Here is a 144,179-nt window from a genome sequence, read left to right as displayed (position 1 = left end):
ATTGAAGTTTTCTCAAGAACCTGTTTACTCAATACAGGCTACTTTTCTAGATTGAGAAGAAAGAAAACCATCAAGTGCATCATGAAAATTATTATCTTTATTTGAATGGCTGAGAATTGACATCATGAAAAAGGATGTGATGGGGGATGTCATACAGTACAAGAAATGGTCCGTGGATTGCAGTTATAACACTGTAATAATTTTCACTAAACCAAAATATTTTGAAAAAAATATGAAGCACTTTGAGAAGAGTATGAAACTGTTAGTTGTACCAGACTTTAACTATCTAGTGCTGCTTAATGAAATCTCATATGATCTGAACCTCTTTTGCAATCAATGGGCTATTTAAATTGATTATATTCACCTGCCTTGTATATCGCTCTTTCTGAGACGTTGCTGCAATTAATTTGTTTTAATTAGGGAGAGTAATGAGCTGCCATTTATTTTGCTTTTCAAATTATTCTCAAATAATTCTGTATTGACAGAGTTTTAGGGGTTCTTAAAGCTGATTCCTACTATGACACAATTAAGGGAAAGATCATTTCTTTCCAGATCACAACTGAATGGCTTACTTTGGTACCTTTAGTAAAGGGCATATGACAGCTCAGGATACTGAAAGAGTTCACAAATTTTTTTCATTGTATTATTTTAATCCACACATATTACTTGTAAAATTTGATGACTAAATCATTTTTAGTTGTGAGGCAGATGGGGATATGTGCTCCTTTATTTTTGGAAGTTGATTTTCTTGTGTCCTATTGTCTCTTGGCAATGTTCACAATCTAGCTAAATAATAATGTTTAAAGTAATGCATTTTTGCTTCTAAATAAGATCCAGTATTATCTCTTAACCCATCTAGAAAATAAACACGAATGGCTCATGATGAATCAAAATATTGTGTTTAATAATCAGCAGCATTTGCACCAAGATGCTACCCAACATGCAGAGCAAAGTCGGCCTCTTAGTATAACAAGCTTTCCTAAAGACAATTCATTCTTTTTTTTTTTCTTTTTTTAGAGAGAGAGCATGCTCAAGGAATGGGGGGTGGGGGAGGGTAGAGGGAGATAGAAGAGAATCTCAATCAGGCTCCACACCCAGTGCAGAGCCCACCATAGGGCTCGATTTCACAACCCTGAGATCATGACCTGAGCGGAAATCAAGAGCCAGATGCTTGACTTACTGAGCCACACAGGTCCATCCAGGTGCCCCCCCACCCAATTCATTCTTATAATAATAACAAAGCACTTTCCTGGTATTCTGCATGGTGAGGTAGGAAGAACATGAAATTCAGATTCAAATATCCTGGAGTTGACCCCTGCCAAACTTCTGGAGCCACACAATTAATATGCAATAAAGGGACTCTTGTAGTAAAAGTCAATGTGCCCACAAGAGCATCTGCCTCTTTAAAAGTCCCTTCCTGACCCATAACACCAGTGAATGCATGTCAGCACAGAGACAGTGGAACATCAGGATTAAAAGCACAGACTCTAGGATGTGATGGCCCTTAATTACATCGTGCCCTCTGCACTCACCGGCTGTCAGAACTCAGGCAGGTTAACTCATCTCTCTGCCTCAGTCTTTTTATCAGCTGTGAAATGAGAATAATAAAATAGTATCTCCCTAATGGAGCTGCTATGAGGATTTAATGAGTTAATTAATGTAAGGCTCTGAGGACAGTGTGTGGGATGGACTAAGAATGAAATGAATACTCACTATGATTAAATGATGTTCATGGCCAAAGGCTTCTACTTGTCACCAAACTGTCCTCGGTTCATTTCAGTTCTGCTTTCTGGTTCCTCTGACTGCTGCCACCCACAGCCTCCCACATCCTGTGTTTCCTTCTTTATGGACTGGGGATTTATGACTGTGGGCTAACCTGTATTAAAATTTATGGCTTATGTTAAATGCTTATATTTTCCTAACTGCAAAAGAATAATATACGTTCTCCAAAGTTAGAAAATACATAAAAGTGTAAAGAGAAAAATAGAAATTAAAAAATTAAGATTTATGTTTTATGCATTTCCTCCAAGTATATTTTCCTAGGTATGTACATGTTCAACTAAATTTGCATTTAGTTACATGTGGATTTTTTTTTCAATAAATACAAGTGGATTTTTTTTCTTTTAAAGATTTTATTTATTTATTTTGACAGAGAGAGACAGACAGAGTGAGCACAAGCAGGGGGAGTGGGAGAGGGAGATGCAGGCTCCCCACTGAGCAAGAAGCCTGACGCAGGACTTGATCCCAGGACCCTGGGATCATGACCTGAGCCGAAGGCAGACACTTAACCTACTGAGCCACCCAGGCGCATCCTTTGTTTTACTTTTAAAACATTTCTTCAAGAAATATAAAATGGAAAAGGAAAGTGATAAGATCATCTGGGGTTTGGTTCACCTATTTTGGGCTTAAGTTTAAAAACAAAACACACTTTCAGCTTTCTCTTAAAAATTCACTTATGAAGGTGTTACTGAGAATATTTGTATGAAAGTGACCCCCAGGAAGATGACATATAAAATGGCTTAAACGTAGTTTTTCTACATAAAAGCCATAGTCCATCCAGTTTTAGGATTTGTGGCTACCATCTGCTTGGTTCATAGTCTGTAACTCCGAATCCAGGCATTAGACACGAGTGGATTGCTGCACTGCAAGGGACAGCTGATCTTTGATCGTGGCTCCTGGAGGCAGAGAAGAGCAGGGCAAAGGCAGACAGACAGAAATGAGAGTGTGTGGGTGTTGCCTTTCATCTTGTAGTGGTTTAAATGATATACTCTTTTAACCTTTAGGTGACATAGCAAGACTAAAACATGTCCAGTTTGAATAAGATGCATTCCTTAAGAATTAGTTATATATTATCCTAAGGAATGATTGTTCTTAACACCCCTGAGTAGATTCTCATAATAACAACAAAAGTGTTATAGAGAAAAACTCAGGGAAAACAATATTTTACAGTTGCCCGTTGAATAACTTGGGGGCCAGGGGTGCGGGCCCCCTGAGCAGTCAAAACTCCGCATATAACTTCGACTTCCCCCAAACTTAACTACTAATAGCCTACTGTTGACATACCTATAAACAGTTGATTAATATATATTTGTACTTATATTTGTTATATACTGTATTCTTACAATAAAGCAAGCCAGAGAAAAGAAATGTTATTAAGAAAATCATGAGGAAGAGGGGCACCTGGGTGGCTCAGTTGGTTAAACGTCTGCCTTAGGCTCAGGTCATGATCCTGGGGTCCTGGGATCCAGCCCCGCATCGGTCTCCCTGCTCCGCGGGAAGCCTGCTTCTCCCTCTCCCACTCCCCCTGCTTGTGTTCCCTCTCTCACTGTGTCTCTCTCTGTCAAATAAATAAAATCTTTAAAAAAAAAAAAGAAAATCATGAGGAAGAGAGGGGAGCCTGGGTGGTGCAGTTGGTTAAGCGACCAACTCTTGGTTTTGATTCAGGTCGTGATCTCAGGGTCATGAGATCAAGTCCCGTGTTGGGCTCTGCACTCACCCTGAAGTCTGCTTCAGACTCTCTCTCCCTCTCTCTCTCTGCCCTTCCAACCCGTCCCCCGCCCACTGCTCTCATTCAAATAAATAAATTAATTAAAAAAAAGAGAAAATCATAAGGAAGAGAAAATACAGTACTGTGGTATATTTATTGAAAAAAATCAGGTACCTGGGTGGCTCAGTCAGTTAAGCATCTGTCTTTGGCTCAGGTCATGATCCCAGGGTCCTGGGATCGAGTCCCGCATCGGGTTTCCTGCTCCTTGAGGAGCCTGCTTCTCCTTCTCCCTCTGCCTGTCGCTCCCCCTGCTTGTGCTCTCTCTCTCTCTGTCAAATAAATAAATAAAATATTAAAAAAAAGTAAAACAAAGATCTTTTGGCTAATTAAAAAATTTATACATGAGAATAAATATTCCTAAGGTTTACTTAGGACTACCAGATGTCAAAAAACGTACACTCTAAAAGTTATCAATTGCTTTCTTTCTTGAATATTAGGTATACTATTTTAAAAAGTTATATAAAAATAGTCCATGTTTCATAAAGGAGTTTATCAATATCCTTCACCATGTAAAAAGGAAAGCAGATACCGGGACTGAAATACTCACAAAAAAGAAAAGAAATGAAGCTATTTTACTGGCATTATGCTTACTAGCAAAAAAACAGTGCCTAGTGGGTTTTAAGTAGCAGTTTAGCTAAACTTCTTAATTTGTCAACATGTAGTGGTTTTGACAATCTACTTCAACCAAGCTCAGCTCTATGTCATGCATTCCAGGCAGGGCATGTGGTGTGGCCTTTGTTGCCTGGGGACAGGAACCTCAAAAGTACAGGGGAAGAGACAGTCCCTGCCACGGCTCATTGGACAAAGGAGAACGCAATGAGCTCCTGTGAATACACACTGATACGTGTGCCACATCTCTTCCTGAGCCTGAGCCAACACAAAGTGGGATTGGATTGCCTTGACTTTCCAAGTTCCCCACCCATCCTGACTAGGATGCTCCCAGAAACAAACAACACCAAATTTCTTGCTCAGGGAACAGTGCAGTGAGGGTGAATGGTGGGCTCTGCTTTATGAAATGATTCCAGGACCACAGACCCCTCTATCTAGTCACTCCACCATCTTTCCTTTATTAGATCCTCTCCACCTGGACAGCTGACAAGGGATAAGACAAAGAAAGAGACACCCGGCCTGACCATCTCAACCTGGATGGTGACACTTCTAACTTCCTGTATTCTACTAGCAAGAACTAGTCTTACGGGCCCACCTACATGCAGGGTCTGCCACATACATCAGAAAATCGGTTTCTATTTTCCTTCAATTCTGTGACCTTTTTTCATTTCTTTTTCATTTCCTGAGTGGCTATTTTCCTAAAAAATGAGTAGAAAACCTGTTATTGAAAAATCTCACACATCCCTCTAAGATGTAGCCTAATGTAGTGGAAACATACTAACATTTGATGTAAATATCATTGACATCTCAGTAACTTGTTCCTATTATCTGTGAGAAAATGCAAAATTTGGGCTGAACGATTATAATGTGGCATTTAAACCTCCTCTACCAACCTCCCATCTTAGAAATCATATTTAAAGTAAAACTCTCAACATGTTATGCTATTCTTAGCTCAGATAGAAAATGATGCTGGTTATAGCAGTGTAACTATGGTGTTGCCATGGTGATCTACCTATTAATGATTAAACTTGCTTCCTTATGCTCATTAGAATGTATATCTTGAAAACAAAAAAGAGGTTTCAGTTTATTAGCAGATTATAAGGCCCAAAGTTCTCAAACAAAAGTTTGGACATTAGAAACCAGTTCAGGCTCTGACAGTCAACAGATCCTTCTCTTGTGTCTATGGAATGAGCAGTTTTTTTCCCCCCTCATTAGCTACAGCAATCAATTTTCAAAGGGATAAACATTTTACGCTTCATAGAGTCGTTATAACTTCCTAGGAAGAGAGAAACTTAGTGAGAGATAGTATGAATTATGCAAAAATATAAATTTGTTTAAAAACCAGAAAGCATCAGCAAATTGAATCTGTTTCTTCATTTCCATTTTTTATCAGACCCATCCTCTTGAGTCTACATACAAACTATCACCATATATTACCAAATCAATCAAAATGTCTGAATCATAGGAATAAGGTTAATAATAGTTTTTCACAGAAATGACTCTGAGACTTATATGCAAGATATCTTTGTTTACTGTGTTTTCAAAAGCAGTCAAATATTTGTAGGTATTTCTAGCTTCCAGAACAGCAGATAATTTATCTCCTCACTACAGGTTTTTAGGAAGAGTTAAAACTTGGGAACTCTGTATAAGATATCTACATCTTCAGATCAGTTTGTTCTGCATGAGAAAAGAACAAAGGAATGATGTGGTCCTGTGCTGCTCTATTTGTTTATTCAATGAACATTTCCTGAGGGCTTAGTAAGTGTCAAGCCCTGTCCTGCTGCTGGGGTACAGAAATGAACAAAACAGACATAGTTTCTACCTGGAGGAATGATAAAGGCCTAGACAAAGGCTTGTGGATTAATCACTCTCTTTGGACAAGATGAACCTTTAGCCTGGCCTTCAAATTCTTCAGCCTTTATTTTAAGCCTTCCTTGCAAGAGTCTACCCTATTCCTCCCAAACTGGTTGGCTATATACATCACTAGGAACCAAATTCCTATGGCCAGGATCCTGTTTTCTATCTCCAATTAGATTACAAGGCCTAACTCAAACCCTATTTCTTCCATAAAGCCTTCTCTAACTGGATGGTCTCTCAGTCCTCTGAACACCCATAAACTTTTTTTTAAGTAAGCTCTACGCTTAAGGTGGGGCTTGAACTCATGACGCCGAGATCAAGAGTTGCAAGCGCTACTGACGGCCAGCCAGGCACTCCCCATAAACTTTTTTTTTAATGTAGGAAACTTTATTGAGTTTACATTATGAATCAAGTACTTTAAAAAACTATAATTTATTTGCATTTTGCATCAATCTTACAAGGAAAATATCTACATTTTATAGATGAGAATGCTTGATTTTCAGTGGCAATACATTGCCCCCAAGTTATAGCTGTAATTCAACTCAGGATGTTATGATTCAAAAATATATGTTCTTTTAAACCCACCACATTGACCTAATAATTTTTTTTATTTCATATCAAATTATAAGTTCTGTTAAGCCTGGAATCACCTACATATATGTCTGTATTTCTCTTAACCTCTAAAATTAATGCTATACCTAGAGTAGCAGAGTACCTCTGATTAAAAATTTTTTCATGATAATTGTGATAACAATACAAGTTAAAATATAATAAATACCTTCCTTCTCACATGGTATATACAATAACGATTAGAAGAGGTCAGGAAGAAGAAAATCACAGTTGGCTGGAGTAGCAAGAAAAGTTAAGAACTAAAGGATGAGCAGAATTTAAGTTGCTGGTGTCCATAAGTAAAAGAATTCCAAATATGGGAAAAGAGCGAAGGTGTTGAGATGAGAATGTCCATGGGATAGCCATAGGAAGAGTCTGGCTACAGCAGGGAATTGATCTAGTAGTGTAAAACAGCCTAGAATGGTTAGTGGGGGGACAGACAAAATAATGCTCCCACAAAGACATCTATGTCCAATCCCCAAAACCTGTGAATGTTATCTTTTATGGTGAAAAAGACATTGGGGGCACCTGGCTGGCTCAGTCAGTAGAACATGTGATTTTGATCTCGGGGTTGTGAGTTCAAGCCCTATGTTGGGTGTAGAGATAACTTGAAAGATAAAATCTTTTTAAAAAGAGAGAGAGAGATTGTAAAAATGATTAAGGATTTTGAGAGGAGGAGATTATCCTGGATTATCCAGGTGGGCACAATATAATCACAAGGATCCCTATAAAAGAACATCAGGAGATCAGAGTGAGTGGAAAGAGATGTTATGACAGAAGCAAGAGGCTGGAGTGATGTGAGGAAGGTGCCCTGAGCCAATGAGTGCAGGTGGGCTCTAGAAGCTGAAAAGACAAGGAAACAGATTCTCCCTCAAAGGAATGCAGCCCTGCCAACACCTTGATTTGAGACTTCTGATCTCCAGAACTGTAAGAGATTAAATGTGTGCTGCCTTAAGCCACTCCATCTATGGTAATTTATTATCTAAAGAATAGGGTATCAGTGCATGAGGAAACTTTAGTATTTAGCCATACTACATAATTAGGAATATTCCCTGCAAGCATTGAATGTTTCTAGGCTAGGATGGAAATAAATTAAGGTGATGAAGATGAATCACATTGTTACATTTATTCGTAGTTAGCTGAACTACTGTAGTAGCAATGAGAAAGGAATCAAGGGGGGTTGCTTGGAGATTGTCTCTGAGCAACTCAGAAAAAAGAAAGAAGATGCAAAGGGGCTACATAAATTATGAGTATGAGAGATATCATTGAAAAATTATAGTTATAATAGAGAATTTAAGTGGAATAATAGATACTAAGGAAAACAATGAGTTAAGCCTTACATACCTTGAGTTCAGCATGCTGACATCATAGCCATTAGACCCCTGAAAGGTGCACTACTAGAGAAAGCAAGTGGCTTGGAAACAAGGCCAACTAATCGGGAACATCTTGAAAGTAGGAAGATAGTCCTTTTCTCATTACCCACAGGCCCAAACACAGCACATTGCACCTAGCAGAGGCAGAGGACATGGTTGGTGATAGGGAAAATATCTGATCTTGCCAATGAAATATATTATAAATCCTCTTTGGGATAAGTATCTAGTTGTAAAGATTTCTCTCTTCTGTAAGTGATCTCCTCTCCTCATCTTTCCAATTTTGCATCTGGATTCCAGAAACCTTATATATCCATGTGGCTTTCATGGGGAGGATGCTCAGTCCTTATGCCATCTTCTGGGTCTTGCTGTGTCTACAGAACTGTGCCTTGGGCCTTCCTCAGTGTCCTGCACTGGTCTCTACTGAACTGAGACTGTGCCACGTGGCCATTTGAGCATTATTCTGGCACTGTTGCAGGTACCATGGCCTCCAGCTGCAAGGGGGTGCAGCTACCTTATCCCCATCAAAGATCTCTTGTCTTCCTCCCAGCACTTCTATGTCCCCTACCTCTTAGAGACCTTGGAATTCTCAGTCGCTTTCTCTGAATCATTCTGATGTGTCCTGGATCCAGTGAAGTTGGACTGCCTAGGCCACCTGCTTTCATCTTTGTTACTCAACTATTCCCACATCATGGTAGGCATGGTAACATTCAATATGAACTTCTCTGAGAGTCATGTAGGCTCCCTCAGGCTATACTTTGGAGCCCTGAATCCTCCAACTGTATCCGAGTATTAAAATAGCTTTTAAACCTATTGTCTCTCTAGGAATTTTAAAGTGTCATATTTGAAATTCAAAGTTGAGCGATGGCTTCTTGGTTGTAGACAGTATCTTTTGTTTCCTTCCTTACAGCAATAAGCCTTGGTCTCATGACTTAGCCTTAATGGGACTGGACTGCAGGGAATGCAAAAGAAATATTTGAGAAGGAAAAATCTAGTGGAAACCATTTCAAAAGCATTATTTGCCTGTAAAGCCAGAAGAGAGCTAAAGTCAAGGGCATGAATGAGATCAGAAGGAGCGAATAAAAAAAGAGAATAAAGGATGCAGGACCGAGTTGGGGAATAGCTACAAAGCATGACCAGGAGAGAACAGGAAATAAAGCAGGCTGAAAAAACAGTGACCTAAACAGGAGGAAAACCAAGTTCTCAGAGTCCCCAAGGCCAAGAAAAAGAGAACATGTCCTAAGGAGGAGATGAGCGGAGAGCAAAACATTAAAGAGATCAAGGAGAATGGATATCCAAATGGGGTCCCTGGGTCTGACAAGTGCAAGATAACTGCTAACATTTATTTGACAGGTGTGGGTTAGGGGTAGGTTTGGACTGGGATCCAGGGATCACCCAGTTAATGACGTCATGGTAGAATGTTCCTTTCCTAGTCTATTCCTGTGCCAAAAATCTGAACAAACCAGAATGGATCTTTTAAAAGTGTGTGTGTGTGTGTGTGTGTGTGTGTGTGTGTGTGTGTGTGTGTGTGTAGAGAGAGGGAAAGAGAAACTAGACTTTTTTGTTATTATCCCTATGTAAACATTATTCATTATTAATTTCATATTTATCCTTAAATAACCAAACTGGTATATGGCCACTCTCCTAAAGTATATTCTTTTTATGTGTGTAAAATTCATTTTCAGTCATTATTTTCTGTGCATGTTACATAATTATCCATTTAAAACACATCAAAGTTGGGGCGGCTGGGTGGCTCAGTTGTTAAGCGTCTGCCTTCGGCTCAGGTCATGATCTCAGGGTCCTGGGATTGAGCCCCGCATCGGGCTCCCTGCTCTGCGGGAAGCCTGCTTCTCCCTCTCCCACTCCACCTGCTTGTGTTCCCTCTCTTGCTGTCTCTGTCAAATAAAATCTTTAAAAAAAATAAAAATAAATAAATAAATAAAACACATCAAAGTTATTATGATTTCAAAAGATGGTCATCTTGTCCCTACCATAGAATTCCAAGGCTGGAAGAAATTCTTACTGTTCCAATGAGCCTGTTAAGTATAAGAAACAACATTTTGTTGTCTCAAGAATTGCTAAGCTTGAAGTAAGGGGCAGGTATCAATTTGGGAATTCAAATGAAGGCCTATGCTATAAAAAACATTGTATGGAATCCAAAGGCAACTAATGAGAAAGTAGATTATATACGATATGTATCTAAAGCTTATTTCAGCAAATACTCAAGGAATTGGATTTTACATTTAAGTTACTTTACCGATCACTGTAAAATTCACTAATGAATCTATTTTTTCAGCTAAATATTTTACCATAAAAGATATATTCAACAAGGCAGGATGATTATACTCTTCTTTGTATGGTAGGTATAAAAAGTGTCTCCGTGGGGCTATATAAATATAAATGTCAGGCGCCTGGGTGGTTCAGTTGGTTAAGCAACTGCCTTCGGCTCAGGTCATGATCCCAGGGTCCGGGATTGAGCCCTGCACTGGGGGCTCCCTGCTCAGCAGGGAGTCTGCTTCTCCCTCTGAGCCTCCCCCCTCTCATGCTCTCTCTCTCATTCTCTTCTCTCTCTCAAATAAATAAATAAAATCTTTAAAAAAATAAATATAAATGTCTCAGACTAAAAAACTAAAAGGCAGAGTGATCAACCTGGCAAACACTTAACTAAAAAGACTCGAGAGTTCTAGATGAAGCGACTACAGGCAAGATATTTAAGCTTTCTGAACCCCAGCTTCTCAGTCTATAAAATGCATATGAATCCTATAAAGATTTAGGATAATGATGGGCATAACACATATGCTAGAGCCAGGCAGAGTGTATTAATCATAGGTGGTAATACAATGCTCTTTTTACTGTTGGTTTTACAAAAATATAAAATATGAAATATAGTGAAGTCATGGAATGAAGATCGGCAAAAGATTCTTAGATTCCTTCAGAGTAATTTTCTCTCAGCACAAAGCCATCATTTCAGCATGTCATCCCCCTGGCATGTGCTCAGAGTATACAGAATATCAATGAAGTCCCTGCGTCAGATTTTACAAAAATGAAAATTGAAGCCGTGTCATCTATTCTTTTTCTCATTTGTTTATTACTAAATAAAAGCTCATCCTCCCAATCAGCAGGAGAGAGAACTGCCAACCTTATTTTTCTTTACCTTAATTTAACAAAGCCCATCTGAGCCTTCAGAGCAACAAACAAAAATAGGCATAGCATAGGAAATGTATTTGAGGGTGTGATGAGCTCATCCAAAGCTCGCCCCCTTCTTGAGAGGCCGAAGCACAGGGGAAGACCTTGCTACCAAATCAGGCAGACAAAAAAGTACACAGGATGTGCAGCGGATCCCATCTAAGTCCGTGACCTGATTATGCTTCAAAAGAAGAACTAAAGTTTCCGAGGTTGAAGAAGACTGAAAAGAAAGAAGAAAAACCTCGGGCAATTGTGACCGCGGATGAGGGCAGGCAATGCTCTGAGTAACTGTCTTCCACACCAAGTGACGCACGTTTCCTGGCAGAAACCAGCAAGGGAAGGCATGGAGTTTTGATCTTACATTGTTATTTTTAAAAAGAAAGTAAAGTAGAAATTTATTTTTATGGACCTCTCATTGATTCTCTCTGAACTTAAGGAGATTAACATTAGTGGATGATAATAAATAAAAACGGTTTCCTTTCATCAAGCATCTAGTGGTCCTAGAGGAAGAACAAAACAAGATATTTTGTTAGAAAAATGACAAGGAACTAACTTCTTCCTTCCCCTAAAATAATTGGTATGTGGGGAAAACACAATGAAGCACATATTAATAATGTAAAAGTTAGGTTTTAAAAAGACTCCAACTTCCAACAGACAGGCGATTACTAATGACTTCCTTCTATATTATCAGAGAAAAATCTGGGAAAGAATGCAGATGCATATTTTCTTCCAACAAATAATATTAATGAGTCCATCTTGCATATCAGTTAGAGCTTTCCCATGTTCTGGTGGGGGGAAGCTCTTTAATTAATATTTTTACAAGATTGTTTTCCTTTTCTTTGATCCCTTGTCTTTGATTCAGTTATTCTCTTCCCAGATAAGATCATGCTGTCCCTCCAGAGCCCTACAAACCTCCAGATAGTTATGGTGATGCTTCCATGTGGAGCTATGATTTTGCCCTTGAAATGAAGGTGGTCCAACACTTGGTTTTGTTTCTTTGCCTGCTTGCTTTCTGTTTGTTTTCATAACATGTTTGAGTAATTCTTCATATTAAAGCCATCTGAGTTTCCCCTTTCTTCTGAACTCTCCCCCCGCTTTCCTACCACACATTTTATTGTCTTAGTGCACATAGCTGAAGTGTAACAAATACTATTTATATTAGTTGTGAGAACAGTATCCCAAGATACTTTCCAACAAGAAGATCCTATGAAAATGTAAACTTTCTTCCCCAAATACTACTGTGCTACAAATAGTGTCCAATGTTCTCTTGATAATTTATTCTGTGATATAAAATGAGACCCGTGGAAGCTTTTATAGCCTGAGCCTGTCACTAACATTATACACAGAGAATAAAAGCTGGAAGCTTGGGCACCATCCTACCCTGGGTTCTCAACCCTGGCTGACTTTCCCAATGACTGGAATGAGCTTTAAACACACACACACACACACACACACACACACACACACACATATATGAATATTACTCAGCCATCAAAAAGAATGAAATCTTGCCATTTGCAACAACGTGGATGGAACTAGAGTATATGCTAAGCAAAATAGGTAAGTCAGAGAAAGACAAATATATGATTTCACTCATATGCGGAATTTAAGAAACAAAACAGATGAACATAGGGGAAGGGAAAGAAAAATAAAATAAGATGAAAATTGAGAGGGAGGCAAACCGTAGGAGATGGTGAACTCTAGAGAACAGGGGTGCTGGAGGGGAGGATGGGGTAACTGGGGATAGGCATGAGGAGGGCACTTGATGGAATGAGCACTGAGTGTTATGTGCAACTGATGAACCACTAAATTCTAGCCCTGAAACTAATACTACACTACATGTTAACTAACTTGAATTTAAATAAAAGACAAAATAAATAAAAGAAAAAAATAAATAAAATACTGTTGCCACAGTTCCATCTTGACTTAATATTTCTCAAAGCCCTTCAATCATTTTAATGTGCAGCCAGGATTGAGAGCCACTGATCGAATCTTCCACTCACTTGCAGCCAAGGAAACTGTAGCCCAGATAGATTCAATCACTAGCCCACCTGCATGAAGTGAAAAAGCAGCAAAGAAAGGGTTAAAGACCCCCGGTTTTAGTGCATAGTTCTTCCAACTCCAAGAACTATAGGACTGCAAAAGGTTTCCTCAAGAACAGTCAATGATCTGAATTTTTTTCAGCTTAGCCCAGGTCAGGATCAGCTACATAATTTGCAGGGCCCAGTGCAAAATGAATTCATGGGGCCCACTGTTTCATAAATTACTAAGAATTTCAAAAAGTTGGCAGCGAGGGTTTAAACCAAGCACAGGGCCCAATGTTACTGCACAGGACACACACCCATGAAGTCAATCCTGCTCCAGGTTTGGAAGATACTCTCTTCGGTAACAATGTGTTAGTAATAAACAAACAAACAAACAAACAAATAAATAAAGATTCCACTGCTGAGAAACAGTGCCGAACAAGCCTTCGGTGTAGTTTTTTTGTTTGTGTGCTTATTTTTTTGTTTATTTACTTTTTTAATCTTTTTTTTCTTTCTTTTTTTTGTTTTTTTAAGATTTTATACATTTATTTGACAGAGAGAGAGAGAGAGCACAAGCAGGGGGAGCAGCAGAGGCAGAGGGAGAAGCAGTCTCCCCGCTGAGCAAGGAGCCCGATGTGGGGCTCGACCCCAGGACCCTGGGATCATGACCTGAGCTGAAGGCAGACGCTTAACGACTGAGCCACCCAGGCGCCCCTATTGACTTTTTTAAATGCAGGAGCTCTCAGGAGACTTCAAGAACCCCTGTTCTTTGTAACTGCATTAGCCTCCCTCTTCCCCTGTCAAAAGCAGAATCTTTGAGATGTAGGGCTTTTATTTTGGGAAGTGATCCCAGAGAGCCAGAGAGAGGGAGGAGAACAGTAAAACAGGGAAGGAAAGAATCAGTGCAAGGGGTGGGGGGGTTGTTACTGGACCAGTCACTGTGGTGGGCTAGGAGCCCTTTGAAGAGAGAGAGCAGAACTCACCTCAGCGCTGCACACCCAGCAGAGAGGTGAAAGGAGGGAGCCTTTATCCTCTGCATCCTATCTGTAAGGAGTTAACTCCTGGCCCTTCCAGATTGCATGTTGAGAGTGTCAGGAGAGAGAGGAGAGTCATGCTCTGTCAGGGTGATGCCTGTGTGAAGCTGGCTGTAGCGACAGGGGCTGGAGAGCCACAGAGGCCCAATCTAGCGACCCTCCAAGCTGAGACTCAGCCGGCAGCCAGCCCAAACCAATTTTAGCTAAAACTCTTTACTTCCCAGAATACCTATTACCATCTCTCTGGACACGTGTGCTATCCATGGAGCCCAGTTCGGGACAAAGGAGAGGATCTATTATTAGAGTTAGATATTCCTTTTCAAAGAAATCACACACTGGGAAAGCCAGGCTGGGGATGGGAAAGACCAAAGGAAAGATTAGAACCTGGAGAATGAAAGCCTGCATCCAGCTGAAGGGCAGTAATTGTTTGAATGTCCTCCCACAGGTATAAGCGCAAAGATTTGGCCTCACTGTTCAGTGCCAGCCCTCCTGAAATTCTTGAATGTATATCCACAGAGTTTTAATAAGGGGCTATGATTTTTATGCCATAAAAATCAGGCTGGTTTTTTTCAAATGCATGCTAGATGAAACAGGACATAGCACTTTGTGCCTGCAGATTGGTCATAGTAAGAGGTTTTAAGTGAACTTGGCTCCAGCTAAAAATTACACAGAGAGAAACCATTTCCTTGTTTAAGACAATTCTGAGCACGTGCACTCTCGGTCACTGAGACTGCCGGCAGTGAGTTGCACAGACATATTGTGAATAAATGTCTTCTTACTATATTTATTTAGCTGTGACAGCAGACTCAGAGCAATCTTCGCATTTTAAAGGGAAAACTCCCTAAATATGTTTAGTGTAGGTGTTCCTATAGACGTGATCCAATTCACATAGAAAAACAGCAAAACAAACAAAATCTTTACATAACTAAATTATCATTTCTACTTTTACTTAGGAACCCTATGTGTTAATTTTCCATCAATAGCTTGCTACTTTTAAAAAATGACTTTCAGACATCTCTCCATCACCTCTCTCATTTTTCTGTCAGTTGGGCAATATTTATTGTTGATGATGTCCAGAGCCCTGAACTTGATAAGGTATGTCAGCAAGATGTTTATATATTTTATTTTTTTAAAGTATTTTTATTTATTTTTGAGATAGAGAGAGAGGGAGCATGAGCAGGGGGCGGGGGAGAGGCAGAAAGAGAAGCAGGCTCCCCAATGAGTAGGGAATCCAATGAGCGACTCAATCCCAGGAGCCTGGAATCAAAGATATTTATATATTTTAAAAAGCACAAAGCATGCTGTCTCTCAGAGAGGCTATAACTGAACTATCAAAATGACAAAATTTCCTGTACTATAGAATATGTTTTTCATAAGGTTTCATTCAAAAACCAGATTTATCTCAAATTCAAATCCTTAGAAAGAATGTTATCATAATTTTCAAAATGTAATTGTCTTACTCTTAAATGTTTACTTGTCATTGGAAAACACGACTTTAAATATTGAGTTTTCCATCTGTTTTAAAAAACGACCACCCACAAAAGCTGTATGTTGCCAGTTTTCCCTACACTCCTTTTTATTGCCACACTTTTGTTTCTGCTCATAAACATGGGAACTTCACACAAGCGCAGTTCAATGGCATGAACTTACAAAGCAAGATAACTTTAAAATCAGTGTAAAAGTATGCCCCCAAAAAACTGCACAAAGTATTCTTTTTCCAATGCTATATTGTATTTAAATTTACTCTTAGATATAAGATTTCAATAAAACCTCTTTATATCAATAGGGGCATTGTTTAAAGGCCTCACATAAGCAGAAGTTTCTCTTAATACAGAGGCTAAAGGTCATGAAAAAAAACCCTTAAACTTACATTCTTGGAATTTACGTCCTTCATACCTCATTTTATTTCTGTATTTCATATTTCCTCTTTGCTACATCCCTATTTGTTGTTCAGTAAGATAAAACAAACATGCTCGAATTCTACCTCTGAGTCTGAATTATTCTTAACCCAGGAAATCATAAAGTTTCTGTCCCTCAGTTATCTGATCTCTAAAATTAGGATATTGTACTAAATAACCCTACCTTCTTTAAATGTTATAATTAAATGTTGTCACTGTAGCTTTACTATAGGCCTTCTTATGGAAGAGAGGACTTGAAAACCTTCCCATACATCCCAGGTTAGGACAGCAGATTGAACACTTACATTTTATTTCACTCACTCTTTTCCCAAACTGCATTAAAACTACCATAACTAAATGTTTAAAGAAAAGGAAGCCAGAGATAGGAGGTGAAGAGCGCTAAGTATGAGCAAATCAAGGAACTCTGAATCCACCGAAGGTTGGCTGCAGAGCCAGCTCCAATTCTGGTGGGCTTCTGAAGACTTCCAGCAACCTGACATTTCACTGTCCAGGCAGAGAAGCTGACCTTTCCCAAAGATAATACTTCGGAAGGTTTTCCAACAAATGACCCGCTCAAGGTCAAAGTTGAGTTTCAAATATGAAAACTCCGTCCATGCCTTCAGGACCACTAATCACCCTTTTATTCCCTCACCCTAAATCCTGAGTAGATAGTTAAGGATTACCAAATGTCCGAACAAAGTCTCTAACATGGACAGACGAGCTCAACAAACAACCTGACAGAACACCAGGAAGAAACAAATCTAGGCAACTATCACTGATACCCTCAGAGAGAGAAGAGAAGACATTGCACCCATGAAACATGACCAGGAAGATATTAAAGAAGAAAGAAAAAAGATGACCTTGGCATTTTAAAATATGATAACAGAAGTTTAAAAAAAAACACTATGGAAAGGTTAGAAGATAATTTGAGTAAATATCCCAGGGAGTAGGGCAAAAAACCAAAAGAATGGAAAATAAAAGGATAAGAAAACTGAAGCATGAATCTTTCCGTGAACAAAGAACAAAAGAAAATGAAAGGCAGGAAATAATTTAAGTTCATATAACTAAAGAACATAACTTGCCACATGGGAAGGACCCACGCTATGAGGAAATAGAGCCATCCTAAGGAATACCAATGTACATTTTCAGAATTCTGAATGAAAACAAAGAGGAGATTCTATAAGCTTCCAGGTAAGAAGAGAGAAAAAAAAGATCACATAAAAAAATGAAGAATCCAGTGGCTTGAAATTCACAACAGCAACACCAGGAGCAACAGATCAACACCTTCAGAATTTTGAAGGCAAATAATTTCCAAACTAGGATGCTATATGAAATCAAGCTATCAATCAAGTATGAAGGTAGAATAAAAACATTTTCAGTACATGCTTGGTATCAAAATATCTGTCACCCATGACCCATTTTTAAGGAATCCCTTAAGGATGTACTTTACTACAATGAGAAAGAAAAGCCAAGAGAGAAGATGTGGATACAGAAAACGAGATATTATACAGGAGAACAGTGAAGGAGGAGAGTAAAGGAAGACCCTAGGATTTTCACCAGTTGCCATAGTGTGACTCAAGAGAAAAACAACAGCTGAAATCACCAAGAGACCCACTGCTACATCTTGTTAATCTGAGACAGAATGTACAGACGAGCCTGGCCCAGATTTTTGTCCAGACTAATATGAGCGTGTGCTGATGAAGCTCTTTAGCCCCTCCACTTCTCACCAGGTCCTTCCCCAGGGATTAGCTAAAAGCACTCCTACAGAAGTCCTCTTCTTTGACCTACTCTGGAGTGCTAGAGAAAGGCCATAGTGAGTTTAGAAGCACAAAGTACAGAGCAAAAACAAAACAAAACAAAAAACGGAGAGATGGCGGAAAGCAAATAAGGGTTGATAAAAATGTAATAAAGATATTTTAGGAAAGTGGGATAATCAGCAGGTTCTAGAAACCAAGTTTAATGTAATAAGGAAACCTGGTCCAAAAAAGAAATGCTCATCCCCTCGTTGACAGGTAAAATAACAAAATTCTGATGACCTGCCTGGGATTTCCAACACGATTTCCAACAACAGCAACAACAATTATTATTATTATCATTATTATTATTATTATTATTTAATCACATCCCTCCTTTTATACAATTGCAAAATATTTTACTCATTCAGCTTCACAATCTGAGTCATTGATGAAACAGTTTGCTTTTATTTAGAAATACAAAAGCCAGGTGTCTCTTCTTAAATGATAGTCATAGGCATTAATCAGTGGATTATGATTTAAATGAGGCTAGTAGACATTTCAAATTTTCCTTGACTTCTTTCTTCACTGTATAAACAAAGTTGTATTCAGGAACAAAAACACCTGTAAAGAAAGAGGGTGAGTAAAGCTAAGTAACTTTCTAAGAACGTGTGCTCTTGGTTGCCTGGTTACATTTCATGCTGCCCAAATTACAACCATGCATGGTATCAGCAAGCCAAGAAATGAGCTCTTAAGGTAGATTCTGTGAATAAAGTGATAAAGAGCCATTCCTGTAAATATATGAAAACAAAGACAACACGCCCCTCTTAGAACATGTTCAAATACTATGTTGATTCATGTCAGAAGGCCCTGATGGAGTCCACCTTTAGCTCCAATATTAATGAAAACAATAGGGACGGGCTGTAAAATAGATTTGCAAAACTACTGCCTGCAACAATCAAATTAGTTTAAAATGACAGAGACTCTATTACTCAATACCCTGGGGGTAAAAAAAAAAAAAAAAAAAAAAGAAAAGAAATCACCCTTCTAACTCTCATCTATCAGACCAGACTTCATTTTTATTTTTGCCTTCCATTCCTCCCCAGCCCTTCCCCATTTGTCCAAAAAGTGCAGCAATGCCTTTCTCCGAGTAAGAAATATGGATGAAATATTCAGAGATAATGGGAGTTCTATTGGCCATCACCTTATTACATTCTGAGCCTCACAGGAGGAACACAGTTCACTTTAAGATCAGACTCTCACATTTCCTTAGTGGTTACTTGCTGTTGCAGTGACTATTACTCAGTTGGAAGCTTCAAGTGGTCAAAATAATAATAAAGGTGTCTGAGAGCCCACTTATACACAAGATGTCCTAATGTCCTAGTTCACACAAGTCCTCAAATGAGAACAGTCAGTTAAGGCTCCATGGCAAGAGGATGTGATAGATAACCTTTCTGACATCCAAAAGAGGAGAGTCCAGTGATCATAACAATAACCTTTTCTTTCAATAACCATCCAAAGCTAAACATGATCAGGAATTCTAGAGGAATTCCTCTCACAGGAAAGAGGTTACCAGGCTCCACAGCGTGCTCTCATTCTGCCCTGTGAATGAATGACTTCGTGTCTTTCTGCTGATCTTTGAAAGCCACTGATGCCATGTTAAAAACACTTGACTCTCAAATAAGAGAAGAGAAAAGTTGACTGTGGGCCTCTCTATATATCAAGCTCTGGTTTCCTCAGGTATTCCTTCTCTTGGAATGTTTCCAGGTTTCAGCCTCGGCTTTTCGAGATCTTAGAAAGCTTAGAAAAAACAAAGACATATGAACTATGCTTAGTCAATGTTGGCTTTCCAAAAACAAGTGGAAGAGCTTCTGGACAATGGCCACTGCTGCTTCTGACCACTGTAGCCCCCTTTGGAAGATTATTGACTAGACGTCAATATTAACCTGGCATTATCATCACACAACTCCTCTCACCTCCTCCTGCAACAAACTCACATTCTCAATAATATATCTTTGGTTGGGGGAAAGGTTGAGTTCAATTATGTAGTTAATTATGCAAATTAATTCCTGTGATATTTTTAATGATCACTCTCTCATAAAACATTTGAATTACATTTTCAAAGAAATCACTGTGCTGGGGTACTATAAGTCTTAATTAGATGTAAACAAGCCAAGATCCATTTCTTACCCTGCAACTGATACAATAATTTTCAAGCAGTGAAGAGCCATTTAAATTCTCACTACTGCCACTGTCCTACTTCTCAAGATTCCATTTGAATTCACACATCTACAACATCTTTGGATAAATAAAACCATTGACTTAAAAAAAGGATGGCATCAATAATATAAAATAAGAATTTTCTATACACCATCTATCTTGGGTTGATCATTAGCAGTGGCCTAAACTACAGAATAAGACAAATCATTTATCAGAAAGCAGGTGAACCAGATGTCTAAGAAGTGTAGAAATTACCAGTGAGGATGGTTAGAAGGTAGAATATATTTGGCCATTACAAAATAAAAACAAAATATTTACTCAGGATCCACCATATGTGGGTAATGGGGCCTTATTTGACAGTGTTGGGGAAATATAATTAAAAACCAAATCTCCGGGGGTGACTGGTTGGGTCAGGGGGTTAAGTGTCCAATTCTTGATTTCAACTCTGGTCATGATCTCAGGGTCCTGAGATCGAGCCTTGTGTCAGCTCTGTGCTGGTGTGGAGCCTGCTTAAAATTCTCTCTCTCCCTCGCCCTCTACCCCTCCCCCAACCAAAAAAAAAAAAAAAACTCCTGACCCAGAAATCCTCTCCACAAAAGTAGCATAAAAAGAAAACACTGTATTCAGAAGAAACAAACTTTTCCTATATTTATGACAGGAGGTATTTTATGACTTGAAGCAAGGTGCCCACTGAAGTTGGGCTCCTGCCCTCCCACACAAACTGGAGAGGAGCTTGGTATTTATGTTTTAAAGCGATGGCTCTTAGAGCCTTGAGAAAGACATTCCTGAGTCATAAAGCTGACAAAAAAGCCTATCTAGTCTTCAAAGGATATATATAAATACATTTCAAAGAGAGGAAAAAGTACATAGAATTACAATTTTCTAAAGTAAATGCTCTAAGAAAAATTAGAAGGGAGAAGTTTCTTCCCTCATTTACAGTAGAATTACGATTATTTTCAATTTTTATTTCTCCTTAAAGGAGTAATTCTCAACACAAAGACCAGTTTCTTCCAATCTCTTCTTAATGTCACATAGATCTGAATTTTGTTCTCCAAATCGCATGTCTTCATCACTTCCCATTCAAGCCTTTGCAATGCCCATCTGCCTTGGGGCTTTTATGCCACGTGGCAAAACTCAGCAGTTGGCAGCTAATAAGAAGGAGGGTAACATATGCATTTACTCTGAGACTGAGCAAAGGATTGGTTGTTGGAGTATCTCACGTGTAGCTAGAATCAGAGTCTGTAGAGTGTTCCAAGTCTTGGGGAAATACAATTAAAAACAAAATCTTTTCCCAATCCAGAAAACCTCTCCACAAATATAGAAGAAAAAGAAAATAATTTTATTACTGAATAAACTTTAACCTTCATGTAATCCTCATCATAGGCAATCTGCTAAAGAGATTGCAAAGACAGAGAAAAATTGGACTCTTCTTCTATAGCTAAGTGGATACCACCCATGACATCCACGTTTTCAAGATAAAATTGCTAATTTTCTTATATCTTTATGACTGGAAGTAGGGTTTGCAATGTGGAGTCAGGTGACCGCTGAAGTTACGCTCATAATCTCCCAAGAGAATGTGAGATAGGGTGTTATCTTCCTTGATGATTACATTTCTGAAGGATGGTTTTCACTGGGTCCTTGAGGGAACTTTCTTAAATTGTGAGACTAGCAAAAGGCTTATTCAGCATGTTACCTTTCACAAGAAGGTGAAGGAACTCAGGGAGAGAGGGCTGCATAGTACATCTAGGGAGGCTGGGCATGGAATTTCACAAAGAAACCCATGGCCAAGTTTGGCAAAGAAGAATTTTGAAGTATTTTGTGAGCTTGGAAAATGTGTATATCCCAGGTGACCAGGGAAGACTAGAGACCACTGTGCTCTTTCCTAATGTTTGATATAAAGTCAGATTCTTATTATCATTGCATGACCAGAGATAAACGGAGGAAATTTTCATTTGTGACTCAGATTGAATGACTTGTCAGCCAGAAATGGGAAGAAAGTAACTCAAAGCAGAGTTATCTTATTTCTAAAAATAAGGAAATGTGATATTCTTACACTAAATGTGGTAGTTACTTCAGACCAGCCGCATGTCCTCACTCCCTAGTTCCATGTAAGTAAGACCACAAAGATGCCGACAATCATGGAGCCTATCAAGTATTAGAAAAATCACACAAGCTGATGATTATAATCAAGAAGGGTGAGTTATGAAATGAGAAGCATAGATGATATAGATGGTGTCAGAGACCCATATTTGGGGTGTTAAGGAAGGTTTCCAGACATTAATAAGTCCAAACTGAGACTCAAACGAAGAACAGGAATTACTAATTGTAAGTACAATATGATAATGGATTTAAAATAGCGACCTCCAGATTAAAATAAAATTTAATTCTCCAAAAATATTTTTACTAAAGTAAGGAAGTGTGGCCTAGATCTTAGAAATATTTCCACCAAAATAGTTAAACTTCAAAGAGGAAAACTTTCATTATTTGGAAAATGCTTTTATTCATCTCATTTCTTTAATGATGTCAAAGTGTTCCTTTGTTTTCTGAACTGCAGATTTCACTGCTTGAGTCTTCAGGAGGAGTTCAAGGAATTACTTAGCATAAAGAGAAGACTCAAATTACTGATTATGATTTTGCCAAATTCTTTCACGCTTTACCCAACCAACTTTGCTTGTAATACATGGGTACTCCATCAGGTGCTGGGGATAACAACATAAAAAATAGCCAGTCCTTCCCTACAAGTATCTTTCTATACCTGAGTAGCAGGTATAGAAAGAAATAATTACCAGCTACCTGCCATGAATGATGCTTCCTGAAGTCACACGATAATGCAATTACATGAAGGCTCTAACATCCTTACATCACCAGCAGATTGGGAACACAAATTTTAACAGATGACCACCTTGAGGCTGCTGCCAGCTTAGGACACTCATTATCTTTTTTTTTTTTTGAGATTTTATTTATTTATTTGAGAGAGCGAGAGCACGAGCAGTGGGGAAGGGAAAAGGGAGAGGGAGAAGCAGGCTCCCAGCTGAGCAGTTAGCCCAACAAGTGGCTTGATCCCAGAACCCTGGGATCATGACCTGAGCTGAAGGCAGACGCTTAACCCACTGAGCCACCCAGGTGCCCCAGGATACTCATTAACTTTAAAGGCTGTACCATTACTGACTGATCCACTACTACTATTTCTGATCACACCTGTTTAATGGTAGTTTGCAACATGTTCTTACAGCATATCTTCTGCTGTCCACCTCACCCAAAGAAAAAAAGGATGACCTAAGAACAGTCTCAAAAAAAAAAAAAAGAAAAATCCACATGTATGGATACATTCTTCTTTTGAGAAATCCTTTTTAAAATCAAGGCAGGGGGACGTGGGTGGTGCAGTTGGTTAAGCGTCCAACTCTTGCTTTCAGCTCGAGTGGTTATCTCAGGATGGTGAGGTTGAGCCCCGGGCTCCACGCTCAGCAGGGGTGGGGAGGTGTCTGCTTGAGATTCTCTGTCTCTCCCTCTCACCCTCTGCCCCTCCTGCTTGTGCTCTCTTGAGCACGCTCTCTCTCAACTAAATAAATCTTTAAAAAATTGAGTCAATAAAAGCAAGGCAATACTTTACCTCTGTTTTTAATTTAAAGATGAGAGAAAAAAATGAGTAGATCACTGAATTTTGAAATCATACAAACTTCTTTAGTAGCTATTTTCATAACAGCTCAGCCGGGAAAAATGAATGGTTTATTTCAGCATTTCATTGAATAAAATAGATATTTTCAGCAGAAGAAACTCAGAAAGAAATGGAAGGAGAATGCTGTATTTTTCCATTTAGAAGAATGGTAAATTCAACTTAAATGTACTTAATTCATTGATGGAATTTAGTATTCTTAGATTCCAGGCCACTGTAAACATATAGTAAGTAGCAGGTAATAGTAAATAGGAGGTTCTTCAATTGAGTTTTTAAAAGTTAAACATTAGTATGTACTGACACTACACATTACATGGAAATTAATCCTTAAATTAGAAATTTAGGTATAATTGCAACTAATCACTTTAATTGTGTAATTGCCTAGTCTAAATGGGCTGCTTGCTATAAGCTGTTTCGTGGGTAACTTTTTAATTAGATCTGTCTTAAGAAACAAAATAATCCACCAACACCATGTTATTCACCAGTAGAACTATTAAGCAATTAAATCAAAAGGAATGTAAATCCATGAAAATATTCCAAAATAATAGTTCATAGATTGTAATGATTCTCCCAAATCCCTAGGCTGACTTTTAAGATCATCTCATTCAAAACAAAATAGCTTTATCTCCTTTCAAAGAAAATAATGCTCAATTTTTTTAATGTTCATGCAATACAGAAGTTCTATTTCTAAAAAATAAAAATGAAGTCAGCCTTCATGTCTCCACCTAGAAATAACCACTGATGTTTTCTCTTATATCTTCCAGACTTTTTACTATCCATAAAAATTTTCTTACAAAAACTGAATATTTTTAAGCAATATCCCTCATTCAATTTCATTTACTTATGTTAATACTAAAATGCTTTAGAGTCTATTCATAAATTCTATCTTCCTTAATGTATATATTTTTCACTGTATATATATTTTTCCTTATTTATCTAACCAATCCATTTTTTTTTTTTGGTAGTTTTAATTTTATTATGTTATGTTAGTCACCATACAATACATCATTAGTTTTTGATGTAGTGATCCATGATCCATTGTTTTCATATAACACCCAGTGTTCCATGCAGTACGTGCCCTCCTTAATACCCATCACCGGGCTAACCAATCCCCCCTCCCCCCTCCCCTCTAAAACCCTGTTTCTTTCTCAGGTCCATAGCCTCTCATGGTTCATCTCTCCCTCCAATTCCCCCTGCCCATTTTTCCCTTCCTTCTCCTAATGTCCTCCATGTTATTCCTTATGTTCCACAAATAAGTGAAACCATATGATAATTGACTTTCTCTGCTTGACTTATTTCACTTAGCATAATCTCCTCCAGTCCCATCCATGTTGATGTAAAAGTTGGGTATTCATCCTTTCTGATGGCTGAGTAATATTCCATTGTATATATGGACCACATCTTCTTTATCCATTCATCTGTTGAAAGGCATCTCGGCTCTTTCCACAGTTTGGCTGTTGCGGACATTGCTGCTATGAACATTGGGGTGCATATGGCCCTTCTTTTCACTACATCTGTGTCTTTAGGGTAAATACCCAGGAGTGCAATTGCTGGGTCATAGGGTAGCTCTATTTTTAAATTTTTGAGGCACCTCCACACTGTTTTCCAAAGTGGCTGTACCAACTTGCATTCCCACCAACAGTGTAAGAGGGTTCCCCTTTCTCCACAACCTCTCCAACATTTGTTGTTTCTCTCCCTGTCCATTTTTGCCATTCTAACTGGTGTAAGGTGGTATCTCAGTGTGGTTTTGTTTTGGATTTCCCTGATGGCTAATGATGATGAACATTTTTTCATGTGTCTGTTAGCCATTTGTATGTCTTCTTCAGAGAAGTGTCTGTTCATCTCTTCTGCCCACTTTTTGACTTGATTATTTGTTTTTTGGGTGTTCAGTTTGAGAAGTTCTTTATAGATCTTGGATACCAGCCCTTTATCTGTAGTGTCATTTGCAAATATCTTCTCCCATTCTGTGGGTTGCCTCTTTATTTTGTTGACTGTTTCCTTTGCTGTGCAGAAGCTTTTTATCTTGACGAAGTCCCAAAAGTTCATTTTTGCTTTTGTTTCACTAGCTTTTGGAGATGTATCTTGAAAGAAGTTACTGTGGCCAATGTCAAAGAGGTTACTGCCTATGTTCTCCTCTAGGATTTTGATGGATTCCTGTCTCACATTGAGGTCTTTCATCCACTTTGAGTTTATCTTTGTGAATGGTGTTAGAGAATGGTCAAGTTTCATTCTTCTGCATGTGGCTGTCCAATTTTCACAGCACCATTTATTGAAGAGACTGTTTTTTTTCCATTGCATGTTTCTTCCTGCTTTGTCAAAGATTATTTGACCATACAGTTGAGGGTCCATACCTGGGTTCTCTACTCTGTTCCATTGGTCTGTATGTCTGTTTTTGTGCCAGTACCATGCTGTCTTGGTGATCACAGCTTTGTAATATAGCTTGAAATCAGGCAACGTGATGCCCCCAGCTTTGTTTTTCTTTTTCAACATTTCCTTGGCGATTCGGGGTCTTTTCTGATTCCATACCAATTTTAGGATTGTTTGTTCCAGCACTTTGAAAAATGTCATTGTAATTTTGATCGGGATGGCATTGACGGTATAGATCGCTCTGGGTAGCATAGACATTTTAACAATGTTTATTCTTCCGATCCATGAGCATGGAATATTTTTCCATCTTTTTGTGTCTTCTTCAATGTCTTTCATGACTGTTTTGTAGTTCCTAGAGTATAGATCCTTTACCTCTTTGGTTAGGTTTATTCCGAGGTACCTTATGGTTTTTGGTGCTATTGTAAATGGAATCGTTTCTCTAATTTCTCTTTCTACAGTTGCGTTGTTAGTGTATAAGAAAGCAACTGATTTCTGTGCATTGATTTTGTATCCTGCCACATTACTGAATTGCTGGATGAGTTCTAGTAATTTGGGGGTGGAGTCTTTTGGGTTTTCCACATAAAGTATCATGTCGTCTGCGAAAAGAGAGAGTTTGACTTCTTTGCCAATTTGAATACATTTTATTTCTTTTTGTTGTCTGATTGCTGTTGCTAGGACTCCTAGTACTATGTTGAACAACAGTGGTGAGACTGGGCACCGTTGACGTGTTCCTGATCTTAAGGGAAAGGCTCTCAGCTTTTCCCCATTGAGGATGATATTCGCTGTGGGTTTTTCATAGATGGATTTTATGAACTTGAGGAATATTCCCTCTATCCCTATACTCTGGAGAGTTTTAATCAGGAAAGGATGTTGTATTTTGTCAAATGCTTTTTCTGCATCAATTGAGAGGACCATATGGTTCTTCTCCCTCCTCTTATTAATGTGTTCTATCACATTGATTGATTTGCAAATGTTGAATCACCCTTGCATCCCGGGGATAAATCCCACTTGGTCGTGGTGGATGATCCTTTTAATGTATTGTTGGATCCTATTAGCTAGGATTTTGTTGAGGATTCTAGAATCCATATTCATCAGGGATATCGGTCTGAAATTCTCCTTTTTGATGGGGTCTTTGCCTGGTTTGGGGATTAAGGTAATGCTGGCCTCATAGAATGAGTTTGGAAGTTTTCCTTCTGTTTCTATTTTTTGAAACAGCTTCAGTAGAATAGGTATTATTTCTTCTTTGAATGTTTGGTAGAATTCCCCAGGGAATCCATCAGGCCCTGGACTCTTGTTTTTTGGGAGGTTTTTGATCACTGCTTCAATCTCGTTACTGGTTATTGGCCTATTCAGGTTGTCCATTTCTTCCTGTTTCAGTCTTGGCAGCTTATAGGTTTCCAGGAAGGCCTCCATTTCATCCAGATTGCTCAGTTTATTGGCATATAGTTGTTGATAATAATTTCTAATCATTGTTTCTATTTCCTTGGTGTTAGTCGTGATCTCTCCCCTTTCATTCATAATTTTATTAATTTGGGTCCTTTCTCTCTTCTTTTGGATAAGTCTGGCCAGTGGTTTATCAATCTTATTAATTCTTTCAAAGAACCAACTTCTAGTTTCATTGGTCTGATCTACTGTGTTTCTGGTTTCTAATTCATTGATTTCTGCTCTAATTTTAATTATTTCTCTTCTAATGCATGGCTTAGGTGTCGTTTGTTGCTCTTTCTCTAGTTCTTTAAGGTGTAGAGTTAGTTGGTGAATTCGGGATTTTTCTATTTTTTTGAGTGAGGCTTGAATGGCTATGTATTTCCCCCTTAGGACCGCCTTTGCAGTATCCCATAGGTTTTGGACTGATGTGTTTTCGTTCTCATTGATTTCCATGAATTGTTTAAGTTCTTCTTTGATTTCTTGGTTGACCCAAACGTTATTGAACAGAGTGGTCTTTAGCTTCCAAGTGTTTGAATTTCTACCAAATTTTTTCTTGTGATTGAGTTCCAGTTTTAGAGCATTGTGGTCTGAGAATATGCAGGGAATAATCTCAATCTTTTGGTATCGGTTGAGACCTGATTTGTGACCCAGTATATGGTCTATTCTGGAGAAAGTTCCATGTGCGCTCTAGAAGAATGAGTATTCTGTTGTTTTAGGGTGGAATGTTCTGTAAATATCTATGAGGTCCATCTGGTCCAATGTATCATTCAAAGCTCTTGTTTCCTTGTTGATTTTCTGCTTAGATGATCTGTCCATTGCTGAGAGTGGAGTATTGAGGTCTCCTACAATTAACATATTGTTATCAATATGACTCTTTATTTTGGTTAACATTTGGCTTATGTAGATGGCTGCTCCCATGTTGGGGGCATAGATATTTACAATTGTTAGATCTTCTTGTTGGATAGACTCTTTAAGAATGATATAGTGTCCTTCTGTGTCTCTTATTACAGACTTTAGTTTAAAATCTAATTTGTCTGATATAAGAATTGCTACCCCAGCTTTCTTTTGAGGTCCACTGGCATGGAAGATAGATCTCCATCCCTTCACTTTCAGTCTCGATGTCTCTTTAGGTTCAAAATGAGTCTCTTGTAGACAGCATATGGATGGGTCCTGTCTTTTTATCCAATCTGCAACCCTGTGCCGTTTTATGGGAGCGTTTAGGCCATTCACGTTGAGAGTGATTATTGAAAGATATGAATTAATTGTCATCATGTTGCCTGTGAAGACGTTGTTTTTATAGATTGTCCCTGTAAATTTCTGTTGTAGATCACTCTTGGGGTCTTTCTCCTTTTATAGAACACCCCTTAATATTTCTTGCAGGGCCGGCTTAGTGGTCACATATTCTTTCAACTTCTGCTGGTTGTGGAAGCTCTGCATCTCTCCATCCATTCTAAATGAAAGCCTTGCTGGATAAAGTATTCTTGGCTGCATGTTCTTCTCATTTAGTACGCTGAATGTCTTGCCAGGCCTTTCTGGCTTGCCAGGTCTCTGTGGATAGGTCTGACGTTATTCTGATGTTCCTCCCTCTGTACGTAAGGAATCTCTTCCCCCTAACTGCCCTTAAGATGGTTTCCTTGGTTCTAAGATTTGCAAGTTTTACTATTACATGCCAGGGTGTTGGCCTGTTTTCCTTGCTCTTAGGAGGGGTCCTCTCTGCCTGTAGGGCTTGAATGTTTGTTTCACTCCCCAGATTAGGGAAGTTCTCAGCTACGATTTGCTCAAATACATCTTCTAGTCCTCTCTCTCTCTCCACTCCCTCCAGGATTCCAATTATTCTGACATTGGAACACTTCATGGTGTCACTTATTTCTCTGATTCTATTTTCATGGATTCTGAGTTGTTTTTCCCTGGCCTCCTCTTTTCCCTTTTTATCTATTATACTGTCTTCCAGATCGTTTATTCTCTCTTATGTCTCAGTTACCCTAGCTGTTAGATTATCTAGATTGGATTGGATCTCATTGATAGCATTTTTAAGTTCTGCCAATTCACCTTTTATTTCTGCCCTTAGAGACTCTATGTTGCCATTAATTGATTTCTCCATTCTAGCCATTGTCTTCACAATTGCTAGCCTGAATTCCATCTCCCACATCTTGGTTATATCTGCATCCATTTGTAAATCTACAGCATAAGTCATAATCTCTGAGTCCTATCTGTTTTGGGGGCTCCTCCTCCTAGTCATTCTGTTGATGGGTGTTTGAGGGAATTTATAGAGTCCAAATTATTGACCAGAACCCAAGCAAGATGCACCTGTTTTCTTGGAACCTTAGGGTTGCTGCCCTCTTGTTTTCCCAGCCTGTCTTCTGCGGGAGGGGCCTGCCGCGCTGTTACTCAGGCAACCCTGTTTAGGCGGAGTTGCCCTGCGCCCTTGTGGCGGGGGATGGGCTCAGTGGGAATCAGTTTTGGGGGCTTTTGTTCTCTGCAGCTTTCCCTGGCGGCTTTCCCCGTCTCTTCCGCGAGTCAGAGCAGAAGAGACCGTTTCCAACCCTCTGCCTCAAAGCAGAGAGATCGCAGTCTGTTATTCGGTGAGCTCTCCAGGCCACACCATCTCCGTTTCTGTCCGTGCTGTTATAAACTGCAGCGGCCTGGGTTGTGCGCCCCTCCGCAGCGCCCCCAGTCCTGCCTCCAGGTCGGGGCAGGTCTCTGCCCTTTGTGCTTCTAAAACCGCCAGCCACTCCCAGTTCGCACCCGCGACTCTGCCTCTTGGGGTTCCTTCCCACGGACTGCAGTTCGTGTGCGCGCGACTCCGCCACTGGCCCCTCAGTTGTTCCACCCTGGGGGTTGCAGTTCACCGGCGAGACCCCGGCGCACCGGGTTTCTGTCTCGGAGGCTCCAGTTCGTGTGTGCGCGACCGTCGCTCCGGGTTTCTGTCCGGGTGGCTACAGTTTGCGTGTGCGCGACCCCGCTGGTCTGATTTTCCACCCCGGGGGCTGCCCTAAAGTTCTTTCCTGACGCTACAGGTCTGTGAGTCTGTGCCCGTCCGCAGCGCGCGAGGCTGTCACTCACCGGCGGTGCAGGATCCCCACGGCCAGGCACCCTCCCGCTGCCGTTTATCCTCCGATATCTGCCCGCAGAATCACGGCTCTCCAGTTCGTACCTCAAAACCAACCACCTGCAATATTCTGTTTGTAGAGATCCAGATCTTCTTACATCTCAGGCTGGTTTCGTGGGTGCTCAGAGTGGTCTGGTAGATATCCAGCTCAATTCCGGGGACCAGTTGAAATAGGGTCCCCTACTCCTCCGCCATCTTTCCCCTCTCTCTAACCAATCCATTTTTAAAGCACAATTATTTTCCACATTTCTTTTTTTTGCTATTACAAGAAATATTATTAGAACTGAACATTCTTATTATACTTTTGATTCACTTTACTTGATAAATTCCTACATCGGACTTGTTGGGTCAAAGGGGATATATTTAAAATATATAATTTAAAAGCTTTTATTAAATATTTCCAGATTTTTCTCCAAAAGTTTATGTCAACTTATAGTCTCACTAATAGTGTATGAAATGGCCTGTTTCCTGACACTTTCACCAACACTAGTTCTTATCAATATTTTTAATTTTCATCACACTGGTTTGGTTTTTTAAAGTTTAAGGAGGAATTGCAAAGGGGAGACTTTGGGGATAATAGATATGTTCCTTTTTTTAATTATAATGTTGTTTCAGTTGTATACATATGTCAAAACTCATCAATTACATACTCCAAATACGTGCAGTTTATTGTATGTCATTTATACCTCCAACAAGGCTGAAAAAAAAAAAAAAGAACCCAAAATAAAGGCAAGGAAAAAAACTGTTTGGTTTTAATGTTTCTTGGATTACTGGAGAAGTTAAATAATTTTAGGTGCTATGGGCCATTAGGCAATTGTGTTTTTTATTACTGACTTGTTCTCTTTATAAATTAATAATATATGTAAACATATATTACATAATTACACATGTATTACATATACAATCAAATATATAGTACATAATATATGTAAATATATTTTCCAAGTTTGCGTATTTTGATTCTGCTGTATTTGGTCACCGGAAGTTTCAAATATTTATGTACCTAAATCTACTAATCTTTTAGATTGTCAGGGCAGGGTCCTATAGCAATGTTTCTGAAGCAATAACAATATTCATGCCAAGTCTTTTTTGAAGGAGGTCTATTCACTGTCCCCTGCCTGCTTTTGAAGCTAAGTCAGAACCAAAGTGGGTTTCAGAGGACACAGAAGCCACTCATCTTCTTTCAACCTTTCTTTTTCTAGACAGCAAAAAGTTCTTACAGCTCCCACAGAGTCACACACTTGTCTTTACAAAGAGCACATATACTCTGTTGAATCATAAAACGAAACGAATGTGACAATTTTGGACTTAAAAAAAAACGGCCATTTTATTGGGCTCAATTTAACAGGCAGACCCAGGTACAGATCAGAGATTTGTGAGTGTGGATCACTCAGCAATGTCAGCCTGCAAAGAGGTGGATTTCTTGGAGGCAAAGTCCCACATGGAGAGAGTAAAGCTCTCATACTGAGAAAAGACTGGGATCTGTATGTGTAAAAGTCATCTGGTATTGGCAGGGATAGAGACCGGAAGAACAGCTGCGGACATGATGGACATGCCATTCATTTCTCGGGCCAGGGCAAGCCTAATGCAGTTCACACAGAACTGTGGTGTACACGCTTTCAAATCACTGATGACCCAGCCCTGGCTTCCCCGTCACCCTGCTTCTCAGCTATATTCCAGAGGAAAGGGAGGGCAGGAAGTAACTTTCCTGCTGCCACCAAAGTAAGGAAGCTTAACTAAAACCAAGGGAATTCAAAATAGGAGGAAAGGCCAGGTTTGGGGGAGACATGGTGAATAGCAGAGGGCATGTTGGTCTTCAATGGGACCTGAGGCCGCTGGCTCAGGTGACAGCACCAACTACAAGTCTAGTGTAAAAATATATTCAGAAATAGAAATGGGATACATATGTAGAAACAAGAGGCAAAACTGTTCAGGAAAGCAAGAGTTAGAGATGTTAAGAACTCCAGAGCAGGAAATGGAGACAGCACAGAAGGAATGAGGGTCTTAGGTTCCTACTGGGCTTAAAGAAACACCATAAAGGGCTGTGGGGAAGGTCCAGCCGTGATCTTTAATGGGAGAGTTGCTACTATCATGGGGAGCGGAGGGATTGCTTTTTAGAAAGTATAAAAGTTGTATTCCAGAATACATAGCACTCCATGTAGCACTCACTTCAGAATGCAGAGATCAAAGAAAGATTCTGAAGAAAATTTAATAAGCTTTGAAAACTCCGAAATCATATTGTGGAGAGGAAGGGAGACTGAAATTTTCTAAATTTTGTTAAAACATGCAAGTGTTTTAGATGATATTCTCCCAAAAATGAAGCATTTTACATGGGTGGTGAATTTTTTCAAGGTGAAATGAGATAGTGTCAAAATTAACCTCCTTATGGGTGATTTCCACCTGCTGACTTTGAAATTCACAAGAGACAGATTTTAGATCATTGGAATGGATTTGCATGCAACCTAGCAAAGCTGAAACAAGACGCTTTCTCTTTCCCTCTCTATTTTTTTCCTTTCAATGTCTTCCCCTGCCCCCCAACAATCTCCATGTGTTACTTTTCTCCCATTTTTTAATCAAAGACATGTTTACGTGGCTTTATCTAATACATATCAAATAGTCAATGCAATCATGCCAATTTGCCATATTTAGCTTGAAACTGCTTAAAAGCATAAAGTTGAACAAAAGTCAAAATGGCTGCACTAATGCTTCAGGAAATCTCTATTTTAAACTAATTAACCTTTTTCCTCTCTTCTGCAAACCTCCCCTCCTCCCTTCTTAGCCTTTTGTTTCAGGAACCCCATTCCACCTTGAAGACATGATGAACGAGGCTGGCAGCACATACATAATTCCTGCCAAAACTGGATAAAACCCCCTCAGACGCTTCCTCGGGGCAGGCTTGCAGTTTTGAAGGCCTTGGGCTGCTGTAGCCTTTGCCCAGCAAAGCAATAAAGCTATTGTTCCTCTTCATTCGCAAACCCTGTCTTTGTGTTACATATTTTGGCTCTGGAGCACAGAGGTTGGTTTTTGACAACAAGCTCATAGTTAAAAAAGACAGTGGTGCTTTTGGCTGGGCATTGTCTCTTCACAATATCAAAGTATGACAGATGTTGACTTTATAGAGCTTTGTGAATAGTCAAGGAACCTCAGGCATAACCTAAGATTGGAAACCCTACTTGTGAGGAATATATCCTTAAAATTAGATTTAATACTGATCCCTCTCTACTTTTACAAATACTTATTAATAGAATTCACTGAATTCGGGGCACCTGGGTGGCTCAGTCTGTTAAACATCTGCCTTGGGCTCAGGTCACGATCCCAGGGTCCTGGGATGGAGCCTCACTTGGAGCTCCTTGCTCAGCGGGGAGTCAGCTTCTCCCTCTCCCTTTGCCCCCCCCCCCGACTTGTGCTCCTGCTCTCTCTCTATCTCTCTCTATCTCACGCACGTGTGCCATCTCTCTCAAATAAATAAGATCTTAAAGGAAAAAACCAAATCTATAAAAAAAAAAAAAAGAATTCACTGAAATTATCATATACGGAATCCCTTTGAAGAAACACTATTGCACTACATAAAATCTCCCAGGGAAGTAAAACCTGAAATTAACAAAGAAAAAAATATGCACGTGCTTACACCTTAAGAAACTAGGAGCATCTGATGTGTGAGATGCTCCAGCCATTCCTTTCTCTGCAGGCCTCTCTTCCCACTAAACACCAATTGAATCCCTGATACTGCACTAGGCACTTTGAGTATGTCGTATCATTTCATCTTCACCACAACCTTGTAAGGTAGGCGTGATCATCTTCATTTTAAAGGGCAAGGACATTGAGATTCATAGAAATCAAAATACTTTGCCATAGCTAATACATGGTCTTGTCTGAATGCAAATTAAACACCTCGAGAGGCATTTATTCATTCAACAAATATTAATTGAGGGCCTGGGCACTGGGGATACAGCAGCAAACAAAGCAAATTTCTTGCCCACATGGGGCATATATTCTGGTGGAATTCTATCTTAATTATGATATTATATTACTATATCCCAGCCAAACATTCCTATCCCTGCCCTTTGGCAATGGCTGCTAATCTGTATTTTCACAGGAGGCACCAAGAACTGGATATGATTTAGCAGCATGAGCACAAGAACTTGATGGACCGATTTAAGGTTTGTTTTGATTCTGGATACTTCTCGTGTTTGTGATTACCTTACCTTAGTTGGGATCAAAGGGTAAAACAGATATCAGTCTATATAATAAGACTTTCCCTTGAGAGAAGCTTCTTTTTTCTTCCCTTTAAAAAATATAAGTCCAAGCTATGCTAATACTCAGGGTACAGAATATATTTTTGGCTCAAAATGTATCATGAATCAGAGATTATTTTTAAACTATTCAAAATGGCCTTGCAAAGAAATGTTCTGAGTTTTACTATTGCTAAACTGATCTCCGTAAGTTAGACTGGCGTAGTGGAGCCAAACTTCACTGAACCTTCCTTCCTGCAATTGGATGTGGAGGAAGACATAAAGCAATAAAGAGTAATCACATGCTTCTCATATGGTCTCATATATTGCTCGCTTCCCATACAAATGCGCAGGGGGGACAGTTGCTCAGTAGAGGGCTCTGAGAGAAAAAAGAATTTTGAAACTCAATTTACAATTGTCCCAAAAGTAAATTAACTGAAAATGGGGGTCCAAGAAAGCCAGTGGTATTCTGCAGCAGCCATCCATATCCTGCCCACCCCCAGCACTGTCTAACCAGAGAAAGAAGGTCCAGATCAGAAGAGATCCCGCCAAGAGGAGCTAGCAGATGGGGTCTTTTTTTTTCCCTTCCGGGATCCATTATTCAAAGCACCATATTTGTTGAAACATATACCTGGATAAATGGAGTTAACTGTCTGTAAATTAAACTAGCCCAAAAGCCATTCTGTGATACCTCTCATAAATGTGAATACCCTTCCCATTTAACTCACAAAAGTTTTGTAAAAATGTAATGAGATAATTTAGTTTGAAATGACCAACACAGAATATGTTACAGAATATATATTCTCACTAAATGTTTCAAGAAAATAGCAGTTACAGTTATTTAATCTGTTAAATGGAAATGTCTGAGCATAACATAGCATGGCACAGTTATGATTTCTAGGCTGACATAACATGGACAATGCTTGACTAACACGAATGCCACCAGTGAAGGATAAATGGGGGAAAAGCAATACAAAGATCCCTAACCCACACTCTGGATATCTAACCTGTCAGTTATAAAGATTAGCTAAACTTGGGAAAAAACAAGATGACTGAGTGAGAGGAATTACATTTGGCACAGGTGAAAAATATCACCCCTTAAGTAACCACAACCTCCTTTCCCATAAATGAATATTAACCACTACAGTTCTTTAACTCTGGTGCAACTATTTTTCAAAAAATAAATAAATGAACAAGAATAAAATTACAGTGATTATATTCATAATACAATCACAGCAATAATTATGTTCAGCTTACTATTGGGAATATGGAAAGTAATTTTGAGAGAAAATATTTTTAAATATCTCAAATTCACTTCTGAAAATGAATCAAATATTTTAGGAGATAATTAACTGAGCAAGAAAGATCAAAAGAGCTCTAACACAATAGTGTTAAGAACTACTTTTAACCACCCATAGATGTGTCTTTATTGTTTCATTAAATCCCGTCCATGACCTACATAGCTACCTTTGCTCTTCACCTGGTTTTGCCACCTCGATAAGATACACTCCTCTCATTTTTTACACCATACTTTTTTTACTTTAACCAAGGAAGTCAACTGTCAATGATTTCGATATCATAAAATCTGCTTTATTTGAGGGCACTTTAGGAGTTCATTAAACAACAAAGCAAAGACACCCCGAATTATAGTAAGCAGTCAATGAGCTAACCTTGAAATAGTTTTTATATGAAGTTTAAAAATGTAATAAGGCAGTATACTGTGTTTGGATAGGCTATGAGACCACAGTTCTTCTCAAGAGTCTTAAGAACCCCTCTTTTCATGTTTAACATATTGTATGCTTACACAGCTGCTCTGTAATTATAAAGGAGCATATACGCCTAATTCCCAGGTTTCTTAAGGAAGCTTATTCACCTAGAACATCAACCTCTATTGGAGATCAAGGATAGTCATTCAATAATTTCAGTATAAACAGATTACCAAAACTGCATGGCTCTATTATAAACATCCTGCTGTACAATGACTTTTACTTGGAAATTTTAAATATATGGAATTTAAAAAGCTCCAAGATCATAATATTCATTCTTATTCAAATGGCTTCTGGGAAATTTTCAACGTACCCACCCTTCTGAGGACAATTTCAGTAAGTATTTCACACGGTCAATAGTTTTTTGGGCTGTGGAGTTCTCAGTTCCAGCCAAATCCCTGGCCTCGTCATTTCTGAAAATGTCCCTTGCTTACGCAAGCTTTCCAAAATCCTTCCCTAAAAAATTTGGGTTTAAGGTATGATCACACAGAGAAGTTGGAGAAACTGTCCATATGAAGTAATTTGTAAAGAAATATTTAGTCTTTAAGAGAGCAAATAGAAGAATGCTAGCCACCTCCATTTTTTAAGTATCATCAAATTCCAGACTTCATACCATTTGACGAATTTCCTAGGTTTTTTCCTATCTCGTTGCTTTTATATGTTCATGCAATAGGAAAACCATGAGACCTCAATCACTCTTCAATTAGGACTCACAGATCATACCAATCTAAATCTCATTAACTTGGACCAAGAGTTCCCAAAATACAATTTCAATTTACTGGGAAAGATTAAAAGGCACATTTGGCATTTGTACTGCAATGAGGAGTCAGTAGTGGAGGAAGGGCTATCAGTCTCGGAGCTTTACTCTCTTTTTTAATAAGCTTATGTGCTAATTTTAAAAGGCTTACAGAGTGAGTTTTCCAGACAAGAAAATAGAGAACTGGTCAATTCCTAGAAATGTCTCAGTGGAAAACATGAGTTCTTGCTGCTGCCAGACCCCAGACCTTAACTAACCCACAAATGTGTACTTCAGCAGATACAGAGATGCCCCCCTATAGGAAATAAAAGTAGTACATTGAAAAGGATTTGGCTGAAAGAGACTCAAAATTCTCTTTGATTTCCTTCTCTCTCAGAAACTCTACAACACGTTCTATCAGCACTTTACATGCAAACCTTTTCCAGCTGGCCCTCCAACCCTGCAGGTTCGTGGTGGCTGATCCCTGTGCACAAATCCCGAAACAAGCCCCAAGCCCCAAAGATTTCATCAACACTCAGTAATGTGTGGCTCTCAGCATGGCCACATTCCCCTTTGGTCAAGCCCCCTTCCACCTGAATTTTTCTGCAAATTTCCTCCCAGAATATTACCATATTTGACAGTAGTGGATTCCTAGTGGTTGAGAGTGAAGACCAGGTCGACCAGCTGAGATAGTAGCTAAGCAATGAGTAACTGTATTTTGTTTGCAGCAGTACTGGCCCCCAGCCCCTGGCTCCCCTGAACCTCAATAAACAGACCTCACAGAGTGCAAAGGAAGATATAAATGTCGAGTCTGCTGGAGGCTCACCTGAAGACTAGGACATTCCTAGTAGGTGAAAATGACTCACTAGCTGTCATCACCATTAGCTGCATCCCATTGTGCCTCAACAAGTGGTTCCCAGAGCCTCCTGTCCACCAAGCCTTTCCAGTATCAACCACTGGTTCCTTCCCTACAATTACCGACCCCAATTCTGGACTATCTTGAGGAAGTTGTAACTACAAAATATTAAATTTTACTTAGGAAAAATCTAGCCTCATATTAGAATATGGCTTAATTGAAGCTAAAAATTTTGCAGAGAGTTAGTCTAAAAAGGAGACCCAAGGAAAGAGAAAGGTCATCAGAAGGAAAAACGTAGGGCTCAAGCTGAGAAGACGGAAGGGAAGAAGTTGGCATCAGCAGGCTCTAATCCTGAGGAGAAATTGCATAAATGTAAGTACGAGTTGATTGCTGAGCCCAAGGCTAAGAGCAACTTTGTCTACCTGCCCCAGAGTACCTTTGTGTTGGATGAGCTGGAATGCAAATCATCCAACGAGAATACCCTTGCTATAATGCTACATACTTATAAGAGAATTCTAGTTGAATTGACTAGTCCTTGTGGTATGCTGAATATAGCACCCCTAGTACTCACTCAGACCTTCATGAGTTGCAGCCTAATCACTGGGAAGCTGGACAGTGGATGGACACACAGGAGAAGGCCCTTGCCAGAGTCTTCCTCTTTGCAATCAATCACAGCTACTCACTTTATTTTTGGACTCTGAGCCTGAAGCTTGTCTTTCCATTGAGTCCAGATTGGAAGGTGGACTGTGAGCAATTGACATGGTACAAACTGGGTCATGGAGATGAGATCTTATCACTGGTTTGAAATTGCCTTTAGAATGTAGGCAAAGACTTCACGTAAGGGAAGATTATCAAGTGATTTTGCCATCACCTAGAACTGTTGTTCATAAAGGAAATGAAACATTGAAATCTCCAGAACATAACCACTTTTTTCTATTGCCACAGCTGCCACCCTAGTACAAGGCACCATCTTTTCCATCTCCACTAATAAAGTATCTTCCTAACTAGTCTTCCTACTTCCACATTTGTCCACTGTAGTTACTTCACATGGAAGTTGACGTGAGTCTTTTAAAACAAAAGCCAGACCATGTTATTCCTCTGCTGAAAACATTCCAAAGGCACTCCATCACACTCAGATAAAATCCAACTTTTCAAAATAATCAGATTTTATATTTAAGCAAAATCCTGGCAGAGTGGGTTGAGGCCCTCCTCACTCCTTACTGTGTTCTCCCAATGCTCCTTATAAACAAAACCTTCTTATAAACAAAACAAAACAAAACAAAAACAACCAACAAACCCTGTTCATGTGAGGGTCATTTTCTCTCCCCACTTCTTCCCTGTGGCTGTCCCATAGGCCTCCTCATTACTCACCTTCCTCTGACAAAGACCTTGGCATCTGGCTCATAGTCTTCCCACCCCAAGACTTGCCTTCATCCTGAGGGACTCCAATCTCCATTTTAAGCCCTAGTCTCTGAAGTTTCAGTCCCTGCATGTCCAGTTATCTTCTCAGAGCTTTCTAACTCTAATTCCACTACTACCACAATCAGTTATCCAAACACCACAAACTTCTCTCCTTCCATCTGGCTGGCTGAAGTAAGCCTACCTCAACGGCACTGAGATCTCTTTCATTAACCAATCTTCTGGCTTCTGCTCTATCTGGTCTTTAGTTTCTTCCTTATTTATCTTTGATTCTATTGTCCATAATTTCAATCATAGTCTTAAAATTTTCTTATTGTCTTGTGCTTTTGTTGCTGCTGTCAGAAAAAATCTACATCCTAGATGACTATGAGTATTATATTCCTTATACTGACTAAAGAAAGTCATAGAATAAGGTAGAATGATTTCACTTTAAACTTGTGTTTACCAACCCAAACAGGCTCCCAACACTATCTGGTATTTCAACTATGATGCACTATTCAACTCACTCCTTCTCCACAGTGGCTTCAATTTTACTCCAATGTCTTCACAACTCCAATCCCCTCTGTCCCACCTCAATACCAGCAGATGATTCCTACTTACTGAGAAAATAACATTCTCATGAAGTGTTAAAATACAAATTTTAATGGAATGTTAAAAATGGAACATTCCCAATTCTAAAAATGTAAATTAAATGTATTAATCACAAATCAGTAGAGAGAAAATAAATAATAAAGTACCTAGCTCGATCTGACAGAAGGAAGAAAAAATACAAAGAAAATGTGCAGCAAACAGAAAGTACTATTTATTATGGCATAAATAAATAAGGTGGCATAAATAAATCCAAATATATCAGTAACTGTACAAATAAAATTGGACTAAAATTCCATTTAAATGGCAGACCTTTCAGAGTAGATTTTTTAAAAATTAAAATATAGGTATGTGCTCTTTATAGGAGATATATCTAAACCATAATGACACAGTAAGGTTGAAAGTAAAGTTGGTGAAAAATATATACTAGGTAAATAATAATCAAAAAAGGTAGTAGTTTATTTCACTATAATTGAAAACCAACTTTAAAGTAAAAATCATCACTAGGAATAAAGAGAGTCAGTACATTATAAAAGAATAATTCATTAGGATGATTTAACAGTTCTAAACATATTTAAATTATAAAAAGAAACTAAAGGATATATTTGAAAATCTGTCATTGTAGTGGAGAAATTTTCACACATTTCTCTTAATAATAAGTTAAAACTATATAGCATTCAATAGCATTATATATCAAATACTATTCTAAGCTCTGTAAATGTGTATTAACTCCCTTGCTCCAACTGAGCATCTTCACTTAAATGTCTAGGAGACTCTCAATCTTAACACACTCAAAATGGAACTCCTAACTTTCACCCCCCAAATTTGCCTCAACCACAGTCTTCCACGCTTAATATTGATGCTCCATTGCTCCAGTCACCCTGGCCAAAAGCCTTGGAGTGATTCTTACTCCTCTTTCGCTCATACCTCATATCCAATAGGTCAAGAAGTCCTGTTGACTATGTCTTCAAGATATATCCAACCACCTCTCACCCTCTTCTCTGCTACCCTCTGGTCCAAACCACTATCATCTTCTACCTATAGCCACTTACCATGGTTCAACTCACGATTTTTCAACTTTGCATCGGTGCAAAAGTAGTATGCACTCAGTAAAAAACCATACTTCAAATTTTAATCTTTTCCTAGGCTAGCAATATTGTTGGGGCTAATGTAGAGCATAAAATCAGCTCATAATACCTGGCTTGCTAAAATGTAACACGGAGGCCGCTGGGGGTGAGGGAGGGTTTCGGAGAAGGGCTAGGCCTTTGGAATGCCAAGGCCTGCAAGACCACTCTGCCATTGGAATGCCGTGGGGAGTCTGGAAGCCTTCTTCCAAACAGCCATCCTGTGATCTATGAGATGTGTGCATTGTCCCTTAGGCTATGTTTAGTAGAACATGCAGATTAGCATATCTTATCTTTCCCGTAAATCCTCTCAGTTTCAGTAAGACGCCTTGTCACACATCACGTGCTTGAGAAACAGTGATAAGGATATCCTGAAGGACCAATAAAAGCAGAAGCCAAGAAGAGCAAAGGGTCTTCATCTCTGAGCGTTGACCCCCTTGCCTTCTCCTCTCTTTCACGGCAAAGTTTGGAGTAATCTTTCATCCGTCGGTACAGGGATTGCTGGCCATTCCCAGCACAATATGTGTTATGATACTCTCCTGTGATGCTGCGCTCTGACAATGAGCCCCAGGTCCCAGTCAGCCATGCAATCCCAAGGGTAAACAACCAGTATACTTACAACCATTCTGTACCCATACCACCATTCTGTTTTTCACTTTCGGTACAGTATTTAATAAATTACATGAGACATTCAACACTATATAAATATGCTTTGTGTTAGATGATTTTGCCCAGGTATAGGCTAATGTAAGCATTCTGAGCACGTTTAAGGGAGGCTAGACTAAGTAAGCTATGACATCTGGTAGATTAGGTGTATTAAATTCATTTTCAGCTTATGATATTTTCAACTTACAATGGGTTTATCAGGATAGAATCCCATGGCAAGTCGAGGGAGATCTGTATTCCTTCAGCAGCCTTTATTCCATAGTTTCCCTCATACCATTCTGTTCTCAACATAGCAGCCAGGGTGATTCTTTTAAAATATATGTCAGATCATGTCACCCATCTGCTCACAAACCTCTGCCTTCTCACTTTACATAGAGCAAATGTCAAAGATGCTTACAATGGTTTCCAAGGTTCTACATACTTGATTCCATTTTACCACCTAGGCTACTTACATGCTCTCCCTTGCGGACACCACTCCACAAAACTGTTGAATCCTGAACCATGCCAAGCATACCCTGGTCCTGGGACTTTTGCACTTTCCTCTTTCTGGAATACTTTTGCCCCAGATATCAGCATGGCAAGCTTCCTCGCCTCTTCCAGGTCTGTACTCAGATGCCATCAACCTCATGAGGCTAAGCCTGACTGCCCTATATAAAAGAGGAATCTGCCTCCCACTCTCACTTCCACCCACCTTCTTCTACTCTATTATTTCCATGGCACTTATCTTCTAAGATACTGTATAATTTACTTATTTATTATATTTATTTTCTGTCTTTCCCCAAGAAAATATAAGTTGGAGTGGGGGTATATTTTGTTCACTTATATATTGCATATGCCAAGAACAGAATTAGCACACAATTTTAAGGAATTAAATATTTGTTGAATGAATAAATGAGTACTCAAAAACTAACCAGAGTTTGATGGCATTATGTATCATCCCAATTACAAATGAGGAAACTGAGGCACAAATAGGTTAAGGAATTTGCCCAAGTTCTCACAGCTAGACAATGACAGAAAAGAGATCTGCTTCCGTTTTCCCCACGTGTTTTTTAAACTTCTATGCTGTACTAACTCTCAATTATTACTCTTCAGCAAATGAGAAATCAAGCCACAAAACCACCACAACATGAATACTTGAATCACAAAGAAAACAAATTTGATATATATACTTCATTCCCAACAGAATGCATATCTTTTTAAGCATATTTAACATAGTTACCCAAAAAACATGTTAACAGCAAAAGATAACACCAGAGCAAGATTCAACATAATACAGACATTATTTTACTTCAAATGCAATAAAACTAGAAATTGATAAATTAAAGACACTTCTTTAAAGATATTATACAGGTGGAACCTAAAAATCATACTTCTAAATAATTCACACATTAAAAAAGGAATTTGGATCAGAATGAAACATAAAAAGCACTAGATAGGTAAATTTCTGGGAGTCACTACATTTGTTTCTTTTAATGCTTTCTATTTAAATGTATGTTAGAAAACAATAAAGACTGCAAATATGTGAACTAACAATTTATTCTCAAGAAGCTGGGAACAGAATTACAATAAACACACACAAAAGTATAAAACAGGAAATAAAGATTTAGGCAGAAAGCAATGAAAAGAAAACAAAAGTAGATGTGATTCACAAGTTAGTACTAATTCTTAGAAAAGACTATAAAATAGATAAGTTGCTGGTAAGACTGACAAAGAAAATGAAAGGGATGATAAAAATAAACAGTATCAGGAATAATTCATAAGGTATAATAACAGAGTAGAGAGTTTTTAAACATGGAAATACAGTGAGGGGCACCTGGCTGGCTCAGTCGGTGAAGTATACGAGTGTTGATCTTGGGGTTGTGAGTTTGAGCCCCACATTGGGTGTGGAAATTACTTAAAAATAAAATCTTTTAAAAAAGAAAGAAAAGAAAATACAGTGAATAACTCCATGTCAATAAATATCAAAACTTGAGCAGAAATAATAAATTATGGGAAATTAGGAATTACCAAAACTAACAAAAGAAGAAATATAAAACTTTAATAGATTTATGACCATTAAAAAATTGGCGTCAGTGGTTTAAAATCTACCTACAAAATCAAAGGGGAAAAAAACCTTTCTAGATCAGAAAACCTTACCTATATGTTCTTCAAAATTATCAGCAATCATATTATCTCTAATACCAACAGTTTCAAATAACAGAAAATGAGGAAAATTTCCCTAACTCATTTTATGAGGCTGTTATGATATTGATGTCAAAGCTGGGCAAGAACAGTACAAAAAAGAAAAACTAGCAGCCAATCTCACTTACGAAAAAGAACAAAAATATCCTAAATAAATATTAGCACACTAAATCAAGGATTACGTAAATGTAATATATGAATAATCTAAGTAAGGATTGTTTAGGAGTCATGGAGGTTTAAATACCAGAAGATGGATTGAGAGGATTCTGAGAAGATGGTGGAGGAGAAGCACCAAGAATCTCTCCCCCTCCTAGACAACAATTGCACTGGCAGAATCTGTCTGATGCAACTATCTGGAACTCTGGAGTCTTTTGAAGGCTTGCAACTTCTAGAGGAAGGCTTGGATGGTAAATTGCCATTGAACTTGGTCAATTTCAGGTCTTCTACAGTAGCAGCCACCCATCTCCCACATCTCAGACACATGGCAGGCAGCTGTGCCTGACTTCCTAGAGCAGCTTGCAGCAGCTTATGAAAACCAGGGTGGGCAAACAGGGCCCTGCCCTCCAACTATCAGGAATCTTTGTTCTGATAGCTGATGGCTGCTTCTGATCACAGAACTGAAGAGAGGTGGGTGGCCATTGTTGGAAAAGCTCCCTCCCATTGTTACAAGCCCCTCTTCTAGCTGAAGTTACTTTCAGGGGATTTAAAGAGCCAGTACCCTCCCTTCACCCTTAATTCTTCTCTTTTTTCCCCTTCTGAAGCCAGACATTAAAGATTAGGACATTCAAAAACAACTGCATTTATGGGGAAAATAAGAAAGTGACTATGCATGTTAAGGTTAAGGAAAAGGTTAAGACCTGAGAAGACCTTAGGTTTATATCTCAGGATCATCCTCAACACAGAGATAGCTTACAACAATGAAAATAAATAAATAATAATAAACAAACAAATAATAAAAAAACAGCAGACACTAGGAAATGGGGAGAATCTGACATCCATAATTACCACATTATTAGAATCAAATGTCCAGTTTTCAACAAAAAATAACAAGACATACAAAGAAACAGAGGAATATGGCCCATCCAAAGGGAAAGGATAAATAGAAATTGTCCCTGAAAAAAGATCTGATGGCAGATCTACTAAACAAAAATATTAAAACAACTATCTTAAAGATGTGCATTGAACTAAAGGGAGATGTGAAGGAAGTCAACAAAATGATATAGGAATACATCAGAAATATCAATAAAGAGATAGAAAACATAAACAAAAAACAAAAAGAAACTCGAGTTGAAAAATACAATAACTGAAATGAAAAATTCACTAGAGGGATTCAGAGATAGATTTGAGCCGCCAGAAGAATCTGTGAACCTGAAGATAGGACTATGGAAATTATTGAGTCTGAAGAACAGAAAGAGAAAAGATTGATGAAATGGCAACAGAGTGTTAGGGACCTGTGGGATACCATCAAGCAGACCAACACACTCATTGTGTTAATCCCAGAAGGAGAAGACAGAGAAAGGGGCAGAGTGAATATTTGAAGAAATAAAGGCTGAAAACTTCCCAAATTTGATAAAAGACATGAATATAAACATCCCAGAAGCTCTATGAACTCCAAGTAAGATGAACTCAAAGAGATCCACACTGAGATGCACTATAATGAAACTTTCTAAAGATAAAGAATCTTGAAAGCAGCATGAGATACAACAAATCTTTAATAAGATTATCTGCAGATTTCCCATTTTCTGACCAGAAACTTTGGAGGTCAGAGAGAGAGGAACAATGCATTCAAAGTGCTAAAAGAAAAAGGAAAAAAAAAAACTGTCAACCAAGAATCTTACATCTGGCAAAACTGCCCTTCAACAGTGAGGGAGAAATTAAACAAAAGCTGATGGAATTCATTATCACCAGACCTGCCCTGAAAGAAATGCCCAAGGGTGTTCTGCAGAATGAAATGAAAGAACACTAGACAGTAACTTGAAGCCATATGGAAAAATAAAGAGCTCAATAAAGTTAATACATGGGAAATTAAAAAGCTAGTATTATTTTAAGTACGGTTTGTAACTCAAGCTTTGGTTTTCTACATGATTTAGGAGACTAACAGATTTAAAAAAAAACAATTATTAGTTTAAATACTAGTACTACTGTAACTTTAGTTTGTAACATCAAATTTTGTTTCCTACATAATTTAAGAGACTAATGCATTTAAAAAATTATTAGTTTATGTTCTGGGGCACACAAGATACAAAAATGTAATTTTTGGAAAATCAACAACTGAAAGGGATGGAGACAGAGCTAATTTTTTATGTTATCAAAGTTAAGCTGCTATAAATTCAAATCTGAGTGTTATAACTTTAGGATACTAGATGTAATCTCCATGGTAACCAGCAAGAAAAATAGCTATAAAATATACACAAAAGGAAATGAGGAAGGAACTTAAACATTTCACTACAAAAAAAAAAAAAAATCAACTAAATGCAAAAGAAGGGAGCAATGCAGAAAATGAGGGGGAAAATAACTACAAAGCATATAAAAAACAAATAGCAAAATAACAGAAATAAGTCCCTTATTATCAGTAATTACTTTAAATTACAGTTGACCCTTCAACAAGAGTTTGAACTGCAAAAGTCAATTTACACATGGATTTTTTTTTCAGTAAATACAGTACTGTAAATGTATTTTCCCTTTCTTATAATTTTCTTAACAACATTTCTTTTTTCTAGGTTACTTTATTGTAAGTATATAGTACATAATGCATATAACATATAAAATATGTGTTAATAAACTGTTTATGTTATCAGTAAGACTTTCAGTCAACAGCAGGCTATTAATAGTTAAGTTTCTGGGGAGTCAAAAGTTACATGTGGATTTTTTACTATGCAGGGGGTTAGTACCCCTAACCCCACATTGTTTAAAGGTCAACTGTACTCTCTCCAATCAAATTTGAATTAAATTCTCCTATCAAAAGACAGATACTGGCAACATGGATAAAAAGACAGATATTGGCAACATATGACCCAACTATATGTTATATTCAAGAGACTCACTTTGTATCCAAAGACACAGATACAACGAAGGAGAAAGATATTCCACACAATGGAAAGAGCAAGGGTGGTTATACTAATATCAGACAAAGCAGATTTTAAATCAAAAAAGGTTACAAGAGATAAGAAGGACATTGTTTGCTTATTAATATAAACAGCTATAAATCTATAGCTATAGCCCTGCTATGGTGGAAATTTATAACTTACATTAAAAAACAAGAAAGATCTCACATCAACAACCTAACTGTACAATGTAAGGAACTCAAAAACGAAGAACAAACTAAACCCAAAGATGGAAGGGAGGAAGGAAATAATAAAGATTAGAGCAGAGATCAATGAAATATAGAATAGAAAAACAATATGGAAATCAATGAAGCCAAAAGTTAGTTCTTTGAAAAGATCAACAAAATTGACAAACCTTCAGCAAGATGGACTAAGAAAAAAAGAGAAGACAAAATTACTAATACTATTACCAAGTCCTACAGAAATAAAAAGGATTGTGAGAGTACTATGAAAAACTGTATGCCAATAAATTGGATCACGTACATGAAATGGACAAATTCCTAGAAACACAAATCATGAAGAAAGAAAATCTGAATAGACCTATAACTAGTTAGGAGAATGAATCTCTAATAAAAAAACCTGATGGCTTCACTGGTGAATTCTAGCAAACATATAAGGAACTAATACCAATCCTTCTCAAACTTTTCCAAAAGAATGAAAAGGAGGGAATACTTTCTAACTCATTCTATGAAGCCAGCATTGCCCTAATAGCAAAGCCCCAAAGACACAACAAGTAAAAGGAGAACAATACTTCTATGAACACTGATTGAAAAATCCTTGACAAAATACTAGCAAACTGAATCAGCAGCATACTAAAAGGATCATACACCATGATCAAGTGAGATTTATTCCTGGAATGCAAGAACGGTTCAACATACCAAAAAATCAGTCAACGTAATACATCACACTAACAGAATGAAGGAAGAAAAAACAAACAAACAAACAACAACAAAAAAACACATTATCAGCTCAACTGATGCAGAAAAAGCACCCAAGAAAATTCAACATCTTTTCATGATAAAAACATTCAACAAACTAGGACTAGAAGGAAGAATACCTCAACAACAAACATAATCATTTGCTCTACCACGACCCCTTTTCCCATATGCCATGGGTACTTTAATGGAGAGATAAGGCACCTGCACATAAAATTTTATGAAGCCTGCAGAAAGCAGGGTGATCAGCATGCTTCCTTCAGTAACTTTGTGTCCAGCTTGCCTACCTAATTATTTGGCCTATTTCTAATCTACCCCAGACCCAAAGGCTTACAGATTCCCTCATCCAAACATAACTGCATACAAAATTTCATGTGAGGTAAAAAGCCCACACTGTGAAAACACTTCTTTGACTTCCTCATACTATACCAGATCTGCAGAACATGCACATGTATGGTACAATTCCTTAATAAGGCATTATCATTAAAATTATTTTTGTGGCCCATTCCCTACCCTTAGGTAAATCAATAACCAAATCATCCACATAAGTGGTCACACCTTTCTTTTGGCCTTCTTAAGAATATAGCTATCTTTCTCCTCCCCCCAAAAAACAAATTGAAGAATAAAAATGCAGTATACTTTCTATTTCCGAGGTGAGATAGACCAAAGGTAGCACTTAGCTCTACCTGTATTGATCTTGAAAAGATGGCAACAAAGCCCTTTTTTTGGCCTTGGCCAAACTATTATTTAAAAGCCATTGGGAATACATGCACATTTTTACAATTGTATTTTTTTTAAAAAACACACAAAAGCACAACTATGTTTAGTTCACCCCTTTTTTTTCACTTTTAAACTTAAGTTTATGAAAATTAAATCATGTGTATAGAAAAAATTTTTGTTCTGCATATATAATAAGGTATTCATCTCCATTACAAGATACTTTGAATATGTCAGCAGAAGTTTTCACTTAAAAGTAAAGATCACTGTGGCATTCATTCTTTCAAAAAATACTTTCTATTAAGAAAGCTTATTCTTTCTGTTATGCTTCAGTAATTAAGGAAAGCACTCCTAATGAGCACTATTTTGACAATAACCAAATGACATCTGAGCACAAATGTGTTGACTAAGTTACTCATCTTTTGAAACAAACAAATAATATTAAACAAATTTGTGAACAAGTGTTCAGGATAATTAGTATTGATTTCTACGTATTCAAGGGTCTTTGAAATTGTGAGAGTCACATCACTCTTAGGTTAGAAAATCCTCTTTAAAGAGAAAAAGCCTTAAAATGCTTATTGTCAAGGGATGTTGCACAGGATTTACAAAGCACTTCAAAAATACTGAACGTAAGTATTAAATTTCAGACTCCCACCCTAATTACAAAACAATATCTTTCAGAAACCATAGTCTCTCTTAAAAGACAAAGAGGAATTTTCATGAGTAGGCTTTAACATCTTAAAAAAAATATTTCCTTCAATACTTCTCTATTGTTGACTTAAGGTACCCTTCTCCCTGTTCTCTCCCATTACAACCATTAATCTTTACTGAGTGCTACTATTCCTGAAAAACATATTCCAAAAACTTGCTAAGCCTGTGACCACAAGGAAAACTACCTACACGTAGTTCAGAAAGGTTACACTCATCCAGTCCCCCCAAAGGAAATCAGCAACTCCCGATATCAAATTGCTTGTTTGTTATTGTTTATGGTCAATTTGTTTTTTATCCTGTTTTGATAAAAATGCTAAAAACTCTCCTGTAGAATTTAGGGAGCTGGGAAAGTAAGTGCCAAACTTCATTTCCAACCCAACTCTCCAGCTTTGACACTGCGGCATATAAAAACTGAGCCTTCCCATCCCCATACATTCACTCCCCATGCATTCATGTAGTATCCCTCTACCCTCTGCTCTCTACCTAGGAAAAAAACAGGAATTACTAAAAGAGCACAGGGTATTCTTTAAGCAGTTAATATCAATTGTAGTGTTACCCAAGACAAGGAAAATCCAAGTTTAAGAATACCAAAGGTTATTCCTTTTCAAGAATGTCAAATTTTTGTTAATGATAGGAGCCACATAAATCTCTCAAGCAACCCAAAGTTTCTCCCAAGAAAGACATCAGACCTGAGATGCTGGTAATAATATTTGATTCCAAATACTTTAGAATCCTAGCAACCCCTGAGAAAATGATTCTAACTCCACCCTCACACACACATACACTGTTTCCACTCTTACCTCCCCCAGATTTTAACTTGATCCTCCTCTCTGTAAAGCTACAGGACCCTAGGGGAGAAAAAATTCATTGGTTTTTCAGAATATGTTTGGATTTGTACAAAGAAATTAGAAAGAATTAGAAATTAGAACTACCTGGGATTTTATCTTATCTGTGGAGAAACATAGATCCTGGGAAGATGGAGAACTAAAGACACAGGGAATAAGGATAAGGATCAAGAGAGAGAATATGATGAGTTAAGGAGGAGGGAGCAGTCCTGTGGTCCCTCTGGGGAGGCTGAGGTAGTGAGATTCATCCCTTCTAACGGGGCAGGGAACAAAGTGGTTACCTTAGGAGCACAGTGCCCTCTGCATACTCACCCTTTCACCTACTTGGAACTGACCTATGCTTTGCAGTAAGAAGCTATTTACACTTTCAGTGGTGTCATATATGCACTGAGTTCCATTGTTGTTCACATAGGGCTTCAACGTGATGGCCTCCTTGACTGTGGACCGTTGGGCAGCAAGGAGTATTTCCCAGTAAGAGTATAAACAATTGAGGATAATAGTGTTTGTCATTTTTTTTCTTGCTATATAATAGGGCCTGTAGAGTCACTCAATAAACATTTGCATGAAGGTTGAATCACTTAACCTACAGACTCCCCAGTAAGAGAATCACAGCTCTTCAGTGGCAGATTCCAGATTAGAAATTCCTAATGTCCGGGGCACGTGACTAGCTCAGTTGGAAAAGCATGCAACTCTTGATCTTGGGGTTGTGAGTTCCAGCCCCACATAGGGTGTAGAGATTACTAAAATAAATAAATAAATAAACTTAAAAAAAAAAAAAAGAAACTCTTAATGTCTAGGCCTGTTATGCTTTTCACACAATATCAGACACTAACAAGGAGTTAGGAGTTTAGTGTGTAATTAAGTAAATATTCAACCCCTTAAAATTTCAAACGCTAGGGAACAGGCAAGCAACCTGGGAACACATTCTGGGAGAGGGATGAAAATAATTATTTTCATTTTTAAAAAGAAGAGTTTAATTTTTTTAAGTTTAATTCATATAAATCCTAATTTAATTGCTCTAAACTCAGGCTGATTGTAAGTAAGATCTAGGGAAAGGAAGATTTGTGGCACTTTGTGCTTTTCCAGAATATTTAGTTTAAGCCAAATTTTCTTGGGCCCTGGGGAAGAAGACCTGAACTTACACAGTAGAGGGCTTACTACTGTACAGGTAATATTCATATATAATGTTTTGTGAATAAATAATATTTTTATAAATTTCAAAAATAAAAACAATATTTTATTTTTAAAAGATTTATTTATTTATGCGGGGCAGGGGAAGAGGGAGAGGGAGAGAAAATCTCAAGCAGACTCTGTGCTGAGCATGGAGCCCAAAGTGGGGCTCGATCTCATGACCCTCGATCTTATGATCACAACATGAGCCAAAACCGAGAGTCAAACACTTAACCAACTGCACCACCCAGGCACTCCAAAATAATATTTTTTTAAAAGTAATAAAATCCAAAACCTATTCATGATTTAAAAAAAAAACAAACTCACACTGAGCTGGGAATAGAAGGGAACTTCCTCAACGTGATAAAGAATATTACTACACTGCATAACTGAAACTAACATAGCATTGTATGTTAACTAACTGGAATTAAAATACAGACTTAAAATAAATAAATGAATACTCTTTGAATAAAAAAAGAAAAAGAAGGAGAGGCAAACCAAGAAATAGGCTCTTAATACAGAGAACACACTAATGTATACCAGAGGGGAGATGGGTGGGGGAATGGGTTAAATAGGTGATGGGGATTAAGGAGCACACGTGATGAGCACCTGGTGCTGTATGAAGTGTTGAATCACTATATCGTACACCTGAAACTAACATTACACTACATGTTAACTAACTGGAATTTAAATAAAAACTTTAAAAAAAAAAAAAATATCTACAAAATACCTAGAGCCAACATCACATTTAATGGTGAGAAACTAGAAATTTTCTCAATAAGATCAGGAACAAGACTAGGATGTTCCCTCTCATCACTGTTTTTCAATATCACACTGGAAGTCCTAGTCAAGGCAGTAAGACAAGAAAAAGGAAATTAAAGATATACAGATTAGCACACAAAACACAAAACTGTCTTTATTCACAGGTGACATGATCATCTTTGTAGAAATCCAAAAGAATTAACAAAAAAACTTCTGGAACTAATAACCAAGGTTGCAAGTTAAAATACAAAAATGAGTCACTTTGCTGTATAGTAGCAATGGACAAGTAGAATTTTAAATTCAAAACACAACACCATTTATGTTAGCACTCCAAAAAATGAAATACTAATCAAACATAATATGTATTATACTATATAAGGGAAACTATAAAACTCTGATGAAAGAAATCAAAGAACTAAATTAATAGAGAGCTATTCCATGTTCATGGACAGGAAAACTCAATATTGTCAAGATGTCAGTTCTTTGCAACTTGAGTGTAATCCTAGTGAAAATCCCAGCAAGGTATTTTGAGGATTTCAACAAATTAATTATAAAGTTTATGTGAAAAGGCAAAAGACCAAGAATAGCCAACATAATACTGAAGGAGAAGAATAAAACTAGAGGATTGACACTACTTGACTTCAAGACTTGCTATAAAGCTACAATAATCAAGACAGTGTAGTACTAGTGGAAGAACAAATAGATCAAATGTGATACAACAGAAAACCCAGGAATAAACCCACATAAATGCAGTCAACTGATTTTTCACAAAGAAACAAGACAGTATAATGAAGAAAAGATAGTCTTTTCAACAAATGGTGCTGGAACTGAACATCCACTTGAAATCAATGAATCTAGACACAGAGCTTACACCCTAAAAAAAAATTCAAAATGGATCACAGACCTAAATGTAAAAGATAAAACTATAAAACTTCTAGAAGAGAAGAGAAGAAAATCTAGATCACCTTGCATATGGCGATAACTTTTTAGATACAATACCAAAGGCACAATCTATGAAATAAGGTGAAGGTGAAGCTGGATTTCATTAAAATTAAAAATGTTCTACTGTAAAAAACACTAACAAGAGAGTGAAAAAACAAGCCACAGACTACGAGGAAATATTTGCACAAGACATACCTAATCAAGAACCACTAGCCTAAATACACAAAGAACTCCTAAAATTCAACAATAAGAAAATAAGCAACCCAATTAAAAAATGGGCCAAAGACTTTAACAAAACAGACCTCACCAAAGAAGTTATATAGATTGTAAGTAGTCAAGGAAAAGATGCTCCACGTCATATATCATCAGGGAAACACAAATTAAAACAATGAGATACCACTGCATACCCTTTAGAATGGCCAAAATCCATAATTCTGACATTAAGTATTATCAAAGATATGAAGCAGTAGAAACTCTAATTCGATGCTGGTGGAAATATGAAATGGTACAGCCACTCGGAAAAATAGTTTGGTGGTTTCTTACAAAACTAAACATACTCTTGCCACATGATTCAGCAATCTCACTTCTTGGTATTTACCCTAAGAAACCCAAAACCTATGTCCGCACAAAAATCTGCACATGGATGTTTATGGCAGCTTTATTCATAGTTGCCAAAGCATAGAAGCAACCAAGATGTCCTTCAGTAGTTGAATGGATAAACTATAGTAGACCCAGACAATGGAATATTATTCAGCACTAAAAAGAAATGAGCAATCAAGCTGTAGAAAGACATGGAGGAAACTTAAATGCATATTACTAAGTGAAAGAAGCCAATCATACATACCATGTCATTCTGACTATATGAGATTCTGGAAAAGGTGAAATTATTGAGATAGTAAAAAGATCAGTGGTTGCCAGGGGTTGGGGGAGGAAGGAAGGAATAGATAGAACACAGAAGCTTTTTAAGGCAGTGACAGTACTCTGTTAAAATAGTGGACACATGTCATTATAAACTTGTCCAAACCAAGAATGTACAATATGAAGAGTGAACCATTACGTAAACTATGGACTTTGGGTACTAATGATGTGTCAATGTAGTTCATCAATTGCAACAAATATACCACTCTGGTGGGGATGCTGATAATGGGGGAGGCTATGTGTGTATGCAGCCAGGAATTTATGGCATATGTCTGTACCTTCCATTCCATTTTGCTGTCTGAAACTACTCCAAAAAATAAAATATGTAAAAATTAAATTGAAAAAAAAAGATTTTTACATATACTTTGATAAATCTTAGTCGCATCCCCACTACTGTCCACTGTGTCCCCTCACCCCTTATAAGTAGACATTTTTATTAGTTCCTTGATCACCATTCTAAAATGTCTTCATTCAAATATAAACAAATACAGATATATATTCTTCTTCCATCTTCGTTAGATAAAAGGTAGCTTAGTATATAGGCACAATTCTGCTCCTTGCTTCTTCAGTTAACAGTAATATTTCCTGAAGATCTTCTCACACCACCATGTTATGGATACCTCACAACTGCATAGAACTCCACTGTAGGGCGAACCATGTCCCCATTGGTGGGCACTTGTGAAGTTTCTGGTCTTTTGCTATTGAAGACCATACCATATTAAGTAAGTTGTACATATGCCATTTTATAATTGTGCATAGGTAACTGCAGAATAGAGTCGAAGAAGTGAGATTTCTGGGACAAAGGGTAAAATGCACCCATAATTTTAGTAGTTAGTGTTACATAATATTCCACAGGTGTTGTGGCATTTTGCTCCAATTTGCCACCAGCAGCAGTTCAGGACTTACTGAGAGTGTGTTGTCAAACTTTTAGATTTCTGCCAATCTGGTAAGTGAAAAATGATATCTCAGTATATTTGATCTTTGTTTCTCCTCCTATGAGTAGAGTTGAGCATCTTTTCAAATGTTTATGGACACTTCTCTTCTTTTTCTGTAATCTATATTCTCCTGCCTTTTAATCGTTTTTTTATGGGGTTGCTGGTCTTCACAATTTTAGGAGTTCTTTATATATTAAAGTAGACACCTATGTCTGTGAAATGAGTGGCAAATATTTTTTCCTAGTCTGTCAACTGTCTTTTGGTTTTGCCTTACAGAGTCTTTTTTCTATTCAGAAATTTTGATCAGATTGTCCTTTTTAAACTTCACACAACCCTAAATGGTAGGGTTATCCCCGTTTTAGAGAAGAGAACACTGAGTTATAGTAATATTGAATAAATTATCCAAGAACACACAAATCCAACCACAGATCTGACTCTGAAGATGGTGTAATATCCATCGTTTTAGAGAAGAGAACACTGAGTTATAGTAATATTGAATAAATTATCCAAGAACACACAAATCCAACCACAGATCTGACTCTGAAGATGGTGTAATATCCATATTATACCACAATATTCTTGCCATGAAAATAAAAAATAAGAAAAGCAATCACATCTAACATTTTCTATTAACTATGTGTTATCCTCACAACTCTATGAAGTTGGTATCATTATTATCATACTCATTTACAAATGAGAATTTGAGACTTCAAAAGGTTAAATAAATTTCCCTGGGAAATACTGTTTCATCAAGCATCAAGTCCCCTCAGTCTCTGTCCAGAACTAGGGTGCTCCATATCCAAGCACTACATTCCTTGTCCTCAAGGAACTTACAGAGTCCAGGAGTAGAGACAGAAAAGCAACTGGCTTCAATAATAGAGGTAAGAGCTGCATACAGGTACCATTGGTATCACTCCATTTATTTGGAATCTTAAGCTGTGTCTCATTTGTTTTGGAGATAATGATAAACTATCAGGCCAGCGTCCAAGCAGCTGGCAGTATCACCAGATGCTGTCACTACACCCAGCAATAGCCACAGTCATGTCCCCTCACTATGCATTTAATGAAACACAAATGCCACAGTCCAGCTACTTGTCTGGGAACATTACCTCACATTCACCACGTTCAGAAGCTCCGTGGAGAGAAGCACTCCTTATGGAGGACTTCCTGAATGGTCCGCACTCTTAATCAATTCCCCGGATTTTGCTCAGTGAGATCTAGCTCCAGAATAAACCAGACTGGCAGAGAGCAAAGTACCGGTCCTGCTTACAGTTCTCCCTACTGGGCAACTGCTCTTACTGAAATGTAATCTTAAGTGACACTCTCCACCTATAGTGAGAGGGCTTTAGAAATTCTAGAAAGCTGTGTTTTCTGTTAAGGTGATATTAAGGATGCCTTTCAACATGATCTCCAGTGTCTCACCTGTGAAAGAAAACTGAAAATGGTTTATGGTCTCAGAGCCAGGAATAGTTTTACTCCCACCGAGACTGACTTTTGTTTATTTTGTGACCCTGACACTCCTATGAAAGATCCCATTTCCCTCTTTGAATTGGCCCCAAGGAAGCTCAGATTTGAATGTGTGGCACACCCATGCGATTTGATTGCCCACTTTTACTCCCAATTCTTTCTTACAACCTAACTCTCCTTTCCCTTGTACTTCCTTAAATGAATTTATCTCATTGAGTTATGTGTTTCTTGTATTGTCACCTAAATTCATTTTTTAATAAGACAAGGTGTAAATATATATTTGAACTAAGTACTTTATCTTCTTTTTTTATTCTTTAAACTCTACTGAGTCTAAATTACGACTCCACTTACCTAAGTAAAGAAAGATTACTTCATCTGCACCAGAATCTCACTGACTTCTTCTCATTTGTGATAATTGGTATCTCTGGTAAAAGAAGAGTCAAGGGACATCAGAATTCTCTTCAGCTTTGGCAATTGTCTGGCATGCTAACTGCTACCTGCTTGAACCAAGCTTACCTTATTGAGTTTTCCAATTGCTGCTTTGAAGCTAACAGACATGGAGCCTTTAAATTAAAATAGAAATTAGTGCCCAAAATGTAATCTTCCAAGAAATATATTGGCCCCTGTATACTACAATAAAATCACCCAGGGGCGCCTGGGTGGCTCAGTTGTTAAGCGTCTGCCTTAGGCTCAGGTCATGATCCCAAGGTCGTGGAATCAAGCCCCGAGTCGGGCTCCCTGCTCCGTGGGAAGCCTGCTTCTCCCTCTCCCTCTCCCCCTGCTTGTGTTCCCTCTCTCACTGTGTCTCTGTCAAATAAATAAATAAAATCTTTAAAAAAATAAAATAAAATAAAATCACCCAAAGAGCAAACTAAAAGTACCTAGAACATCATAAAATAGTACTTGCTACAGAACAGAAAACATAGGATTATATCAGAAAGAATCCAAATGTGCTGTAGAGTGCGTACCTAGTACCTCATTTCCGTTAGCCTTCTGTGAATTACAAATACAGGACTATTCGTACAATTGAGAGAATTTCCCTGTGTTCTCAAGCTTCTCTCTCTACCATTCTACCCACGGAAGGCTACCAGCATATTCCACTCAGGAAAAGTATATTTCACAAAAATAAAACCTTAGCTTATTGTGATGAAAAATCAAAACTAAGAAAACCCAAATATGTTTGTATCTATCCTAAGAATAATAGTAGAAGATTTTGTCTTACTTTATTCATCTATTTGTTCACTTTTGTTTCTTTTTCATTTTCAATGATTTCATGAACTCAGGGTTTACTCTCCCTAAGCCTTGAATCATTTTATACTTAGACAAGCTGAGTCTGGTTAAATCAGGAAAAATCATGCTTTAGACTTTTGCCATATTTCTAACCTCAAAAAATTACCAGTGTTCCTGAAGTCTAAAATGACTATACCCAGAGGAGCTAATTTTCATCTGTGCTTTGAACTTACATAAAAATCACAGCTGCCTTTATCTATCTGGCTTATAGGTTAATTTACCACAGGGTGTTCTGTTTGGTTCTCTCTGGTGTTATTTAGCTGATAAAAACTTGGAAATATTGTGACTATCTGTGTCTTGCCCTTATTATACTGTCCAATTTGGTTCATATCATCTCACCTCACCCTCCCTCTCTCTCTCTTTCTCTGTCTCTCTGAAATTAGGCTTTGCTGTTGCCAAGAATAAATTGTTCCTTAGGGAAACCAGTAAAAGTCTTGATTGCGTGTCACCTTGAGCACAAGTGTGCCAGGTAATTTTCATTTTAACCTCAGTTTAAAATCACTGTTTCCAACTCTTGCATATCTTTGAAGGGAGGTGAGGAGAACTGATCATTATAAAGTCATTTATAATTCACACTTTCAACTATAGCATATCTACTAGCATGGAATTAAACTATCCTCAATCAGCAAGAATTAATATTTAATAGAGCCACTGAAAACATATATCCCCCACTGATGATAAATAAACACAAACCCAAGAGATAAATCTTCATTTCAAAGGGAGAATACAAGTCTTTACTTGCTGGATTAGGGTTAAAATTTTAGATCTTTCTGGATTTCATCTAATTTCTGGATCCCTCATGAAACCATTACTTTATTAATTGCAGCTGTAACGCCTCCCTAGGGCTGCTCCCCTAGGTGCAGTTCCTCGCAAAGGGCACAGGGAAAACATTTCCAGCTAGTATAATAAGCAGAAGAAAGGACAACCTGCTTTTTTTTAAGAAAAGAAAAATAAATCTTCAATTTCAAGATGGTAAACTATGGTAGATGCCATAACACTAGCAAAGTTTACATACACCTCACATTGTCTAAGCCACTCCATCAACTACTGTTTTCTTCTAATGTTCCAAATTTGGAGACATAATGAAGGTGGAATAGTCAATAAGGAAACAATTAAAGGCTCAGGCATATAACTGCAGAAAAGAATTTGAATAAAACTCTGTGAGAAACATTTAAGCAGGGCAAAGATGCACCAAGATATCGCCATTGTGTGTAGTTATTAACAAGAATGAGTTATATCTATGTTGACTGACCCATAAAAACAGCTATGATCTATCGATTTTTAATAAAGGTACTGTACAATAATGCATACAGTATGACCTCATTTTTGTAAAATGAATAAACAAGCAAACAAAACTAAACACAATAGAAGGCTTTCAGTTTCTATAAGCATAGAGGAAAATACATAAGTATATATAATCAATGGTTAACACTGGTTACCTCAGGAAGGTGTAGTAAGAAGAAAGTAGAGATTAAAGTTTTCTTTCCTAGTTCTATATTGCTTTGACTATCAAAAATGAATGTTTATTATCTTAAAATTAAACAAAACAAAAAATGTAAGAAAAAAAGACAAACTATATACAAAGGAAGATACATGTATCATATATATGAAAGAACTTTCTGTTCAATTCAACAAGCATTTGTTGAGTGCTAGGGAACAGGAATATTGCTTAGATATGGTGCACTGGGCTACCAGTAATAGAAAACCCAACTCAAATTGCCTTAAATAACATTTATTGACCTACATAACCAGAAGCCCAGCAGTGATATGGTTTCAGGAGTGACATGATCCATGACTCCAGCTCTATTTCACTAAGATTCTCTTGGTTTTCCCTTTCTCTGCATATTGACTTCACCCTCAATCTGATAGGAAGGATAGGTATCTCATGTCCAGAAGAAAAGAGAATTGCTTCCCTAGGAGATGAAGCAAATGCTCCTGTCAAATCTCTCCTTGTGCCTCATTAGCCCAAATTGCACCACATTCCCAATCTTGAAAAATTAATTGACAAAGAAGATGGATATTAGATCAATTGGGAATAGTCTTGGGGCAGGGCATGAAGACAGTCTACTGAGGAACATGGGCTGAGTTGGGGAGAGGACAGGAGTCAATATCGAAACAGGGTTCCATTAGCAAAGAGAACAAAGAAGTGATGACTAGGGTCAAACATGAACAATGGCGACACAGTCCTTACCTAGTAGAGTTAACACATTGCAAAAGGCAAGCAATAAAGAAGGAATTATAACTGTGAGGAACATTATGGAGTATATAGTGCTATGCTTTGGGAACAGATAGCAAAGGATTTATCATTGATAACAAGAAGATAACTCAGGCATTATTCTAATATGATTGCTCAATAAAAAAATTATTTTTTAATATTAATGGTCAGAATGTATAAAACATGAGACTTCAATATAGATACTTGTCATCTGTAACACTGCTAAAGGTTTCCACCTTGCAAACACGGAAATTTTGATAAATTCTATTTCACATTATTCCCATCCCAAAAGAAACATATATGTAAGTTGGGTTTTTACTGCATTAGTGAATATGTTCCTAACAGGAAGATAACATCTGTTTTACTAGGCTTCAATGAAAATTTAATTATCCATTTCTAATTTTACATATATGAAGACTGGAAGAATTTTGCATAAATTAGTTTCTGGCTCCAAACATTTCAAACATCATTTCTTCTCCACTATACTTCTGGTGCCAAGCACTGAAAGATGCATTCATACAGCACCTTCATGTCACAGTGTAGCATGCATCAGCACAGTGGGGAGTAGGAGTATTCCTGGAAACCATTCCTATACTAGATTTGCTAGTAATAACTTCACTGTATATGCATCCCACTAAACTGGAATTAAAGTGTGTCCCCAATTCAATTTGGATCCCAAAACACCTACAAAATTCCCCAAACACAAAGGAAATATGACAGAAGGTAAATCAAAGTCAAAAGAGAGAATGGTCTTGGAGTGAATGAGAAACTATATACATAAATATTACCATTCCTAGATCTTACATTTGTACATTGCACATACGACCATGGGAACACACTGCTAAATTCCTGCCCAAAGCCTTGAAAGGGGCTCAGACAAGTGAGAAGCACTGAAGTTTATTTAAGCTTCATTAGCTTTATGGTAAACCCAGCTCTGCCTGGGAGAGAAAAGCAGGTTGAGAGAAAGCTATGCAAATATAGGAGGGAGAGAGCACAATGATAGTTGAGGGCTTCCTATAAAGGAGAAGCCTGGAGTGCAGGACACAGGATCAGGAAAGGGGCACAAGTCATTTCTTTCTTTTTTTTTTTTTATTGTTATGTTAATCACCATACGTTACATCATTAGTTTTTGATGTAGTGTTCCATGATTCATTGTTTGTGCATAACACCCAGTGCTCCATGCAGAACATGCCCTCTTTAATACCCATCACCAGGCTAACCCATCCTCCCACCCCTCTCCCTTCTAGAACCCTCAGTTTGTTTTTCAGAGTCCATCGTCTCTCATGGTTCATCTCCCCCTCCGATTTCTCCCCCTTCATTCTTCCCCTCCTGCTATCTTCTTCTTTTTTTTTTTCTTAACATATATTGCATTATTTGTTTCAGAGGTACAGATCTGTGATTCAACAGTCTTGCACAATTCACAGCACTCACCACAGCACATACCCTCCCCAATGTCTATCACCCAGCCCTCCCACCCCCCACCACTCCAGCAACCCTCAGTTTGTTTCCTGAGATTAAGAATTCCTCATATCAGTGAGGTCATATGATACATGTCTTTCTCTGATTGACTTATTTCGCTCAGCATAACACCCTCCAGTTCCATCCACGTCGTTGGAAATGGCAAGATCTCATTCCTTTTGATGGCTGCATAATATTCCATTGTATATATATACACCACATCTTCTTTAACCATTCATCTGTCGATGGACATCTTGGCTTTTTCCACAGTTTGGCTATTGTGGACAATGCTGCTATAAACATCGGGGTGCACATACCCCTTCGGATCCCTACATTTGTATCTTTGGGGTAAATACCCAGTAGTGCAATTGCTGGATCATATGGTAGCTCTATTTTCAACTTTTTGAGGAACCTCCACACTGTTTTCCAGAGTGGTTGCACCAGCAGGGGCACAAGTCATTTCAATATAGACAAGTTTGCATATGTAGAAACAAGAGGTTGAGAGACATCTCCTCTTTTTTCCACAACTTTCCATAGGAAGTAAAAGGCAAGGTTGTCTGCTGATGGTGAATGGGTAGTTGTATCTAAGGAATAATGGTGAGGCTTATGAATAATCATTTTGGAACCTATAAAAGAGATGACCAGGGCAATGGGAAAAGTTTGCTAAGTACTGCTTAGGTCAAAATAAAATTGAAGAACATAATCTTGACATGTCACCAATCTTTAGAGTTGTGTGATAGTCTCCAGTACCATTCAGCAGCTCAGCTGAGAAACCAAATATAATAGAAATTTGTTGTTTTTTGACCACCCAATATTCATAGACCATCATTTTATTCACTGTACCCCAATTTCTCTCTAGAGAACCATGTACTTCTTCCCCCACTTTTAGTCCACATACTCTGGGCCCCAGTGAGCAGCTTGTTCCCTAGACACAAACCAGATTGTTTGGTTTTCTGTCACTTACGATGGGAAAAAGTCCTCACTGAATTCTGAAAGAAAGAAAGAAAGAAAGAAAGAAAGAAAGAAAGAAAGAAAGAAAGAAAGAAAGAAGAGAGAAAGAGAGAGAGAGAAAGAAAGGGGGAGGGAGGAAGGAAGGAAGGAAGCAAGGAAGGAAACCGGAAGTGGCATAGTGTAAGTAATGGATAAACAAGATGGAATAGGCAAAAACTGGGGAGAAAGTAACTAAGGAGTATCTCGTCTTCTATTTGTACCTGGGGACTGAGACCATGTGCCTCTTGCAGCTTCCCCAATAAAAGACTTGACAGGAAAAGAGGAGTTTGGAGAATGTTATTTATTGTGGCTTTCTAGAAGGGCCTACAAAGAAAAGATTCACTTAGGCTGAAACTGGCCCATTTGAAAGCAGAAAGGAATGAAAAGTAGGGATATGCTAATGAAGTCCACTTCTATTTGTAGCCTGCAATCCAAGATGGCTAAAAGTCCAATGAAATGAAACCAATGTTGGAAAAATGGAATGCTTTCCTGTCAGCTAAGGTTCGTGCCAGGAAAGGCAGGGGGGAGTTGTTCCAGGAGACCGAAATTGGGATATTTTCCCATTCAACTATCTGCTGTTATGCACTCTAGACTGACAAAGAGAACAACTAACCTAATTGCAAAGAAGCTGGGAAATGAGCCTGCAAGCAAAAGGCAAATTACTGGTGACTCTTACCATAGCTATGGTTTAATTTTATCCCTAGGCACAGAGCAAAATGGAAGCCATTCAGCTGAGAGTCAAGTGCATGAGCCAATGTCTGAGACTAATGCAAGGCTGGCTGCTAAGAGACTGAACACAATTCACGAACTATGTTTTGATAGGACATCTGACTTTGGGTTCCTAGCCCATGGAACTCAGGGAATGAAAAGGGCAGTGGGAGGTAGAAACCTTCATAAGTTGTTAAGGAAGTTGCTCTACTTGAGCTCTAAATCAACTCCCAGAACCCCAAAACTTTGCTAACCTGAAGCAGACTGCTCCAAGATGTTACTGTTAGATAGCTTATTCTCCTCATACCCATCTGAGATGTAGGTATGGAAACAATGGACGAAAGAGAACCTCCTAAATGGCAGAACAGGGATCAGTCACAGTTTATTAAACCTTCTGACTCAGTAGATCTTGGTGGGGCTTTGTACTTTCAATCAGCTAACTGGGCTTATTACACACACACACACACACACACACACACACCTTGAAATACAGTATTTTAGGGGTAAAAGAATCTGAGATATAGGCAACTTTGGGCCCTGACTATATCAATGATTGTCACTCATTCTGCCTCCCCATAAATTTCACAACCTGGGGTACACAGTTCATCAATGACATAAGGATACCAAGGCAAATCTGTCTTCTAAAAGTATCGAAAAGGGGCGCCTGGGTGCCTCACTTGGTTAAATGTCTGCCTTCGGCTCAGGTCATGATCCCAGGGTCCTGGGATCGAGCCCCACATGGGGCTCCCTGCTCAGCTAGGAGCCTGCTTCTCCCTCTCCCTCTGCACCTCCCCCTCGCTCATGCATGCTCTCAATAAATATAAAATCTTTAAAAAAATAAAAAATAAAAATAAAAGTATCAAAAAGGAAGCTGGGCCTGCACATGGGGTAATTCTTCTGGGCCACTATCAAATAGAGAATCCCATCATCCCAGGTGGTCTCCTCTCTTTGGGATACTCTGGCCAGAAACAAAGGGGTCACTACTGGCTTTATTGTGGCAGAAAACACTGTGTTTTTACCAAAACTCATTTCTTCTTCATCTGGGCAAACACTGCAGGAAGGTGGACACATATGGCTGAATTCTATCCAGTGGAATGTGGGGGAGAAGTGATGAACACCATTTCCAGGCTTGGCCCATAAAAATCTCCCAGGTTTCCAGGCATGGTACCAGATTAATCCAGTCTGCTGGGTGCTGGCACAATGGGATTCACATGCTGAAGATGGTAGAGCTTCTATCATCCTGGTTTCCTGGGCGATTACTTGGAGCTAATCAGGAACAACTGAATTGGGTTGTTATATGAAAAACATGAACTTTTCTTGTGCTAAGCCACTAATTTGAGGGGTTTGTTGTCACAAAAGCTAGCACTAATTTAATAAATATACAGATTGACGTTTGTGTCACATTCATGGGGCCGCAGTAATATACCCAGAGTTATGATTGGACCAGGCGAGATGATTAACCAGGGTCACCTAAGGAAGCATGGCTAGAGAATTCTAGTTGTAATGAGAAGGAAGCAAAACTAACTGCTAGAAAAGTATCCCCAAAAGTCAGGATCAAGTAAGGAAAGCATTCACAAGAGAGTAAATAACAGGGAGCAAGCCAGGAGGCCCTTGAGTGAGTTGGGTTGCTGAGCATGAAGACAATCAGAGCATATGGTGTACGCTGAAGGCAGAGATGTGAGGGCAGCAAAGGTCTGTTTGCACAGGTGCCCTTAGAGGAAGGCCTCAAGGTGTAAAGGAACTGTGCAAATCCAGACACTTTCAGCCCCATCTCTCACAGCCAGCTCTGCATCCCATTAGCTTGCTGAAGCCTCAACCTACTGGCTTCATTCCTCCAAACCCCATTTCTCAAAGGTTGGTTTACTTCTCAACTTCTTTTATTTTTTTTTTAAGATTGTATTTATTTATTTGGGTGGGGGGAAAGAGAGCACAAGCAGGGGGAGTTGCAGGCAGAGGGAGAAGCAGGCTCCCCACTGAGTAGGGAGCCCAATGCAGGGCCCAATCCCAGGACCCCAGGATCATGACCTGAGCCAAAGGTAGACGCTTAACAGACTGAGCCACCTAGGTGCCCCTCAACTTCTTTTATTTAACTTAGGTCTGTACCTGCCACACGCTGATAATGTTTTCATGTTCCACTTCCAAGCCCTCAGCATATCCACACTTAGTATTTGAACTTTTCTGTAAGCTAGTAATTGTTGAGTACATTACTATGGGTAACTAACTCCTATCCAGAAGAGAAAGAACCTGCTATTTTCACTATAGTGTGAACTCTACACTCCACAATTCCACTGTTTGTTAGCCCCTTCTGGGATTAAACTGAAAGCACCCAGATGAGCACCCAGGATGCAGAAGGGGGCGAATACCCATGAAGTCCCCTGCTTCTGGGACATCAGGACTTCATGACAAGTGCCACAAGCCTCTAGGCATTCCATGATCTTTTCACCAAGCTAACATTCCTGAGGAAGGAGGCATCCAGCTTTTTGTTAAAGGTCTCAGTAGAAACTTTGCCAGCCTCAGTCCCTCCCCACTACCAAAATCTCGCCTGTCTCTAGTGGTCCCCATGTCTGAACCTCTTCCCAGGAAGAATCCCAACACAAAGAAACTATCATCGTTTGGATTACTGAGATCCCAAAGGTCTTTTGTTTGCCCTGGCCTCCAGGAACTGTATGCCTGTAAGGACAAGGACCAATAATGCTTAATAAGGATCTTTGGTTCATTTCCTATGCTTCTTCTTTGCAAATGAGTAACACATGACTTCAGGTCATAATGAGAATATTCATGTTTTATTTTGTGGGGTCCACCTATGCAAATTATTGGTACTGAGGAGTACTTAGCGATGCTGAAACTAGAATACACCAAGATGAGTATGTGATGAATAACGTGGACAAATCACTAAAGCTTAGGGCCAGAAGACCATAGAAGAGTCAAGGACAAACTAAGGGCAGGCCCAGAGGCAACAGGATGAATCACAAAGTCCAAGCTAGGTGAAATAGGATAATCAGATTCTAAAGGAAAATCCTTTATGAATGAGGGAAAAATAACCTGAAGAAAACAAGAAAGCCTAGGTACAAGGATGGATAGATGGCACCACAAGATGATAAAACCTGAATATCAGTGTCCGTGCAGATGAGGGTTTGAATTTTTGCATCTCTACTTTATGTATCCTATGGCTTCTTAAAATTCAATTAACCACTTACAGCCTTAAAGGACTTGTAAAATACAATGATAATACCTACATCCTAGAGTCACTATAAGAATTGGTGCTCATCTTGATGAGTGTACTTTATATATTTCATTATCCCTTCACCCACCTCTCCTCTGGCAGTTTGTTCTCTATTTAAAAGTCTGTTTTCCTCTACTTGACTAACATAACATAATAATAATTTTAAAAAAGTAATACCAAAAATAAATAAAATTTTAAAAAGTAAAAAAAAAAGAATTAGAGACTATATATTTAGACGTATATATTACTTGCATCATATAGCAGGCATCAATAAATGGTGGCTGTATTAATAAGATTATTTGGTTGTGAGCTTTCTATTTATTTTTTAAATTTTAAATAGGCTCCATGCCCAATGTGGGGCTTGAACTCACGACCCTGAGATCAAGAGTCACATGCTCTACCGACTGAGCCAGCCAGGCGCCCCAAGTCATCATTTATAATACTTACCTTGCTTCAGCCAGCAATGAATCTCTATTTAGCATTTAAATCTTTTAGTATTTATTCATTGAACAGAATAAGTAAACCCCTTTTCTATGTAAAAGTCTAAGCTAACTGCCAAAAACACAGTACTACCCCATGCATGCACCACGTTACCTGTTTTTACGTGACTATCCATCTTGGTTTTAAACTGCCAGTATTTTTAAAGATTTATTACTAATTAAGTCTTCATTTCTATACAATATTACCCAATTTGGCTGCCTTTTTTGTTCTCCTAAATTCTTTTTTTTTATTGAGCCAACCCTTTGTTCTGGAACCATGTTAATATACCTTTTGGTCTATTTATACATGTCACATCTTGGGTTGACTTTTTATTCCAAGTTTCTTCCTGGCAAAGACAATGATCACAGTGTGCATACTTAATAAATGTTACATAATAATAACCATTAAATGTTCCTTTAAAATCTTAAGCAGCTTTTTATCTTTAGCTTCTACTTTGAGATAATTATATACTTCCCCAAAACTATTTATAGCTCCCATCAGGAAGAACAGCTGAAAAAAAATGTGTTCCCAGTCCTGCCAAAACTATGGTAAAAGTGATTTAAACTCTGAATTTCTGTTGCAAGTGTTCAAATGGCATTCAACATATGGATGTCTGAATCCAACAATAGAAAACTTTTCCCAACCAAAATCTCCCTGATGGAGGTGGTTATTGAATACATCTTGTCCATACACCATCATCATTCATTTACCAACAAACAGATATGCAAAACAGTTACAAAAACACACCTGTCCTTCCTGTTACAGTCCATCTGTATCTGTGCTCCTCAGCCGCACCATGAGTCATGTCCTCCTCCTTCCCTTTGAAGCCCGAGACCCAGCATATTTAGTCAAGACCACAGATGTAGTCACAGATCACCTTACAAATTAGAGGAACAGAGGACTTCCTCCATGACATGATTTGCACATCCCAGGGTCAAAAATTATATACATATGTGCACTACTCTTGGGGTTGCCAGGTTTAGCAAATAGAAATTTAGAAGCCATATCCATTCTATACAATCATGCCCCAAACCAGCCTAGCCGCAGTGTCTGAAGACCCCCAGATGAGAATCCTCAGTCAAGGAAGCAGGTCTATCTAGTGGGCTGGTCACTGGATTTGGAGACTGAAGACCGGGGTGCTGGTTTCAGGTCTTGCCACTTAGAAGCTGTTTGGTTTAAGTAAATCTATTATGATTTTTACTGACAAGATCCTATTATCAAAAGGTCCATTTCCAGACTTTTGGGAACCACTACCCTTTGTGAGTCACCATACTAGGTGCTGGGGAAACAACAGACAAGCACAGTGCTCTGCCCTCGGGGAGCTTAGTGTCCAGCGGGAAAGAAACCTACGAACTCAAGGGGGAAAGATGGGGCTGGAAATCAAGACCTAGCGGGTGTCTTTTTTTTTTTTTTTTTTTTTTTTTAAAGATTTTGTTTATTTATTTGACAGAGAGAGATACACAGCGAGAGAGAGAACACAAACGGGGGGAGTGGGAGAGGGAGAAAGCAGGCTTCCCGCAGAGCAGGGAGCCCGATGCGGGGCTCGATCCCAGGACTCTGGGATCATGACCTGAGCCGAAGGCAGACGCTTAACGACTGAGCCACCCAGGCGCCACCACCTAGCGGGTGTCTTTTGTTCTTGTTTTTGTCTTTTGGCTCATTGCATCTCGGTCAGATTACATTTCCCTTCAGTATGCATAGGGTGCATCTGGTTTTACCACCTATTTGTTTTCATGAGAAGACTTCTGCCCTCAAGAGATGAAATAGAACCCACTGCTTAGCTATAGTAGCCTCCACACAGATGAACATGACCCTGTGACGTCTTGCCATCTAAGCCAATCGTCGTTTCTGAGACTGTAAATACCTTTGGGGAAGTCGTACAAGAAAATGCCATCTTTCTTCCTGTCAGAGAGAAGTGTCTTCTGTGCCATTTGCAGTTACCCTGCTCATCAGATGAGTGTCCTGGAAGAGGAGGTGAGAGCAGAAGGAAATTCTCTGGCTACTGACAGTTTCCCAAGGAGTCCCCAGCATCCATGAAGGAAAAGTTCTTCCAGCATAGGTCCAGAGGGACAGAAGTGACAGCAACGCTTACCAGAGCAATGTGGGGTATGCAGACCCAGCTTAGGTCCCCTCCGAAGTTTATTGCTGGCCCACACATCAGGAAGCAGCAATTCCTGGCCTCGTCACATTGACCTGCCTGGGTTCTTTTGTCCATGAGCTCAGCTTGTTTTTTTAGTGGTAAAGCTTGGGTGATGAACTAAAAAAAAAGAAATTATTTTCTTTAAAATGTAAACATTCTATTATTCTTCTTTCTACTAATAAAAATGCACCTATGCAATTAAGATACCTTCCAGAACCACATATCTGGCCTCTGCTTACTTGATCACTGGTTTTTCCAAACCTAGCACCCTCATTGTCCAGCCCTTCTCTGTGTGACAGTGAAATCTCACTGACTCGAAATAGAAGGAGCTCTAAAGTTGGGAGCTGTCAGCTCGGTTAGAATCCCAGCTCTACCTCCTCATTGCTGCGGGAATTTGGGCAAGTCATCTAGTTGCTTCTTCATCTGTTTATTAGGGTATGATGTATTTGACAACCTCTAATGTATCTGACAACCTCTAATAGTGGTCCTGTCACAGATGGTCAGTAAGATAAATTACACAATTTAAAACATACTTTCATAAATACATAATAACAAACTACTGTAATAGGTTTGGGGTACAGTTTCTTTCTCAGTACAAGAATTCAGTTGATTAAGCAATTCTAATTACTATACCAATCAGGAAGGAGTTAATGGGCGTCTTAAAACACTGCCATCTTCCGTCAGGCTGAGAGAGATCTGGTGACACAGCAGGATTGTCAAAGCTGGAACAGAGAAGCCAGGGCTCTTGATTTCATCACCTCCACCTGTTCACCCCCAGTCTTAGCTACTATACCTAAATGCTGGTACTTTAGACAAATTGGTACATAATTGAACCCCAGTTGTGCACCAAGGTAAAAACTTTCCAAAAGAGATTCTGGGATCTATACAATTTAAGGGAAGTAGTGGGTATCTAAGTGTCCCCAAAATTTCTGCCACAGTCGGCAGATTCCATGAAGGTTCTGTGCCGTGAGAGATGGTGTATCCAAGGCTGCCAGGGGTCCAGTCAGCTTACCAGTCTCTTTTCTGATGTAGCCAAATACGGTTAATGACTTAATACCGAGAACAAATCAATCTAGGTTTTAAATATCCACAACTTTGTGTATAGGTTTTACTGCTATGATTATTTATTATCTAGGGCATGTAGAGTAGTAATGATCCAGTATGATGCTAAGTAAGCTCCTCTCACTAAGGACTCAGTTCTGTTAGCAGAGAATAATAGAAGCAAGGAGGCACAGAAAAATATGAACTCGGCACTAGGCCAAAGCTGTGAATCCAAGCTATGCCTGAAAAAGTTACTTCATCCCCTGGCAACAGTTTCCTCAGCTGGAAAAAGGAAAAAATAATGTGAATTAAAATAGATAAAGTATATTTTGATATAAGCGGCCAAAAATGGCACCCATCATTATTATTAGCATACTTTTATGCTAAGAATTAGTACTGTTATAATTTTAAATGTTTTCAAATTCCTTAAAAAGACATCATCCTTCACAAGTACCACAAATAATGAAAGCTCACATAGAAAGGAAGTTGGTTTACATAATCTTCTGATCAATTGACTATTTTTCCCTTTTCGGAAGTTTCAAAATAGATACAGTGAAAACCAGAGATAAATATTGTGCCCTGTGAAGATGTGGATTTGAATATAATGCAGTCAGAATGTGCACTCCAGGGCGCCTGGGTGGCTCAGTTGGTTAAGCCTTCAGCTCAGGCCATGATCCTGGAGTCCCGGATCGAGTCCCACATCGGGCTCCCTGCTCAGCAGGGAGTCTGCTTCTCCCTCTGACCCTCTTCCCTCTCGTGCTCTGTCTCTCATTCTCTCTTTCTCAAATAAATAAATAAAATCTTTAAAAAAAAAGAATGTGCACTCCACCCTCTGCCACAACCTTATCTCAGTCATTTTACTAACCTCAACACAAACTGAATTTTTTGGACTAGCAGTACAGCATCATAGGATTATATTTTAAATTTGAACTTCACCATTGTAATCGTCTTTTGCTGTATCAGTTTAGATAGGCTACAGTCCCCAGTTCATCCATCAAACACTAATCTAAGTGTTGCTGTGAAGGTATTTTATAGATGTGATTAAAGTCCATCATCAATCCACGTTAACTAAGAGAGACTGTCCTAGATAATCTGGGTAGGCCTGATTCAGTCAGTTGAAAGGCCTTCCAAGCAGAACTGAGGTTTCTCCCAGGAGGAGAAAATTCCACCTTAGGCAGCAGCGTCAGCTAGTACCCGTGAATTCCAGCTTGCCCTACCTGACAGCCTGCCTTTGGGATTTCAGATTTGTCTAGCCAGTCCCACAATCATGTAAGCCAGTTCTTGCAATAAATGTCTTAATATTTTCTACCTGTTTTGTTTCTTTTGTTAAATGCTAACTGATATAGCCATAAATTTTTTTTTTCTTTTTGTACTAAATGTAATTGACTGCACCTTGATATCTCAATTGCTCCTAAAGGTTCTCTTTATTATGTATGAGTTAAGTAGGGTTCACGGTAGATGAGAAATGGTCTTTTTCTATGTTCATGGTAGATATGAAAATGTTTTTAATTCAACATGATCCTCTACTTTGCTATATCTTTCTTTCCATTTCAGGAAAAAAAAAAAAAAAACTATCAAATGTAGATTCAATGGCAATCTTCTTTTGTAACTTAAAAAGAAATATGTTTATTGCATAGGAGTGAGAAAGAAGAGAAAACCCTCATATCTAAATGGCAAGAAGGTGAAACTCATTTATAAATAATTGATATTTCTATAGATTTAAAAGTGGATTTTAGAAAGGACTTAGGTTTTACAAATGGAAGTGCGATCTGAAATCATTTTGTCAAAATAGGAGCAGACATTGTCATGGTTTTGCCAAGTGATAATCCAATTTTAAATAATTCAGCAGTAAAATTTCCATAATTCTCCTAGAGAGAATTCCTTAAAACCGTTTCTTAATACTAGTGGTCTTTTGCCAAGTTTCATCTCATCTTTAACTTCTCTGAGAACTTCTAAAACTAGAATATAATTATATACACACAGGTTTGAGAGCTAATTTGAAAATAAAAACCCAAAGGAAGCACGATTTAAAACTCAACTCAGATTTTAATTTAACAGAAAGTATTAGTCATGACAAATCTTTCTAAGATGAAGTAGTCCTTTTAAAAAAAACTCCACTTTTAGAAATGTTAAATATTTATTCATTTTCTTATTGGGAGCTCTTTCCCTGGTTGTAATAATATGCACAAATAACCATACTTTTTTATTCTTGAATTACAACCCAAAATTCAAAGTGGTTTTTTTTTTTCATATAGGTCATGTACTATTGTAAAATAAATTAATTTTAATTACAAAGTACTAGTACCAATATATAGCTAAGAAATGTATTACCATTTACCTGTAATAACAAACATGTGCTTTAATATTTTTATTATTTGAAAACTGAGTCTTCAATGAAGGCAGTTTAGCAGGACTAATGTGAAAATAACTTTGAATTAAGCCGTCCTTTAAACTTAAAAACCATAGTAGAATAAAATGTCAAGCAAGTAGAAATTTTTCTGTGATATATACATAAATATTTTCATGTAAACAAAAGCAAAGATTAAGAACAAATTAAATATCTTTGTCAGCAACTGAAATTATACAAAGAGTAAAAAGATTATCTTATTTTCTTCATGCTTCCTTTGAACATGACTGGCATAAGCAGAGCAATGGGAAATTCAATGAATTGTACATTCCCCTCATACTCTTCTGGAGATTATATACAGTAAAGACATCTCTCTAGAGGAAAAGAAAAACATTAGAGGAACTAGACTCTTGAAAGTCATGACTTTCAAATACTAAATGACTCCTTTTGCTCTAGCGTGAGACAACATGGCCCATCAGAATTTTGCCAGCTGAGAGAAAATACAGCTAACACTGGCGAGACCCAGCACTAACACGCGTGGCAGCAAATTAGGCACAACCATGTGTCGAGTCTCCTCTCAATGTGGATGACCTGTGCACTAGGAGATAATGAATGGCTTCCAACATTAACATTTTTGTGTAAAACAGACAATCTTAAAATGGGTATCTTTTCAACAGGAGTGCTTCTTGAAGCACCTGCTTTAGGATCAGGGACCCAGGGACTTGCTTGGGAATCAGAGTGTTCAACGAAATAGTGTGCATTCCTGGGCCCAACCCCAGCCCCTCTGGGGAACCCGGCCCTCTGTATTGTTAACAAGCACTCTGAGAAACAAATGGAGGGTTCTAGAGGGGAGGGGGGGAGGGGGATGGGCTAGCCCGGTGATGGGTATCAAGGAGGGCACGTACTGAATGGAGCACTGGGTGTTATACGAAAACAATGAATTGTGGAACACTACCTCAAAAACTAATGATGTATTGTATGGTGACTAACATAACATAATAAAATAAAATTTAAAAAAACAAGCTCCCCTGTTAATATTTAGACACAAATTCCTATTAAAATTTGAATATCACTACTCCAGACTATTGGGGATTTCTTTTGACTCTCTCTTGATCGCAGATATTTTGCGATCTCTCTCATGCCTCTTACCTATAATATGCCAGAAGGAAAATGAAAACAAAAACATTTCTGATTATGTCTGTCAGCGGCAATAATTAGTAGTGGTATTTTTCTTTCCCCCTCAAGAAAATACAGGGGAATAGGCAAAATGGGATTCTGCACCTAAATTTTTCAAAGGTACATTAGAGTACATTTTTTTTTAAAGCTTCCAAAATGTATACATAACAAACACATTCAAAATGATTTGTAAACTGCCCCCTATCAAGAGTCTCCAGTGTAAAGAGATCTGCTGTTGGGTGGCGGTGCTGAGTTCCCACTAAGGCCCTGCACAGTCTTCTCTCACAAACACAGAGCATCTCAGCAGGCACCCCGAGCTCTCGCTCTTGCCCAACAATGCACTGCCTACCAGGCAGCACAGAAGTACCCAAGGACTGCTCATAAGAAAGGACAAAGGAAGCAAAGCTCAGTTTCAACTCCTATCACAAAAGGAGTCTCAAGACCTACTGTCAATATGGGAGATGAATACAGATCACGCTGACTTTCCTCAGAGAAAGTATAATTTCAAATAGACGTATTATTATCCGCTTGAAATCCAGTTTATATTGAAAATGGAAAGCATGATACACTTCCAGGTGCTCCTAGGTATCTACTACAGTGTTTATGTTCCATAAGATCCCTAGTGGACAAAAACAATTTTAACCTGTGAATAATATAAATTAGAAACCAAAGAGGTAGGTGACTGTCAGCAAAGGCTGATCCCAAAACAACATGCTGAGTAAGTGCTTTGAGTCCCAAAAGAGTTATTTAACTGGAAAATGAGTTCTAATACCATCACAACTGCCTTGAGAGCAGGGTTCTTCAGGTCCTTCATGATGTCATCTATCTTCCAAAGTCCTAATTCCTGATACAGTGCTATGGGCTCTTCCAACATTCAGGAGACATTCCATTTTGAGAAACAGCTAATAAGTAAACTGCAGAGAAGTAATACTGGAGACCAAAGACTGATGCTGATGTCAGCCGAGCTCTTCACAAATCTCTACTCTCACATGGAGGAAAGCACATTAGAGTTGGGCAAGATTCATCTAATCCAACTCCGTGGTTGTAAAACTGAAGAAACAGAGGCTCATTTTTCCCACTGGCTCACAAAGCACTAAAATGCTGAAAAGATGCTATAAAAATCCAAAAAGTGTTCATGTTAAGTCAGCTATTTATAAAGCCCATGATGTGGCCAAGAGACTACACTTTCAACCCTTATGACCTTAGTCTGCAGCCCCATCCCCTTCAGCTGTTTTATAAAGTGTGTCAGTGGCCACAGAGCAAGGGGACCAAAGGCTCTGGATGTACCGGGGGGGAGGGGGGGGGCAGGTCATTGGCAAGAGAAAAATAATTTGAAACCCCAGACCTGCCCTGTTAAAACTTGCTCTATGCTCGGACCAGGACTTATCTTTGCTTCTTTGTAGGAGACACACTCTTGAGCACATTCACAAACTCTAGCTCTGCTATGGGCAAGCCCTCAGGCAAGAGTGCTATTTTGCCCAGAACATTTAGAAACAGCTGGACAACTGGAAACCTCAGACCCTGAAAGGCCAAGACCCACATACAGCTGTATTGAACTTCTCCATAGTTGTCAGTCACTTATTTTGTAGACCAAAAAAAATCACCTTATTTCCTTATAGCCTTATTTGTCTAAGATTTTTAAGTTCCACTGTAAAAGGGTGGTTGTGATTTTTTTTCTATTTTCCACACTTTTTGTAATGTTTTCACATTTTTTTGGTAATAAAAAAAAGTGAAACTACTTTTAGAAGGAAGGTTTTAGTCTAAAAAAATTAAAGATACAGAGTTCCTTCCTGACTATGAAACACTTAAACCCGAATGGTAGGTCTACGTGGCACAGAAGAACAGCAGTCTCAGGATTCTGACAGACTTTCTTGGATTCCAGCTCTACCATTAACCTTGGGCAGGATTTTCATCTCTCTGAGACTTACTTTCTTCTTAAAAAAGAAAAAAAGAATACCCACCTCACAGGATGCTGTGAGGAAAAAAAATTGCACAGTGCCTGGAATATGGCAGGTGTCCAATAAATGGTAGGTCCTTCTCCCCACCGGATTCAGTGAGAATCCTTGAGTCAAAGGAAATACCACAGCCCATGCCAGCTACCTCCTCACTGCCTCCCATTTAAATTTGCAAGGATGCCCTGTCTCCTCAACTTTGCTCTGAAGAATCGCTATTGTGCTTAGAAAAATGTCTACATTTTTATGTTCTCTCCTTTAAAACTGGACATGCAGATAAAACATTTTTTAAAAACTATCTTCCTAGAAATGATAATGCAATGTTCCCTAAAGCACAACATGTCATGTATAAAAACAATTCTGAAAAACATGACTGAATTAGTTTGTACATTATTTCTTAAAGTGCACCAAAGTAAATATTAATGACCTTTAAAATGTCACTAACCGCCTTGGGTTATTTTTTTTCAATAAAAGTAAATATTTATCTACTGAGATGTGTGTGGTTTTGGCTCCAATGTGATGACAAAAAGCAGCAATGTCTTCCGGAAAAAAAAAAAAAAAATGATAAACTCAATTAAGCATACCTTAGCAGCATCCAAAACACCTACAATTCAATGTAACTGCAGGCTCAATAAAGCACAGTCTTGATTCCTGCTTCAAAAACAAAATCAATCAAAGAAACAAAACACCATCTCCCCACCCTAAATCAAGGATTTCTCTTGAACCCTGGAGGTAACATTTGTGATCATTTCCCTATTGTGTATCCTTGGTAATAGAATTATAACTAATCACCATTCTTTCTTTACACTGGGCACACACACACACACACACACACACGCTCCCTATAAAAACCAATAAGGTACACTTGGAGGACCCATGTGAAAGAAAATTCAAAGTCAGATAAAGAGCAACCATCACCCTAAACATCAGGCAGTGCCAACATTCACACCACTGTCCGGTGTTCCCCACACACATAGACAGCACTGGGACGTATCCGCCGCCGCGTGTGACCAGGAAGACGTGGCAAAAACTTGAAGGACTTGGGCATCATATCCAGGCAGGCGTCATGGAATTTCTTAATCCTCCAGTAGTAAATCAGTGGGTTCAATGCAGACTTGAGGTAGCAGAGCCAGAGTAGCCAGGTGCTAATCTCAAAAAAGTTGTGCTTATAGTAAAAGTGCTTACTGAATGTGGCCACAAGGCTGTAAGTGGTGAATGGGGCCCAGCAGACGATGAAGACAGCAAACAGAATCAAAATGGTGGTGAAGGCACGCGTTTTAAAGCCCATGTCAATGCTCATCTGGAAGGGTCTCTGTAGACTCATGAGACCCAGTTTGCTGGCCTGGCTGAGACATATACCCTCGGGATAGCTGTGGATCCTCAAGGCATTGTGCCGAAGGGTGTTGAGGATGCCCATAAATGAATACAGTATCACCAGGAAGGGTAGGAAGAAAGAAACTAGAGAAATCAAAATCACATAAGCTTGGTAACCCGGGTTGGTTGTATACCCAAACACACACTGCGGGGCTCGGGAAGGGATCTGCAGGTCAGGGTTTCCTACAGCCAAAGGAAAAGCTATACAAAAGGAAGCCGCCCAAGAAACCGCAATTAGAATCTTAGCCCTATATGGATTTAGCTTATCCTGCCTCTGGACTATAATAAGGAACCTATCGATGCTAATGATGAGCAGGATGGCTACTCCCTCTATCACAAACAACCAGAAAAACATAGCAGATACCCTACAGAAGAATTTCCCAAAAATCCATCTTGTAGTTAGAATAGTTACCAAGGCAAAGGGCATGTTCAGCACTGCAAGCAACATGTCTGCAAATGCCAGGCTGGCAAGGAGGATGTTAATTGCAGAGCGCATGGCAGCTTTTTGGTAAACCATCAGGCAAACAACCAAGTTCCCAAGGAAAGACACAGACAGAATAAATATCATTATAGCAGAGAGGATGATCTGGAGAGGCAAGTTTAGGCTCTTAAAAACTGCTGGTGTTGGGGGTACAGCTGTGCCATTCACGGTCAAGGAACTCATCCCAGTAGGAGCCATCGCGTCCATGCTGTATCTGAGCAGCGGGCCAAGGCCGGGATGCTGAAATGGTGGAGGGACCGTAATGTTCACGTAAGTGTTTTCATAGACTACAAATGTTGTGTTGGTTGCCCCAGTTCGGGACGCAGTCAACACTGCGGAGAAGACCATGGTTTCAGCAGGATGGAAGGCTTGAGCAGAGATGTGGGTGGTCTTCAAGCATGTCAACACAGAGCAGCAGTATCATGTTTCATTGATGGGCTTGGAAACACATTCTGGAAAACGGACAAAGAGCTCCATCTTCCATAGCAGTCCTTTTGCCTGAAAACAAGCCCAAAACACAAAAAGCCAATGAGAAATGGGCTTTGTAAATAACATTTGACTTCTTACCTTTCATCATGAAAGACAAGTTTTTTAAACCTTGAAAAATACTTAAGTCTCTGGCCTGCTAAAATATGGTTGTTCTGTTTTATATTTGTCAACCATGACGGAATTTTCATGACATTTATATATAAAGTGAAAATGAAGAGAATCAAAAATGTATCACTGCCTCAAAAGCAAAAGTTATAACCTTCCTGGTACTTTTTCTTTGAAATTTCCAATAGCAGCATGGCCTTTCCACAGTCACTATTAATACAGATTTTAGTATCTGATTCTCCTGAAAGTACTAATATTTTTCTTAATAACTCTTTGGTACAGGTTCATATTCCATTTTTACATTAACATAAAACTATTTGGCAAAGAACACTGAAGTCAGTTTCCTATTGATTGCATTATAATCACACACTTTTGTTCTAACATCCATATAAGGAGGTACTAGGTTATTTTCTATAAAGGTCTGAAACAAATTCCTGGCTTTCTATTTTTTCATGTTTCTTCTCAGAAATCCCAACACCAACCATACTGGAGAAGTTATTCAAGAGGAGAAAAAAATTACATGTAAAAAGTCTTGGTCATATTTTCAAGAGTTTTCTTTTTCTAAAGCTCCCTTTGCTTCTCATATTCTGTCTTCTTTCCCATGCCCACCCACTTCCATCCTTTAATTTCTGATTTATATATTTTATCTTCTCAATTTCTTCTCCCTAAAACCGACTTGATTGTATGTTAGCAACTTGATAAAAGATGTCAAACAAATAACAAAGATGGGGATTCTAAAGGAGATAACCAGAAAAACATTCAGGTGTGGAGAATCTATTATAGAAAACTTTCAAAAATATTTGGTTATCTTTTTCTTTTTAAGACTTTATTTTTAAGTAATCTCTACACCCAACATGGGGCTCACAACTCTGAGATCATGCATGCTCTACCAACTCAGCCAGCCAGGTGCCCCAAAGATATTTGGTTATCTTGCTCCAGTTTATCACCTTTCTCTTATCCTTACCCTCAACTTCTTATCAATTTCTGCAACCCTAGAATTTTCCATAAGGGACTTTCTTAATCTACTATCTTACTAATCCACTTTTGTGGCATGGGCTCTTCCTTCTTTACTGGGGAGGCAACTTCTTTAATTAGAAAGACCTCTCTTTGGATTTATGAGCAGATGCCTTTAATAAAGCTCAAAAACTGGGGGAAAAATAAATGCATGGAAGTTTAAAACAACACTGTGATTTGCTCATTATTTGAATTTAGAATTAAGTCATCAATTTTAGGGAAAATGCAAAAAAGTTCACTTACTCATTTCCTGGGGTATGAAGTGTGGAGGCATCCCATTTGCAAGACCCAAGATCTAGCACTCTAGCCAAATCACAGGCTGTCTATCATATTTGTATCTCTCTACAATCCCCTCTTCATTGTCCAGGGCTGCCTTTATGAATAAGGAGAATACTAATCTGTTTGATCAAAATATTAATTTTACTATTTACTCTCATTTTTATAGCTTAAGTTCTTTATCCCTATTAGATTTCATCCATCTTCACATGTTCACTTTGAAATGCAAAATATACTTGGAGGCCACACTAATCCAGTAATTCTCAAACTTTATTAACCACAAAGGTCCAATGGGAAGGAAGCAGTGGTAGCTGGAAAGCTTTACAACATAATCACCGTAAGTCTCTTTAAAATTACCTAAATATAAAAAATAAATAAATAAATAATAAAATTATCTAAATATACATACAAATAAGAATAAAGACTTTGCTTGCTACATAAATCAGTTTCAATACAAGTCTATCTCTAAAGAAAAATTATAAATAGGCAAATGTGTACCTTAAGCCTAATGTAATAGTTCTAATTGTACTTGACCAAGTAAAACAAACATATCTCCATCCTGAAGTAGTACATGCTTTATAATTTATTTTTTCTCACTGAGATATAATTGACATTGTAACTTTATTTAGTTTCATTTGTACAACATATTCAATATTTATATATATTGAGAAATGATCACCACAATAAGTCTAGTTCACATCCATCACCACACGGTTACAAAAAAATTTTTTTCTTGTGATGAGAATTTTTAAGATCTACTCTCTTAACAACTTTCATATATGTAATACAGTATTATTAACTATCGTCACCATGCTATACATTTTATCCCCATGACTTATTTAGTTTATAACTGGAAGTTTGTACCTTTGGACCCCCTTCACTCATTTCATTCATTTCCACCCCCTGCCTCTGGCAACCACCAATCTCTTGTTCTCTTGTATCTATGAGCTTGGGCTTTTTCTTATTTTTTGCTTGTTGTTTTAGAGTCCACACATAAGACAGATCATACAGTATTTGTCTTTGACTTATTTCACTTAGTATAATGCCCTCAAGGTCCATCCATGTTGTTGTAAATGGCAAGATTGCATTCTTTTTATGAATATCCCATTGTGTATATATACCACAATTTCTTTATCCATTAATGCATCAATGGACACTTAAGTTGTTTCCATATCTTGGCTATTGCAAATAATGCTGCAATGAACATGGGGGTGCATATATCTTTCTGAGTTAGTGTCTTTGTTTTCTTCAGATAAATACCCAAGAGCAGAATTGCTGAATATATGGCATTCTATTTTTAATTTTTTGTGGAATTTCCATACTGATTCTATAGCGGCTGCACCAATTTAGATTTCCACCAACAACGTATGACAGTTCCTTTTTCTCCACATCCTTACCAATACTTATTTCTTGTCTTTTTCATAATAGCCATTTAACAGGTGTGAGGTGGAACCTCACCTGTTTTGATTTGCATTCCCCTGATGATAAGTGATATTGAGCATCTTTTCATTTATCTGTTGGCCATCTGTATGTCTTCTTTGGGAAAATGTCTATTCAGATCTTCTGCCCATTTTTTGTTAGGATAGTTTGTTTTTTTGCTATTGAAATTGTGGGAGTTCTTTATAAATTTGTATATTAACTCTTTATCAGATACATGATTTTTAAATATTTTCTCCCATTCAGCAGGTTGCCTTTTCATTTTGTTGATGGCCACACTTTGAAACACTTGGTTTCCTCAACCATGTTGAGGAACAAAAACAAAACCACAATTTAAAAGATACTTTTTGGGTTCTTATATAAACATATATAGTCATAATATTTCTCTGCCATCAAAGCCCCCCTTTACTATAAAAACTTCTAACTTATAATTCATTCCATTATTCACTCATCAAATATTTATTTAAGTACCTAGTATGTGCCAGGCACTAAAGAGACAGCAATGAACAAATGATTCGGACATCTGGTTAAAAGGGCAGACTGACCATAGACCCTGCATCTCAAAATCACACTGAAATGACAGTAAAGGGATTTTTTTAAACAAAATGTACAATCTCAAAGGACAAAAGGTATGAATGAAAAACACATCAACAGATACGGAATTTTTTTTTTTTTAAGTGTCATAAGACAAAAAGCAGATGGAGTAGCTGACTGAACAGAACAGAACAGAAAACTCTTCACCCTCACTACTTCCAGGGAAATATGCTTAGAAGCAGCTGACACACCCTGTGGGGCAGCTCTGATTGGAAGGTACCAGTTCCCACAGAAAGTGTAGGTGGCACTAAAAACTGTTACACTGACTGAAAATCTATCTCCAGGGCCACGAGGGTCCCACTGCACGCCCAGGTCTCCCCTCCTCTGAGCAATCACATGAAAGCACACACACCCATTCCAGCAGCCCAAGTCTGTGGCACAGGTGAATCTGATGAGCATAAACTTGAGTGCAGGGCTGAAAACAGGGAGACTGACTGAATGTCTGTACATTCCACAGGAGAACCTAGCCTTCTTCTCTACCCTGTTCCCAAAGTGCCGGCAGCCTGACATATGCTACCCATGCAGGGCTAAAATATTCGTGTATTCCAGTAACTAAAAAGCCCTAGAGTAAAAATTTCTAGATCCTAACATTTGATGGTACCCCAAGAAAAATGCTAGTTTGGTGCCCAATCACCTTGTATACTGAAGCCCATCCACTCTCAAGCCTAACCCATGCACACAAAGCTTCTATTCAGCTTTTCAGTACCTATTAAATATAAACGGCCAATTTCTCTAATATATAGAGAATCTACAAAGGAATTAAGCAAAGGCAATTTTGTAATTAAACATTAGGGAAAAGAACCAGAATTTATAATATCAAGGAACACAGCATGCATGGACTTAATAATGCCTTTGCCCTGGTATCTATACAGTGTTCTTCATTCATTATACTCCCAGCTCACCACAATGTAAATGTAAATATTCCCTGGCCTTCTTCCTTTTCTTACTGGGAGGCGTAATAACCAAAGCAGTGCTTTGAATGCTCACAGTAACTATGTTAAAAGATCTTTCCTCCAGGACTTCTCATCAAATACTATTGTGACCTGAAGTTTCTTTTGAATTTTATATTAGACTAAATAAAAGTTTTATAGTCAAAACTTGCATTTCCAAAAAAATAAAATACAATTTGCATTTCCAAAGGAAATGGGACAGTAGCAATGTGAGAACTAGAAAATTAGCTTAGTTTGATAATATCTGCATAACAGTCCTAATGCTAAATCTAATCTAGACTAGTCTTTATTTGCTATTTGGTGGAAACTCTTAACTACATTTTTGAAATAAGAAAAACTTAAAATTCTATGTGAATGTGTGCATACATGTATATACACACATCCCACATGTATGTGCCCACATAAAACTCACTGAGTTACGGCAGAAGTAATTGGATTTATGATTCTTTCCCTTTTCTTAAGGCATCTCCAGGAACAAACACAGAAACTGGGGTAATTAGGTTAATGACATGAGTAAAGTGTTTCATGTTTGGACTGTGCCAGAATGTCACAATTACTGGGGTGTCAGAGGCTAGAATGGGCAGTGGAGGTTGTAGTATTCTCTAGTCTTACCTGCTACTGCGGTGCTATAGATACTTGTTTTATTCTCTGCCAAGATTATATTCTCCTAGAAGGCATAGACTGATTTTATTAATCTCGTAGTTCCCTATGACTACTATGCTTTACACACAGCCCGATACACATTTGGAAAATTAAATTCATTTGCACTATGTTTTGTGAGATCAGGGAATTTCTTCTTTACTCATTTTAAATTTATATGATATATGCACATAATTTTTTAAATAACCAAATGATTTTTTTAAAAGATTTATTTATTTATTTATTTGAGAGAGAGAGAGAATATGTGTGCACAAGCGAGGGAAGGGCAGATGGAGAGGGAGAGAGAGAATCTCCAGCAGACTCCCCACTGAGCATGGAGCCCAAATTAGAACTCGATCTCATGACCCTGAGAGATCATGACCTGAGCCAAAACCAAGAGCTGAACGCTTAACCAACTGAGCCACCGAGGAACCCCTAAAATAATCAAATGGTTTTTTTAAATGACAGTCAAACCCTGTACCACCCTTCACTAATCCATTACCATTTTCTGAAGTAGCCATTTTTAATTATTTTAAAGGTCTTTCAAGTACTTATTCTTTATATATCTAAATAATATGAAGAAATTGCTACTTTTGATTATCAATATTATATGTTAAATCTTGACTTCCTATTAGGATAGATGAGCATTTAGATGTCACAGCACCTCCAACTTATTTCTCCTCCATACTACCAAAATCTTATTTGAAAATTCGAATTACAATAGACATTAATGTTAATATTTGCTGATAAGCCAAGAGAATATTTTCCTATCATGTATAAATTTTGGATTTCCTAGAATTAGTAATTTATTCTTATTTTCAATTTTTAAAAATAACCATCAATCATTTTTTTTACCTGTTCCACGAGATAGATTTTGTACCTACAAGTATTTTATTTTGAAAGGTCAAATTTATCAACTACATTTTTATCGTAGAGTCATAGTTTTTGTCCTCCTAACCTTCCCTGGAGCAGTTACTTTCTTTTTTTTTAAAGATTTTTTTTTTTTTTGTCAAAGAGAGAGAGAGAGCACAGGCAGGGGGAGCAGCAGAGGGAGAGGGAGAAACAGGCTCCCTGCTGAGCAAGGAGCCCGATGCGGGACTCGATCCCAGGACCCTGGGATCATGACCTGAGCCAAAGGCAGACGCTTAACGACTGAGCCACCCAGGCGTCCCTGGAGCAGTTACTTTCTGGGTCTGCTACCCAGAAGGTAGCCTGAGACATCCCTTTACCACCATCCTGGAAATCCTACTTTCTGCCTCTGGCTCTTGGCTTCCACATTTCGAAGGCCCTTTGTCTTCCACTTCACTGCTTCCTTTGTTTACTTCCTTCTTTCCCAAGAAATGTTTGTCCAATTGCTTTCAAAGGAAGAATACAATGGAGGTAACTTTTGAGTCCCTGTATGTTTTAATTAAGTCATTATTCTGTCCCTTAATTGCCTTGGTTTAAAATTATCCAATGAAAATAATTTCCTCTGAGAATTCTGAAAGTGCTCTGTGTCAGTGGTTCTCTAAGGTGTGGGTTCATAAGAATCACCTGGAGCATCTGTTAAGCTACAGATTGCTGAATCCCAACCCCTGAGTCACTAATTCTGTAGTCTGGGGTGGGTCCCAGAATTTGCATTTCTAGAAAAAGGAAAAAAGTAAATGGAGAACTTTAAATTCCAGACTCAAGGATTAGTGAAAAACCAAAAAGTTTCAGTAACCACTGTGAAAGAAACTTCTATCTGCTACAGCCCCAGACATGAGGTTTCTGAAAACTAAACCAAAGTCTAATCCTGTGGATGTCTGATCATGGTGACTCTAAGAGAGAAATAATTAGAAGCTTATCAAGTCCTACTTGATATTTATAAGCATCAAGGCTATAAAATAGAAAGTAGCAGTCCTTCAATCAATTCCCAAACTTGAGCCGGTCCACAGACCTAGAGTCCCTTGAGTAAAAGGAAGCCAGGTCCCTTTGAGGAAGGACCTTGCTACACAGCCAAAAATCTGTATTATAAATCTTCCTCCCAGTCTTCCTCAAAAAACCTGCAGCCAACTGCCAGAATGACTATACCTTGGGGAAGAGGAAATAATCAGAATTTTGTGGGATTGTCAAATATGGCTCTGAACTGACACTCATTTCTGAAGACCCAAAATGGTACCATGTTGCACCATTCAGAGTAGAGGCTTTTGGAAATCATGGAGTTTGGGCTCAGTTCCAACTCCCACTCATCCCAGAACTCATGCCATCATTATTTTCTGAAATATGGAGTTGGAACAGACATAGCAATGGGAAGATTCCCTCACTGGTTCCTTGATGTGTAAGGGCTACAGTGGTTTAAAAAATAAATAAACAAATAAATAAATAAATAAGATCAAGTACAAACTCTTAGTGCTCTCTCTACCTCTGAAAATAGTCAAAAACACTTCATTTCTGCAGAGACTGCAGAAATTAGGATCACCATCAAGGACTTGAAGGATGAAGGTGATCATTCCTAGCACATCCACATTCAACTTGCCTGTTTGGCCTTATAGAAAACAGATGGATTTTGTAGAGAGCAGATGCTGTACCAGATGTAACTTCACTGCTGGAGTAAATCAACACATTCCCCGGCATCTGGCACACAGTTATTGATCTGGCAAATTGTTATTTTTCTTCTATGTATGTGTTAGCAAAGAACACCTGAGCAGTTTGCCTCCAGCTGGCATCCTACTGTCCTATCCCAAAGCTATCAACTCTCCAGCACACTGTCATAATCTAGTCCCCAGGGACCCCACTTGTCTCTCCATTCCACAGAATGCCATGCTTTCCATTACATGCTGAGTGAACCGTAAATACTACCTGTTCTACAAACTTTGGTGAGAAACATATGTGCTTGAGGGTGGGGAGGATTCCTACAAAACTTCAAAGGCCTGCCATCTTTGTACATTTTCTAGGAGTCTTGTACTATGTCAAAATATCTCTTCTAAGGTGATAGCTGGCTCTCCCTATCACTAAAAAATAAGCCCACCTCTTAGTAGGCTTCTTCGAATTCTGAAGGCATCATATACCTTATATGGGTATGTTCTTCTAACCCTTCCATCAAGTAGCTTGAAAATCTGCCAGGTTTGAGTGGGACATTTGAGGTTTGAGTGGGCTGCCATGGCAGCCGCTCTGCCACTTGGGTTATACAACCCAGATTTACTGGTGTTTCACGTCTCTGTGACAGATAGGGATTCTGTGCGGCATTTGACAGGCCTGCTCTAGGTGAATTACAACATGGACCTTTAAGATTTTAGAACAAAGCTATGCAACAAGGGCACTCCACATGAATTTGGTGTTGACTGACCTTCTGAAGCCATAAAGCTGGGTGTGCACAGAGCACTTCAACCTTAAGCAGAAGTAGTATATATTGAAATCAGGCCTGGCAAATCCCAAGGGCACAGCTAGGTAACATGAGCAAGTGGCTTACATTCCCATAGCTCCTATTCTTGCTGCATTGATTCTCTCTTCAAACTTCATCTGTGGTATTCTTAAAGAGAATAAATTCTTTTCTCCTGAGTTTTGTTAGGAAGTATAATGTCAAAGAATGTCTTAAGCTTTTTGAATTAAATTAGCTTTTTAAAATTTCCCAGCATCTCTATGAGATTATTACTATTAAAATTCCCATTTTAAGGATGAGGAAACTAAACAATTACATGCCAACAAATTAGATAATTTAGAAGGAAAGGATAAATTCCTTAGAAACTACAACTTATGAAGACTGAATTATAAAGTAACAGAAAACCTGAACAGACCAATAATGAGCAAGGAGATTGAATGAGTAATCAAAAACCTCCCAACAAATTAAAGTCCAGGACTTTTTTTTTTTTTAAGATTTTATTTATTTATTTGACAGAGAGCAACACAGCGAGAGAGGGAACACAAGCAGAGGGAGTAGGAGAGGGAGAAGCAGGCTCCCTGCTGAGCAGGGAGCCCGATGCGGGGCTCGATCCCAGGACCCTGGGATCATGACCTGAGCCGAAGGCAGACGCTTAACGACTGAGCCACCCAGGCACCCCAAAGTTCAGGACTTTTTAGCCCAGGACTATGACTTCTCTGGTAAATTCTACCAAACATTTAAAGAATTAGCACCAATCCTTCTCAAACTCTGCCCAAAAACCAAAGAGAAAGGAACACTTCCAAACTCATTTACGAGGCTAACATCAACCCTGATACCCAAGCCAGACAAGGCTGTAATTTTCTTTCCTTACAGTGTTCACACTACAGGGCGGTTTTGAGAATTAAATAAGATAGGTGAAAGTGGATTATAAAATAATAATCACAAACATTAAGCTAATCTATAATAGTGATACCAGACATTATTCATCATATACTCAGTGAAAAAAAAAAAAAAACTTGCAGAATGACATACAACATAGTCCCACTATGACAGATGTATGCAGATGTGTGTATAAGTCTGTACATTATATGTACATGTACATGTATGTGTACTTGTACATACATGTATAGACACATAAACAGAGGAAGAGACACCAAACTGACAAAAAGGATTTCCTCCCTAATGTTAAAATAAGAGTGCAAAATATATTTTCCTTATTTTTTTTTAAAGATTTTATTTATTTATTTGAGAGAGAGAATGAGAGAGAGAGAGCACGAGAGGGAAGAGGGTCAGAGGGAGAAGCAGACCCCCCACTGAGCAGGGAGCCCGATGCGGGACTCAATCCTGGGACTCCAGGATCATGACCTGAGCCGAAGGCAGTCGCTTAACCAACTGAGCCACCCAGGCGCCCTATATTTTCCTTATTTACTTCTGGTTTTTGTAGAGGTTTTTTTTTCACATTAAATCAATACTGATCTTTATTAGTGTGTCACCTGTTTCCTGTATAAAAGTTCTTGAGGATGCAGGCTAGAGCCTACCTTCTTTAAACCTACCAGCCCCAACACAAAGCTGTATACTCCAGTGATGCTTAAAATGCAATAACCGGGTGCCTGGGTGGCTCAGTTGGTTAAGCATCGGCCTTCGGCTCAGGTCATGATCTCAGGGTCCTGGGATCGAGCCCCGCATTGGGGTCCCTGCTCAGTGGAGAATCTGTTTCTCCCTCTCCCTCTGCCCCTCCACCCCTGCTTATATGCACTCTCACTCTATCTCTATCTCAAATAAATAAATAAATAATCTTTAAAATGCAATAACCATTTATAGCACACTTCACCCATGGAGAAGGTGAGCAGCAAACCATCCAGACTGTGGGGCTCTATCAACAAATGGGCCCAGCACAGTACCGGGCTCAAGCTTCTCATGGCTCCCACCAGAGACCTCTGACCACTCTGGGTCCCAGCTCACTGTACCCACTCTAAAGGTTGGCCTTGAGTCCAATGAGCCCAGTCTATTGGGAAGAGTCGAAGAACACCAATTAGAAACAACTACTGCTCTAGAACTCTTCTGTTCCCTAACAAGTGAAGTAAACACATAATTGGCTACTGGGAAAGACCAGGAGAGGACTCATGGAATAACCCAAGTGTTCTAGAAAATTCCTAAATGACAGAGCAGAATAGAAACAGGTGAGAATTTGAAATATTGGCCAGACTGTCTGCTTCTGTCTTGAATGAAGTATAAATCTAAAAGAAAGGGAAAAAAAAACTTAAGAGAAAGGAGAGCTCTAGTCTTGACTTACTGAGCATCTCTCTCCCATTCTGGTACAGAGGCTGTGCTAGAGAAAAGGTCTCACACCACTGTACTTTTCTGATACTTGCCGCCCTCTTAGCCAAAAAATAATTTCACTTGGCCCCAAAGCCTTCTACTCTTCAACCCTACCTTTCCTCTCATTCGAGAAAATAATTAAATGGAAAACAGGGAGGAAAGAAATGATATATCACACATGAATCCATATTCTTTGCCTTTATTAGACTCTGACTACACATCTGGAGATACCCATTAGAAAACAAGAATGGTAAACAAAGAACACACCAGTATGGAAGCAAATATTCTGAGTATACTCCTGAATTCTGTTATGAAGTAGGTGCAACCAGAAATAAAGAACCAAGCAGCTGACCCCAGAGGTAGCCCAAATTTCTACTTTATTTCATTAAAAACAAAAAGAGCAGTCACTCTCACTGGGCAACCTGCTTTACAACTAAAAAGAATAGTCCAGAGATAAATTTATACCACTATAAAAATGTCTACTTTTTTTTTTGTTTTTTGCTGGATTCTGTTATTTTTTGGTTTATCTGTAGGTAGAGTAAAAGGAAGCTTTGAACAAACTAACCAGAAGAAAATATGCCAACAATCAAGTGGAGTGGATGGGGTAGGGGAGGGCTTATTTGAAGTTATTTTTATAAAGAAGAAAATCCTCACTGAATCAAAATTTCACTTATTTTCAAAGTGAAACCTATATGCAATAAAGCTAAAGGGAAAAAATGCTGTGTGCACATTTTAAATATGAACTATAAGCAGTGTTCTATTTATAACACTGTTCCATTCTCAATATATTTCTAATTCCAACCAGAATATTTACTACAAAAAAGAAGAATTTTTCTCACTAATGTTCAAAGGAACATTTAGTTCTTCTATGGACATTTACAAAATTAGATTAATAAGCACGAGGATTTATTTGCCTTCATGTTACTTTTCCCCACAAATACTGAGAAATTAAACTAAATGTCAGCAAGGGTCTGTTTCAAAGGAGAATATTCTAAGTGACTTCTGATGACAATTAAAACTGAAATTCAAGCAGCAAGAAAGGTCAGCATTTAATAGAAAAGTAAATTAATTATAATTACAAACTAGGAAAATATATTTTTTAAGTGGTTAATAGATTAACCTTCTGGAACCTTTCTAGAAATACATGAAGAAAAAAAATGATGAGCCCCATGGGTGACAGGTTTTGTTCATATTCCTTTTGTCTCATTTCTAATTCTTATTCCTTGGCTCACATTCCTTAGGTCATTGTTCTGCTGAGAATCTTTACCTGCCTTGAAACTATTATTGGGGAAAATGTAGGCCAATTTAATTTCATCAGCCTTTTTGAATAGTTCACAGATATGATACTTACCTACCACCGATGTTTCTCACAATGGTGGTTTGACTGTAAATTCAACATTTGGAAGGAAATACCAAGGCTTATTAAATTGTGAAACTGGAATCTTAAATCATACTGCCTAGATCTATAACTGCTTCATTAAAACTTGAATATCTCCTCTTCTCACCTATAAACTATCTGCATAGGGCAAGGGTAAAAATAAGTTTTGTTTCATCAGGGAGTATACAGCATTCAGACTGAAATCCACATGCTAATTAAAAGCAATATAGTTTCATCTGGTTTTGAAAAACACGGGTTTTAAAAAAAGACTTAAAAACTTCGTTCCTTTCTTCTGCGCCATAAGCAATCTCCCCTTTGCCCAGGGCCATTACCCCCTGACGCAGGCACCTGCTGAGTGTGTTTTAATGGCCCAAACCTGACCTCTGAAATTCCAGCCTCATGTATCCAACTGCTCCTTTAACATCACCACCTGGACATCTCAAAGACACTTTAAAGTCTGCATGTCCAATTAGATGTAGAGGGACCATCCCTCCCCACTCTAAGCTACCCCACACCAGTGTTCCCATGCTCAGTGACAATTGCCACCCATCTGGTTATACATTCCAGAAACAAGAGTCACCTTGACATCTACCTCTCTCAGCTATAACTCAGTCCTTTCCCCAAGAATGATCAATTTTGACTCCTAAATATTATTCCTATCAAGCCACTTTTCTTCACCTCCTCTGCCATCACCATCCTCGTCCAAACTACCAACAACTCTCATGAGGTAGGACTTTTTGCCTGGGTTATTCACAACTGGATTCCCAACACCTAGGACTGTGCTACCACATAGTTAGTGTTCAGTAAACACTTGCCAAATGAACAAACAGCCTCCTGCTACCACCTATCCCCATTCCCCATTCACTTTGTGAATTCTTACTCTTCCATTACTATGGAAGTCTTCTCTGGCTCCCGGACCAAGCTATCCTGTTGTCTCATTTCAACACGTACTTCTCTGTGATAACACTCAGTCAGCAGTCATTTTTACAGGGATCCATCCCATCCTTTGACTCATGCCTGTGCCCAAGCCGCCATGCCCCTGCCCCAACTAGAGAGAAAATTCCATGAAAGCAGAAATGGGACATTTTTTTGTCAGCACTGTATCCTTAAACTCAGTTAAGAGCCTCCCATATAGTATACATTCAATAAAAAGCTACTGAGTCATTAACTTAAAAAATTCTGACATCATATTCATAAAGCAACGTCTCCTTTTATGCCCTGTTTATGACATCCTTCAAAGAAGAGTCTATTCTAAAGCATTGCCTTTAAAGTTCTTTACTGAACCATTTGCTGTATCTTGTCTGTTCTGGAAGCAAGCTACAGAGATGAGCATAGGAATTCATAGGGAACAGACAAAATCAAACACCTACTGGGATCTGACCCTTAGGGAAGTCTTTCTGTCCTAGGTAATGAGCCAGAGAGTTGCTATAGTCTGACTGTGTGTCTCCACCCCCCCACCCCACAAAATTCAAATGTTGAAAACCTAATGGTCCAAGGTGATAGTATTAGAAGGTGGGGCCTCTGGGATATGACTGGGTCATGATGGTGCAGCCCTCATGAATGGGATTCATACCCTTATAAAAAAGACCTAACGAAGCTCCCTTGCCATGAGAGGATACAATGAGAAGTCAGTGATCTCCAACCTGGAAGAAGGCCCCCAACCCAGCCATACTGGCACCCTGATCTTGGACTTTGAGCCTCCAGAATTATGAGAAAGAAGCCACCCAGTAAGTGGTATTTTGTTACAGCAGCCCAGACAAAGACAAGAAAAAAAAAGAGGAACACAATTATATTAAACCCATAGTCTAGAAATTATGTGAATGGAGGTACTGAGTTCATAAACTAGAAGAATATGAATCTAAGATTAAAACCTGAGCAGTACTAAAAATAAAACAGTATAGTAAAAATCAGCATCATAAAACTCTCAGACTATAAATGGGAAGCTAGGGAAAGAGTATAGGGTTGAGGGTAGTTGAAAAAGTGCTTTGGACTCTGTTTGCATGCCTCTCTCTATTTTCACTCCTGCCCCTGCCACCTGTACCTCCATAAATCCCTTGGACCTCAGCTGTTTGCCCAAATCCGACTCTACAGAAACCACAGAGGTTCCAGGTCCTCCAACCACTCCTCGACTCATACTACTCACCACATTATGGGACATGGGATCTGCTTCCCACTGGTTGCCCAGAGTAGCCCCTTACCCCAAATCCAAGGGTGAAGGTAAAACAATACCTCCATGGCGTAAACTTCAGCCTGGGAGACATAGAAAATGCAAAGTCATGCCCCTGAATGAGCACCAGGCCCAGAGAGAATTCTTTAAAGCCTGTCTAAAAGATAACTCACTTGATGAAGTTGTAGCCAGATCGGTAACACACCACCTTGCATGTGCTTTTCCTTCCTCCCATCTCCCTTTCCTATCCCCTCACCCTCACCGCCCTGGGATGCACTTCCCAATACAGCCTTCCATTTTGTTAGCTTTGCCTCAGGCTATGGTGTCTAGGAACCCCAGCTAAGAAACACAAAAGCACTGAAAATGAGATACCAATCTAAAACGATACTACTGCCACCACTTTTCTTCCTAATTGCAGTTAATGACCTCACCATTCATTTACTTCAACCCAAACCCTGGGAGTCAAACACGGTTTCTTCTCCTCCTTCTACCAGCACACCAAACCCACCTGCCAATTTTCCCCCCTAAGTAGTTCTTTAACTGTTTTCTCTCCTACTTACCCCCATACCATGTCTCCAATCCAGGTAGGAGCCCACTAAATGGTCTCTCTGCCTCAGTCTCATCCTCCCTTTTTATTTTAATTTCAGCGTAGTTAGCATACAGTGAAATTTCAGTTCTATAACATAGTGATTCAACAATTTTACATATTATTCAGTGCTCATCAAGATAAGTATACTCTTAATCTCCTTCACCTATTTCACCCCGCACCTACCTCCCTTCTGGAGACCATCAGATTGTTCTCTATAATTAAGAGTCTGTTTTTTGCTTTGTCTCTTTTTTTCCTTTGTTCATTTGTTTTGTTTCTTAAATCCCACATATGAATGAAATCATATGGTATTTGTCTTTCTCCAACGGCTTATTTTGCTTAGTATTATACTTTCTAGATCTACCCAGGTTGTTGCAAATGGCAAGATTTCATTCCTTTTTATGGCAGAATAGTATTCTATGTGATATGAGTATATATATATATATATATATCCATTCATCTGTTGATGCACACTTTGGCTGCTTCCATAATTTGGCTCTTGTAAATAGTGCTGCAATAAACATAGGGGTGCATATATCCTTTCAAATTAGTGATTTTGTATTCTTTGGGTAAATATCCAGTAGTGTGATTCCTTGGCTCTTGTAAATAGTGCTGCAATAAACACAGGGTGCATATATCCTTTCAAATTAGTGATTTTGTATTCTTTGGGTATATACCCAGTAGTGTGATTACTCGATCATATGGTAGGTCTATTTTTAGAACTATTTTTAGAATTATTTTTAATTTTTTGAGGAACCTCCATACTGTTTTCCAGAGTAGCTGCACAGTTTGCATTCCCAACAGTATAAGAGGGTTCCTTTTTCTCCACATCCTCGCCAACACCTGTTGTTTCTTATGCTTTTTATTTTAGGCATTCTGACAGGTGTGAGATGATCTCTCACTGTGGTTTTGATTTGCATTTCTCTGATGATGAGCAATGTTGAGCATCTTTTCATGTACCTCTTGGCCATCTGTATGTCCTCTTTGGAGAAATGTCTGTTCATGTCCACTGCCCATTTTTAATTGAATTATTTGTGTTGATCTAAGTTCTTTATATATATTTGGATACTAACCCTTTATTGGCTATGTCATTTGCAAATATCTTCTCCCATTCTGTAGGTTTCCATTTGGTTTTGTTGGTTGTTTCCTTCGCTGTGCAGAATCTTTTTATGTTGATGTTGTCCTCCTTTTTTAAATTCACCAGCCAACTGTGGCCAGATGAATTAATATTTTAAAAATCACAATCCTAATCATTTAAATACTTGACGGATTCAACTACAGCAATGGTAGCCAACCTTTTTTTTTGTCTCCTCAATAAGCCTTAGGGATCCAACATACTCAAAAGAGTTCAGGTGACAAGGGAGTACATTAGGATGGTCACTCAAAAAATATGTATAAGAATTTGTGAAGGACGCTTGAGTAGTTAGGAAAAGCTTCCTTCCTCTCTGCTCTCCCAGATTATAATATGCTCGCTTGTTTTTCTTTTTTGTTGTTGTTATTATTGTTTCTGACTAGTGCCTCTTTGCCCTTAATCTGATAAGGACAGGGTTCCTGGGCCATGGAGGCAGTCATGTGACTACCAAGCACTCCATCTCCATGCAATGACTGGTCTGAGAATGGGCCCAAGACACCTGCTGGTCCCTCTACCTAGAGGACCTTCCACATTTCGGTCAGGTCACTCTTCTACACTCTTAAACTTCCTTTAAGAAATCATTCTCTCCAGGAATCCTTCTCAAGGCTGCAACTTAGACTAAGCACTCTCTCTCTGTGCTCCAGCTGTACTCTATGCATACCTCTAGGTCAGCACTGTGTTACAGTGACCTCATCTCCCCAAGAGCAAGGTACCTGTTAGGAAGTTTTATCAGGCTTTTAACTAAGGCCAGGTGGTAAGGAAAGACTGATTTTAAAAAGTAATTTGGGATTCTTTCGGATTAAATACATTGCGTTACATACAACTACCCACCAAGTAAAATACCCATCTCTATGAATCCTTTAATAAAGTAACAGAACTATCTCACACTTTTCAAGATTTAGAGATAATTTTACACTTAGAGAAAAAAAAAGGTACCAAAAAAGAACAAAAGAACATTTCCTTTTCTTGGTCATCTATGTTTATTTCCCATCCCATATATTTCAAATGCTGACAAATCTTTAAGGAACTTCCAACCTAAATGAACAATATTTATGGGCCTAGTTAACTCAAGAAGACATGATTTAGTTACTCTAAGTGTTATTTATGAAGACTTTAAAAACATGGAGAATTGCTTATAATGTAAAATCACAAAACATGGGGTGTAATATTGCTTCTACAGTATAATAACTCTATTTTACACAGACGCACACACAAGCTCAAGGGAAATAATCACCCAAATGCTGTGTAATATGTAAATTATGATAGGAATGTGGACTCTTTCTTTTCTTACTGCATTTTTAATGTGCTTTTATTATTTCTATGAGAAAATAAAAATAATTAAATTGAACCCCATGGAATAATTTCAATATATTTGAAAGAGTGCATAAAGCCACACCTCAATGAAATTCTAATATAGTAAAACCTCAGCCTAGAAGTATTATTCATTGGAACTGAGTAACCCAGCTAAACTGAGGTTAGTGAATGAACTTTCCAACATATTTCGACAAGTACTATTCACTCTCCTAGCCTCTTTGGTTATACTGCCCTATTGTTAAAGAGGCAGATCAGATGTGTAGCGCACGGGGCTGAAGGACTCAGCTTCAGGGCTGCTCTGCTACTTACATCTTGACAGCTCCCAAAGGACAGCAGAAAGACAGGTTCAGAATGGTTTGCTTTCCCTAGTGGAACAGATGCTTGTCCCTGGGAGTTAGTGAGCTGTATGTGAAGCCCACACCAGGAGACACATTTCAAGGAGGTTCCCAATGTGTGCTTTCAGAGGCTAACGCAGCGAAGGGAAGGTGGCTAGCTATTCAGCCCCAGCCTCCAACACCCCAGCAGAGCTATTCCAATATCTGCTGTTGATTGCTCCTCTTGCTCGAAGTGAGAGCAAGCCCCACTTCAGCCCCCACCCTCACCAGTGCTGCTATTTCCTGCAGTACAGGCTGCTGATGCCCTGGGAAGGACTTCCCCATGACACTGGCTATCTGTTCTCCTTCCTCCTGCTTTTCCTGTGTCTTCTTCTATCTCCTGTCACTTCACTCATACTCTTTGATGTGATTCAAAGGATAAGCCTTTAATATGAAGCCATTTGCTATCCTGTCCCTTGTATATAAAATACCAAATGAAAAATAGGCAAATCTGTCATATTGGAACTCGCTACTCAAAGGGCAGTCTGTGGACCAGCAGCATCTGCATCACCTGTTGGCTTGTTGGAAATGCAGAACATCAGGCTCTAGATCTGCTAAAGGAGAATCTGCACTTTAACAAGATCTTGAGATGGAAAAATAGAGATGTCAGTAAGGCCTCTCTGGGCATATTTTTATACAGTTTTGACTTCTGAATCATGTAAGTATTTTGTATATTCAAAAACATTAAAGGGGTATGTAAACTCTCAAAATATACACAAAAATAAATGAATCTGAATCTATATGCCAAATTGATAATCACACTGAAGAAAGAATTTATCTTTTGGACATAGTACTCTATTGTATGCCCTTAGAACACCCTATATTCTGGGGCGCCTGGGTGGCTCAGATGGTTAAGCATCTGCCTTTGGCTCAGGTCATGATCTCTGGGTCCTGGGATCAAGCCCCACTTCCGGCTCCCTGATCATTGGGGAGTTTGCTTCTCCCTCTCCCTCTGCTCCCCGTCCCCTGGCTCATGCTCACTCTCTCTCTCTCTTTCTCTCTCTCTCTCTCTCAAATGAATAAATAAAATCTTTAAAAAAAAAAAAAAGAACACCCTATATTCTAAGGGCAAAAAAAAAAATCTGCAAAGAAACTCTGGACTTTAATTAGCACAACTGTTGTTAGTAGTGATACTGATATTTGGACTGATATTTGGTAAAAATTGTTTTGTATATATAACATAGGATAAAGCATTTATATATTTATATCCCCTCGCCACCTAGCTTTATCCACTGAAAGGGTCGAGAAGCCACCATACTCCAGATACAATGATCACATTCAAGTCTTGGTTTCCAAACACCATTGACCATCAAAAGAAACCAAGACTCCTTAGTAAGGTGGCTGACCCCAGGTCTGGATAGGAAAAGTATGAGAGGTGGCAGGAGTGCCTCAGAGAAGTGCTCAAGACTAAGGAGGACTTGACAACCTCACTTCTCTCTCTAGAAGCTTTGAGGATCTTTTCTTTACACTTAGTGTTCTTACATTTCCTAAGAATTAGTCTAAACTTGAAGTTGTCTTTTTCCAGTTTGCTGAGCCCTCAGAACCTGTCACTGTGAAGATTCAGATCGTGTCTCTGAGCACAAAATAAGTTTCTATTATTAATTTGATCTTTTCAACTCTTCATTAATTCTGTCATACCTTTTGGAATTCTAAGTATGTAGATACTGGACCAACTTGACTGAGCCTATCTCTGCCCTGTAAGTTTTCTGCCTCTCTTTTTGCACTGCATTCTAGGAGATTTCCTTATAGTCATCTTTCAAATTTTCCATAGCACTATTTTTTTTTAAAGATTTTATTTCTTTCTTTGACAGAGAGATAGACAGAGCCAGAGAGCACAGAGGGAATGGCAGAGGGAGAGGGAGAAGCAGGCTCTGCATTGAGCAGGGAGCCTGATGCGGGGCTCAATCCCAGGCCCCCCGGGATCACGACCCGAGCCGAAGGCAGATGCTTAACCATTTGAGCCACCCAGGAGCCCCCCCATAGCCCTATTTTAATTTCAGCAAACAAATTTCTGATTCTCAAGAGTTCTTCTTTATTCTTTAATTGTTTCCACTTTTCTGCATCCTCTTATTTTTCAGATGTCATCTTCTTAAAATGCCAAGTTCTCTTTTATGTACTTTCCTCAATTCCTTAATTAATCTCTGCCTCTTCTAGGAACATTTGTTCGGTTTATGCTATCACTCTTTTGCTGCTGTTCCTTTTCATATATCTAATGCATATTTCTGAGTAAAGGTCAGGGTGACTTTTTCCTCTATGACTGCTATGGGCTTCCTCTGCTTTTCTGCTGGTCTCTCCTATAAAAAGGCAGTTGGCAGAGAGTCCTGTGTGTGGAGATGTTGGACTCGTCAAAAGACTGGCTATTTTTAAGGTAAGCAGAGGGTGGGCCTTCAAATGCCACAAAGACAAGGGACTTTGTTTGTGCAGGCGCACTGCCCTTATCAGCCCCAAATCTCCACCAGGCACTTTGACTTCTTGAGAAAAGAAGACTCTAGCTTTCAACTCAGGGGTAGAATGATGGGCTGCTCTATTCCACACAGTAGGGCTGCAGGCAGAGGAAAAACAGTGCAAGTGTGGGGCACAGCCTAACTATTCATTCCACCTCCTCCATTCATTGCACTCAGCACCCTGAATCTTTCTCTCAGAATACCTATTACAGCCAGTGGAAGTCTGCAGAAAACAAAACATGATGAACTTTTCAAAAATCCTCAGGGATTAAAGTATTCTCAATATTCCTGCTAGGAAATTACTGAACCCTTCTGTTTTCATTCTTTCTCTTTTTAAAAATCTCCGTAAAATCTGAGATGGAGAGAAAAATCACTCTGCCATAAAAAGCATTTCATTTCTCATTAAATGTGTACACATTCTTGAGTTTCCCCCACAAGTTTGCTTTACCTTTAAGATGTCTTCTATTCTTTGACTTATCTCTGGGCAGTAGCTATGGCTTTTTTTAATATAAGCATGAGCATCTGCATAAGTCTACCAGATACTCAATTTATATTAAAACAAAGCCTTATGTGAAGATTGGCACTAGCTCAAATGTAGGATATAAAATAAAATTGTTATAAAAGTTCAATGAAAAAAGAAGACAACTCTGGTATTATTTATGCTAATTCAAAGTAAATTTAAAAAAACATTTTGTGCAGGGGCGCCTGGGTGGCTCAGTCGTTAAGTGTCGCCTTTGGCTCAGGTCATGGTCCCAGGGTCCCAGGACTGAGCCCCGCATCGGGCTCCCTGCTCGGCGGGAAGCCTGCTTCTCCCTCTCCCACTCCCCCTGCTTGTGTTCCCTCTCTCACTGTCTCTCTGTCAAATAAATAAAATCTTTAAAAAAAAAAAATTTTTGTGCACAATGACATCCAATGGTACTCAGAAAATAATCCAAAGACTTGTTCGACCTCCAGCCTTCTATCTGAAACATAATAATATAAAAATATATTTGTATATATATGTATGCCCATTATATATATTAATATATATATATATATATATATATATATGTTTTTTTTTTTTTCAACCAAAGGAGAAGGTGTTTGGTGTTCTGGAGTGCTGCATGGAAGTATTTTCTGCTTAAGTCACATTCCTTCTCCTTTTGGTCTCTTTCCTGACAGTGGAAAACACAGCAGAAACCACTCCAGTGATAACATTTCTCTTCAGGTTGTTGTCAGAGTGAGCTAAAAGTACATATCTCCACCGCTCTGATCTTCCTACTGATCCACAGCAGCCATGAGAATCTGTGCCAGCTTCAGAGTTGTCTGATTTTTATCCCACGAAATTTGTTTGCGCCTGCTTCCCTTGCCTGTAGGCCGTCATTTATGACTCAGCACTGCTGTCTCTAGCCCCATCTCTAATCCTATTTCCTTTACTAATAACAATAACCAATTAACCTCAGCTTTAAGTGTTTACTTCTATATATCACGTATTTAACTAGTGCTTACATATTAGCCAAAAACTATTCTGGAACTTCACAAATATTAATATAATTAACAACTCCAGAAGGTGGGCATCATAACTGACCTCACTGACAGATGAGGAAGCTGAGCTACAAACTAGGCGACTAGCCCAAGGTCGCGCAGCTAGTGAAGAACAGCGCTAGGATGAGCACCTGCATAACCTGGCTCTAGCCTGTGAATCATCATCTCATTAGGGAGGAAAAAAAAGTCTTATTCTAGAACGAGAGAAAGAATTTAAGAAGTGCAATTATAGCTACCATTCCTTAAAACACCCACCACGTACCAGACTTTCACGTGTATTATTGCTAATCCTGACAAACCACCCCAAAGACAGAAGTTATTTTCCCCATTTTGAAGACAAGTAAACTGAGACTCAGAACTTGACATGCCTCCAGTCACACAAACAATGGGAGAAAATTGGAACCCAGGGCACTCCAGCTCCAAAGTTCCTGCTCTTTACGAAATGCTTTGCTGCCTCCCTCATCGCCCGAGGAAAGAGAAAGAGACTTTTATTCCATTTAATACAGCAATTTGTGATGTTAAAAATGCTGTCCCTAGATCTGGCCTATTCTCCTGGTCTAACACCTTGGGGATTTTATTTTTAGTCCAACCTTCCCCAAAGGCTTCATTTTTTCTTCAGAACACCATTCCCTGAGGGCCAGAGGCAGCATGAGAGCAGACACCATGTTTTACACAGAGTTGATGAAATGACCAAAAAAAAGGAACGCAGTAACTAAAACAAGGCCACTTCTGGGAGTAAAATCCTAACTTCCACAATTAAAAAAGCCAAAGTATCCCTGACATGATAAGGAGAATTCCACTATCCCTCATCCTCAGACATTACTTTCATAATGTTGACTAAAAATTAAACTGGATGATTTCTTGAAATCCAAACACTTGGTTAGAGTTGGATAAACTATGTGAATGGAGAATGCTTTAGATTTCTAAAATTTTTATGGGCATGCTTTGGAACTCTGCAGTCTAAAACTCCCTTACCCCTTGAATCTTTCAAAATGCAACCAATAAGGTTGCCATTCAGCATTTAGATGACACTTCCAGGAATGACACTAATTTAACTTCATGTGATGGGAAGGTAAGACATTTAATCCCCCCTTTTACATTTGTGGAGGTTTATGAAGAGATACTTATCCCCACGGGATGTGGTATATCACAAAGGAGAATTTGACCCTAAGTTAGTGATTCGGATGGATGTGAAAAAGAAGGTAATGACAAAAATGGGATGCCTCACGACCTAGACTTGAGGCCATGCTCCTAGACGAAATAATATAAACCAATAACTAAAGAAATTTTTCACAGTGATTAATCACTGAACACAGCATGACACAGAGAACAATCTTCTAGAGCTCCTGGCTCCTATCTCTACATGACTGTTTAATAGAATCTGCTTCCGCCTATTATGGGCTGTACTGTGCACCAGATACCAAGAAAGAATACAAAAGAAAAGAAGATAAAATCCTTGCCTTCAAAAGTGTTGAAACAATTATAAAGAACAATGGAAAGGCCAATTATTAAGTCCATTAAGGCAACAATCCTTTATCTTCAGATGCATGAATTCTTATTAATAGCAATGTTACATAGTTCTTGAAAATAAATGAGAAGAGTGGAGGTGGGTAGGGGGATGAGAGAAATAGGTGAGGGGGATTAAGAGTACATTTATGATGAGCACTGAGCAATGTACAGAACTGCTATGTCACTATATTGTACACATGAAACTAATATAACACTGTATGTTAACTCTACTGGAATTGAAATTTAAAACTTAATAAAATTTTAAATTTTTCTTAAAAATTGATGAGAAATAATGGAGATTAATAGATAACTCATAAACAGAAGATGCAAAAAAAAAAAAAAAAATCAACCAGCATTTCAAAGTGTTTAGTTTCACTAAAACTAAAATTAAAAGAAAAATACAGTGTTATTTTTTTGCCTAACAAATTTTCAAAGGTTTAAAAAAGATGAAAATAGTTTTAGGAAACTGATACTCTACCAGCGGAAATGCAACCTTACAGTAATTCAGCATGCTCCATCAACAGCCTTAAAGATATTCCCAGGGTCTTCCTTTCCTGGCAAAGAAAGACAAGCTTGGAGCTGACCAATGCTCCCACCAAGAACAACTGAAAAAGGGGGATAGTTTTTTTAAAAACTTTTTTGAAGCATCTAAGAGCTACCAAAGCAAGGAGAACTTGAGAGGTCAAGATCTCAGAGAGAAGGAAGCATGGCAACGTGAGGTAGCTCTGCATTCGATGAGACTTTTCCCCTGAGATACGAGCCAGTTCTGAAAGGCCAAGCTCAGAGGTTTTTCTCAAGGCAGCTGAGAGGTGGGGAGCCTGAAAAGTGGCAGCTGAAAAGCTTAAAAGCAGCTGAGAAGCTTCAAGTTGAGTAAGAGAGGCAGCTGGGAGGCTGAGACGCTGAGCAGAGCACAGTCTGCAGCAGTGTCCCGAAGCTGGAAGCTGGTGTCGAGGGCTCCTGGGAGGGTGGTAGGAACGACTTCCAAAGGACTTCATTCTTGGACTAGGCATGGACAGGAAATCGAAGAGCTCTCGTAACAACCAAACACCAACCTGGTTAGCTCAAGTTTAGGTTTCTTAATTAAGTTTCCAGATGAAGTTTATTTTTTGAGACACAAATGGAACATCAAAAGCACTAACTATGAAGAAAAGATGGATAAGTTGGCCAAAAAGCATCATTTGAAAATGAAAAGGCAAGTCAAAAGGAAGAAGACATTTGCAATCACTTAACTGACAAAGGACTCATACCCTGAATATATATACATTTTTTCATGCTGATACATTTTTAAGAAAAACACAAATATATCTAGTTGAGAACCAAGCAAAGGAACTAAACCAAAACTTCACAAAGATACTCAAATAGCCACACACACACACACACCAAAAACAGGTGCTGTCCCTCATATTCATCAGGGAAATGCAAATAAAAACCACAAAAAGACAAACCTAACAGAATGGCTAAAATTAAAATGACAGAAAAGAGTGAGTGTTGGTCATAATGAGGTACAAACGGAACTTTCATACATGACTGTTGGGAATGGATACTGGTAACTGTCTGTGGGAAAACAGTTTGCCATTTATGGTAAATATGCAGTTATATCTGCTCTACGACCCAGCAATCCCACTCCTGAGTATATGCTGAACAGAAATGTTCACATTTCTGCACAAGTCAAGTACAAGTATACTCCTAGTAGCACTACTCAAAACAGCCAAACATTAGAACAGCAAAAATGTCCATCCACAGAAATGTGGTATGTCTGTATAATGAAATACCGTACAACCACGAAAATGAACAAGCTACTGCCATGAGCCACGTGGATTGACCTCACAAATATAATACCGAGCAAAAGACACAGACACAAAAGTATATATACAGCATGACTCCATTTATATAAAATTCAAAAACAGGCAAAATGAATCTTTGGTATTGGAAGTTATTGGTTACCTTTGGGGAAGAGTACAATTAATGACTGGGAAGGGCCTTCTAGAAGGTTCTGGGGTTCCTGGGATGCTGGTACATCCACGGTAGTTACACACATGTATTCATTTTTTCAAATCTCACTGAGTTATACCCTTGATTTGTACATCTTCCTGCTTATATATAATATTTTTTTAAACTTCCATTAAAAATAATTGTAAGTTTGTAGAACTTTTACTTCTCAGGATCCATTCTTAAGAAGTATTTTTAAATATCCTTTAAAAGTTCAAGTAATTAAAATATATATAAAATCTTCCAGACCTTAGGTTAGGCAAAGAATTTATAGATATAACACCAAACACAAACCAGTCCATAAAAGAAAAAACTGACAAATTGGCCCTCATTAAAACTCAAAATGTTTGCATTTCAGATGACATAATTAAGAAAACGAAAAGCCAAGAAACAGACTGAAGTATTTGCAAAACACATATCAAATAAAAGACTTGTATCCAGCATGTGCAAGGAACGCTCACAACTTAGTAATATTCAAACCCAATTGAGAAATGAACAAAAGATATGAATAGACATTTCAACAAAGAAGATATACAAATACCTAACAAGTGTATGAGAGGATGTTCAACATTATTGTCATTAGGGAAATGCATATTAAAACCACACTGAAGTACTTCACATCCACTAGAATGACTATAATATGACAGACAACAACAAATGTTGGTAAGGATATGGAGAAATAGGAACCCTCAGATATCACTGTGGGAATGTCAAATGGCGGAACCATTTTGGAAAAGAGTTTGGCAGTTTCCCAAATAGTCAAAAACAAAACTCCCAATACAACTCAGGAATTCCATTCCTAGGTATTGGCCCAAGGGAAATGAAAATGTGTGTCCACACAAAGATTTACACATGAACATTCATAGCAGCATTATTATTAATAGCACAAAGCTGGAAACAACCTAAATGTCCATCAGCTGATGAAAAGATGGACAAAATGTATTATATCCCTACAACGAAATACTGTTCAGCAATAAAAAGGAATAAAGTACTGACATACGCTATGTCATGGATAACCTCAAAAACATATGGTAAGCAAAAGAAACCAGTCACAAGAAACCATATATTGCATAATTTCACTTAAATGAATTGTTCAGAAAAATCAAAATTGTATAGACAGAAAGTAGATTAGCAGTTGCTTGGGACTAGGGATGGGAGGAGGTATTAGCTGTAAATGGGTGTGAGGGATCTTATCTGGGAGAAGAAAATGTTCTAAAATCAATTATGGTGATGGTTGTACCACGTGGTAAAATTACTAAACACCACTGAATTATGCACTTGAAATGGCTGAATTTTATGAAATGTTAAATATATCTCAATAAAGCTATTAAAAAATTTCATGGACACGACAGCAAGAAAATAAAGCCAACCTAAAGGTTCACATTTGTGAAATAGTTTGAGCTAATTATGTGATTTATATCACAGAATGCTGTATAGCTATTAAAACACTAAAACTGTTTTTGAAGAGTATCTAATGACACAAGAAAATATTTATGCAAGCATGCTGAGTGAAGAAAACAAACTACAAAGCTGTTTATACAATATGCTCTTGCTATATTTTTTTTTTTTAATTTTTAAAAGGGCTCGGAAGGAAACACATCAAAACATGAACAGAGGTTTCTGACCAGTAAGTTTTTTAGTAATACTTTTTTTCTGTATTTTCTGAATCTTTCTGTATTTTCTAAATCTTATAAAATAAGTTTTCCTATATTCAAGAAAAATTTCTGCTTGAACATTTTCATATGTTGTAAATATATATATATATATATATATATATGAATAGTTCTTTTCAATGATCACAAGACATATTTCTTTTTTTAAGACGTATTTCTTAAAAAAAAAAAACTCTACTACTTAGGAAGACATTAAGAAAGCAAAATAAGCATCCTCCTATCTCATCATGCCTATTGTCCATGGTTAGAACATAATACAATATTTAAAAATTTAGAAACTGATGGGAATGTCTCAACTGTTTCTGCTATTATGCAAGAAATGTATTCTCATCGATAAAGGGTATAACAGCCTTATGAGTAGAATAGAATTTTGTTATCCCCAAAACTGCAAATTTTAAATATGATAATTTATCTAGTTACTACTTTTAAAAAGTACCCCCATATTTCCTCCAATTATTTACCTACCAAACTAAAGAAACAGTGCCTACTTTTTCATATTAATCTCTAGATCACCTTTCTGGTTTGCACAAACATCACCTGGAAATCAATGCAATTTCAAAGCAAACAAAAACAAACATACCAAAAGCCTGCCTATTTTTGTTTATTTTCATGCTATTCCACAAGAGTTTGTTTTTGTTGTTGTTGTTGTTGTTGTTGTTGTTTAAATCCACTTTAGCATCATCTGAATTTCTGGTACAGCCCAACTTGCTGCTCTATTCTTTAAACCTATTCTCTTAAGTAACTCTACCCAACTGACGCCGTATGCCTATCTGCATGAGAATTAGACATTTAATTTTTCTTTTTTTTTTTTAAGATTTTATTTATTTGACACAGACAGAGAGAGCACAAGCAAGGGGAGGTGCAGAGGGAATGGGAGAAGCAGGCTCCCCTGCTGAGGAGCTCCATCCCAGGACCCTGAGATCATGACCTGAGCCGAAGGCAGACACTTAACCGACTGAGCCACCCCAGTGCCCCTAATTTTTCATTCACAGTCACAAAGTTAGCACAATGAGAGTTTGTTTCCAAGGCCTTCAAATAAATTTATCAAATCAAAGCTCAACGTTTTCCGCCATCATACTGGTATTTCTTCTAAAACTGCTGGTACTCTCTTCTCCACTGCCTCTTACTACAAATGGTTTTGACATGTCCTTTGGAGGTAATAAATAGTCAAGGGCCACCATAAGCTTTCTATTGAGCACTTCCACGCTCTTCCTCCAGATGCCCACTATGTCCACCTTAGCAGTGGTCAGAGTACCTGGTTGCTATTTACAAACTGTGTGTCATCAGGCAGGTTACTTGATTTCTCAGTTCCTCAGAAAAATGGAGATGATCGTAATACACCCTAGTTCACAAAGCTGCCATAAGTGTTAAATGAGACAGCAAATGTAAAGTACTGACACATAATCAGTGCTCAATAAATATGAGCTAGCAGTTCTACCTAGGCCAGAAAAGAAAACCATGTCCTCCACAACACCAGCACTTACATGGCATTTGGGATACTCCTCCATCATGCTTGCAAATGACTATTTTCCATATCTCACCCCAAACTGAATTTAAACCTGTTTCTCACTTCAAGATTTTGCACTATGATTCTGACATATCTTTGTTTCTCTTCCTCTGACCTTCTCCACTCCAGCTTCTGCCCCCTTTATTCAATACAGTGACTTTTAAGTCCCTTTCAGAGCAAAAGAGATACAGCTTCTCTTGTTCTTTCACTGCTCCAAACATGTTAGAAGTCTATATATTCCTTCCTAGACCTTTCAGAAACAGTCCACTACAACCATGTCCAGTTTATTCCTATATCTCTAGGTGCAACTATAACACAGCCTATTTGTTTTTCGTGACTGTGACCACCCCTGAGAACTCCAGCCAAGTCAATTCAACAAAAATGTCAAGGGCATCAACCATGTGCCAAGTACTGTGCTAGTTGGTAGAGATTCATATGACATGCTATCTATCTACTAAAACCAAGAGGGGACAAATATGCCTATACTATAGTCTCCTCTTTCTTCCTACATATCTGAGCAATGTCACTGCCTAAGATGGTTCAAACATCTCTTGGCATAAGACAGCTTACCCCACCACCTTACCACCTCACCTCACCTGCAATGACTGGACATTATGTTCTCCTACAGTATCACAGAAATTTCACAGAATGTAGAATCAGAAGACCTAAATGATATTACCAGAGACTTCAAATAACCTCTCTATTGTATATATAATGGTCAACTGTACATCTTTTTTTTTTAAAGACTGCTAAAATCATTGGTCCCTTGGTCCTGTCATATGAGAATATAATTCATTACCATAGCAAATTCCAATAATGAACATAAGGGAAAATATGCAATTACTAAATTTTTTCATGAGTGGGAAGCTAGAAGATAACACAGGAGTAACAGCACAGCATTAAAGATCATTCTGCTCTTAGTATGCCATTTCAAAATAAGATTGCTGAAGAGCAGTATTGACTCATCCTCAGAAATAATGGCAGATCTGTTTGACCTTGATTCACTGCCATGATCAAAATAATTCTGGTTAACTTGGGAAGATTCTGAAAAATCTAAAAGGTCATACTTAAAAATATTTAGAGTTCAAAAATCTATGAAGTAAGACTTTAGTTTTAGTATTCAAAGTAGCCACCAGATAAAGACAAAACATCAACAGAGTCATCATGTGCCAACTGAAATTACCTTAACTTGCATATTTTGCCCTGATGTTCAGTCTTCCACCATGCTACCCATGTATTTTAAAGATTTTATTTTTAAGTAATCTCTACACCCAATGCAGGGCTCGAACGCACAACCCCGAGATCAAGAGTCGCATGCTCCACTGACTGAGCCAGCCAGGTGTCCCTCTACCCATGTATTTTATATAAATCTTTGACATATAATTTTCAGCTTGACTTATACACTTCTTTAAATTAATTTCCTTCTTTCCTTTAACAAACAGTTATTAAGCACCTGCTCTAAGCCAGCTTCTGACTAAGCACAGCATACTATGGAGAACAAAACATATCTCCTGATCTTATGTAACTCACAAGTCTAGTGTGGAGACTCATTGTGATGGTTAATTTTATTTGTCAATTCAACTGGGACAGAGGGTGCCTGATTTAAACATTATTTCTGGGTATGTTTATGATGGTGTTTCTGGATGAGATTAGCATTTGAATTGGTAGACAGAGCAAAGCAGACTATTCTCCCCAATGTGGTAGGGCATTATCCATCCATGGAAAGCCTGAATAAAACAAAAAGGCAGAGGAAAACAAAAAGGCAGAGGATTTTGCACTCTGCTGACTGTTTGAGCTGAAACACCAATCTTCTGGGCGCCTGGGTGGCTCAGTTGGTTGAGCGTCTGCCCTCGGCTCAGGTCATGACCCCAGGGTCCTGGGATCGAGTGCCGCATCGGGCTCCCTGCTCAATGGGGAGCCTGCTTCTCCCTCTGCCTGTTGCTCTGCCTGCTCGTGCCCTCTCTCTCCCTCTCTGTGTCAAATAAATAAATAAAATCTTTAAAAAAAAAAAAAGAAACCCCAATCGTCTACCCTCAATTAATACTTATTCCGCTGGTCCTCTAGTTCTCAGAACCACACCCATCAGCTTTCCCGGGTCTCCAGTTTGCAGATGGCAGATCATAGGACATCTCCGCCTATATAATCATATGAGTCAATTCCTTATAATAAATCACATGTATTTCCTATTGTCTGTTTCTCTGGAGAGCCCTGACTCATACCAAACACACACAAACACAAAATAACCAATGGAGTATGTGTGCTGTGAAGGAAAACTCGGGATTCTCAAAGAGAAGAAAACAGAAAAAACATAATTCCTCATTTACATGTGTCCACACATTCTTGCAACATCCTCTAAATCTCATGTTCTGTGATAGTGTGATATTATCCACTATGATGAATCCAAAAGTACCAGGCTAAAGACTAGGATATTTTGGTTTTAAAGTTATCATTTATTTTGTATTGTTTTATTTTTTAGTGGGTACAGGGCAGGAGAAAATAGGTCATAGGGAGTAAGAAGTAAAATAAAATAAAATAAAATAAAATAAAGACTAAAAGCAGGAATCTTTCATTGAAAGAATAAATAAAACTTTACAAAATGCATGTGGTCCTGAAAAAAGTTTTCTAAAACCAAATTTTTGACAAATAATTTTTTTAGGGGGTGTGCTGAAGCAGGGGCAGGGAGGGGCAGAGGGAGAGGGAGAGAGAGAATCTTGATCAGACCCCCTGCACTGAGCACGGAGCCCAGCACCAGAGCTCCATCTCACAACTCTGAGGTCATGACCTGAGCCAAAATCCAGACTCCACTGCTTAACTAACTGAGCCACCCAGGCACCCCTTGACAAATAATTTTAAATTCATGAAAATGGTTCTTGAAACCTAGCTGAAGGACTCTACTAAACCCTACCATAAAGCAGAATTCATGCATAAAAATGATTATCTCCTCTAACCCAACCTTATTTCCATTTCTGTTATTTCTAAATTTAAATTTTCAATCAAGTTTGCTGTACATCCAACAATGGGAAAGGATCACTCTAAGCAAAACGTGTTACATAACTGTCATTCTAAATTCAAAGTACTGCATATCACCTCCCAACACCCACCCTGCTCCTCCCCCACCAAAAAAATCATGCCTAAGCAAACAAAATTTTTTAAGATTTATTTATTTTATTTTAGAGAGAGAGGAGGGCAAAGGGAGAAGGAAAGAAAGAATCTCAAGCAGATTCCCCACTGAACACAGAGCTTCATCCTGGACCCTGAGATCATGACCTGAGCTGAAATCAAGAATCGTACACTTAACCCACTGAGACACCTAGGCACCCCTCAGCAAACAAATTTTTTAAAGAAAATCTGCAATATTATTTTGAACCTTTAGAAATTAAAAAAAAAAAAATCAAGGTGATAAAATGGTTATATTCTAATCTCCAAAGAACAATTTCTTATCACGCATCACAAAATCACAGGGAGAAAGGATTTGGGTTGTAGTGTTTGTTCGTTAGTGGATTCCCCACTGATAGTGTAGCAGTGATGCTGCCATTCAGTAAGGTGCCTGTTGCTAGTCCTCTAGTCCTCTGCTCAAAGATCACAGCATCAGTAAAAGCCTTGCAAGTTCACAAGGTGCTGATGCAATTGACATATGGCTGGTAAGACCAAGTACCCATAGGGAGTTCACCAGCCCAATGTCAACTGCACATACAAGAGTCAAAACTGCAATTCCTGGATTTCCCCTTACACACACACAAAAAAAAAGGGAGGGGGTGCCTGGGTGGCTCAGTTGGTTAAGCGACTGCCTTCGGCTCAGGTCATGATCCTGGAGTCCCGGGATCGAGTCCCACATCGGGCTCCCTGCTCAGCAGGGAGTCTGCTTCTCTCTCTCCCGCTCCCCCCTCTTGTGCTCTCTCTCACTCTCTCTCTCAAATAAATAAATAAAATCTTTAAAAAAAAAAAAAAAGGGAGGAAGAAGAGCACTAAATATTGCTGTACAAACATCACTGCTTATATTTATGTGGGGTTTTTCTAGTTGTATTATTCTTTATTCATGCCCACATCTCACTTGATTTCCCCTAGCAGATACAGCCTATGAAAGAAAGAGTGATGCCAGAAAGTGGTGCATGTGTGTGCACGTAGGTGTGTGTGTATTCAATATATATATTCAATAATGGCAAGAACCATTGCACTAGAATGGCCCAAAAGTAGAGTTTGCCTAATGGTTGATGAAACAAATGTGAAAATTCTTCTTATGTGCAAAATACTTTATTATGCTGGATTTGAGTAGAACATAGATTCTAGAAGGGACAGCATCCAGTGAAATGATCAATCCAAGTCTCAAGTTTATATTAGATAAATGAAAATTCCCTTTCTACAGGGCCACAAACTAAATGGATGCTTTATGTAATATGGCTTTTTGTATGAGTATTCTCTGTCTATTCATTTAAAAAAATTACCAGAAAGATCTTTTCCTGGAACTTTATTCCAACTTAGAATCTAGATATGAGCAAAGATCTTACCAGAATAATGGGGCACCTGGGTGGCTCAGCTGGTTGAGTGTTTGACTCTTGGTTTCAGCTCAGGTCATGATCTCACAGGTCACGAGATCGAGCCCCACATCTGGCTCCACACTCAGCGGGGTGTCTGCTTGAAGATTTTCTCCCTCTGCCCCTCCCCCCACTCACACACATGCACGCTCTCTCTCCCACTTTCTCTCAAATAAATAAATAATTTCCTAAAAAAATAAAAAGAACTTACCACCATAAGATTCTAATATTCAGGCTTCAGAAATTATTTCTGTACTTGTGCCTCATTATGCAAGATGAGGAAAATTAGTAGGACAAAAAGATGGACTTTAAAACTCAGAATGCAAAAGAAAAATTATTTCATAAAAAGAACACAGAAGGGCGCCTGGGTGGCTCAGTTGGTTAAGCAACTGCCTTCGGCTCAGGTCATGATTCTGGAGTCCCGGGATCGAGTCCCACATCGGGCTCCCTGCTCAGCGGGGGGTCTGCTTCTCCCTCTGACCCTTCCCCTCTCATGCTCTCTGTCTCCCATTCTCTCTCTCAGATAAATAAATAAAATCTTAAAAAAAAAAAAGAACACAGAAAATAATAAAAGCTAACTTGATGGCATGGATAATTAGCACCTAATGAATGGAATAATTATCCAAAGGTAATCAAGTTAATTACTTTAGTCTTCTTTTTTTTGGCTTCATTTTATCACTGTATCTAAGTTTTTATAGCTAAGCCACAGTAACTGAGTATAGAGAAATAAATGTAAAGTTCTTAAACTCCTTCGACTTTCACTGTTCATCACAACCAAGGCTGTGCCCACGCATCTAACCCACATAGGGTTAAAGGGAAAAAAAATGAGTATGTTATAATAACAAAAGGAAAAACTATATGTTTCTTAAAATATTTACCAAGGTGTAACCATCTGAAATAAGCATAGAATAATTACTCCTTTTCAAAAGTGAGCCACCCAGAAGAACGCTGCAGTTTGCCACCTTTCATTTGCTGCTCTCGAGAGTATAAATAAGGGCAACGTGGACCATGGGTGGCTTTTTAACTTTCCCTACTACCATTTTAAAGGCAAAACCCAGAAATCTGAAGAAATAGAGAACTAAATGTGACTGGCAGTGTTCTTCAAACTCAAAGATGTAACCAGGTATAACCAAATAATTTAAAATAAGATGCCTACACTAACTCCCTAAGGAACAAAATACAAAACTAAAGTTAAAGTGACTGTAAATAAGATGAAGTTTACAGTTTTCGAAGAAAAAGTGTTAATACCAATATTTCAAATTTATCAGCAGAGGAAAATAAATTATAAAATTGGAGTTAAAGGGGGAAAAAAGTAAGCAGCTTGCCATCATATCTTGACACATTAGTGTCTGCTTTTTCTTTTCAAAAGCAAACCCCTACAGTGATTAGTTAAGGTTTAAATACTAAGCTGAAAAAAAAAGACATCCTATTTTGGACATGTCTACAATCTCAGAAACAAAACAGTTTCTTTAGTATAGTCTTATTTAAATCAAACTTTGAGTTGGGATTATAGGATTATTTGTCAGAAGACCCCAACAGCAGCCAGGACTTCAAAGGACTACATTTGCTGTATTAGAGGTGAAACTCCTCCATGCCAAAAGAGCAAAGAAAAAGAAAACTGCAGGTCTTGATCCTGATTTTAGATGGATGAGAGAAAATAATTCCCCTAAGGATTTGTAACCACAAATTAGCACCAAGATTTAAAAAAAAACAAAAAAAAAAACCACAACAACAACCCTCAAGCAGAAATCTGATTTAAAATGTGTCCAGGTAAATAGAGTGCCCAAGCTAGTAGCAGAAGCAAAATATATTTCCCCTCGGGAGGAACCCACCTTCAACCCAGGCCTGACACAATTACTACAAACAAAATTCTAAAGAAAGTGAGCAGCTCATAGTCAAAATCACAAAACTTTGGGGTGCCTGGGTGGTTCAGCTGGTCAAGCGTCTGCCTTTGGCTCAGGTCATGATCTCCAGGTCCTGGGATCAAGCCCCACATTGAGCCCCACATCAATCCCCACACTGGGCTCCCTGCTCAGCAGGGAGTCTGCTTCTCCCTCTCCCCTTACCCCTCCCCATGCTAACTCTCTCAAATAAATAAATAAAATCTTTTTTAAAAAATCACAAAACCTTAAAATAATAAAAGCAACATGAGTGATTAATAAGCAGGGGAAGGGGCACCTGGGTGGCTCGGTTAAGCATCCGCCTTCCACTCAGGTCGTGATCCCAGGATCCTGGGATGGAGCTCTACAGCAGCTCCCCGCTCAGCAGGGAATCTGCTTCTTCCCCTGCACCGCTCCCCCCACCCCGACTTGGGCGCGCACGCGTGCACGCGCATGCACACACACACACACACACACACGCGCGCGCGCGCGCGCTCTCTCTCTCTCTCTCTCAAATAAATAAAATCTCAAAAAAAAAGAAGCAGGAGGAAAAAAGAAACTGACCCACCAAAAGACTTCAGTTATAGAAGTTATCAGAATATAAAATAAATAATAGTTGAAATTATGAGGAGATAAGCAAATGTGAAAAAGAAGCAAATAAAGTTCTAGAAATAAAAATACAATAACCAATATTAAAAATGAAATCAACAAAGTGAAATATCAGGCATAGCTGAAGTGAATTAGTAAAATGCAAGTTGAAACATAAATTTTCCCAAATGCAATCAAGAGATTAAAGAGATAAGAGACAAGGAAGATAATATAGAAGGTCTAACAAACATACAATTAGAGTTCCAGAAGGAGATCATTAAATTAATAGAGAGAGGAAATATTCAAGAGATAATAAATAGAGGCTTTCAGAATTCCTAAAAGATGCTAGTTCTCAAATGTAGTCTCTTTAATGCCAAGCAGATTTTTAATTCATACCCAGAAATATCAGATTGAAAATTCAGAAACGAGAGAGAGAGAGAGCAGGAGAATATCTTTAACAAGGAGAATATCCAAGTATCTTTAAAAGATCTTAGAAGGAACCAGAGGGGGAAGATGGATTCCCCCACAGAGGGGAAAAAAAAAAATGGCTTGACTGCTTAATTCTCAATGGCAACAGTAAAATTGAGAAGACAAAGGAATTATATTTTTTGATGTACACAAAGAAAATAACTGTCAAAATAGAACTCAATACTAAGGAGTCTCTCTTTCAAGAAACAAGGTGAAATAAAAGGACACACAAAAATCTCTCCACCTCTGTCTCTCTCTCACACACACACACTCAATAAAGGAATAGTAAAGCATGTACTTTGGGCAGAAAAAAATGGTCCCACATAGAAGGTCTGACATCCAAGAAGGAATGGTGAGAATAGATATTAATAAATACATGGTTAAACATAAAGATGCTGTATACAATAATAAAAGTAACATCTAACTTATGAGAGAAAAAAAACAGGCTATAACTAAAATACTCAATAGCAATAACACATAAGCTGGAAGTGGGTATCGTAAGAGTTAAAAAATTCTAAGGAATTTGCATTTTTTTTTTTTTTTTTAAAGATTTTATTTATTTATTTGACAGAGAGAGAGACAGCGAGAGAGGGAACACAAGCAGGGGGAGTGGGAGAGGGAGAAGCAGGCTTCCCGCCGAGCAGGGAGCCCGATGCAGGGCTCGATCCCAGGACCCTGGGATCATGACCTGAGCCGAAGGCAGACGCTTAACGACTGAGCCACCCAGGTGCCTCCGAATTTGCATTTTTTTAAAAGGACAGTGTATTAGTCTGCTAGGGCTAACATAAAATACCAAAGACTGGTGGTTTAAACAACAGAAATTTATTTTCTAATAGTTCTAGAGGCTAGAAGTCCAAGACCAAGGTTCTGTCAGGGTTGGTTTCTGGTGAGACCTCTCATCCTGGCTTACAGACAGCCACCTTCTCACTGTGTCATCACATGACCCTTCTTCTGTGCATGTGCAAAAGGGGGAGAGAGAGCTCGAATGTCTCTTCCTCTTTTTTATATGAACACCAATATTCTTGGATTAGGGCCACACCCCTATGACCTCATTTAACCTTAACTGTCTCCTTATAAATCCCATCTCCAAATAAAATCACATTGGGGGTTAGAGCTTCAACATACAAATTCTGGGGAGACACAATTCAGTCCACATCAGAAGGCAAAGATATTAACTTTAGACAATATTAATATGAGTATGCATAGTAAAATTGGGTATTCCTAACCCTCAAAATAAAAAGAATACTAAACGGGTGCCTGGGTGGCTCAGTCAGTTAAGTGTCTGCCTTCGGCTCAAGTCATGATCTCAGGGTCCTGGGACAAAGCCCCGCATAGGGCTCCCTGCTCAGCAGGAAGTCTGCTTCTTCCTCTCCCTCTGCAGCAACCCCTGCTTGTGCACTCTGTCTCTCTCACTCTCTCTCAAATAAATAAATCTTAAAAAAAAAAAAAAAAAATGGTAAAGAAAGTGGAAAATCAATCTATCCAAAAGAAAGCAACAAAGGAGAGGAGAAAGACACAGAAAAAATAGAATAGAAAATATGTCATAATATGATAATAAATGAATCTGAATATACCAGTCTTTATTCTAAATATAAAAAGACTAAACTCTAAAGCAAAGATCCAGCTATATGTTATTTGTTTATACAAGAGACATATCTAAAAACATTAGCTATATCAAGTTGATCATAGAGAACCCTATATCATTTTATTAATATCAAAGAAAAAAACATTAAGTCAAATAGTCTATTAGAGATTTAGAAGGTCATAAAAAGCTTAATTTACCATACAATATTTAAAAATCTAATCTTAAAAGCATCAATTACAAACCTCAAAATATGTAAAGCAAAGGTAAATTATCTATAAGAAATTGAAAAATCCATTATTATAATTTCTCAGTAAGTGAATGATCAAGGAGACAAAACTATCAATACGGATAAAGAATATTTAAACAACACAGTTAAAACTTTAATCTTATGGATACACATGGACCCACATGGAACAGTACACCCAGAAACTAGAGAATACACATTATTTTCAAGTTACACATGGAACATTTATTAAAAAGAGAACATTTGTGCTAGCCCATGAAGCTCACATCAAAAAGCATCAAAGAACTGGTATGATAGAGACCACATGCTCTGACCACATCACAAGTAGGTCAGAAATCAGCGCAACAACTAAGTATGTTTAGAAACTAGAAAACACCATTCTCAAGAAATCACAGAAAATAGCACTGTATGATAACAAAAAATACTATATAAGAATTTCTGATAAGCAGCTAATGTAGTGATTCAAGGGAAATTAACTGTCCTCTAATAAGGCAAGATTCACAGTTAATCAGCTAAGCACCCAACCTAAGAAATTAGAAAAATAGCAGAATAAACCTGAAAACAAAGAAGAAAGAAAATAAAGAGCAAGAATGAAAGAGTTGGAAAACAAGCATATAATAGAGATGATCGGCAATGCCAAAACCTGGTTCTTTGGACAGATTAAGAGAAATTAACCTTATTATACCTCAGGATTGAAAGAGACAGAACTTAGCACATCAGGAGCTTTAAAAAATTGGGACATATCACAGATGCAGCAATGATTAAATAGATAAAAAATATGATGGGAAACTTTATGGTATAGTTTGTGCTTTTGAAAACCTAGTTACAATGACAAATGTTCCTTAAAGAGTAGAATGGATAAATTATAGAATTCATACACTAAAACACTAAAAAAATGAAAACAAATTATGGCTACAAACATTGACAAATCTCAAAAACATAACAGTGAACAAATAAGCAAGCAGAAAAGTGTATGTAATATATAATTCCCTTTGCATAATGTCCAAAAATAACCAGTACTAAAGAATATGCTGCTTTAGGAATAAAGCAAGCATTACCATTGGGTGGGGAATGAGGAAACGGAGGGATTCTAGGTATATCATACTTTTTAATCTTGGTAGTAGAGCATGGGTATTCAATTTTTTTTAACTTACAAATATGTTTCATGCACTTTTATATGTACAATGTACTTCACAATAAATGTTCTTTTAAAAAATTTCATAGTAAAATCCGTTTCAATGGCATATTCTGAACTTTCCCATGGAAACTGAACATTCACATGATCTCCTGAAAAAAATTTACCTATTCAATCTTTACATGCCTGTGACATTCCATGCCAAAATACAAAGACATGGTTCTTGTTCTCTGAGATATTACAGTGGGAAATGATACTACCCTAAACAAAAAATTCATGTTGAAGTACATACTAAGGGAATGGAGAACCTCAGTCCAGCTTGCAGAAATGAGGAAAGCAGATTATTTCACAGTGGAGAAAACAATGTCTGAAAAAAGAATAACTGGCCCAGAAAATATGTTTGGTGTGTATGTGTTTACTTTCTCTTTCCTTTTACATCCAGGACCAAATTCTAAAAATAAAAAATATGCACGAAAATGCAAATGTGACTCTGCATTCATTAGGGTCATGTTTGACGGCTAAATGTAACTATGGTCATAAAAATGAAGGCAAGAATTGCTCTCTGTGTTTAACCATCCATCCTTAAGTTTCCACACATGACCTTTTCCTGGTTTCTGCCCCTTTTTATCTCGTTTTGTTCCTAGAAGTGACTATGTTTCTGTGATAGCCAGAGTGATACTTATCTGGTTTCAAAAGGTAATTTCTGGTTAAGATGAGTTTTTATATTAATGACAGAATGGGAGAAAGATATAGATAAAATATAGGTATACAGAAATAGACCCATTTACACAGACTTTAAGAGTCCCGGAATTGGCAGCAAAGGACAGAAAACAGAACATTTTTAAATCTTAGAGATGATTACACAGAAACAATATCTACTCCTTCTACCATACAGCAATTGTGTATGCATCAGTATATGTGGGCAGCAGGTCAGATGGTAATATAGCAAGGAGACTGAAAATGAAAATGGAGAACATTCTCAGGCACATTCCAACTGCTGTACCTGTTTAGGTAAAAATAGCATTTATAGCTATGACTGAGCACTAGTGAATGGTTTGGAGTGGAGGCTGGACCTTATAGTTGAGTCCTTAGAAATATCTAGGGTTATTTCGTTTGGATAAAGCCCTAGTCACTCATGTCTGGGTTCAAATCCTATCTGACTTGAGCATTTCATATTACACTGGCAAAAAAAAAAAAAAAAAAACTGCAGAAGATAATGAAGGAAAAGTATAACCAAGTCTATAGATTAGATATTGAGAATAATTAAGTGCCTTAAGGTCAACAAAAAACATCAATGCCCTTTACCCCTACCAAAAAATCTACTTCTAGGGCTTTACTCAAACGGATAATCATAGATGTGTACAAAAAACTGAGCTATCAGATATTTACCGCTGTATAGTAGCAAAAAACAAAAAAGGAAAACCTGTCTGATATTATGGCATATTTCCAATAAATTGTTACATTCATAGACTACAATACTATTCAGTATTCAAAATATGTTATGAAAGATCATTCCATGATTTGCAATGTGGTTCATCCTTGGTGAAAATTAAGAAGAAATACATGCTGGGGCGCCTGAGTGGCTCAGTTGGTTAAGCCTCCAACTCTTGATTTTGGCTTAGCTCATGATCTCAAGGACATGAGATAGAGCCCCACTTCGGGCTCCGTGCTGGGTGTGGAGGCTGCTTAAGATTCTCTCTCTCTCTCTGCCCCTCCACCCCCAAAAATAAGATAAAATAAAAATTCTAAAATTAAAATTAAAAAAGAAATATATGGTACAATATCATTTTTAGAAACTGAAATATTACAGTATTTTTCTATATTATATAAAAATATACACCAAAATGTTAACAATTGTTATCTGTGGGCGTAATTTTCTTTTTCTGTTTTTTTTGTTTGTTTGGTTGGTTGGTTTGGGGTTTTTTGGGGTTTTTTGTTCATCTAGATTTTCTAAATTTTCTATAATGAACATGTGTCACTTCCATCATAAGAAAAAAATATCTATTATAGCATAAGGATAAAGAATAAAGATTTGAAACCTTATAATAGCAACTACTTACAAAATATGGAAACAAAAATGAGAAGTTCCCAACATCACTACACCTCTCTGTAGGAACAAATTTACCCAAAGCCTATTATGGAAAATGGGGGAGCTTCAAATCCCAAATTCCTCTCATGAAAGAGCTCAATAATTCAAAAAAAGGAAAAATGTCTGAAGAAGTACTGAATGGCAACTAGCTAAAAGAATTAAAGAACAGACTTCCTGCTACTGTTGGACAGTGTAAAACTTCAGAAGGTTTGGGCAAAGTTTATCAAAATGGGGCAGGAAGACAGCCTACTTCACATCCGGCCTGGAGGTAATGGCAAAAATAAGCTAAAATGATGAAAAGAATGGGTTTTTATTACAAGTACACATTTAGAGTTGTGTCCAAAATGCCCTCTGGAAGGCAATGGATGCTATGCCTGGATTAGTCCCCTTTCCACTCCACCTCCCTTTGAATCCTTATCCTCCCAGGACCAACTTAGATCAAAAAACCTGCAGCAGACACCCTCAGCCAGAGACCGTACTGAATACCTGACATAAATAAATGTTAACTGATTCTTAGGGAACTTTCCATTGAAACTCTTGTTGTGATCCAAACTTCAAGCATCTTTAAATGCCTGCAAATGTTCTTTCTCTAAAATTAAAAAAAAAAAAAAAAAAAACCAGGAAGAGGTGACAGTACCTCCCTTTGGAAGGTAACAGCTAGAACAAAGAATCATGTCCCTTCTGCACCACCTCCTCAAGGCAGAACATTAGAGTTCCCATATAAAACATTTTGCCTAAATTATTTTTTAAATGCTGTAATGATATAGACAGGACTTAGTCAATTGAGAGAAAAGAAACTAATGAAGCAGCTTTGGTCAAAAACCCCAAATGGTATGTAAAACTTACGGTTAAAATGACACATAAGGGTTTCAACTGAAAATTATCTAAGAATTGAGGAACATATATGCCAGGTGATTGGTTATTTGTACAGTACCTGGCTGGGGATGTTTTTCAATCTAAACTGGGCCTAAGAGAATATAATTTCTTTAGAATTATCACTCAAAGGAAATGCTGACAATAATAGTGTTATTATTAATTTCAATGGGTGACCACTAGATTACCCTCCTAACTGCAAATATACACTCTTTTGCCCAAGGTCTGAAAGCTATGTTTAAATCCAACCTTCCCAACTCTTCCTTACATTTTTAATAAACATGAATGTGCTTTCCAGTATATTAAACTAGAGTTTCATGCCTGAATTTTCTAAATCTTCTGTCATACAGACAGAAATGAGAACAAATTACTTTTACCAATCCTGTCCAAATTTGCCAGCATAGAGGCTAAAAGGCACTTTATCCTATGTGTCAAACTCAAAGACTGAAACAGCTCACTGTCAGCTTCAAAAACCATTTTTTACAAGCATGGCACACTGCCTCAAGCCAACTAAATACTAAAGCATGTTGGGCTGCCCAAACTGCAAATTATTTGGAATGTTCTCCATGTTTTGTGGTTACGAAAGTACCTATTTCGTGGATCATACAGTTAAAATTAGGGCCATATCTGACCTTCAAACAAAAAATTCCCAGGAAACTGAAACTATAATTGACCAAGATCCCATCAGTTCTGAAAGGCTGTGTGATCTCAGGCTCATAATCAAATATCTCAAATGTTATTTTTTGAAAGCCAAAGAGACACAACATAAACTCAGTGAAACATATTACTGTCTGTTTCAAGTAAACACGAAGAACTCACCCTAAAATACACCTCATAGTTGCAAAAAAGGAATAAAAGTGCCACCTGCGACAAAGTAAAGCATATTTGTGGCAAATATAAACACATATAAAAAAATGCCTACCAAATAAAGCAAAAATCAGTCTAAAAGATTATTTCACTTCATTTCTAATTTTCATACACATATGTTAGAATGTAGCAGTTTCAGCTGTGGAATGTGATAAGAAATACTCCAAAGCTTTGCTTGTAGTGATTAGAGCACTGTATCATAGCTATTATTTTCCCAAGCATTAATGGATACCTCTTTCAAACCAAATACTTATTTAGGACATCATTCACAAATTGGAGTACCACAACTTCCCAAGGTTTGCCTCCCATGCCTTCAAGATCTACTAAGTCTCAGACCTTCGGAGAATGCCCTGAAGGTCATTTTTGAAGTGTTAAAAAAAGAAAACATCATATTGACAAGCTAATTTTTTCCTAGGGATTCCTCTACTGAAGATAAATTACTGAAGCATGAGAAATGCCTGGTTCAATCATCCACTGATGGGATACTTCAGTCCATTTTAATAAACATGTGGTTAAGATCGTTGGCATATGGCCCCCTGGTACAAGCCTTGTGCAAGAACAAGAACACGTGGGAAAACACAGTATTTTTTAACTTAACTGATGTTGATGAAATTGATGAAAATGCTGAAGAGATAGCAAGCCTTAACGGGAACTATTTTTAGCTTCTGATCTCTTAGACCTGTGTTTCTAGGGCATGTATATTATCAAGTCCCTATATAGTTTTCCCTGTTACAGATATACAGATATATAAATATGTAAGTATAGATATAGACAGATAGATATAGATTTTGTAAATATGATGTGTGTGCATATGTGTGTGTGTGTAATATATATATTTAGTTTTTTTTTTTTTTTTAAAGATTTATTTATTTATTTATTTGAGAGAGAATGAGAGACAGAGAGCATGAGAGGGAGGAGGGTCAGAGGGAGAAGCAGGCTCCCTGCTGAGCAGGGAGCCCGATGCGGGACTCGATCCTGGGACTCCAGGATCATGACCTGAGCTGAAGGCAGTCGCTTAACCAACTGAGCCACCCAGGCGCCCCTATATATTTAGTTTTAAAAAGAATAATTCAGGGGGCGCCTGGGTGGCTCAGTCGTTAAGCTCAGGTCACGATCCCAGGATCCTGGGATCGAGCCCTGCATCGGGCTCCCTGCTTGGCGGGAAGCCTGCTTCTCCCTCTCCCTCTCCCACTCCCCCTGCTTGTGTTCCCTCTCTAGCTGTGTCTCTCTCTGTCAAATAAATAAATGAAATCTTAAAAAAAAAAAGTAATTCAGGGGCACCTGGCTGGCTGAGTAGGTAGAGCATGCAACTCTTGATCTCAGGGTGGTGAGTTCAAGCCTCACATTTGGCGTAAAGATTACTTAAAAAAAAAAAAAAGCATATTCATAAAACAATCATTTCAAATCAAATAAACCATATACAAAATTTCAAAATTGCTAAATTTCCTAGAAAATTGTATATTCTAAGAACTAAGTCTTATCCACCTTAGAACATCAAATTCTCATTGAATGCAGTACTTTCTTGCCTGGACTCCAGCAAACTTAAGGTAAAACGATAACTGCAGTGAGGATTTTAAGTATGTAACTTTTTCTAAGCAAATTTTTTTCTAAGAACGGTCAGTGCGCTGCAAATTTTCAGAAAACGCTTGGACAGTGAGTTTTGTTTTTTTTTTTTAAGTTTCAGTTCTGGTATATTTGACAGCAGAGTGACAAAATTTTGCTCAGAGATGAAAATCTATATCCCAAACAAAATGTTATAATATTAATGGTTATTCTGGAATGGTTTCCTTTCAAAACTTCCCCACTACAAATGTTTCCTACAATACCCCCTATTTTGAGAATATTTTTTCACACAGAGACTATACATAAAGCATATAACTGAGAATTTAAATACTTATATTCTTTTCTTTAAACAAGCTCCCACATTCTAACTGTTTAAAATAATCTGGATGATGTAATCAATTATGTCACTAAAACTCTGGCTATGCAACACTTCACAAAATATACGGACTTTTCATCAGCACCTTTGATTTGCAGCTGACGCCAGATGTATGCACTGTGAGTGGAGAGAACAGAAACAGGATTAGACAGGTGTGGTAGAGACCTGGGGGTGTGAGAAAATGGGCTTCCTTCACCCAAGGACACATGAAAAAAAGAAAACTTACCCATTTGTGTAATAAATGTACTCATATATTAGGTTCCATCAAATAATTATACATATTACATACCTCATCCAAGGGTAAAACTGTCTGAAGTAATGTCTGATTATGCAAGAAACATCAGGTTGTTGTTTTTTTTTATGATTCTTAGAAATACTACCCTTAAAATTAGTTGGAGCCTTTTAATCTAAGACATAATGAAAACCATATTCACCAATAAACAAACAAAGAGAAAATCCTATCTTAAAACGGTATAGTTAAAACCTCACCTTGCCTCACCGAAAAAACTGCATACCTACTACGGGGGATACCTGTATTTTGTAAGTGTCCTGCCCAAGTCTAAATATCTAATCAGAGACTAGAGGATCACTTTGAAATTTTGGGTCAGCCCCAGGGGACATATCATAAACATATTTGGGGAGTGCGTGTGTGGGGTGTGTGTGTGTGTTTAGCACCCTGAACCTCAGGGATATTAAAGAGAGAGAGAGAGAAAGAGAGAGAGAGAATGTTTCCCAAAAGGGGCGGGGAAGAGAGGACTTAAAATCAGGGCGACGCTGAAAACCGACCAGGGCTGAAAGACAGACACACAGCGCCGCAAGCTCACCCACATGTAAGAGGCAAGCTCTCAAACTGTTGGAGCTCGCAGAGAGCCTCCCGACTTGGGTAAACGAGGTGAATTTCACCCCTAAATAGGGACGAGAGCACAGTGTAAAAGTTCAAGAGGATTCCATCCCCTTTCTCTCACTCCCGGCACTTAGCTTCTGGAGGAGAAAGCCCCGCAGAGAAAAAGCCGGCGCTGGGTGCCAACCTGCAGCCGCCCAGTTTCCTAGAAGGCCTAACTGCTCCAGCGGGCAGGGGATGGCGACAGGGGGCGTCGGGAAGCGAGGCGGGCGGCACCCCGGGAAACCGAGTCCCGACCGGGCCCCCACCGTGCGGCGCGGGCTGCCGAAATCACTCAAGTCCAGCCGCAAAACCTTCCTGAAAACCCGAGCTTCTCCTGCACAACTTCGGTCTAACCAGCTCCTTCTCCGCCACACACTCCGCCCAACAGCACAGCCTCCCCAACGCGGCGGACCGAAGCGCTCCCCGCGGGCGGCTACCTGTCCGGGGGGCCAAGGACCCCAAGTCTCACCTCATACAAAGGGCTGCGCGCGGGCGCCTGCAGAAGAACCCAGGGAGCATGGCCCCATCCAGTCCCTCCCGGAACTTTCCTGACATAGCACTTCTCTCTGCTGCAGAAAAACGACGCTTCGAGGAAGAGGAGGAAGCGGAGGAGGCGGTGGTGGCGACCCAGGCGGCGGCGGCGGCGGGAGCTGGAGCAGAAAGTGAGGAGCATCGCGGGCGAGCGCCGCCACCTCCCAATCTGCCGAGGGGTTCCCGCCCCCAGGGTAACCAAAGCTCCCTCTTAAAGGCGCCCGCCGCGTTTTAGGACGCGAGGAGAGAGGGAGGAGGGGAGAAGGGGCGGAGGCAAATAAAGAGGGAGGGGGCAGGCTGAGACGAAGCGATTTCCGAAGCCACCGTCCAGGCTGCCCCCGGGCTGCCGCGCTCGCCCGTTTCCGGCTGCTCCACCGACTCTCCGCCAGGGCTGGTTACCCCTCCGCCTGGGCAAAGGTAGGACAAGTTCTGGGACCCGGCACCGGGGCGCCGCTCTCGCCGTTGGCTTGCGCCAGGATTGCCCCTGGAACTTCGCCCAGTCTCCTCACCGCCCCCATCCTTTTTGGGTCCTGTCTTCCTGCCCCCGCCGCAGCGCCGCCGTCGCCCGCTCCCCCAAAGGCCTTGCGCGCCGCTGGCGACTGCCCAGTGGAATTGCGTTTCCTCGTGTGGGTCCCGCATATTCTTCCTCTATCTCCCACACAGTGATGAGGGTCTCCCCAGGAGCGCTGGAGACTGAAATAACTAAAGGCCACTTGGAGGCCCCTAGACTGATTCCTGAAAGTGTCAGTGGTGTAGGGCATGGGAGATTTGCCAAATGTCTGCTTTACCCTGTGCTCGGTTCTCCGGTGGCTAATAAAGTCTCCAACTTTATTTCTTAACTGTTGACTTTGACTTTCATCAACAGAGATTGGCTGTAAAGATCCCCAAATGAACTCAGGAAGACCCTCCAGAAAAGTTACCATCTTAAGATCTAAATGATGCCGGGAAGTGCTGCTTTCAAGTAACAAGTGATACTGTTTTCCTAGCTATCATCATTTGTGATCGCTGCTGAGACCAGTGAGGTATGCGCAGTGTGGAGATGCCACAGAGACACACTGCATCAGCAGCCATCAACACGTTAGGAACGGACCACATTCACAGTGGGTGTGGGCAGCAGAGGGCTTGTGGAAACGGGTTAAGATCCAGCTGGGGCTTACAAAGAACTGCCTCCCACGGGGGGTGGGCCCGGAGGGAGTGGTAGATTCTAATTCACACAAAAGCACTGGCATAGTTGCCTGAGACTGGACCTCAGTCCTACCATCTGCCGCTGTATAGCAAGCGCATGCTGATTTGTGGAGGAAGAGGGCAGGGAGACAATGTGCAAAAGGTTGGAGCAATTTCTCTTACAATGTGGAGAAGAAATAAGCCTTGGGCTCTATAAAAGCAGGAGATGTGGTCCTTTCCTGGAGCAAACATGAAGATGAGAGAGGAGGCTGGCAGTGAACAAGAGGAAGGATATCTTCCTATCATGATACATTCCTATATAGTCAGAATAATGGAGGTAATTGGTACCCAACTCAAAGTGACTCAAGAAAACCTACAAGGAGGAGGTTGGAATGTATTGGCTCATATGCTTAAAATCCCAAGAGTAGATCTGCCAAAAAAAAAAAAAGAAGAAGAAGAAAAAGAAGAATTACTATTTTTTTGAATCTTCTTTTTTCCTCCAGATGATCAAAGAACGTTAGGACTCTGTTTCTCTCCATATTGTTCTGTGCTTTCATTGTACAGGTTTTATTTTCTCTAGTCAGGGCCTAGATTGACAGCCCCAGACTTACTTTCTCCTCCAGCCTCCTTAGCAACTGATCCCATTAGCAAGAGAGCAGGCCAAAGAGTGAGTCTTATTGGACTAACTTGGACCCTACTCCCATCTCTGAACTGAGCATTGTAACCATGGGTTTAAATATGCACTGCAGGTTGGGGTCACTTGACTATGTCTGAAAAAGATCAAGGGAGATAGCTTTAGTGCCCCCCGCCCTGTACACCTAAACCACATGAACTGACTGGAAGAGAGGAGGTTCCCAAAAGGAAAATTAGTTTTTCTAATAAAGAGAAAATGAATGTTGAGTAGGTAAAGACCGTAGATGACCCACTCCCAATCCCACCACACACACACACAGCACCAAAGGGACTGACTACCTCTCTGGCTTCTCCACCAGTAGCCTCAGGACCAGGAGAATGCCAATGGTCTTGGGGTTACAGTTAGCCACATCCTTTGGCCTCAGAAGCCCTGGGAAGGTGCTCAGTAATATTTCACAACCACTTGCAAACAAACAGTATCTAAAATGTAATTGTATTCAATCATTTTTTTTTCCTAAATCAGGATACCTCTGCTTCTACATGCCCCCAATCCACATTCCTTATTAAGCTTTGTGTTATATAATCCATTCAACCTGATAAGAGCCCATGGAAATGTCTTGTTACCTATACAGTGTGTTCATTCAACTGGAGAAAGAAATGAGGCCTATAAATAATCATATTTCAGTATCCAAGTGACACAGGGCCCAACTTCATTTTCAACTCCTATGAGTTCTTCTTTAATCTTTTCAGACAGCACAGGAGTTTATATTTTGCCTACCAAAAATGCCAGTTTCAGGCTTTTTTCTTCCTGCACAAGAACTTTTCTTGTAGTTGCTCACAAAAACGTTTCATATTTTCTTCCTTCATTTCTCTATTTTATAAAAGTGTGTATGTATCATAGAAAAATAGACTTAACCTGGAGGAGACTTTCGAATGAAGCTGAAGCAGCCCCCTTTATTTCATGGAAGAAATGAAAGCTCAGAGATTGACTTGTCTAGGGTTGTGCAGCTCTGTGCTCAGCATTGCAAAAAGTACAGAAACAGAAGCATACAACATGGCCACTATCCTCAAAGAAGTTAAATTTAGTCAAAGAGACATTAACCTTCTAAGATATTATAAGACAATTATAGAGAATCACAATATACCATATAATTTAGTATTTAAAAATGTGTGATGAGCTGTGTGTTACCTATAGGCCTTGAGATAAGAGACACCATAAACTGGAGTAGTCTGGGAAACACTTTTTAGCCAGGAACCACCTTGATGGTCTTTAAAAAATGCATAGGGAAAAAAAAAAATGGGCTCGCCACATGAGAAAAACAAAATGAGAAGGCATTGATGGAGGAAAGATCCTACCATGTGTTTGGAACAGAAAGGAAATCTGCACTGTCATGGTTTAGAAGAGTGTTTCTAAGTGCAAGTGAGATCATTTTAGTGGGTTTTGAGAAGTATTTTTTTAGTTAAATAAAACAGAATATCCGTGTGCCTCATACCTAATAAGATTAAGTATTGTTTGTTACACTTCTGTTTCATTATGTTATGTGTTCTTAGTTATGATGTAAATTTTTTTATCTTACTTTGGATTATGTTCAAAGAAAGTTAAAAGCCCCTAGTTCAGAAGCCAGATAGACTGGATGTGAAACTCTGCTTTGTAGCAAGACATCAATCGAATAATATCCCTCCAAGGATCCGTTTCCTTACGTGCAAGAGATATTCAGCACAGTCCTTTGCACAGAGTGAGACCTATAAATGGCACCTCTTTTTTTTTTTTAAGATTTTATTTATTTATTTGACAGAGAGAGAGATAGCAAGAGCAGGAACACAAGCAGGGGGAGTGGGAGAGGGAGAAGCAGGCTTCCTGCCGAGCAGGGAGCCCGACATGGGACTCGATCCCAGGACCCTGGGATCATGACCTGAGCCGAAGGCAGACATTTAACGACTGAGCCACCCAGGCGCCCCTAAATGGCACCTCTTATTTGCTGGCCGGATTGAAGACGACCGTATATGAGAATCACCTGAAGAACTTTGTCAAAATCCCAGTACCTGGGACCTTAGAGAACCAGACTCAACTCTAAGGGTGAGTCTGCGCATCAGTGTTTAAAAGCTCCCCGGGTCCAGTCATGGCTGCGAGCCCCTGGGCTGGACCCATAGCAGAGCACATCTAGCACCTGAGGAGCGTGGTGAAACACCATCTCTTTCTTCAGTAGGCACATTGATCTTCATGATTTATGTCTCTGTTTCTTTATCAAGCAATAGGTAGCACGTTAGGTCGTCCGCAGAATTCTAACTACTTTTGGCTCTGAAAATCTTCAACTGTGGTGCAAACCGCTCATGGTTTATCTCAGTCAGCAACACAGCATGGATCCTGAGTCATAATCTCTTATGTATCTCTCCAAGTGTACAATTTATGGTCAGTTACCAGCATACAGTGGTTTCTGGAGGTGTTAAAAAGCAGTAAAATACCACCAAAAATTGCCTAAGGAAGAGGAAAAGGGCTAGAAGCAAATGGCATTGGAAATCCATAAGCTAAATAATTAGCAAATGACTCATTAAATTTCAGCTATTTTCATCCTGACTTTTAATACTGCAGTTTCTAAATATACTAATTAGTGATGTGCCTTTTGTAATCTTACATTTAGTAATCCCTAAGTGTTTGTATCTTGCACGTTTTTCCCCTATACAGTCAATCCCTTTGTGTGTGAAGCAGAAGGTTTCTTCAAATACAGATTGTCCAAGAGACTCAGAATCGGTTTTTCTGCCTAGTCATTTTGTCTCTGTAAATTTTGGCTTTTTTTTTTTTTTTATTCGATTGGGCAAAGATAATAATGTAGAATGGTTTTGAATCTCCCCAAAGAGACAGAGCAACTGCTATAAGAAAGGAATAAAAAACCTAAAACCTAAAATTCCAACAACCAGACCTTATGTGCAACATGATATAACAAAATCAGAAGTACCCAGAACCGTTATCAGGTCTTCTTGCCTAAGATAGAATCTGAATTTAATCCAGCCTCTAGAACTAATAGGAAATACAGGGGACCAAGAATGGAGTTTGAAAACCAAGCCACCTCAAGAAAGCAATCAGTCAAATCCAGAATGTCAAACGTTCAATTAAAAAAAAAAAAAAATGACCTAGTTTCTCTACCAAATCAATGGCATGAAAAAACAAGGGCCTGGGGCACCTGGGTGGCTCAGTCGGTTAAGCCGCTGCCTTCGGCTCAGGTCATGATGCCAGGGTCCTGGGGTCGAGCCCCGCATCGGGCTCCCTGCTCAGCGGGGAGCCTGCTTCTCCCTCTGCCTCTGCCTGCCTTTCTGCCTACTTGTTCTCTCCCTCTGTCAAATAAATAAATAAAATCTTAAAAAAAAAAAAAAAAACAAGGGCCTGATTAAAGAATAAAAGATTTAAAAATCATGATCATGGGGCACCTGAGTGGCTCAATCAGTTGGGCGTCCGACTCTTGATTTCAGCTTGGGTCATGATCTCAGGGTTGTGAGATGGAGCCCCGTGTCAGGCTCCACACTCAGGGGGGAGGCTGCTTGGGATTCTCTTTCTCTCTCTGCCCCTCCCCCTGTACGTGCTCTCTCTCTCTCTCTCTCTCTCAAATAAATAAATAAATTTTTAAAAAGAAAGGGAAGAAGGAAGGAGGGAGGGAGGGAGGGAGGGACAGAGGGAGGGAGGGAGAAAGAAAAGATTCATAATCATGAAATGCAATGTGTGGGACTTTGTGTCCTGTTTTGGCCAAACCACCTGTGAAAAGAACCCTTGAGACACTCAGGAAAATCAGATATAGACTAAATATTAGATACTATAAATGAATTATTCTTAATTTTCTTAGATGTGATAATGACATGACAGTTATATATAAAACAAAAATTTCATCAGAGATACATACTGAAGAATTTTATAATCCTGACCCCAAAAATGGAAGGAGTAATAGGTGGAAAAATGACTGATAACTTTTGAAACTGGGGGATGATACAGGGAGGTTTATTATCCTATACTTCTGTTATTGTCTATGTTTGGAAAGTTCCTTAATTTGATGTTGAGTTAACTTTTTATTAAAATCTTTCTCTTGGTTTTGCTAATGGGATAGTGATAAATATATGTGAGTCTGGACCTGGTTACATCTTGAGTATCTTTAGAAACAAGCTTCTAGGCTCAAAAGTCTTTTGTTATAGTATTTTTGGCCAGTATTTACTAGTCACATTCAAGGCACAGGACTGGACCCGAGTGATCAGTGAGGGTCTCTGTGGGAGGGGTCCACAGCCACTCCAGACAGTTGGCCATCTGCATCCCAGGGGCCCACTCTCCAAATATCTCTGCACCCCAATGATACGTCCAGCAACCAGCTTTGGCTGCCTCCACCTTGGCATGTCCATGGTGACGTCTACCCGTGAGTCTGTAGGAACTAACTGGCTGAATGCTTTTATCCTTTTTGTAAGCCTTACTGAAGCCATGATATTTTGGCCTCTTCCCATCCCCTACCTTACCCCATCGCACTATCTCCCACCACCCCCCCCCCAGCAGGCACACACTCACACAAGCACATGTGCGTGCACACACCCACCCAAGAAGCATTGCAGGGATAAGATCCAGCAAGCCAAGACCAGTGAGAGTAGATAGAGAGCAGCCATTCAGCCTGCTGTTAGTCTATATCTTTGTCTCCAACACTTGTATCTGGACCACTATGGCACATGATTCAGTTTTAGAGAATGTAACTATGATGTCTATTTAATTTATCATAAATTGGAAAATATAACTAGCACATCAGTCTCATGGACATTACTTCTGTCGAAGCTGTTTTTTTTTTTAAAATGAGTCAATTAAAAATATTAAGTGAATAAAAGTATAGATATTTTGAGAATATGACAAAATTCATGAAAGTGTTTCATATATGACTAAGAGTTTTGAAATTCTGTCTTCATCTATAGAAGGAGAAAGAGGCCTTATCCCTCACACACTGCAAGCCCGGTTGAGCAGGAGCTTAGCTAGAAATGCAAGATAGTGCAGTAGATAAAGAAATCCTTTGATAATTACAAGTTCTATTTCTAGTGCCACCATGATGGAGGGACCTTGGGCAGTTTGTTAGTTAACCTCTTCAACCCTCAGTTTCTTTATCTGTATATTGGGAACAAGAATAAAGTATTATGAGGATTAAGTAAAATATTCATCCAAAACACCTAACATAGTCTCTGATACAAAGTTAATGTCAGTGCATGTTGGGACCATGACTAATGATACCAAGTTTGTATTTTTCTGGATGTTCTTTTATCTCATTTCCTTTTAGAACGTTTGGAATAATAGGCAGCCGATTTGAAATTTTTCCATTAAGAAATATAATTAACAATGTTCAATATCATTGTCACTAACTGTGAGGTTATTTTCAGTATGAGTTTTTTTTCAAGATTTTATTTATTCATTTGACAGAGAGAGAGACAGGGAGAGAGGAAACACAAGCAGGGGGAATGGGAGAGGGAGAAGCAGGCTTCCTGCGGAGCAGGGAGCCCAATGTGGGGCTCGATCCCAGGACACAGGGATCATGACCTGAGCCGAAGGCAGACGCTTAACGACTGAGCCACCCAGACACCCCTTCAGTATGAATTTTTTGACAAGTGAAGTGATTCTTATCCTACCGATAATAAGTTTTATCACCTATTATCTCTTCTGTAATCATTCATTTTTCATATAATTGAAAAATCAATTTTTTAAAAAAAATATATATTTAAAAAAAACAATTATAATTGGCCCTTACAAAAGGTATCACTTCAGTAACCTTTAAAGAATATTTAGAAGTTATAAAATCTGAATATTCTATTTTTAAAAAAAAGATAATGGATAAACAGATATTTGAGTTGAAAGGAATTTTGTTGGTCTTGGAAATCATAAAATCATCCATTTTAGAATAAAAATCACCAAGAGAAAACAATTATTCTCAAAATTACCATGTGAAATCATTGTAATTCTTTATCATACATAAGTATTTTGTGTAATATTTACCTTCTAAAGATTTTCTGCTAGTATTAGATACATAACTTATATAGGTAATGGGCAAAGTAATTTTAAAAAAAAGAGTATACCAACAGAAATGAAAGTGGGTTAAGTGTCTGCCTTCAGCTCAGGTCATGATTCCAGGGTCCTGGGATTGAACCCCACTTCAGGCTCCCTGCTCAGGGGGGGAGTCTGCTTCTCCCTCTGCCCCTCCCCCACTCATGCTCGCTCGCTCTCTCTCTCGCTCTCAAATAAATTAATAAAATCTTTTTCTAAATAAATAAATAACGCACCACCCAGCTGTTCCGAGGAATTCCACCTCACTGCCAACCTGCTGCTCTGAAGACCCAGCCCTGCATTCACTGAGGCCACACTCCCCTTGGCCTGCACTCAGCCAATGGCAGAGAATGGCTGGGGCACTAGTGTTGCCCATTCCTGCAGACATGGGATTCCTCTACCAGGCAGCTTTGGCTCCAGGACTCCTCATCAGACTGACCAAAACTTTCTGACAACTGTGCTGCTATAGTCTGAAATTCTTCGTCCCCAGTCGTCCTTCCTCCTTCCGCTCCTGGCACTCCAGTGAGACCTGCATCATGGTCTGATGGCTCTTTCTGCTTCCTACATCCCCCTCTTTAGCTTTCACTGACACTTCCACCAATAAATCTCCGACACACCTCATCCCATCTTGGCGCCTGCTTCTTAGTGGATGAAGACAAACTCAGGTAACATGAATTTGACAGCTAGAAACACTTTTAAGAGCATAGCTGAGGTGTTAGTAGAAACTGTCGGGAAGGTGCAGCGTAGCCAGCCTAAGGGAGCCACAAGGAATTCGTGTGTGCTTATTTTGCGCAAAGAGGAGGACTTCTTTGAAAGACCCATCATGTGTGCACATTTCAGTGGAACAGTGAGAAGCCATCTGCAACTTAGGAAAGGTGTGACGTGCTTGCAGTGAGGCAGACACCAGCATCAGGGCTGCCTGAAAAAGAGGACGACCCATATCAGCTAGATGGAGAAAGAAGGGAGCAGGACACAGGAAAAGTAAAAACTAATTGAGGATTCCTGTTTTGGTAAGTCAAAGAGATAACAGCAGTGCCCACTAGAGGAAGAGAAAGAAAAGAGCTTTATCTAATTCACTTGAGAAAAGGGTGGGGAGAAGGGAAGCGATGATTCACTGAACCATTACCACCAGATTCCCCCCAAGCAGCAATGTGTCATTGTTTGGGAGAAGAAATCAATGAGGTCACTTCATAGAAGCAAGGCCATTAAGGCTTAGATGACAAACATGTACCAAAACATTCCAGAAGGGAGAAGCTGGATTGCATGGACAGGGGATGGGGTGTTATTGCTCCTGAGAGCAACAAGGAGAGAGACGAGTGAAGAGCCAAAGAGAATTTCTTCTCTCCAGAAATTCGCTAATGTCTGACTAAGCTACACATGCTTTTAGGAAGTTGTTTTTGTTTGTTGTTTGTTTGCTTTAAGAAAAGTCAAAGCTGAGATCCCCATCTGGGTCCACATGGCAGAAGCCTGGGAAGTAGACGTGAGCTGACTGCAGTAAGTCCTTCAGGAATTCTCAGAATTCTTGAGAAGGCTTAGGATTCCCAGAGCCATGAACTTAAGAGTCGATGGTATTGAGCTCATTTGATCCGGCTCATAAGAGACAAGAAGGCCGTATTTGATGTCTGGGTTGCATTGACCATCATGCAATAGAACTATAGGATTCTTGAATTCATCTCATACAACACCTTCAGTTTTTATAGTTAAGGAACTGCGGCATAGGAAGAATCTTAGTTCCTTTGGAAGCAGATCCTGACAGGATTTGAGTGCAAAAAGTTAATGTGGGAGGTGGGAAAAGGTGACTGGAAGGGAAGAAAATCATTAAAGAGTATATTTTTCAAGCAAGTTTCCCCTGTGTGCAAGTAGAATTAATACTGCTGAGGATCTCTGGAGCCAGCACTGCAGATCCTGCCCAAGGATGAGAGCCCTGGATATTGAGCTCCCGTCAATCACTACCTGAGTGGGGAGTGGTAATTCTCTGGAACATCTGGCCTATCCTCTGCTGGGGCAGAACTGGCTCCAGAGGCGAGAGAAGGCTCTCGGGCATTGAGGCAGATTCTGACAATCAGAAGCGTAGCTAAGCATGCACGGCAATACTACATGCCGGGGGGACTGGCGGGGCAATGACAGCATCTGCTACGTGAAGGTAAAGAGACCTGCCGGGAAGCTCACAGAGGAGTCACAGAGACAGGGGGAGAGACACCAACCTTGGGGCTGGAGATGGAGGGTGGTAGGATCTGACTGAGAGTTAGGCAGACCTGGGTTTGAATCGCAGCCCTGTTCCCTAGATTCTGTGCAATCTGGAAACCTACTTAGCCATTCTGAGCTTCGACTGTCTCGTCTGAAAACTGGGGATAACTAGCTTGTAGGGTTGGTGAAAACTGAATAAAGAAATTTTGTGAAGGAAATAGCAAATTGCCTAGAACAGAGAAGACACACAAATGTGACTAATACTAATAGTAACCATTACTTTATTAAATAGGATGAATCTGATAGGGGCACAAACAAGAAAAAAGGAAAAAGCTTTCTTCTTTCCCTCCTACCACTGCCTTCAGCCATGCTGTGGGGAAACTCCCCTCCTCAGCCCTGGACCTTTGCTCTCCAGACAATTTCAGTTATTAACTTTTTTCACTGATTCTAGGATAGTGTGGTGTGAAATCAAGATATATCTTATAATCTACTGAGTCTTAAAACTGGATGGAGTACTGAAAACTGGATTTCTTTTGGTAATGAAGACTCATTTTTCATATATTTAAATCTAGTCCAAAGATAATATAATGTTGATAGATGTTGAAGCTAGGGGAGAGGTACATAGGATTTATTGTATTATTCTCTGTACTTTTGTGTATGTTTAAAAACTTCCATAACACAAAAATTTATTACAGTTTATTCTAGCCCCATTAAAACTTTGACTTCATACCCAACACTTCTTAAAAATTAAACATCAGAGATGTTAGACATAGATTTTCATAAGTTTATTTTTTAAAGGACGATGAAACTGAAAGGAACTGTACTATTTTCTTCCTTCTTTGTTAGTTTGGTTTTTTGCTTTTTGTTTAGAGAAGGAGAGAGAGAAGGGGGGAGGGGCAGAGGGAGAGAGAGAATCTTAAGCAGGGCTCCACATCCAGCAGGGAGCCCAACGCAGGGCTCGATCTCACAACCTGAGATCCTGACCTGAGCCGAAATCAAGAGTTGGATGCTTAACTGACAGAGCCACTCAGGTGCCCCTGATTTTTGTTAGTTTTGGTAACAACCTAGCCTTACATACAGGGATGTAAGCATGAATGAGCACAATTTAATCAAATTACATTTGATGACAATTCAGTAAACAAGCATTTAACACAGGATGGGGACAAAGAAAGAAGAGGTACCTTTTTTTCTGGTTCACAGAGCCCTGCTTAAGGATATATTTCTATAACGACTTACCATTAAGAGAGACAATGTGGGGGGAGATGAACTTAAAATCAAAATTATTGTCCCATATGCTTTGAAAAGTAACTTTAGAGCCAGATCTACTTCCTTTTCTCAAAACCATCCTTTTCACTATCAGCAGGTAGAATTTGGGTGAATCAAGTTTTAGAATTAAATAGTAATTTTGCTTTTTAATACGAAGTCATAAACAGATTATTAACATTGAAGGCTTAGATTCCCTGAAAATCGAGGAGGAAGCTTAAAATATATTTCAGTGGAACGTTAGTCCTTTACGGGGTTTGGGAAATACTATAGTCTCTGTTCCTCTTAGGGAATCACAATGTCGTCTGCATGTTAAATGCTTAAGTCCTGCCAAAAGCGATCTGTTTAACATTTATAACCCATGCAACGGCCTGAATATTTGTATCCCCCCAAAATTCGTATGTTGAAATCCTAACATGCAATGTGATGGTATCTGCTGGTGGAGCCTTTGGGAAGAGATTAGGTCATGAGGATGGAGCCCTCATGACTGGGATTAGTGCCACAACCCCAGAAGACCATCTCACTCTTTCTGCCTTGTGAGGACACGGCCGGAAGACAGCCAGCCAGCTATGAACAGGAAGCAGGCCCTAGCCAGCACTGAATCTGCTGGCTCCTTGATCTTGGATTTCCAGCCTTCAGAACTGAGAAATAAATGCTTGCTGTGTAAGGCACCCAGTCTGTTAGAATAATCTGAACAGACCAAAACAACCCAGCATTTTCCAAACATTCCTGACCACAGATCTCTTCTGCATCAAGCACCTGTTTTTGGAATACACATTCTGAGAAATGTTCTAGCTTGTGAACTCTTACAGTAAAGATAAGTGTGTTCTTTTTTGTATCTGGTTAAATACATTCTCAGTAAATATTTGTTGAAGGGATCAACCCTCATTAGGCCACAATTACCTAATGCACAATCTTACTGTGCCTTAAAGAAAGATGCCAAACCAATCATTTCCTTTAGGTCCTGTTTCTTTTTTTTTGTTAAGATTTTATTTATTTATTTATTTGACAGAGAGATAGAGAGAGCACAAGGGAGAGGGTGAAGCAGGCTCCCCGCTGAGCAGAGAGCCTGATGCAGGACTCGATTCCAGGACCCTGGGATCATGAGCTGAGCCGAAGGCAGACACTTACCCGACTGAGTCACCCAGGTGACCCTTAGGTCCTGTTTCCATGTGCAGTGGTGGATAAGCCTTCAGCCTCCTTTGGTGAATCTACCAGGCAGTTTCCCTCCTCTGTCCTTTTCTGGGTGAGTAAGTTAGGAGGTCCAGCAGCCTGGATATACTCAAGTGCTTAGCAGATACTTCTCTGGCTTAGCCAATTCTGTTTTTACTACAGTCTTGACCTGAAGTACCAGATACACTCCTGGTTATTAAAAAGTAAGTCTAAAAAGCAACAGAGCCATTTCCTTTCTTTAAAAAAAAAAAAAAAAGTCTATCATCGTTTCCCCGATTGGCTTCGTCCCTGTATATACCACTCTATGAGCAAGACAGCCCCAGAGGGGAAAAGGAGGAAGTGGTAGAATTGGGGGAAACTTCACACTAACAACACTCACTCCTTATTCTTCTCCTTCAAGCCCGGGTAATAGAAAGTTAACTTACGTGTACCCGATATCCACAGTTTACATAATACATAATAAACTAGAAGTGCTTTCAAGAGATCTATGGAGTATATGTACTGCTTTCATTTCTAAGGACGTTACGACAACATTTATTTCTGAATGGTTAAGAAATTTACAAAACAACAGATACCGATATAAGTCCTGAAGAATGACCTGTTGTCAAGACAGCAATTAAGTGCATGAGTATTCTTAAAGCATTTAGTGTTAGCCCATGCTCCTTCACTGACATCTGGTTATATTTACTGAGACTATGTTGTTGCGAACCATCTAGGGAATTCACATTCCCACAGGAAACTGCACTCTTCAGCTGGTTTCATGTATACATAGTTTGTAAGAAAAGCATCAATTAGTATTGACTTCAGCAGCAAATATCACAGCTATTAGCAATGTGTCACTTGTGTGACTTTTTTGTTTGTTTCAACCCCAAAACTAAGAATATGGAATTATGTATGTGCTTGTATTATGTGGTATGTTTTATATATAAAACTAGAAAAGCATCAAGGCTTTTTGTATTGACTATTCCCCAACCAGTCTTTTAAAACTTCTGACAGAAGAGCCTTGTCTTCTACTAGAATTATTTCTAAATAAAAATGGGAATTTAAGTTTTTCTCCATCAGTATACTCCTCATAGAAATGTTCCTAGGCTCATGAAGTGGGACAGGCATATATGAGGATGTTGATCAATCGTTTCTGGTACTGGGGAGTTGAAGGCAAACTGGATGCTCATCATTTGGAGAAAGAATGTTAAATGTGGTAGATAGACACCATGAATTACCACGCAGTGGTGAGAAATACATGAAAATGTACTGTCAAGTGAAAAATGTAAGAAACCGTACAAGACAACACTCCTTATGTAAATTAAAAACACATACATCCAAACAACACTACATACTTCTCAAAGTCCTGTATCTATTCAAAGACATTTTAAAAACATTAAAAGTGACTGTCAGACAGCCAGGGCTTTGGATCAGCTGGGGGGTCCTTGAGCATCTTTCTCTATTTCTATGTACTTTCTCTAGTCTTTCCAGTGTGGTGACCTCAGAATAGCTGGACTTCTTACATGGTGTGCTTTCAGAGCTATGTAGTACTAGTTCTCAAATTTTAGCATACAACAGAATCTCAGGAGGGTTTTTTATTTTTTTTATTTTTTTTATTTTTAAAGATTTTATTTATTTATTCATGAGAGACAGAGAGAAACAGAGGGAGAAGCAGGCTCCCGCGGAGCAGGAAGCCCGATGCGGGACTCGATCCCAGGACCCTGGGATCATGACCTGAGCCGAAGGCAGACGCTTAACCATCTGAGCCACCCAGGCGCCCTCAGGAGGGTTTTTTAAAACACAGATGTCTGGGATACACCCCAGAGTTTCTGATTCAGTAGGCTGGGTTGGGGTCCAGGGAATGCTGACATCGCTGGTACTAGAACCACACTTTGAGAACCAAGATATTGAGGAAAGCATCTGAAAGCTCAGGGAGATGAAACTGTTCAAAGGCTTCAAGCATATGCAGTATTCTCAGCCATCTCCTAGCCATACCCCTCAAGAGGCCTTAAGGTCCTTTTGTCACCAAGGCATTAAGAAATATATTGAGGAGGGGCATCGCCATCCTTCCATAGCTCTCGGGTAGCCGTCCTGAGTAAACCATCGATGGTGGCACAAGATGCTGCAGTGGGATGAGGTTCCCTGACCTCAGTGACCAAAAGTGGAATTCCAGAGTGGTAGACACTGGTGATGCCATCACAAGTATTTGAACCAACACATTAAATTCAGAATTCCGTGTGAGCTCACCATAGCAAAAAATTCAGCCCAATCAAGGCTTCTAGTTCATCCTCCTTGAGGGAACACCACTAGAACTCACTCCCATGCATGCTCCTCACACTCCTGACAATAGCATGTGGTGAGGTACTGTACCTGTTGGGACAGAAACTATGTCCTGTTATTTTTTCTTTACCTGGACCATGTTGTAATATAATTCTTATATGTAAACACAGAGACAATAAAAAATAGTGAGGGGATGGGTCCTGAGAAGAATCAGTGCCAGTATATGCAACAGCTCCCTAGGATGCACTCATTGAAAGACTTTAATGCAGACTTAAGCTGATTTCCTGAAGAGCAGGAAAGGACTCCTCTGTCAAGAGAGAGTCTCAAAGATTGGAGGGTTGAAATCTCTCAGCTTCACATGTGTCTGCCCAAATATCTTCATCCACATCCTTCCCACCAGCACCCTTACTTTTGTATGAGAGATCAAGTAGAATGGAGCAATTCACTGATGTTACAACTCTGCAGGACTTCCCGTCAGGCCTTGGGGCTCAGGCTTCAGCCATATTTAGCCTGCAATCTACAGGAGAGAAAGGACTCTTTCAAAGTTGCTATGGAGGCTTTTTGATTCTCCAAGCAGGTTCTCAGCCGGACATTCATAGCTTTCACTCCTCCTTTTCCTTATATACACCATTGAGGAGAGAAGAAGTCAGCTGATGCTACTATCTTTATTATGGTTATTGATCTTATATGATAACATTGTCTTCATAGTGATTAATTACACATAAGCTAAGATGGAGCAACAGTTATATGGAGCTGAGACCAAAGATCTGGGTGGTCTGGCAGTGGCTACAGATAGCAGCATTGCTATCTAGGAATTGAACCTTGATCTAGCCAGGTGGGGAAGGGAAGCTGGGGAGCCTGGGACTCTGAGATGAGCCCAGTCTATATCATGAGGAGTTGAAATGGTCCCATGTTTGTGACATCATCTGAACATCATTTAAAGCAGAAGAAAATCCTTTCCACAGGAAAGTTTCCCCAATCTCCAAATTAGGCCCACAGGATTCCCACCTATTAGGATCAGTCAGTGGGACTGTAATCAAAGATCTTCATATGAGAAAGCAAGCTAGAATGCAAAACCAACAAACAACAGATTTTGAGCCCAAGGATTACAGATATTAGAATTTTATTAAGTTTACAATATGAAGCAGTTACGCAAGGAAGGTCTAAAACATGAAGAATGACTCACAAATATGATTGATCAGTGACTGTTGGAATATATAGAATAAGCAAAAATATGTTTTAAATAACTTATAGAAACTGAAAATATATTTGTTGAAACAATCTCAATTAACTAATAAAGAGCAGATTTTATACAACTGAAAAGAATCTGAGAGCTAGACAGTGGCTAAGACAGATGCAAAGAAATGGTTCCAAATTTATAATAGAAAAACCAGAGAGAAAACATGAACAGGACTATAATGGTTAATTTTTTGTGTCGACTTGGCTGGGCTATGGTACCCAGATATTTGGTCAGACATTATTTTAGATGTTTCTGTGAAAGTAGTTTTTAGATGAGATTAACATTTATATCAGTAGACTTTTAATAAAGCAGATTATCGTCCATAATGCGGGTGGGTGTCATCCAAACAGTTGAAGGCCTTGATAGAAAAAAGACTGACCTCCCTGGTGAAGAGGGGATTCAGCCAGCAGACTGCCTCTGGACTCCAACTGCAACTCTTCCCTGGGTCTCCAGCCTATTAACCCACCTTACAGATTTTGGACTTGCCAAGCTTTCGCTCTCTCTCTTTCTCTCTCTCGTCTCTCCATGAGATGTGTGTGTGTGTGTGTGAGTGTGTGTGTGCGCGCATGTGTGCATGCGCATGCACCTCTTATGGGTTCTGTTTCTCTAGAGAACCTTGACTAATACAAGGACATTAAAGAATTGGGAGAGTGAACCGAGAGAGTTTAATAGATATAAAATGAGAGTCTTAGAAGAAGAGAATAGACCTAATAGAGAAGAAGAAATGTTTAGCAAGTGAATAACTAAAACATTTCCAGAATTGATTAAAAACATGAATCTACAGATTCAAGAACTGCACACAAGCAGTATAAACAAAAAGAAACCCACACCTAGGTACCTGGTAGTAGAATTACAGAACACCAAAAACAAAGAGACGATCTTAAAAATAAAAAAATAAAAAAGAACACAAAAGAACGGCAATTAGAATGACCCACACTTCTCAATAGCAACAATGGATTCTGAGGACAGTGGAATAATATCATCAAAGTGGTGAGAGAAAATAACCAACCTTGAAATTGGTACTTAGTGAAACTATTTCCTTCGGAATGCAAGTAGGGAAACCTGGGTGGCTCAGTCGGTTCAGTGTCCCATTCTCGATTTCGGCTCAGGTCATGATCTCAGGGTTGTGGGATCCAGCCCAGCCCTGGGCTCCATGCTCAGGGTGAGTCTGCTTGTCCCTCTTCCTCCCCCTCCCCCCTACCTCCCTCAAGTAAATAAATAAATAAGAATGGAAGTAAAATAAACACATTTGTGAATAAGCAAAATCTGAGAATTTCCCACTAAGAAATCATCACTAAAGGAGCTACTAGAGGATATAATTTAGGAAGAAGGAAAATGGTCCTAGCAGAGGGGTCTAAGATTCTGGAAAGAATGGTAAATTAAAAACATAAATAAAAATCCAAACAAAAATTTTCTCTATAAAATAATAATGATGACAGGGCACCTGGGTGGCTCAGATGGTTAAGCATCTGCCTTTGGCTCAGGTCATGATCCCGGGGTCCTGGGATCAAGCCCCACGTCTGGCTCCTGGCTTGGTGGGAAGCCTGCTTCTCCCTCTCCCTCTGCCTCTCCCCCTACTCATGCTCTTTCTCTCTCTCTCTGTCTCAAATGAATAAATAAAATCTTAAAATAATAATAATAATAATGATGATGATAGTTTCTAATTTTAAATGCTTTTAAAAAAAAAGAACAGAACTAAAATGCTGGACTATAATAGTACACCAGACAGGGGGGTAATGGGAGTTGGTGTTCTAAGGTCTTTGTGTGTCCAGTTAAGGAGGCACATTGTTTTTATCTTGAGAAATATAAATGGTAATTTTTCAGAGACAACACTAAATGAATGAAAATAGTGTATAAATTCAGAATATGTGGAGGGGAAAATGGAATAAGGAAAAAGCAAAAATAAATGAATCCTAACAACTAAAATCAATCTCTGTAAAATAAACAAACATAAAACTAGAAGCACAGAAAAAGTGGAACAAAAAGAGATGTCCAAAAGTAAGATGTAAAGATAAATCCAAATATATCAATAATGATAACTAAAAGTGTAAATGGTTTAAACTCAATAGCTGAAAGACCTCTTTCTCTCTGTGCTCTTTATATCACTATAGACTTATGGATTTTATTTATTGAATACATTATAGTTAGTTATACCATCATTCTTTCTGGTGCTCAAATTGTCCCAAATTTGGCCCATGGGAGTTTCTTCTGGCTGACTTCTGTAGCTTTTTGACATTATCTAATCAGCCTTTGAGTGTTTGCCTGCTTTCTGTCATAAGAAAAGGGGGAAAGTGAAAAGAAAGTACCTCTTCACAGGAGAATGCAGGTTAATAAATGCAGTTGGATAGAATTGAAATAATCATCATTTTTTAATTCCCAATGTATTATCTGATCAGGGCAAAAATTATGAGAACCATTACATGAAAGGTTGTCGAGTAAGAATATATTCTCAGAGTGTAAAATTTCATCCCACACATCATTTAATAGCAAATGGGAACATGTGGGTTTATCATGGAGATTTCTAGCAGATAGCAAGAACTAACCTGTCATTAGTTGCCTCCTGATGTGGTCAGATTAGCAGTATACAGTATCACCTATGATGCCAACAATGTTTAATCTGAATCTGATCAAGTGATAAGACACAACTTCTGACCTTCCTCCTGCCAGCCCCCCCACCCCCACCCCACCCCCATCTGCAATGATTGGTTACTTCCACAGACCAGCTCTCACCTACCTTGCCCTCCAGCAATGGTGAACCACTTCTAGAGACCACACCTAGGATGCCCACACCTTCTGCACTGGCAGGTACTTCTAACAGACTAGCCACACCTTCTCATAAGTTCCTTCACCACTGGAAGGCTTTCAAAGAGGCCCTGCCCTCTTTGAAGAGGTCTGAATCTCAGCCTTAGCAGTTTAGAAGTTGGGGAGCTAAGCACTTCTAGACCTCTTACCTTCATCTTTCGCTTCTTCTAATAGATAACTACCTTCTACTACTTTATACTTCTTTATATTAAATTTTCCCCATTCAAATAATTGGTGTGATTTCTTTTCCTGACAGTACCCTGACTTATTATACCACATACAAACCTAAGAGCAGTATTCATAATACATGAATGACTCCTACAAATCAATATGGAAAAGACAATAAAACAGAAAAATCAACAAAAGATGTACATTGGCTTTTCATAGAAGAATAAAATTAATGGCCAATAAAACATAAAATATGTTCAGTCTCATTAGCATGCCACTTCACAGTGATGTGGAGAGCTGTCAGATCAATGGAAACATGTATCACTGGTGAGCAGACAGACCAATTTGGCAATATGTCTAAAAGTTGAACATTGTTATAGCAGTTGACCCAGTATTCTCACTCCTGACTATGTACCTAAGAGAAGCTCTGGGCATATGCCCACCAGGAAACACAAGAATGCTCCTCAGGAGGTAGGGAGGAAAAGGAAAAAAACAAATGTCCATTGAGACAGCAGCAGCATGGATGCATAAATTCACCTTCACATAATGGAATCTCACAAAGATGTTAAATGAACTCAGAAAAATGCAACACAATTGATAACTCTTGGAAATATAATACTGAGTAAAGACAGCAAGTCCAAGACGTCTTGACCACTTACAATATACTACTATGGGTGTTTTCGAGCTCAAAAACAAGCAAAACTGAACAATGGATTATTAAGCATCCGAGACATATGCACTAAAACTGTATGAACCACATAATCTACATGTAATTGCATATCAAATAATGTACTTTAGAAAATAATAAAGACAAAAGATGTATAACAACACTCTACACAAGTCTGGGATAAACAGAGTAAGTCACATCCACAGTACTCTGCCCAGAAAGGTAAAGAGAGTCAGTGGTAATAAAAGACGGTAGATGGTCTGAGTTGTGGAACTAGAATGAACTCAATTCTCTTCTACCAAATCCACAAGCAAAAATCTGACATTGATAAGCAATAAGCACATCAGTATTTTATTTTGAGTTAAAGACCAAAAGGAATACAAGAGGAACAGGAGAGAAAAGAGTTAACATAGTTTCATGTGTAGAGTAGGATAGAAGAAACAGGACCAGAGCTTGTTACTTTTTTCCTAGTCCTTCCATGGGTTTTGTTTCTCTTTTTAAAAATAACTTCGTTTATACATGTGCCTTACTAATAAAATTTTTAATTATGTGAAAAACTACAGATTGTGAGACCATCAAAGAAATGCTCGAGA

General features: G+C 38.8%; 1 protein-coding gene, 1 long non-coding RNA gene and 1 other non-coding gene across 3 annotated transcripts; 1 reads left to right on the top strand and 2 right to left on the bottom strand.

Moving 5' to 3' along the window:
• Positions 1 to 66,965: 66,965 nt before the first annotated feature.
• TRNAK-CUU (transfer RNA lysine (anticodon CUU)) lies at positions 66,966 to 67,038 on the bottom strand. Its single transcript has one exon. It is a non-coding gene; the product is annotated as a tRNA-Lys (tRNA).
• Positions 67,039 to 73,474: 6,436 nt separating this feature from the next.
• On the bottom strand, positions 73,475 to 124,149 carry GPR63 (G protein-coupled receptor 63). Its single transcript, XM_078054982.1, has 2 exons — positions 123,923 to 124,149; positions 73,475 to 78,108 (listed from the first exon to the last, which is right to left on the bottom strand). The coding sequence occupies exon 2, from the start codon at positions 77,956 to 77,958 to the stop codon at positions 76,699 to 76,701; it is 1,260 nt and encodes a 419-aa protein (XP_077911108.1). The 5' UTR covers positions 77,959 to 78,108; positions 123,923 to 124,149; the 3' UTR covers positions 73,475 to 76,698.
• A 91-nt stretch (positions 124,150 to 124,240) lies between these two features.
• LOC118533605 (uncharacterized) lies at positions 124,241 to 127,273 on the top strand. The gene is made up of 2 exons (XR_004916296.2): positions 124,241 to 124,401; positions 124,850 to 127,273. It is a non-coding gene; the product is annotated as an uncharacterized LOC118533605 (long non-coding RNA).
• The last annotated feature ends 16,906 nt before the right edge of the window (positions 127,274 to 144,179 follow it).

Source organism: Halichoerus grypus, chromosome 9 (assembly GCF_964656455.1).
Source record: "Halichoerus grypus chromosome 9, mHalGry1.hap1.1, whole genome shotgun sequence".
Taxonomy (NCBI): Eukaryota; Metazoa; Chordata; class Mammalia; order Carnivora; family Phocidae; genus Halichoerus; species Halichoerus grypus.
This window is presented reverse-complemented; position numbering and strand designations above follow the sequence as displayed.

Bases quoted from the DNA above. Each gene is read 5' to 3' on its own strand.
- GPR63 (XM_078054982.1), bottom strand. From the start codon at position 77,958: ATGGTCTTCTCCGCAGTGTTGACTGCGTCCCGAACTGGGGCAACCAAC.